We start from the raw sequence: 144,179 nt of genomic DNA, 5'->3' as shown, positions 1-144,179 counted from the left end.
GCTCAAAGTAATTTAGCTATCTAATCACAAAATATTATGTCTTTATTACCCTTCCCCCCTTTTCCTTCTATAATTGGGAGGGGATAAATGTATGTACAAAATATGTTTTTTAAATGGCTTTATGTAGTTATATTTTAAATGGCTTTATGTAGTTATATTTCCAATAAGGTTTTTCAAATAATTTAATTATTTTATTTTATTATATTGAACTTATTTTTAATACTAAATGAAAGAAAAAATTACCAAAATAAATAAAAACTCATGACTGCTGGAATCAAAACTTATTGCCTTCATCCAAAGCGTACTCACAATTTATGATAATTATTATAAGCAGAGAAAAATGAATGACCCCTCCCTTTTTGTGAAAATATTAGCAAAATAATTGCCAGTAGGATTGTTTTATTAAAATGATTACAATAACTCTGCACATTAAAGTTTATAAATGAATTTATGAAATATTCAAGGATGTCTGTTAACAAGAGTAACAATTAAGCTTTAGACAATATAATAATACTTTTCAAAATTTGGAGTTAGACCAATAAAAAATGAAAATGAAAACATGTCCTTGAAAACGTGTAATCCTGTGTTTGATATGTAACTGTTTAATCTCAATTTACAAATACTTAATCCCTTTTCAAAGTACACTAGACATTTTTCCTGAAATCATTATGGTTTAACATTTTAGGCACCAAATTACTCTAAATATTCACAACTTATCTTTTGGATTTTTGTATGTTTAGGATCTTGCTTCTAATCCTTTGTTTTGAAGATTTTTCTCTGAAAAAGAAAAGAAAAGAAGTAAAAAAACAAAAGTTTAGAATTTTTTTTGTCATTAAATAAAAACCGATGGTTTTTGAAAGTTGGTATAATTTCTTTGATCAAGCATTAGAGAGACAGCATAAGTTCAGTTTTTTAAACAAAAAAACCTTTTCTCCAGATTTTTGGATGATATCTTTCATTCTAGTTTAAAAAATCAGTAATCTTGAAGTAAATATTTTTTAATAAAATTATAAAAACAAGGCATTTCTTCTGATTGCAGAGTCTTTAAATTGTTTTTTTAAAAAAAGAAAACAAACTCTGTGTTTACATCAGCCAAAACCTGTTAGCGTTGAATTATAATAGTCAATTTCTTAGTTAATAGTGTTTTTAGAGTTGTACTAGATTTTGTTCTGTTGAACATAAAAATGCAAATATATGTTAAGAGGGGAAGTTCATCAAAATTTATCTTAGGTCTAACAGTAATTATTAGCTATTAGCAAAATCAAAATTCTGGATACCTAAACTTGATAAATGTTTAATCATCAAGGATAATTTAAATCATGCTTTTTTTTTTTGCTGATAGGTGGAGATGCCTATTTTTTGTTTTCAGAAAATTCCAGAAGTTGTGTCAAAGATTCTAGTTCAATAATCTCTACAATATGAATGTTTTGTATTTTTACAGACATTAAACATTTTAAATGAATACTAGCAAAATGAACTAAACTATTCAGTTTAGTTCATTTTTTTTTTGTATTCATTGCTTAAGTTAACTTTAAAAATTTTTGTTATTGCATTTAAATCATTCATAACCAGATTAAGTCAGTGGAAGGACCAATTAAAGAAAGAATAGTTTAAATAATTTTTTGAATTTTTGTTTTTGTCCATTATAAAGTGCCTATCTTATTCTTGCCTGTAGTATCAAGCTTTCACCTAAATTTTGTACATTTTGTACAATACTCAACACTCATAAAGAAATGAAACTAAGAGATTTTTCTTATATCAACTGTTAAAATCTGTTTGATGAAAATTTTACATAAAAAGAAATGTGCTGAGAAAACCTTATATATTCAACTGTATCATGATCTTGATCTTTAATTAGAAAAGTAATTGGTCAGTTGTTGCTAAGCTAAGCACAGTTTTTTCAATTTACTTACAATATTCTATTGTATTTTATATAACATTTAATATTTTATAAAAAGGAGAAAATAAGTAATAACTTTTGATTTAACGTAGTTTTAGAATTTAATTTATTATATATATATATATATATATATATATATATATATATATATATATATATATATATATATATATATATATATATATATATTATAATATATAATATAGTATAATATATAATATAGTATAATAGATATATAATAAAATTATGCATATTGAAATGATATGTAAAAGAATTATGTATATATAATATATATGTAATAAAATTATGTATGTTAAACATAGAACATGGTATCAAATCACAAAAAGACTCAAGCATAAAAATTTGAAAACAGATATTAGTTAAGAACTTGAATATAGAGAATAAATATTTTTCTCTTTTAGTGAACTCAGGTATTCTAGCCAATCTCAGAAAACAGTTTACTGGTGAAACTAATGTATGTTTTGAACATTTATTTGCATATTTCATTCTATATGCAAGTTTATTTAATTTTTATTAACATTAGTTTTGAATTACTATATATTTAAACGCATGTTTAAAAAAAATATCCATTTAACTAAAAATCCTAACCTTATACCATTTGTAATCTTACCTTATACCAAAAAAAAAAAAAGAAGTTCGTGATAAAATGAAAAAGTCATTTTTCTTTTAATAATTCTATAGAAAGTAGCTGCTATTTATTTTCATTTTTATTTTCTTAATTAATATATATATTTTTTAACTATATCTATTTTTTTTTCACTTCAAATATATCTTTTATCTTTAATTGTTACAATATTTTTTGTAGATACGAGATTTAGCAGATCCATTTGTTAAAGTATCATTTGCAGGTTTAGAGGTATTTTACATTTGATACTGCTTCAATTCCAGATGCAATACAAAAAAAATGAAGTTTTTCAAGTCATTTAAAAACTATTTTTATTTGCAGAAATTTCAGCAGTGTAAAGCTGATTTGTAATGTAATATGTTGAAAGTGCATATTAGTAACATTAAGCAGGAATGAGGAATTGGAAGAAAAAAATTTGACTCCTGAGTCAATTTTTGGAAAATCAATTCCTGAATTTTTTAACACACCCAGTTGATGCAACAGTAAGAAGAAAAAAAGTATAAATCAAAAAACTAGAATTGAATTAGACAATAGTTAACTTTTGGCATTATGTATAATATAGTATTAGTAATATGTAAAATTTACAGATTAACAAGAAAATTATAACAACCTTACCTGTATTAACCAGGTTTACACATACAAGTCTGATGTTTTTTAATACAGATTCTTGATCTAAGTTCAAACTAAAATTTGTCAAATTAAATTGGAATGATAAAGAGAAAGGATTTATAATTTACCAAATTTATTCTATTTTTATTTGTTAAAAACACCAGCAGTTATGCAACTGATTACCCAGTTATTGGGTGATTACCTTAATTGTGCAATTTTATCAGCTTTGATATTGTTAACTATTTTCACTTTGAAGTGCTTTATAATTAATACCTAACTGAGCATTGCTAATCAAAGAAATTATAAACAGGAATTAGAAATGTTGAATTCATGTGCAGTTTATTTTACACAGTGTGCAGTAAGTGAATAAAAAAACCTTTACTTTCATTAATAAAATACAATTAAGTTTATAACATATATGGTATGAAAATATTCAAACAATTGCTCATCAGACCATATTACAAAAAACTCCTGCTACATTGGAATCCATGTACAGTAGCTACTGCTATGCATCTTTTAAAATATCCTAAAAAAGAATGCATCAACAACCAGCATAGCATTTGAGTTAATTGAATTTAAAACAGACAATTTATTGTAATTTTGAAATGGAATTCTCAATTCCAATTCTTCCAAGAACCTCCCTTCTGACTCCCCATACCTGACATTAAGTACTAACTAGTAATCTATTAACATAAAAAAACACCAACCAATAATGCAAAGTGTACAACTATTACTTTTTTCCTTCAAACATTTCAATACTTTTCAAGTGTTTAAACTATATAATCTCATAATTCTCTTTGTAATTCCAATTATCTACAGAAAAATTAGTAAAAGAAGAAATTGTTTTCCAATTTATTTATGAAAATAAAAAAAATAATAAAAAATTGAGTTTTTAAGCAAGAAGACAAACTCTATAATTTCTCTTTTTAGCTTTTGCAACTTAACTCTCACAAAACACCAATTACAGCCAGAAAAAAACACAGTAAACTCTCACAGTAATGCTTTAAATTTTCCACTTTTTTAATGTTCTTTGTCTCAGAAAACTGGCGTCAGTGAAATTTGACAATTTAAGGAAGAAAAAATAAATTATTTTGAAGTAAAATACAGAAATCAGATAGTTTAGATAATATTAGCTAATCAGATAATTGAAAATTTAATGCTTAAAAGACAAAAAAATTGATATATTTTTAATTTCTCTCCTGGCTTGTGATAATATTTGGGCCATTGAACCCAGCTGTTAATACTTAGAAAATTTTTCATTTTTAGGGCAATCAGAAACGAGAAATAAAAGTTCTCCTAAATATTAGTGTCCTTATGGAAAATTTTAAGTCCTCTTTCATTTTTATAAAAACCTTTATGACAAAATCTAGTATATACATACAAAAAAGTTACTATTATTATTTACTTTTAAATTTCTCAGACCTTAAGTTTCAAATGAACTTTAAGTTAAATTTATTTTTGCTAATAAATCAATAACGTGTTTGCTAAGGAGAAAAATATTTATGTAGTGAAAAATTGCGTTTTTAATTAAGGCTATAATTTTTCCTTTCTAAGAAACACCATAGTTGATAAAATGTAAAAAATAATTTGAAAATAAAAGTTGCAAGTTGTTAAAAACAGAATTTATTCCCTTATATTACAAATGATGGATATAAAAAAAAGCAACTTGAATTATTTGGCACTTTTTAATGTAAGCATTTTCTTCTCTTAGGCTCAGACATCTGTTAAAAGGAATTGCTATGATCCCGAATGGAATGAAGAAATTATATTTTTCGACTTGGTAGTTTTAAGTTTTACTCATTTTTAAAGTTGTTTCCTTTCTAAGATTTTGATGAAATTCAAATTAAGTCTTTGTAGCTTTAATTTTTCATTGATTTATTTTTGTTTTTTAACATTTAGTTTCCTTCATTGTGTCGCAGAATAAAAATTCAACTGAAGGATCAGTAAGATTTTAAATTTTGTCAGCAATTTCTTTTTGTTATTTTTCAAATGATTTGAAGTTTCATTTTCTTTTAAATTAAAGTTAAATCTTTTCCCCTGTTTATAAAGTTAAAGTTTGTTTATAAAGCAAAATGTGATTAATTTTCTTACTGTCTTAAGCTGTGTGTTGCCTTATGTTTTTGTTGTTAGTATTATTTATTGATAATAAAAAATTGGGTTTGAAATATTTAAATTTTACATTAAATAACTTTAGAGATATGTCTGGAGAGGAGACTATTGGAACATTATGGATCGATTTATCAGAAATATCCAATGATGGATGCAATGGTATTGTACTACACATTGTTTCTGACAAAAATTTTTACAAAAAAAAAAACTTTTAGCTTTTTTTATCAAGTTATAATTAAAAATACTTTTAAGATACAAACAAAGCTCAATCATTTTAAACTCTTACCTACTTAGAATTGCTAATGTTGCATTCTTATGATTACATTGAATTAAAATAAATTTATGTTCTTCTTCTTACTGTCTGCTTCCACCTGAAATAAAAATATTTAGAAAAAGTACAGCAATATTTTTAAATCTTATTAAATCTGACATTAAAAATCAACAATCAAAAATTAAAACAAATAAATTTAATTTCAGTTCTTTAAAATAATTTATAAATACCAAAAGTGGTCAAATTTTTTTTATTTCCCTGTTTTTTGTTTTACACCAATATTGTTTCAAAGGTGTACAGAAGCAGCATAAGATTTTTGTGGTATAGATTAGCGGCATAATATATGGGGCATAAAGAAACAGCATAAGATTTTTGGATCCTTTAATTAATTATAATTGACATAAACTTATCTTTTACATAAACCTTTTTCATTTTCATTTTAAAATACTGATGCAGTATTAATTATATAAAAGTTTGCTTTTCATAGTTCATAAGTTCAGTACCAAAGCGGGCTTCATGCCAACATTTGGTCCATCATGGGTTAATCTTTATGGCTCAACTCGAGATTTCTGGTTTATCAATCAAAATGAATATCTTAATGAAGGTTTGGTAAGTTTACTTTTTTACTTTTACGTTTTTTGTTTTTTTTTTGTTAACTTATTTAACTTGATAAGTTTTTAAAATATATAATTATAATATAATAAATGTATAGGCTTTTGTAAGCATTTGAGATAATAATTTAGTATCAAAATTAAGTTTCCAACAACTCTCTTATGCATTTGTGTTTAATTGTTTGATCACTTAAGTTTAACCCATTAATAGTTTGTAGTATAGACTTACTATTGTTGTTTGTTAGTAAAAAAGTTTAAGGTGATAAATGAACTTATTAGAACTTGGTGTACTCTTGGAAAGTTAAAATACATACATAAAAACATACCTACCTACCTACCTACCTACCTACCTACCTACCTACACACACACACACATACATACATACATACATACATACATACATACATACATACATACATACATACATACATACATACATACATACATACATACATACATACATACATACATACATACATACATACATACATACATACATACATACATACATACATTACATACATACATACATACATACATACATACATACATACATACATACATACATACATACATACATACATACATACATACATACATACATACATACATACATACATACATACATACATACATACATACATACATACATACATACATACATACATTACATACATACATACATATAAATATTTAGGAAGAAGGAATTGGTTACAGAGGACGCATTTTACTTTCAATTCAAATGAAAGAAGGGGAATCAGCATTAGATGGAGAAACAAGTAATGTGGTTGTTAGATCTACTGAACCTGTTTCAAATGTAAATACTTTACTTTTAAATGATAAAATTATTTTTTTCTAAGATGAAAAAGTTTGAAAGGTAGGCTATTTACTTATAGATAGTTGGTGGTAAAGAAGAAATGTTTCAATTGTTTTGTTGCCTTTATGAGGCAAGCATGATTGACAGAAAGACTGCCAGCAAACCAATAAAGTTTGAACTAAGCATAGGTATAAAAGAGCTTTTCTTGTTAATGTATAATAAATTTTTTTTTACTTTTTAATATTTTTGAAAAGGTAACTATGGCAATACAATTGATGGCAAAGTGTTATCACCTGAGGAACTTAATGAGGAAATGGATGAAGATGATAAATTTATTAAATCTTTAACTACTGACATGTATGCAGAGACCTTGGATTATGAATACTATAGCATGCCCTATCATGAAGATAAACCATGCATGCATATACGATTCCCTTGGGAGGATCATCGCAAACGTCTTTATCTTCAAAATATTTTACACAGATCTATTATAAAGTTTGTAAGTATTATAATAAAACTTTCCCTTCTCCTGGTCTTAAAAGTAAAAAAAACTGCAAGTAGTAAAAGTTTAAAGGTAAAAAAAAAATACTAACATAATCTGAGCAAAGAATAATGAATGAACTTCACAATTATTGATATGCATGGGCATCAGCAGGAATAATTCCAGAGGTAATTTTTTTTGTGTTGAGGTGGTGAGCAAAAGGACATTTATTGTGGTTTTATTAAAAGAACAAAAATGCAGATACCAAGTACTTAAAATATAAATGTAAATTATAAGATTAATATCTTAAAGAAAAAGGATGTATGGGAGATAAAGGATTTTTATAGTTATTCAATCAAATAAGTTGTTTTACTTATTTGAAAATCATTCAAATCTTGAGGAAGAACAAAACCTCCTACATAACATATTTATAAAGTATTATGAACAAAAGTTAATTGCAACCTTTAATAGAGTAGTTCATTTTTCTATATTTTTATACTAATTATAGCTATAAAGAAGAATACAAATCTTTAAAAGCACGTGACTTTACTATTTGCTTTTATTTATCTGTTCCCTATTTTACTTTTACCATTACTTTACTAAAAGAAAAATATATATATATTTTGGAACTTCTAGTTGAGAGGGAAAATGCCCTCCCCAATCTTCTTTTTCCTGCTGATGCCTATGTTGATTTGTTTAGCCTTGTAAATGATTTTTCTTGATTTAAAGCTAAAAAAAGTTAAACCTCTTAAAAGAATCTTTTTGTTTTTGTAAATAAGAAATAAAGTTTAGCATAATTTTTTAGGAAGATTCTTTAGAAGATACTCAAGGTCGATTTTCAATTCATGCCACTGATACCTGGGAGTATCTTAAAGATGCATTAATTAAAATACTTAAAATTTGCAAGTAAGAAATTTAAATGATATAATTTAAAATATAGTTGAGTGCACATCAAAATGTTTATTTTGCAAGTATGGTAATATTGTTTATATATATATACAACACTATTGTTTACATATACAACTGGGGACCTGCAGGAATGATATAAGATTCATAAGAGGCATAGAGAGAGTGGGAATGTGTAAGAACCCCTGCCTTTTCTTAAATAAGTCTTCACCCCTCTTCTCCCCCTACCCTCTTTCCTATGTGCTAATTTAATTAAATTTCCTATGTTCACAAACGATTTTGTTGGTAAATTATATATATATATATATATATATATATATATATATATATATATATATATATATATATATATATATATATATATATATATATATATATATATATATGTAGCAATTATGTTTTTCAATCTAAAATATGTTTTTATGGCAGTAAAACATGATTTTCTTCAAAGCTTTCTGTATTTGCTTCCTTTTATACAGCAAGCTTTTAACACAGCTTGGTGGCAATATAACTGGGTCAAAGCTTGGAAAGATGAAGTTGGATAAATTAAGATTGAACTTGTGCATTTCTGAAACAGTATATTTTTCCTATTGTAATTTTGTTTTCATTTTGTAAAAAATTTATTAAATTTCAGAAAAAGACTAAAAGGAATAAAATTGTAACAAAAATCATGCTACAAAATAATATTTAACATAAAGTGTATTTTTGAAAATTTTTAAAACTTGTGCCTTGTATCTTAATTTTTATTTTTCACAGAGGCATGTAATAGATGAGGCAAAGTTGATGTTAGATAGTTTAAAAGACAATCAACATGTACGTTCAAAATACAGAAAAGTTAGATCATTTATTGGACGATTTAAAAAACTAATGAAAGAGGTTTTTTTAAAATTTCATTTTACATTTGATTAAACTTAAATGGCTATAAGTCCTTATCTGAAATCTAATTTAACTTATAAAAAAATGTTTAAGTTTTTTATTTTATCTATTTTATTATTACTACATTAAGTTTATTTTGTTATCACTTTTAGGTACAAACACTGTAAATCATTAGTTTCAATAAAATTGTCTTTTTCTGTCTTTATTTGTAAGCCTCAAGATGTTTTTCCAGACATAATGATATGGTTACTTTCTGATGGTAAACGTGTTTGTTATACTCGTATTCCAGCATATAAAGTGATGTACTCTCAAGTTAAGCATGAGAGTGGTATTGATTCTGGTAAAGTTCAGACTTATCTGCTATCTGTAAGTAAAATTTGACTTAATGGGTGTTTAATAAATGATTGTTAGTTTAATTTAAAAAAAACAGATTCTCATCTCATACATCAATCAAGTTTGCATTGTTGTTTATCTATATCTAAATCAACAAGTTTAGTTTTAACATTACTTGGTCCGTTTTTTAAAGGTCCCAGGTAAACTTGGAAATGCCAATAAAGGATGGGCTATAAAATGCAAGTTAACTTGTTTGTTATGGTTAGGAGTTTTAAATTTTAGAAAGGATATTTTACTACATGCTCCAGAAGGTTATCATCCTGTAAGTTTTAAACTTTTACCACATTTAAATTTATGGTAGATAATATTTTCAAATTTTAACATAACATTATTGTAAATGGGATTGAAAAGGTGATGAAACTAGGGAATGGGAATGGGAAATGTTATGTGCAAGAATCGCAGTAGGTGTACAACAAAGTTTTACAAAATATTGTACTTGTTACTTGTTAATGTTACTTGTTAATGTTACTTGTTAATGTACTGATGTTTTTTTTTGTGATTTTAAAGAGTTGTTGTACAATCAGTTATTTTAAAATGAATTAAACGATTATAAATTGTCATCATGAAAAACCCTGATCAAAGATAAAATTTTAATTGTTGATAATAGATGTTGCAGTATTTTACAAGTATGGAAATATTTCTTTGTGAGATTCTAATTTTGTTTTTGACATTGATTTGATATGTAAAACATAAAAATAATTCTTTGTTTTTACCAATGTTTTTACAAAAAAATTATATTTTACATAAATCATTAAGCTTAGAGCTTTACATTTTCTTGTTCTGAGTATCTAGTTCTTGATTCAATGAATACATTTAAATGTATTTTTTTTAATGACATGTTAAAATCTTATCTTTTTAAAGGTGGCACCTAAATATTGATTGCATTTTCAAAGCTATAAGATTTTATTGCTCATAAAAGTTTATGATAAATTATAAATATGTGAATAATTTTTTTTTGGGGAATGTGGGGCAAAATGGGCTACCAAGATAAATAGTACTCATTTGGTTAATTTTGAAACTTAACCTAAATTTGGTTAATTTTGAAAAAATTGAATTGTTTTGTGCAACAATTTTAAAATTATATTAAATAATCAAATTTTTTATGTTCTTGAATTTATATTTTAACAACTTTAATTCAACTATTTTAAAATGTAATCAAAGGTTTTAGGTAAGTTAATCAAGACAATGTCGGTCTGTCACCTGTCTGAATTCAAGTGGGGACATTTTGGTTGTACAACAAGTGCTCAAAAAGAACTCAAAAAGCACTTCCTAGTTTATCTCCTCAAGAAGTTCAACTTATTCCTAAAAGTTATAAAACCACACACATTTAGAAGAAGAGGAAAAACAGCAATTCTCAACAAATCACCTTTAAAAAATTAGTTTTAATTGTAAACATAGTTATTAAACTCTGAAAGTTACAATGTATTTTATAGCTTGGTAAAATTAAAAACCAACAAAGAGGGCGAAAAGTGTCTATATTGTGATGAGTTATATTTCAACATCATTTAATGAATGTATTATGTGAAAAGTGGACACATTGCCTTTGTGCTGGGATTAAGGAAAAGATTGAGTCTAAGTTTAATTGTGAATTTGCTCCCAAAAATATTTTTGTATGCTAAAAGTTAAAATTTTTAAGTTTGACTAATTGTAATTAATTTAAAAAGTTCAAAATAATTTTGATGAAACATTTGTTTTTACTTCCTGGAACTATTTTTAAGTTGATTATTTACTTAAGCTCATGTTTTTTTGAAATACTTTTTTGTTGTTAAATAGAATAAAATTTTGTCTAATTTGGTGGCTTTTTACACAACATCCTTACTTTGCTCAACTTATGTGGTACGTCCTTACTTTGCTCCACATATGTGGTATTTTTCTTTTCACGCTTTTAAAATAATGAAACTTAATTTCTCAAAAACACAATAAAACAATTACCATATTTATAGATTGTGTAGATAAAATTTATTGAAAAAAAATGGTTTTAAGTGAGTTACAGGCCTTTAAACCTTTGCATCCCCACTTCGCCCCATATTCCCTTATCAAAATTTTTGTTTTTAAAAAAAAAAAGATTTAATGTAATGTTACTTTTTCTAATTCTGATTTAAAGCTAAAGAATTTAAAGAAAATAACAGCTCCTCTGCCATTAAACCTTTATTACACAGTTCTTCAAAAGTTTACACTGCGCGCACATATGTATCAAGCAAGAGATTTGATTGGTTATGATGATTCTGGTCTTTCAGGTATTTTATCTTCATAAATTTTTTTTTGGTTATTGGTTTTACTTTTGAAGGCATTAGTAAAAAGATAGATATGAAAAATTTAGTTATCTCAAAAAGTAAATTTAATAGTAAAGCTCATCGCATAAAAAAAATAAATCTTCATTTTCAATGATTACTTTTTAATTCCTAAGATGCATTTTGTCGAGTAATTTTCAACAATCAGGCAGCAGATTCTAATGTTGTTGAGGAAACAAGAAGTCCAACATGGAATTGTACCCTCTTATTTCATGACCTTGTAATTTATGGTGATATAAATTATGTTTTAAATTACCCACCAACCATTATTGTAGAGTTCTTTGATTATGATGATGAGGTATTTTTTTTCTTGGTATTTTTTACAGATCTATTATGAAACTTAAAATTTAGGAATAATATATTTATTGTTAATAGTTGTTTTTAAAGCGCTTTTTTTTTCTTTGAATTGTTTTTTAATTACTTTAATCTAAAAGCTTTTTTTGTTTATTATGTTTATGTATAAAATCATTTAGTTTGCAACCCACTTTATCACTGCTCAAACTATGGAGTTAGAAATATCTAGGCAAAAAAATTTTTTTAAGAGAGTAAATATTCTTTTAAAAAAAGTTTATACATTAGTAAATATTCATATACCTGCATTATCAAAATTTATCCAAAATTACAGTATTTTTGAGCTGATCTGTACTAGGGATTGCAATCCTGCATAGCGGAATCCCGCATTAATTTAGCGCATGTGAGATCCAGCAAAAACTACTGGGAGATCTGCGGGATTTGTGGGATTTTAAAACTACTGCTTTTAAACAAAAAAAGTCAAGAAAAGGCAAGAAAAGCTGGACAGAGAATGTAAAGGAGATACCAAATTTAGATTCTTTAGACTTTGATAAATTATTAAAGCAGGAAATGTCTGCCTATGAAAGTATCAGAGTAAGGGGCAAGTTTCTAGATATAGTGCATAGTTACTTGATGACCATACCACCAACAAGTGTAGAGGCCAAGCGAGCTTTTTCAGCGGCTGTTTATATATGCAGTCCTTTGAGGAGTAGATTAAGTGATGATACTTTAAGTAGGGTCTGTTTCTTAAGAGCGCATTTCTTACAATGATTTTCTCATATTTGATATTTTAAAAAATAGATAAAGCTAATAGACATTCTACATAAAGCTAAAAGATGTTCTACGTATTTTGGCTTATCTTTTTGTTCATTAAATATTAAGAATCATACTGACTTATAAATGAATTGTGTTTTTATTGGCTTTATTTACCTCATCTTATCAATTTAATAAGTTGAGTATATTTTTTTCTTAAATACTTGGAAGAAAAATACAATTCCCATTTTACCTTTTATAATATGCATAAGAAATTTACCAATCCTGCGCGGGATCCACACAGAAATTAAAAATTTCCGCACGGATCCCGCAGGATTAAAAAATGTATGGGATTGCAATCCTAATCTGTACTAATACAATTAGAAAATATCTTGTAATGTTCCTTGTACTTTACGGTTTGAAAAAAGAACATTGTGGTCTTTTGTTATTTGTTTTAATTAAAAAAATACTGTTTTTGCATTAAGGTGTGTGGAAATTTTCTCACCAATAAAGAAAAAATCTCAATCAGAGATTATAAGAAAACTGATATTTCTAATAGAGAATTAGCAAGAAAAGTTGGTAGATCTGAAAAGATCATCAGAAATTATTTAAAGAAGGGTATATTACATAGTGTAAGAAAAAAAAAAAAAGAAAGGAAATACGAAGTTCTCAAGACAACAAAAAAATCAAATAAAGTATAAAACTACTTGAAATTGCTTTAGTTCGTCACAAATCATGAATAAATTGTTGTTACCAGTCACAAAACAATATGTGTTTAGAGTTCCGCAGACTTCAACTGGTGTAAAATGGAAACAAATGGCTATTTTATATAATAAAAAAAACAAATTGTTATTTGGTGGTGGTTCCTTAATGGTTTGAAGAGGGTTTTACTACAATGGAAAGCTTTCAGTTTGCTTTATTACAACACATATAAACTTTGGTGACTACATTTAACTGCTACAGGAAGTTTTTATCAGCTTTTTTTTTTGATCAAAACAGTGAAAAAGTGTTTATTTTCATGCAAGATAATGCATGAATTCATGTTTCAAAGCAATTTTTAGAGTAGTTTGAAGAGCAAGACATCACATTAATAGAATGGTCTCCCTGAAGTCCAGATTACAATCCCATCAAAAATATCTGGGGTATATTTGCTGCAAAAGTTAAAGCTAATGGTGCACAATACCAGACAGTTTTGGAACTGAAAGAGACCATGAAAGCAGCTTGAAATGGATTAGTTTCCAATTTACAGAAAAATTTGATTTGTAATAAAAATAAATAAAATTCAATGAGTAAAACCTTTAAAATTACTATAAAATTCTTGTTTTTCTAAAATTTTAGAAGAAAATTTGAAACAGTATTTACTAATGTGTTAAAAAATGTGGATGAATATTTATTAATGTATTCAAAAATTTCAATTAGGATGATATTGAGTTCATTGGTCGTGCTATGTGTAGACCTATTGTGAAGCAAGCATCTGATCCATACAATAAACCTCTCTTTCCACCAAAACTTGAATGGTTTCAGATTTATCGAGGAGATGCTCAAGCAGGGGAGTTGTTAGCAGCTTTTGAACTTTTTCAGGTATTGCTTACAATTACATTTTGAACTTTTTCAGGAATTGCTTACAATTACATATTAGTTTTTTACTTATTGAAAAAAGCTCAAAAATTTGTTATTTGGTTGCTTTAACATATTTCATTGGTTAGATATTAGAAAATGAGGAAGAAAATGCTAATCTTCCACCGCCCCTAATTGAAATTTATGATAAAACAAATGGGAAAATATATTTTAACGTGCCAGAGAACATTAGACCTGTCATGTCTAAACACACGGTTGAGGTTTGGAGTTATTTCTATGCTGGTTAATACAACATTTTTAGAATGACTGATTAGTGAATGGATAAATGTATATGATAATTACGTTTTAAGTTCAATTATGGATAATTTCTTTAAGTATTGAATTTCAGTGTTTGTTCTGGGGTGTGCGTGAACTAAAAACCATTAATCTACAACCTGTTGAGAGACCACAAGTTGAATTTCAATGTGTAAATAAGTTTGCTAAATCTTCTGTCATTATATCAGCTAAAAAAAATCCTAATTTTGCACAACCATGGAGGGTGTTTGATGTGGTATATTTTATAAAATACTCTTATATTGATAAAGTATAATGTTGTAATTTGTTTTCAAATTTCGTTAAGTTTTTAAGACTGTATAATGTTACAATTTATTTTCAAATTTCGTTTTATATCAGTAATAGCTTAAATATTAAAATCATTATATTAGTAACAATTTAAACATGCTCTAAAAAAAGGAAATAAAGTAAAAAAAAAAAAGGCTCAATTATAATAGATGAAGTTTTGAATTTTTTTTTGAATGGATTTTTTTAGGATCTTCCGGAAGAAGATATATATTGCCCCCCTCTTACAATATCAGTTTGTGATATGCGAAGGTTTGGTAAAAAAATCCTTGTTGGTACAAGTGTTGTCAAAACCCTGCTTAATTTTGTACAAGATAGTTCAACTTATGAGGAAGAAGAAAGTAATTCTTACAATGAAGAAGATGATTTAGATGAGGGTGTAGAAATAGATGCTGGCCTAATGAATATAGGATTTCAAGATGTGGCTGTACTGTCTAAATCACTAAATTCTTTATTAAATTCTAAGATATTAAATTCAGATACTAAAAATTTATTAGTTAATAAAGAAATAAAAATCTTAAGTACCCCAGACAAAGGAGTTGCCAGTTCTGATGAATCAAACCAAGGCCCTTCCAATTATTCATTTTCAGAATTAAAGTCACCATCAAATAACTCAATTTTTTCTCCAAAGAGTTTAAACAAAACTCAAGGTAATTCCTCTATGCTAAATATAGAAAAGCTTACAAATAGTTTAAATAGAAATTTAAATCCTATGGCAAAAAAAGTTGGTTTTCGAAAAAATTTCAGAGCAAACCAACCAAGTAAGATTTGTTATCACATAGTATCAAAGCCTGGTATTTTGGATAAAACACCAATGAGGAAAATATTCATGCCAAAAAAAGTTAAACTGCCTGCTCCTAAATTAGACAAGTTTGGAAATAAGCATGTTGATTTAAGCATCACACCTTTTAAGCAACTAATTAACAGAACAGCGGCTACTCCTGCAGTCATAACAGATTTCTTGGATTTCACTGCAAAAGGTATAATGGGAGTTTTTTTTTTTTTTAAAAAAAAATATATATAATCTACAAATATTAGCCTTTCTGTTCTTGTTGTTGTCTTAAGTATAATAAATTTACATAAATGGTGTTTTTTTTTTCTTCACCAACTGTCTTTTCTTTGTCATAATTATTTCACTTATATTTTTTATTTTATACGTATAAAGTACGCCTAAGACAAAAATCCACAAGATAAAAACCCTTAAAGACAAAGACTGAGAAGATATTAAGCCCCAATTGAACAAATTAAACAATTTTCATATACGAGAATGCTAAATGTTTTTTTTTTTTAAAAAAAAGCTTGTCTTACATTTCATCATATTATAAATATATTGAAAGAAATTCTTTAATGATTTTATTGCAGACTTTAACTTTATGGTTTTTGTTATGGAACTTTGTCTTGAAAACTTTTATCAGAACTCACTTTTTACACATTTTCTCACTGAAATATCTAAGCATCATATTTTTATGAAGAACATCATTCGTTTTTTTTGAGCATCACATTTATTTTAGTACAAATCAATCATCCAACTACATTCAGCATTTTCATTACACATGACATTATACATTTGCCATTAACCTATCTTTAGTTTTCTTTATGTTTTATATCTAAAAAATCTCATGTCTCCTCCTATGTTTCAATATTTTCTCAAATTAACTCTAGTTCAGCTGCCCTCATCCGAGAACATACGGCAACAGACTTCATTAAAAGTTGTAAACAGTAAAATTTTGCCTTCTTTTTTAATATCTAAAGAAAATTTGATGCAATTTATGCCAATAGATGTTAAAAATGTATTATTTTTTATTTTGATAATTTGATTGATGAGTATAATAAAAACTTTATACTTAAAATGTTAAACTATATCTAGATTTCCCAACCAAAAAATTAGTTGAGAAAGAGATGAACACAGATGATGGCGAAGTGGCTTTTAACACAGAAGCTGCAGATTTTATTGATTTCTCCATAATAGAAAATACAGAATATAATGTTGAAGAAGAACAAAGTGTAAAACCCAATAGTTTGCAAGAAGACAAAAGTACTGCAACACCTAAAAATAACCAGCCTCTTAGAGCTTCCTCTGCTTTTCAAGCAGCTGGTCTTGTTGGTTCGGTTTTTTTTTTTTTTTTTTTTTTAATTTGTAGTATTGTTGTTTTTATGATTGTAATTACTTGTTATTGTCGGAGTCATTAGGGGAAATAATCAATCAATTTTTTTTTGATTACTACAAACTCCTTAACCAAAAAAAAAAAACACCAAAGTAGTTTCCATTTTGTACCTAGAGTTAAAAAATTCAATCAAATGTAACTCATAATTACCCAAGAATTACTATGATGACCCATAGTTAACTTAAAGGCTGTTCTACTGTTTAAAGACATGTTATTACTTTGTATATTTTGTTTTACTGTATCTGAAATGTTAAGTTTTTGTTTTGTTTAAGGCTTAAATAGTTCTTAATTGAAGAACCCAAGTTCAATTACAGGTTGGCTTGTAATTAGCCTGAAAGTGAAAGTTTATTGAGGGCTAATTGAAAGAAAAACTTACCTTTAAAACAGCAATTAACCCCAAATATGAAAGCTAGCTGTTTCTACTTTGCATTAATTCTAATTTAAAAAATTCCTTTATATAATTACAAAAAATGTTTTTTTGATAAAAGAAGCCATAACCTTTGAACTCAGAGTTTATGCCATGTTTTTGCTAAGAGTTACCTGTTTATACTGTTGTATATTTTAAGTAAATTTAATGGTGTTTTTATATTTTTATGTGTCATTTTTAAACTCTAGAATTTAAAGTGTCCCATATATACCATGTTTGACAATATGTACAATTATATTTAGAAAATTTAGAAGAAAAGGTTCATCGTCAGGATGTTCATCGCCAGGATGTTCATCGTCAGGATGTTCATCGTCAGGATGTTCATCGTCAGGATGTTCCCGAAACAATTTTTGTTGGTCAAATTGAACATAATATAGAAGAAAAAGTTTCTGTTGGAAGAGTAATGTTCTTTTTCTAATTTTCACTAAATTAATTTTGCTAAAGCTTTTATTATAAATTGCATATCATAAGTAATATATTTTATATAAGCATTAAATTGGTTGAATTAAAGTTGATAACAATTTATGTGTTATTGTAAGCTGAATAGTTTAGTTTAAAAGCTAAGAAAATTTTTACATTCATTGATCAATTGGTTGTATTGATCCATTGTTTGTAAAAAGAGTTTGTAAAATTTTACATTCAAGAAGACTAGACTTTATTATAATTTTCAAATTGAGTTGAGTGAGTATTTGATATTTGTTATTAAGACTAAAAAAGAAAAGCTAGACAGTATGCTGAAAGGAAAAAAGGAAGACGAAGAGCAAATAGATTGGTGGTCAAGATTTTATGAAACCATTAAAGATGAAGAGCGATTACAAAGTCATAGTTTGACAACAAAAAACTTAGTTGAACCGAAGGAAGCAAAAACTTTTGAAGCTGAAAATGGAAAAGATTCTTCCCATTTAGAATTAAAGAAAATGGTTAATCCTGGAATTGTTAGACTGAAGGTGCTTTCTATCTTTTTAAAATGGTCTCTTACAATCATAAACAGCTTTATTAACTAGATATAGGTTAATATATTAGATATATAGACATAAAATAAATATACAATTTTAATATGTTTTAAACTGTTTCATGTCATAAACTGTTTAAAATAAAAATTGAATTTAGATTTAGCTACCTGAAAATGTTATTTGAAAAATTACAAACTTCCTGAATTTTTAGTATAATGGAAAGTATAAGTAAATCAGTTTTTGATTTATTAATTAAAATTTAAAAAGTTTGTTGATAGTTTTTATAAACTAAAAGCTTTGTTTCCCTCAATAGTTTCTAACTTCATTTGTTTATTTCATGTACTTTTTCTGCTTCAGTCAAACTAAACAACTTAAGCAATTTTCTACTAAGACTAAAGAACCCAAACCATTCACTGATTCAGCAAAATAAAGTTTTAATTATTTAATCAGAACATTAAAGTTTTCAAATCACGATTTTGATTGTGTTTCATTGGATTCTTTGTCAATGTCAATTAGGAAAGAAGTTTGGTTATTTAAAAATGGCAAAAATTATAGGACATAATGGTTGTTGTCTGAACAAAATTTTGTTTTTGGTTCTGATACCTCAATAACTCACAACCTTTTATCTTTGATGAATATAAATAGATTTTAAAAATTTAAAGAAGCTTGGGACTAGAATACATTGATTGGAAAATGGCAATCTGTAATAATGTTTTCAGAAAAAAAGTTGAATAAACTTTTTTATATTTTGTACTACCAATGCAATGTTGATAAAAAGTATTTTTTGAGCAAATTTTTTTTTAAAGAATCATGCACAAAGATTATCTAAAGATTGATGTTAATTTAGATATTCAAAACAGACTTAGAGGAGGTTCCAGATTTTAAAGGGTTTTATGATGTACTTCATTCATGGCTTTTGCGAAGAGGAAAAAGTGATGGAAATGATGATGATGATGAAAGTAGAGTTTATGGAAAGTTCAAGGTAATTTAAGTGATTGTCAAATTAATCATTCAAGATTGCTTGAATGATTCATTTGTGAAAAATGAGTTTGATTTTTTTGTTATATGATACACAATGAATTTTTTTATTATTTGATATACTTCATTACACATATGCACTTGTGAAGATAAAAGCAATTATTAACATATTTCTGTTCTTTATAGTAATTTTTTTTTAATAATTGTTTTCTTTTTTTACCTTTACTAGAAATTTTAAACACAGCCCTGTAAAAGTCATTATTTAACTGTTTTTTTACCACGAAAGTTTTTTTTTAAAGTTTTTAGCTAACAAACTCCAATTTAAAAATGATTTAATTAAAGACCTGACCTTAAAACTATTAAATAGTAAATATGCTAAAATAAAGTTCACTTTTAAATTTAAAAATTGAAATTAAAGTTATGACAATAACCGATGCAATCGACAGTAAATACAAATTTAAAATCCTACCTAAAGTATAATTTTCACATTTTGTACAATTGGTCTAGAGATATTAAGATGCTACAAGTTGATTTAGCCTCATTTATTCAAACTTTAAATAGTTTTGTTGCACCTGATAATGGCAAGTTCAAAGGTTTACTCATTGGTTTATCAAACATTTTTTTTTTAGTTATTTAGTTTGTTTTTTTAGTTGAGTTTAGTTGAAATCCAATTTTTAAAAAATTGCTTTCATTGAAGATGGCTTTAATTCTTTGACAAGAATTATGGCTACTTAAACTGGTTTGGAAACTGATTGTAAGCAATTACATTTCCTTGATTTGTGGTATTAGCTATATATTTTTATCACTTAAAAAATTGAGAAAAAATAAAATGCCTATATAGTCAACTTTAATTCAATAGGCATTCTTGTATCTTATTTTTAATTCAAATGCACAATATAGACATCAAAACAATATAGAAAGTCAAAGCTTAGATGCTGGACCTGGAGCATCAGATCAAATCTTGATAATCAAATATTGATAACTAAGTAGGTTGGTGACCTTCTATGTTAGCAGTGATTAACAGTTGAATAATTACTCTTACAGTGTCAAAAAAATTACTACTATTGGATTTTTTAATCTTAAACTAGAATTTAATAGAAATAACAATAAATGTTAATTGATAAATGTTATATTTTTACTTTATTTTGGTCATTTTTGTGATTTATTTATTTTATTTAACAGGGTGCTATTAGAGTCTGGAAACACCCGCTTCCTTCATTTTTAAATAATGTAAACAACAAAAGAGGTTCATTCAGACATCTTCCTAAAATGGATCAATTTAACGTTCTTTGTCGTGTATATGTTGTCCAAGTAAATATTGCTTATTCATTTAAGTTTTTTTAGTGATGTAGTTTTGTTTTAATTGGAAATCTGTAAAATATAAAGTTTCTTCCTTTTCTTTTTGACAGGCTATAGATTTGAAACCAAAAGATATTGATGGAAAGGTTGTTTGTATAATTTATACTTGTGTCATATTTTGTAAAAATATATTAATTCATAACTATTCCAACCATTTTAAATCTCATACGTAGATTCTCTTGAGAAGAGCAGAATATCATATGTAGATTCTTTTTAGGAGAGCAAAAATGTTTTCCTAGTGTTTGTAAATACAATCATTTTTTTTTATCTTTTTGTTATAATATTATTATGTAGGCTGACCCTTACATTAAAGTTCAAGCTGGAAGGAAAATGATAACAGATTGTGATAATTATATACCCAAGCAACTTAATCCAATCTTTGGAAGGCAAGTTGTACTTTGATTTTTGGTTAATTGTTTGCTTATTTAGGCAAATTAACTTACTTAACTGCTCTCTTTGTATAAAACTACAAGCTTCTTTTCAAAGTTTGTTTTAACTTATTGTGCATTAAATTTATATATAATGATCTCAGAGTATTTGAATGTGAAGTAACGCTGCCTCATGACAGCATGCTAACAGTCTCAATTTATGACAAAGATATTGGCAGCTTGGGTGACGATTTAATTGGTGAAACCAAGATTGACATTGAAAACAGATTCTTTTCAAAGCATCGTGCTACATGTGGGATATCACTACAGTATCAGATGTAATTTCAATATACATATATAAGCTAGGATGTTTCAAAAAAGAAGATTTTTTAAAACCTCTCGTAAGGTTCCCCAACATTGATGTTACTATAAATTTTATACTTCATTATTTGAAAATGAGCCAAATGTTTTTTGGTCAAGCTGTGGGGATTCTTCCCATGGACTAATACTGACCACATCAATCCCCAAAATAAGTCAAAGGTTTTTGGTCTTTTTTTTAATTGAATGGTGATAACTGAATTTGAAGCTCAAAATTTTTTTGGTTGATTGATCCAGTAAAATGAAATTTATATGCTACGTAAACCTTTGTTTGTGTCATAGCTAGAGTAAGGACTTATTAGCTGCTGTGACTTTGCCTTGAAAATTGTTGGGTTAAATAAAAAAGTTTCTGTATTTTGCAAAACTAAAATTTTTTTACTTAGCAACTTGACTTAGTCCACAAGACAAGTAGACCAGAAGTGTATCTGTTTAGTCAATTATTTTCAAAGCAGTTATTGGATCCTAAATGGTCAAACTCTTCCATACACTTCAAAGCAAAATCCATTTGGAAATAAGTTCATGATTTTGATTTAAAAGAACTATGAGAAAATCTTGCATTTTGAACTTGCAACAAATAGTTCTGCCATTATTGCGGAACATTATTGTGAACATCCTGATTGAGCTTATGATGCGGTATTTTAAAAAATGCACTTTGTTTCAACAAAAAAATTTTCCAAAGCCACATACCATCTAGAGCATCCCGCCATCGGAAATTGCGTAAATGCGTAAATTCCGATGTGAGAAATAGTTTATAAAGGTGACTCCGATGTGATTTAATCTTTTTATTTTCCGATATTTTCCGATGGTTTAAGGTGGCTTGCAAAATTTTGCTGTAATTTTGCGAAAAGTTCGTAATTATAGATAAATACATCGGAAATACCACAATATTACGAGTTTACACTTTAAATACGATTTATTGTGAAATTACGCGAAAATATCGTACGATAATGCGTTAATCTCGAAATATATCGGAGAGTGCGTGAAATTCTCCCCATCGGCCTCGGACTACATCGCACCTCCGATGTGAAACCATTCCTCACCATGGCATCACATCGGAGTCACCTTTATAAACTATTTCTCACATCGGAATTTACGCAATTTCCGATGGCGGGATGCTCTAATACCATCACATACCTAAGACCAGAACCTGAATTGAAGCAATCAAATATTGTTAAACATCAACGTTACAAAGAAAGCAACATCAAACTGTTAAAATATAGGGCAGCAAACCAAACTCATTTTTTGAAATGATTCTTTTGATACATAAACATTAAAGTTGGACTGTATTTACTTCAGATATGAAAATTAGACTCTGGATGCCATTATATGATAGAAAGATTACAAAAGTGAAACAAAGGGTCAGAAAAGAAAAGGGTTAAAAATTAAACTTCTGACTCACTATGGGGATTTATCTGATCCAATAATAAAATAAAAAAAGGTTTGTATGGGAATATCAATATCGGAGCACCTTATGAGGAGCAACATTAATAAAAACTTGGAAAAGTCTTCTTTTTCAAATCATCCTAGTATAAACATCAATAATTCTTGCCATAGTTTGAACTGTATACAAATTGGATTATTATGGGAGTTTTATTTAAATATTTTGTTAAATAATTTTTTTAAGCAATGGATTCAATAAGTGGCGAGATCCAATAAAGCCAACTGCAATACTACAGCGCTTATGTAAAGGCTTAAAGTTAAATGGCCCTCATTATACTCCTGGTAAATGTCAGGTTGAGAAATGGATTTTCTGTGCTCCAGACCATATAATAGATGATAATGGTATGTTTGTAGTTTTAAAATCTCTAAAAATGATAAGTATTAGCTATAATGAATTTATACTAAGTTTTAAGTTGGCATTAATTTCATCTTTTTTTTTTAATTTTAAAAGATATTTAAAAAAGTAAAGTAAATAAATTTTGAAAAAAACCCTCCAAATTCTTTACAAAAGTACTTCCAAATGCTGAAAGCAACTCAAGTCAAATAAAGTTTGTTCTACTTTTCACTGCTACTTAGCATGAACCTTAAGATTTAACCAGAAATAAAATTAAATAAAGTTAGCAAAAAAAAAAGTTAAAAATCAGTGAAAAAATGATTAAAATCATTAATGAATGCTAGGTAAAGCTAAATACTTAAATTTGTAAGAGTGGTTTTGGTATGAAATGCTGTCACACTCTTTTTTTTTATACTTTGTTATAGGTAATCCAAAGCAGTCTGATGAGCCTAGTGCTTTGAAAGCACTTCACAATTTTTCAATGATTGAGAAAAAAGGCTTTGCTCTAGTCCCGGAGCATGTTGAAACAAGATCATTATATAATCCGGGTATTCCAGGTGTTGAGCAGGTTAGTAATCTACAACCAATCAAACAAATTGATGAACCAACAGTTTCACTTGAGAAGGTTTCACTTTGTGAATGATACTCTTTAATTTTTATAATATAATTTATTTCTAATAATGAATTAGTTTTTCTCCTTGAATAGTTGTTCTTAAAAAATCTAAATAATATGTATTTAAAAAAAAAAAAAAATTGGTTTTAAAATGCTTTTGGGATCAATCATATTCCTTAAATTGTGTTTGTTTCTTTTCTCACTTGAACTTTGAAGTCATAAGTAAATCTACCTCAGGTAAAAACTAATTTATTCGCCCTAATGCAATGCTTGAAAAATTTAAATATGATCTGGCAATTATTCAAAAGATGTTAACATATTTATAAAAGTTGATAAACCTTTGTAAAAATGTTAATGTCTCCATGTGGTTTACTTATATAATGCAACTAGGGTTTATGAGTTATGAGTTCTTGTGTCCAACATAATTTTTTTGGTTTCAATTTCTTATGAAGCAATTATTATTTACTGGCGTTTAATTTTAGCACATAAGTAAATTTGTAGAACTATCTATTAGTTTACAACTATTGCTATATTCAGTTTCTGACCAATTTTATTTCTTCCTCTGCTTAGTTTAATTATATTTCATAGATATTTAAATTTAAAAAAATTAACAATACCAAGAACTAAGAGATAAAAAAATTTAGAAGTTCTTTATTAATGATTGACTCCTTGATCCGGCTTTTAAAAATGACTTGAATAAAAAAAAAAAAAAAATACTAAAGATATATTGTTTGTCACACAATTCTAGAGTTGTCTTCAAGTGGCTGATGTGCACTGACAAATCATAGCAGGTGGAAAAACTGTGGAAGCTATTGCAAAAATCACAAAAAATTAAAAATCTGTGACAACAAGGATACAACTGAAGACGTAACGTCCAAAAATATTTTTGAAAGCAGAAAAATGACTCAAAAAAGAAATCACAAAAGCAGAAATTGTTAGGACGCAAAAGTCTGTTATTAATGGCTTCTCTGTTCAATCCAATAATGAACTGAGACTTACTTCTATCTTCTCTGTTGTCATGTTGCAAAATCTTTTTAAAAGCAGGAACCAGCTAAGTCTTATAGATAAAAGAACTAACTTTAAAACATAATAAAATGGCATAAAACCTAGGCATTAACTTTAGAATTTTGTTAAAGAATAGGTAGGAAAGTATAAGAGCAGGACTTAGAACCAGGATTCTATTTCTTTAACGTATACATAGATACTTAATACGTTAGCTTGAAAGAATTTTACAACATTTTTTTGTGTGATATTCAAGAAACACCATCACTACGCTTGTTAACAAAATGTTTTAAGGTATAACTTACAGCAGCTTTTTTTTTTAGAAATTCACCATAAAGATGATGTTTGGGGTCCCCTCTAAAGTTCTCCCGAGCTTTTTCTAGGAAGCTATAATGTACTACTTCTAATGCTTGTTCACTATAAAAATCAAGTTGATTAAGAAAAAAGTGCAATCTCATTAAAATAGTATCCAGCTTTAACAGTCAAACCAAAGTCCTTGACTAAAGTTTTAAATTTAAGTATCGCATTTGAATTTAAGTATTTCTGCTTCAATAGGTAAAATAATCATCTGCCTGAAACCCTGACTCTACTGCAATTTTCATTAGTTTAAGTGCTAGTGTAATTATAGGGGATGAATTGAAAAACTCAATTTGGCAAAAGAGGAGAATTGAGTTTTTACAAATTGAATAAAACAGGATTTACAATATTTTTACAAACAAATCATGTTTGAAAAGATAAAAATTTGATTTGATGTTTGAATTATCAGAAAAATTTTTAAAATTAAAGATATAACCAAAGTTCTCCAAATAAAAAAAAAGTACAATCAAAAAGACTCCAAACAATCATTAATTGTTTGAAACTTATCACATAACATTAATATCACATAAAAGAGAATAGACTGAAAGAGTGATTTAAAAAATTTACTTGGAAAATCATTTTGAAAGGAAATAACTAAGCTTGCAAAGAAAAAAAATTATAATATTTTTATATGCTTATACATTTATATTGTTTGAGAATCTCTTTTTCAATATTTAAAGTCAAATTAATACATATTTTTATAAATTAATTTAGTCAAAGCATTTTTTTTTACATTTTTTTCGTAAAACTGCCGTTTTGCTTTTTTTACAAAATCAAACTTAAGGTGTTGCTTTGATGTCATCAGAAAATTGTTACCTTGACAAAAGCCTGCTTCTGCGAATAGCTGGGTGATTAACTGCGATATAGTTTTATTTTATATAAATCTTTTCAAATATAGGTAAAACATTTTTGCAAAGATAATGATAAGTTCATCCAATTCAAAAATCTGAGTTTTCCAGCTCGACTGACTCTTGCACATAAGTTTTAAGATGAGCACGATAGGTTGAGAGTAAGTACTACTTAAATACGTAAGCACTAAATACTTATTTCTACATACTATCGACTAGCACAACATATTTTTTAATTTATCACAGGCCATACAATCAAGGGTCATATTGTTATAAAGTGCTATTGTTCGATCTTTGTTGACAATAGAAATAAATTTTGTTATAGCAGTGAAGTCGGGTTGCGTGTGCTTTAAATGTGTTGTTTCTTTATACATTTAATTCTCTCAAGTTTTTTAATCTTAATTAGGGTCGACTTATGTTGTGGGTGGATTTATTTAGCAAAGAAGGACCAGCGCCAGGGCCAGCTATTGATATTACTCCAAGGATACCTGTTTCGTAAGATAATAATTCTTAGCATAATAAACTCGAGAGATATTAGGTATAGAAGTATTAGATCTAACGGAAAGTTCTGTCCGTTTTTTTGGAATAAAACGAAGTACAATTTTTTCTCACCGTCAATAAACTTCATTAAGTAATGTAGTAGCGATTGTTATTAATGATTTCTTGCCAGCGTAAGTAAAGAGCCGTACATGCGCCAAGTAAACATGTGCTTACCTGTCGCAACTTGTTGTGATAAATACGGACAGAACTTTCCTGTAGATCTAATATTTGAGAGTAGCTATTTATATTAGAGTCAAATGTAAATTGAGTATTTAGCTATTTTTCAAATTTTCTAACTCTTTAATTTGTACCTCCATTATGTTATCGAATAAAACAATAATTGAGTTCAGCAAGTTTACTTGTTTTTTTTTTTGTGTTTTTTTTCCTCTTTAAAAAGTTATGAGCTTCGCTGTATTATTTGGAATACAGAAGATGTGGAACTCGATGAAATAAATCTACTGACTGGTCAACCATCTGCAGACATATACATTAAAGGGTAACTTACTGATTGGACATTTTTTCAATAGGAGTTCAAAAAAGTTTTAAAAGCCTTCAGTCAAAAAAATTTTTAGCATTACAACTTTTTGTATATATGTATTTTATTAAGTTAAATCTGGATTTTAAATGTCAAAAAAAATGAGCATATTGGATTCTTTAAATGGTTTATGTATAGATGGATCGAAGGCTTGAACAACAACATTCAATCCACTGACGTCCACTACAACAGTTTAACTGGAGAAGGAAATTTTAATTGGCGATTTATTTTCCCGTTTAATTTTTACAAAGCTGAAGAAAAAATTGTTATAACTAAAAAGGTTATGTGAATGATAGTTCTATTAAAATTACCAGTTGACATTTTATGTTGTGTATAACTGGACGGTTTCTGTAGATTTGTATGAAAACTATTTCTAAGGCCTTTGATTCATAATAATGACTCAAAACTATAAATGCTCTTAAAAATATTTAGGCTTCCCTATTTTCCTGGGAAACTTCTGAAGAAAAAATTCCTGCAAGCCTTGTTGTACAATGTTGGGATTTTGATGTTTTTTCTGCAGATGATTTGATTGGTTTGTTTGTTTTTTTTTTAGATGAATATGTTTTATTTTATGAAAAATCATTGTACAGATAAAACAAAAAATTTTTGAATAGTTTCAACTATATATTTATATTTATTCATTTTGATATTCTTAGGTGACCTAACATTAAATCTTACTAGCATACCTCGCCCAGCCAAAACCTCTGTACAGTGCAATCTGGAAATAATCAACAATGAAAACAGAGATTCCATCTTTAAAAAGAAGTCAGTTAAAGGTAAGTTTACATTAAATATCAGTGTTTAGTTTTCAGTTAATGAAAGGTAATAAAATACCAACTATCTGTTGGTATTTTATTTCAAATGTATTTTTTTTTTTTTACCTGTCTGTTGAAAGAAATCGAATTTATAATAATTTAGGTTTAGAGATGGATAGTTATAAAATTCCATTAAAAATTTACAAAATCCAAAACTTAACCTTCTTTAAATCATTTTTTCAACCTTTGAAAATAATGCGCAATGGATTAAACCCGCTAAATTATTTTTTCAAAATTACCAATCAAGTTTATATATGCAACATTATATATACTAAACATATATTACATAGAGATTATACAAATAAATTTGTCACACTAAAATGTTATGCTCTTGATAATTAAAAATGATAAGTTTTTTTTTAAATAAACTTGAATTTATTTCTACAGACTGGTGTGGGAGTTTGTTCCATCCAGGCCGCCACTCTGTGCAAAAATAACAACAGTATACTTTATACCCTGCCTGTCTATTCGTCTTAGATTATGAACTGCATTTAGATGTATGTATTTTTCAAACCATAAAAACAGTTTGGTGAATAACTGTCAAAAAACAAAATGAAACCGAAGTTGTAACTGAACACTTCCAATCTTTTTAAAGAAATTTACCAAGCAACTATGCAGAAAGGTCATGCTCAACAAGTATTCGAAATCTTGGGCTATACCTACTAAATTTAACCAATATATAAATTAGCAGAGTACTGCCCAACCTTTTTTTGGAAGTGAGATGAAAAAACACCAGGATTATTGTCTGCCTCAGAAACCATCATCACAGTTGTGCTCCCTATGAAAAATGTATCTACATCAGCCTCTTTGTTAGATGCTCATCTACCGACCCTTTTTAGTTGTAGGGCGGGATGATGGTGCTTACACAGATAGTTTTAAAGAAGCATTTTCCCCTATTGTAATGCTAACTATCTGCCAGAACACCTTTAAACACTGCCAAATCACTGATTTCATTTGGTAGCCTTAAATCAACCACTAACAAAAATCCTGTGAGGATGAGTTGACTCGTAGTTACAGTGGGCAAGTTGCTTAAAAGATAAATTGATAATATTGATGGGTTAAATTGATTGACAAGTATGACTGGTTGATTAAACTATAGATAAGAATGGCTTGCCAGACTTATTGTCAAATATATATACATAAAAGCAATCTTTTTATCAGTTTAATCAGCCTAATCTCATCAATCCTTTACACACTTCAATAAATTATTCGAAATAATTTTGGTTCAAAAAGGGTAGAGCTTAAAACTCACTTTTAATTGAGTGTGTTATACACAGGGGAGAGGGGGTTTTAATAGATGTTTGAGATGTTGTCTTACTGTTGCAACTGTCGAGTGAAATCATTAAGGAATAAATATTTTAGTTAAGTTTTGTTGTAAATAATTTGTATATAAAAACTTAAGTATTTATTGTGACGTTGAAACAACTCAAAATATGAATGAGCTTTATAAAATAAAACCAACCTTTGATCTGAAGAAAACTTTTAAAGAAAACTTTTCTCGTTAAATTTTTTAACGAGAAAAGTTTTCTTTAAAAGTTTTACTTGATTTAGTTGTTTTACAAATAAGTTATGGTAGAGCGCATTGTTAACAAAGAGTCCCATTTTTTACCTTTGATGTCTTAGATTTGCTAACTATTTTTCAAACTCCAATTCTTTTATCGTGGAATTCGTCTGGTGACAAAAAAAAATTATTTTTAAAATTTGCACAACATCTTACGTAATGTTTATTGAACAAAATTTTTTAGTACAGCGGTGTGGCAGCGATTAGCGGACTAATTTTTTAAAAAGTTGTGTGACTTAAAAAGACCGGAATTATGCTATTTTTTGTGATTTATTGATGCCTAACAATATAGCATTAACAATAAAGTAAACAAAATTAGTTTTGATTTAAAAAATTTAAAAATGGAAACAAAAAGAGCTGAAACATTAGATATGACCTACGCGGGTTACCTACTAAAGTGATCAGAATATCGGGAGTACAGTTTAAAAGGTGTAAATGTACAGTTTAAAAGGTAAAAAAATGTGGTAGTGCTGAAAGGGCTTAGATGCCTAGTCCTGTGAATAAAAAAGTTGATAAGAAGTTCACAGAACAACTTAGGAAGCATGCTAATAAGAATTTTACCATTAGAAAGACTGTAAAAGTGTTTGAAGTTGATGAAAAGACCATGAAAGGAATCTAAAGACTCTTTAGAAAGTCAGTGTCAGATCTACCAATAAACTTTTGACAGAAAGGCTCAAAGTTCTCAGAATAGGGAGGTCAAAAAAAGCTTCTAAATCTTTTAAATAACTATGGCCCATAATATTCAAACTCTTAGATGAGAAGATATTCTATCAAAGAATGTCATCAGCAAAAGAAATGATCAACTTATTGTTCAGAAAGATGACATTGTTCCACATGCTAGGTATTGTTGCTTCAAGTGGTGATTTATGTCCAGCTACTATATTAAGAGAAGGAAAAAGTTAATATAGAGTTTTATATCAGCCTTTTGAAAAAGCATTATATAAATCTCTACAATCAAGTGTAGTGATTTGATTACTCAATCTGGATCATTGTAGAAAGCAAATGATACAAAAAGGCCCTCTCAAGTCTCAATTCTCTCAAGTCATCCATAACAAGAGCTTGAAACTCTATGCCAATAGAATATCTTATCAGTATTTGCCAGGCGTAGAAACTAATGAAAAAATGAAAATCTATTTGAATGTTAAGGTAAGCAAAGCGTTCGAACTTTTCTATTATATACGGGATTTTTTTTTCGCGCCCTGTATATTTGAGAAAGTTTAATACAGTTTTCCGCGCCCTGTATGTTTAATTGAGAACGTTTAATACAGTTATACAACTAGGGTGGTGGCCATTGATTGCGATAAATGACGAATCCGTTCCTCAGATTGTTGGCAAGATAGAAATTCAATTGGAATTACTTAGCGAAGATGAAGCTGCGGCTGAACCTGCAGGATTAGGGCGCAAGGAACCACAACCTCTACCTTTACCGAAGTATGTTTCATTATTTATCTCATGATTTTGAATGAATTCCTTAAAGCGTTCTTCAAATCTTCTCCTTTTTTTACGGAAAGAAATAAAGAATAGAAAGATTCAAGATGTTTCAATCTGGAGATAAAAAACGTTAGAGAGTTAGAAAGTAAAAATATAACGTTTTTGTTTAGCCGACCGGATGTCACTATGCAATGGATGACAAATCCGTTAAAGGCGCTCAGATATTTTCTGTGGGAGCAATACAAGATTTGTTTTGTAAAGTTTGTTATTATTGCTGTTATATTAGCAACTATGTGTCTCTTTCTCTATACCATGCCAGTAAGTACCTTTAGTCTTTTTAATCTCTTCTTTTTTTGTTAACATTTTTTTGTTCTTTTTTGGTTTTTCAAGTAGAATGATTAACCTTTCTCTTTTATCATTAAACTGTATTCATTTTAATTCGTTTTAAATATATTAGGATGCAATTGTCGGCAAGTTATTTGAAAGCTATGCAAAAAAATAGCTCATAATAAACATTATAAAAGTGAATCAGGTGGCGATGATAGACCAACAATGTTCTGAGCCTTCGGATTTTGTTGTTGTATTTATCAGTAAATCAACTGATCTGGTTTTTTAAATTTATTTTTACTGCAAACGTTCATTTGGGATTTAACTTCAGTCCTTCACTTGGCCTTTCTTGAAAATGCTGTGGATACTCAACAGAATCGATACGTTATTTGCACTTATTCTGAAGTACTTTGTAATCACTTTTTATAATGTTAAATAAATGAGTCATGTTCAGTGTTATTATTTGTTTAAGCTTCCAAGAAAAAATATCACTTTTTGCGATGGTTTTAACATATATTTTAAAAATTTTTTAAAACTATGTTTCTTTTTTGTGATGGTTAATATTACAATAAGCAACGTTTTTTACAAAAAATAAACTTTTGAACCATTTTTTTTCAATATTTGATTTTCTTTTGAAGGGTGGTGGCCTCTTGTTAACATTAAAACTGAAAAATTGGTCGGAAAAGTTGAAATCGAGTTAATATTATTGACTGAACAGGAATCAAACGAAGATCCTGCTGGTTTAGGAAGAAAAGAACCTAATGCGTTGCCATTGCCTAAGTAGGTGTAAAAACATAGTATTGTAATATCTACTGACAATTTCCACTTAAATTTAGAAGAGTGTTTGCTTTATAGCCGTCCTGATTTGACGATGAACTGGCTGTTGATGCCAGTAAAAGCCTTACGCTATGCAATTTGGGAACAGCACAAGCTTACATTTGCTAAAGTTATTGTCGTGTTCATTTTTTTTGTGGTCTTGAGCTTGTTTTTCTATACCATGCCGGTAAGTGTTAACATCAAATAAAAGTTTAGCATTATTTGATTCCACGTTCAGAAATATCACTATTAAATTAAAATAGATAAAAATAGTTACCTATCTTTATGATTTAAATGTTTATTTAAATTAAAAGAGAAGTCCTCTTAGCACTCACAACCTCGTGATCCGCTCGTAAAAAAACTCGTGATCCGCTCATAAAATGTTTTTGTAACTGAGCGTTTCAAAAAATATTCTAACAAAATGATTCGTTACATTTTTCATACTTTAAGATTTCATGACCATTATTTAGGGTGTGATAATAAAGAAGTTGGTTGGGAATTGAAACCTGTTTTGGAAAGAAACCTTAGCATCACATTGATAGGAGAGGGATCATACTAACGTTCGAGTTAAAGAAAATGTGCAGTTATTACGACGATTTGTATCCTCAAGTTATGTAACCAGTTATTTTTATAACGATATCGCGGCGCAAATGAAGTTTTCTGAACAAACAAAATATGCTAAACACTACCGGCATAAGAGTTTGAGCCTATTACGAAAAAAACTAAAAATTGATATATTAAAATGGTAAAGTATGTGCAAAAGCAAATGAAATATTGATAAAGTTTTATTTGTTAAAAATAAAAGAAACTAAAGAACATAAATTTTAAAAAAGGATACTTCAAAATTTTTTTACCGCGATATGACTGGCATGTTGTTTTTTTTAATAAACACCCCTTAGATTTAATTATTCTCTTGACGAGTCCATTTATTCTACCAAATTGCATAACTAAGAAATGGTGTGATACTTTAGCATGAAACAATAAAAAGAATTTAAATTTAAAATTAAAACTAGTTTAATTAGTCAATAAGCAACACTAGAGTTAACACTTTGTGGCCACCAAAATGACTTTAGACATTTTCATATTTTTATTTTCTGAAACAATAGTTACAACTAAGTTTTTATAATGATATATTTACATTTTTTTATTATAAAAACTTTTGCCAGTGTCGTATGGCTAATGTCCCCCCCCCCCCCTTTTTTTATATATTTTTTTGTCCCCCCTGGAAAGAATATTTAAGAAAAAACATTCCGGGGGATACATTATTTCTCCCCGCCCATAGTTTCCCGATAAAAACATTTGTAACTATTATTACGCTATTTCATTTGTTAAATAGCATGCTAAACATCATTTATGTTCTACACCAAGGAACATTAATATGCATGGCGGATCTTGCTGCAAAAGTTTCACATGGCTTCCAGTATTTTATTTTTTTTAAAAAATAAATAAATAAAACAAAAACGTAATTTAGCAGTTAAAATACAGTTAAAAAAAAAAAAAAAAGTCAAATAACATCTTCTAAATGTTGGTAACTTGCATCGCCTTCTTGCGTCCGTGTTTTCGTGAGACGGTTTTCGGAAAAGGTGTGATGACTAATGTTTCCAAACAGCAAATAAGATGAGAACGCATCAATTCGTTTTCAAATGTCTGTGTTATACCATCTTTTCCATAAATTGCTAACTGAAATGCAAAGGCAGCTCCATAAACACTACAGTCCGATGTATTCGGTTGTATAAGGGGGGCATGGTACTACTTTTACTGGAAAAAACCTACAGAATTAGATAAACCTTTGAACTAATTTATCACCCATTCGTGTGTCTTTGCGTCTGTTGCATTTCAAAACCTTCTCACCAACTGCAAATGATTGAGCTAAATGTTTAATATCGTAACGTTTCCTCTGCATAATTTGTGCCTTTTTAGCTGCATTCTTTTCGTGCTTATTTCTTCAGCGAACTCTGTCATTCGTAATCCTTGTTTAGCTTCGTCAATTTTGGTATCCCATAGAAAAAAATCTCTCTTGTCCGGTTCTCTAAATCGGTTGGAATCTGAGCTTTAACTCCTAACGTAATCTCAAAGGGAGAGTATTCCGTAGAACCTTGTTTGCTTACTTATTTTATATACAAAAGCCACCGGGTCCAGTAGTTCATTCCGGTCGTTTGCTTCGTTGCTAACAAGCTTCATTATGTTTAATCAATGTTTGGTTGAACCTACCGTGCAAAATAAATAAATAAACTGTAGTTTGTAACTGTTGTATTTAAAGCTATTAAAAATGCCCCTTTTTACACAAAACAAACTTATTATAAAAACTAGACAAAACAAAAAAAATTTATAACCATTTATCGCTTTTCTGTCTGTCCATTCGTCTGAAAATGATATGCTGACCTTTTTGCATGTTTAATTTAATAAAAGATCTTCGAGCTTGATATCAAACTAGCATTCTTGATCGTGAAGTAGAATGTGGCAAGCCCCAAACCTGAATACCAAACGGAAGAATGAAACGATGAATAGAATCTGCATATTTGTCTGCAATGGAATCAACTTCAGCCCATCTAGTCAGGTATTCTGTTACTACTACAATATACTTCTTTCCATTCTTAGTTTCTTTCAACGGACCAATTAGATCTATTCCCCAACGGTGAAAAAACTGAGATTGGATGGAGCGTCACAGGTGATTGTTGTAAGGATTCGCATGTTGATATTCAGGGCAGGATCCGACAAACTCGCGTCTTATAAAATCAACTTCTACCAATACCTCTCAGTTTCTTTTTTAAACGTGGCGTTTTTTCCAAATTGACATCTAACTACGTTGCTATGGAGAATTCGTGTTATACGGTTTCGTACTCTTCAGTTACAACTCGACATAGTCGTTTTTCATTTCCGATGAGAAATAATTCTCAATGTACCAACCGGAAGGATTCTGCTTTCTTTCGAAGTTTTCTCTTATCGTCTTTTTCCATATTTTTGTTTCAAGTAATTAAATAAAGTAAAAAACAACTCATGTTTGCAAGTTTGTACTTCTATACAACTAGTTGAATAATAAATGTTCACAAATATTCTTGCTCGTTAGTGAAAGCAAGTAACTATAATAAATTTAAAAAATGTAAGTCATTTCACAAAAATGTTTCGAAACTTTATAAAATTATTTTACTAAGCATATCAAAATACTCATACAGATATGAACAACAAGCTCATAAATCGTCCGAAAAAAAATTCGTAAGCTGACGAGCTTTCGCTTTTTAAAACATTCAAAAACGTTTGAAATTTGCACGAAGTTATTTTGTTAACAATCAAACGTATAATTTTAGTAATTTATTATCAAATTGTTTAAAGAAACCGAGTTTAAACTTATCTGACCCTCATTTGTTTTTTGATTGACGCTTTTGAATCAATTGAAACTTTATTTTATTTTTTTTTATGAAGGTTAATTTTGTTAATTTAACATTTAAACAGATTTTATATTTATACAGATTTAGTATTTAATTAGATCATTGTGTAACATTTTATTGCACAATCATGTCAATTTGTATATTTAAGTAAACATTTAGGGGGAACTAATCTCACGAAGGAAATTTTATTTCACAGATTTGCGAAAAAACAATAAAAAGGGGGAAATGTTAATTCGAAATAAACCCCCCACCCCTTTCCCCGGAAAGTATATTTACGCCGGAGTGAAAATTTATAATGGAGAGTATTAATTTCTTGACATCGGCAGTATACGATGAAATATCTATGAGTTAAGGTTTCTTATTTATGTGTAAATTATTCAAAGAATTTTAGAAATATGTATAATTGTGTGTAAGAATTATTTGTCGCTATGAACCAACGTTCTTGATGTTTTGTAAAAAAAATTGACTGAACATTTTGAGCCGAAATGTTTCATAATTTTTGGTAATTGTTTGAAAGAACTTCTGACTTTTAATTGTTCTGAATAATGAAAATGTTTAAACATTTCAAAAAATAAAAGAAGATTTAGAATCGTTTTATGTAAATACAACGTGGAAACTTCGAAATCTAGAAATTTGACGCTCAGATTTTAAAAACTATTTATTTTAGCCTTTGATTGCGTACTTTATCTGTATACTAAATATACTACTCTACACCATACCGTATCTAAATAGAAAAGTCACAGTTTAATTTACAAAGGATTCCGGCATTTTTGGCATCTCTAGCGCTACAAAGAAAAATTTGTTCGAGTACTGTAGATGAAGAGCAGTTCCTAAAAGCATGAAATTTTGATCGATTTTTTAAGTTTTCTCTTGAAAAGAGTATCCTCTTTATTTGAAATAAAACTATCCTCTCCTCATTTCCTTGAACTGCAGTTAGTGAAAGTAAGTTTTGGCAAATATGCATTTGTAAATTAACTTTTTTTTCTATTGTTATAATCTAAATTATTTCTTGGCAAATATAATGTATAGTAACTAATCACTATGACATCCGTGATGCGCCCAATTTTGATGAAAAAAAAGTATTCTTGCAACTGTCTACCTATGACGTCCAACTATTGTTTTTTTAGAAATTTATGACATTTTTTAGCAGATGAGTTGTAGTTGTGATGTAAAATCATAAACATCAAATTTAACAATTTTAAGTCAACACACAGAGAAATGGCTGCGCTCGAAGAGCAACAAATTGCATCAAGGTCATAAAGGTGAACGCAAAATTGCTAGATTTGTTTCCGAATCACATTCAGCAATTAATTGTAACCATCAAACGCTTATACGACTGGCTCAATACTCATCAAAGTAGTACTTGGCTGAGGGAAAATGAGAAAACATATAAATATATTTTTTCAAAAAAACAAACATATAATATTCGATCGAGACAGCCAAAATACAATTTGGACACACATGTACAATTACATAAAAAATAAATCATTCGCACCATTAAAATTTAAAACTGTTTTCACAAAAAACGACCAGAAATTCAATTGTCACTTCACTGATAAAATGATATTACTTTAATAATGATCGCGAAAATTCTGTGGCCATTCTGAGACAAACACTAATCAAAAAATAACCGGTAAAACCTGTTTGATAAAATCACGATTCAGAGTTTGAAACAAAAGCGCTAAGCGAACTTAAAGAAAAAAATCCGTTGTCTATACTAGAATTCAAGAAACTTCTGTTGACAGATAGAATAACAACGACTGAGAAAATCTTACGGGGGAAGTTTTTAAGGAGAATTTAAGGCAAGTTTCTAAAGAGTTTTTATGGAATTTTTTATTAAAAGGTTTTAGATTTTCCTATTGAGGAAATCAAAAAAGAAATTTTTTGAGGAAAATTTTAAAAAGTATTTTTTTGGAAAAAAGAGAAAAAGAAGATTTCAAAGAAAGAATAATTCAAATATAGAAAAAAAATTTTTGGCCACGAGTGCAAAGGCAGTAAGAGAAAATATTTGAGTGACTTTGATTACATATTAGTATTAATATATTAGTATTATTGATATAAATAATTATATCATTGGTATTAATATATTACTTTTTGCATATGTTAAAGTGAAAAGAATTCGTGAGATAAATAGTTGTGAATTTTATTAAGTGATATAAGTAAGAAAAGAAAAAACAAGTGGTAAGCATTAACATTTTGTATATAAAATTAAACACCTGTTTGTTAATTTGGATTGAAATTTTCGAAATAAAAAGAATTGTTAAGTAAATGATCTCAAACCACGGCAAGTATAGGCAGTTCAAGAAATTAAAGAAAATTTAACATTAAAAATTTTGATATTTTAATGTTAAATAAGTGCGAAATGCTCAGTGAGGGGGGAATAATTTTTTTGCCTCAAAATAGCGCAACGTGGATGTCATAGTGTTTAAAATAATAGCTATGTGCATGGACAAAATGTTTGCATTTTTTAAAATATAAGCATTTTCTCTTTATTTTGAACTAAAACTTTACACGTTTTTTGACATAACTTTCATCCAAATCTGTTAAGGATTTTGAAGTTTATCAATCATCAAATTAAAGTTGTTTAGGGTCGCAAAAAGTTCTCTCTTTTTTGATTATTTCACTTCTTTTTTTAAACATATATTTTTAACAATGAAAAATAAGAAAATATTTTAATTTTTCTGTGTTTTTTTTTTTTTTTTATCATTAAAAAAGAAAAGTTTTTTTAAATGCTTGAAAATAGTTATGGTGTACATAAAGCTACATAAGTAATATCTGATGATGTATACAAAGCTGTATAAGTAATATCATTAGAAAATACTGTAATACTTATTGCAATTATTTGCCTGCTAGTGTTGTTTTGAAAACAATATCTTTTCTTGTAGTTATATAATCTGACAAAAAGCAATTTAACACTATTAAGTACTTAACACTACCTTAACTTGGCTCACATTTCTTTATCTTGTACTTATATCTTGTTTAAATAATTTTTTTTACCAACCCTTTTAAAAAATGCTGAATCAATAGTTTAAATTGTCTTGGGGGAAATGACAGATTTGGCAATCTCTCCTTCATTTAGGTTTGGCGATCTCTCCGAAAATAAAGAAGTGGTTGCCCTTTAGGGGGTTTAGAAGCGGCTTCTGCTAAAAACATATCCACATTTCTTTTTTCAAATGGTCAACTCGTTATATTTTCATAATGTATTATTGTTGTTACTCTAAACCACTTTTTCTTTCATTAACTTATTTTAAAACACGCTGAATTTTTTTTTTTTTTTGTGCGGAACCACAAAAATTGCATTGTTGGTAGTTGTCAAACACCATAGCACAAAATATAAGCAATGATTTTGATTATATGATGTGCATTAAATGTTCAAGTCAAATTACAGTGCTTTATATACAAGTTGAAATATCTCCCAATTTGTCCCGGATATATCATGTAATAATCTTAAACTTGTAACTAATTGTTTATAAAATTTGTCGCTAAATTTTGTTAAGTAATATTAAAAATTTGCAAAGGATATTATAAAAAAAAAAAACAAGACTAGCAATAAAAGAATATATAAGTATTTATTATTCTTTAATAACGGCTGAACAACGACGCCGCATTGAGTCCATAAATTGTGCACACCTTTCAGATGGAAGGGCATACAAGACCGAATCCCAACCTCCCACAATTCAGAAGTTGCTGACTCTTATTTGATTAAATGAAACCGTATGGATTTCAAGGCCAATTTCGTAGTCAGCGGAGGGTTTCCATGGCTCATTTTAAAAACTAATTTTTTGCTGTTCAAAAAAAAAAGTAACATTTATAGAAATCATCAGAAAGTTGTTTGTAAAATTATATATATATATATATATATATATATATATATATATATATATATATATATATATATATATATATATATATATATATATATATGTATATATATATATATATATATATATATATATATATATGTAACATGTATCAATATCGTTTTTAGCTAACAAGAACAATCCGTGTGGGATCTTCAACTTTTTTGAACACTCAAAAAAATGTTTGTGGAATTTTTTTTAGAAAAAGGCTTTTTGGTTATTGTTACAAATAACTATACTCCTGTGAATAATATTTTACCAGCTTATTGATAAATTTAAAAAAAAAAACTGAAAAATCTTTTCGGCCACTACTATTTTTTTTTTAACACAGCTGTTATAAAGCATAGCTATACTTGATTGTCTCACCCAGGTTCTCATCAAAAAATCTACGGAAAAGAAAATTACTTGTTTCGTGACTATTTTCTTTCCGTTATAAAAGCGCTTATTGTTCTTCAGCCAGTGTGTGCTTTCAATTGAAACCCACTAACAATCAATGGGCAACATCAGAATGTTTAGTACCTGCCTCATAAAAAACAAAAATCACTCACGCTGTCTGACTATATGTACATCACTTCTTTCTTTAAAAAAGGATACGCTTGATTAGCTGAATAGCACTCCTAACGACACTGATGTATGTAAATTAAGCCGGACAGAGTGTAACAACTCAAGGCAGTTAAAAGCACTAATATATCAAAAAAAGAAAAAAAAAAAAGATATTGATTGAAAAGGCATTTGAGATAAGATTGATTTTGACTGATAAATTTGGGATATGCTTCGCATGATTTTCTACGAACTGTTTGAGCCGAAGGTAAAAACAACAATGAACAAGTTTTAAAGGCATTTGAGATTTAGAAAAATAATATGAAGCGCCATTAAGTTCACTGATTATTGAATATGAATGGCAGAGAGCTGCCATTGCAGAAACGAGCCTTAGACGTTCATATAATCCGTTAATTTTTCTCACTAACAAAGACATGAGCTATCAATCTTAAGACAAATCATAGCATAACACATATCATAGCATGAGCTATCAATCTTAACATAAATACTCAGCCCTCACGTAATAATGCTGCGTTGCAATGGCATTTAGCCAAAGGGCGGTATTTAAAGAACTTGCTTAATGTGGTCTTTTAAAAATATTCAACTATCCGAAGAAAAATAAACAGTCATTCAAATTCTGACAGCAAACAAATAATGAGTTAAAGACAAACGCAAATGTTCCACCTTTTCTCCGCGATTACTACCATTGGTAAATACATACATACAAATATATACATACATATGCATATGCATATACATTAAAACGTTGACACAGAGGATTTTCAAATTAATTGACAACTTATTTTTTTCCTTTTGTTTTCGATTAGTTCAGACTTTCATCTCTCGTCAAATAGTGTTGGATTAACGCACTGCCTCGGTATTGATTATACCTTAAGGGCTTCTAAATCATCATGAATTGTCAAATACAGAAATATTTGTAAAGGAAAACAAAACTTGACGAAGACTTTAATATTGGTATTAATAACAACAAGTTTAAGCATCATTTGATGATTCCCGTCTGTCAATCAATATCTCACATACAGTTCAATTTTTCGGTAACTTTCTTTATTTTCTTTATTATTATTATTATTATTTATTATTTTTTATTTATTATTTAATGATAAAAATACAAAAGAATCAAAAATTTCTAGTACGCTCACTTTCTTAGAATGATTCTCATTTATGAAAGTAAAAAATAATATCTTTCATCGAGTATCATTGTTTAGACCAATAAAGAGGGAGTGTTCACTGTGACCTACAGAATGTGAAAATGCCTCTTAAGAAATATTTTTTGGATTTTGAAGTTGTAACTCAGATTAAACTAAGTTCATAATTTTAACTTTCAGTCATTATTTTTTTAAGTAAAATCATAAGAACTACATTAGACATTTACAATATTTACTGAATGAAGCCTGTAAACATCGATGCTGACGAGCATCATTGCTTTAATTTCAATGTTATGTCATCGCTTTGCAATTCAAGAAACGTAAATAATGTTAGCGTTACGCAATTTACTTTCGATATTAAAATTGACAGTTTAGTTTTGAGTCAAATTTTTATAATACTAGTGCAACAAGATCGTAATTTTTGTAAATGGTTACAAGATATAGGATATGAGACTTAAATAAAAACAAATTTTTTCATTGTAGACTTAATTTTATCATAAGTTCATTTTCCTCATACAGCCATTTGTTAACCATTTCGTTTTCAAATTTTGCTTCATTTTTGTGTGAAATGCAGAAACACTCTGCATAAAATTTTAAAAGTTGCATTATGAATTTCAAAAAAAATTCAAATTAAATTTATAGGGAAGTGAGTTAAATAAAACATGTCAAATTAATAAAAGTAAGTAACAGGTTGTTTTTTTATTATTATTCTGTATATTAGCTTTAAAAAGGTAATTTGCAAACTTCAATATTAAATGTATTTTCTAACACATCAAGTGGAAACAGAAACATTTTTTTCAATTAAAAAAGTTTCCTTAAAAATCTTGAAAACTACGCAAACATTTGCGATATTTCTTAGGCATATTGATATTTCTTAAGCATGTTGATATATGGTTGTAATCTTTTTAATATTACCAATACAAACTACGAGAGGGAGAGGGTGAGGGTAAGGGAGAGGGAGTAATTGGTTAGTTTTTAAAACATCAATATAACAAAAAAAGAAAAAATTAACTGATTTTGTTTTTACAATAAGGTTTAACGACAAAATATATAATTATTTAAGAAAGCGGTGTTAAACGTTATATTAATTCAGTTTAAGTAAAGAAATTAAAACCATAATTTAATTTATAAAAACAAATAGTTGCTAAATAATGCTATAATAGAATATTTAATCTTGCCATCAGACCTTTGTTTGTTTATGTAATAACTTTTAATTATTTTTATAAATATGCATCAGTTACTTCGAAGGTTGAAGCAACCAAAGAAAAATGTAGCTATTTATATTAAAATATTTCTATACATACATTCATTCTTACCCTTTAAATTGTAGATCAGAAACTAGTTCTATAATCTCCCCCCACCCCCTAACTCTTTCCCCGTATTCGGCTTTTCAACTGGCCGATTAACTAAACTTTTTTGGATCTTATGGTGCTTTGGTGCTAATTTTTTAAAAAAAAATTTTTCTGGAAGGTTGGACATTTCCTGTCAAAAGAGATAAAAAAAATCTTGTATTGATTAATTAAAAACCATTAAATCTCCACGCAGCCCCATACTTCACCCGCCCTCTTTTAAAGATAATGATATATGCCCATTAAATTCTAATCACAGTTTTCATTTCAACAAACCATTTTTATAAATTCCTTTAACAAAAAAAGATAAAATGCATAAAATTTAATGAGATAAAATGTTCAATCCATCTTAGAACAAATTTAATTATAAAAAAATGTCAACAATCAACTAATGAGATGATCTAAAGCTCATTAGTTGACGTGTGATGAACAAATGAGATTAGATAAATGCATTTTTTGAGCTTTTGAAAATTATTTTTTCATTAAGTAACAGTTTTTAAAAGAACTTTGAAAAAGATTTATTTTATCCCAATGTCAAATGAATCATTGTAGTGATTGTTTTCGCAAACACCATCAGCTTACAACATTTTTATCATTTTTTTTTTTTTTAGCATAGTTTTTTCACAGAGATCATCTCCGCATCAATAAATTTTATAAAAATTATGTTACTTTTGACAGTTCCAATTCAGATTTTAGAATTTTTTTAAATTTACAAAAATCATCTTTTGAAAAGATTGGGAATAAGAGCTTTCAGGTTACGAAAAAGACTCAAACAAGTAAAGTTTTTGTTTTAAAATTATTAACAAAATGTGAGACAAAAGCATTCAAGACAAAAATCTGACATTTTATTAAAACTATATTGAACTTTCCCGCCCAATCATCGTACGCTAAAAACCAACAAAATGTATTTGTTCGAATTAATTTTATAGAAAATACATAAAATGGTCGTAACCTTTGATAAGTATGCAATTCGAAATGAAGTTGATAATATTCGGTAAAATTTATGTTGCGCTCGTCCTAACCTAAAATTCTAACTTTTAATTTTGACCGGATCATAAGTTTTAGTTTGGTTTATTGCAGAATCGCTCTACACGACTTTACCAAAAATTTAGCGGTTTTAACCAGCGTTATGTACGTTTTATCAATCTTTAGTTTGAAATGCGTCAGAGAACTGCAACGAATGAAAACCGTTAATAACTCTCAAACCGCTGAAAATGTTTCGTGTAAAAATGTTTCAAATAAATGTTTAGAGGAAGAAAAAAAAAAAAGATAATGCAAACAAAAAAAAATCGAACAGAAAAATTTTAAGTATCGGCAGTCGGCCTTTTCTCTTTCATTTTGAAATTTGCCACAGGGGAGGCAAATATTTGTTAAACCGTTTGAATCTTGTTTCTCAACAGGCTTTTTTGAACTATGAATACTCTTAAACATTTTCGCGTATAGTTAACAAAAGTATCGAAAACAATATTAAAGTTATTTATTCCATAAATTCTCATCTCCCACGACTTCTTTGCATTGATTTCCTCTCGCAAAAAAACTATTTTTTCATTCAAAACCAAACGAAGAACAATTCAAACGAAGGGATAGTGGTAAATGTATGATTTATAACTTTACTGACAGTGACACTTTTAGTGACATGTTGTATTCGATATGTTGTATTCGCAGTGTTTTATTTAAACTGTAGAAGCTTTATTTACAACAATCCGAAGAAAGTTTTTTTTTTAAGGATGAACTAAGTAAATTTCTTAATCTTTTTCAATACGTTGATGTTGCGGAGAATTTATTTAATTTTACCTAATTCAATTTAACTATGGCTTTTGAAAAGTGGTAGTTTCCTGAATGATATTATGAGGAGGGGGGGGGGGATGGGGGAGAGGAGATAATATAGATTGTAAACAGCTTCCTAAAATGATTCCTTTAATTATTTTACTTGTTTAACGTTTTGCTTCCTTTTTGAAGTAAAATTTGTTCAAAACTAGGTTCCCTTCCAAAAGCATTAAAATGTATTTAATTTTATATGTAATTAGGCATATTTTCAATAGTAATGCATGCATATACACACACACAAATGTAAAGTATGTTTATACGTGCTTGTGTGTTTAGTTAAAACATATAGTGGTAAACGTTTTTTTACAAGTAAATTTTTTTGATTATTTTAGTTTTTTGGTTCATGACTCGCAACTTAAGTCAGCGCGCATTTGTTTTTCAATGAAGACAATGTTAAGATTAAAAACACATCATTTTTATGTCATGCCAAATAAATATTAGAAAAAGTCATGGCTGATACTCATCTTTCGTTAGCAAACGAAAGAAATATTTTTGAAAGACATTTGTCGATAAAAAACAAATGTGGTATATTGTAAAGCTTTATAATGACGTTGGTTAAAAATAACTCACCCTGATTTAGAATGAATTAATTAAACTGTAAATATTTGGAATAAACTTCTTTTAAAACCTTTTTATTATCTCACGATCCAACACTTAAAGTTTTCCAAACAGATTCGGAGGAACTTTGGAGAAATATACTTGACCGTATAAGATCAGCTAAAAAAAAGTTGTGCGCTGAGATTTTGTTTTCTCTTATTTACAATGGTTAGGAGTTAAGTGGCGAAATTTGTTTAAATATAAATATAAGTAAAAACGGAATATGTATAAATATCGATTTCGTGCAATTTATTCAAGTAATTGCAAATGAAGGGTTCCAACATATTGCATAACTTTCTGTTGCAATGCGTGCAATTTATAAAATAACGGCCACTTTATGTGAATTTTTCTTCTGATTAAGTAATGTAATTAGCAGCTTAAATGTTTGAATGGATGAGAAGCTGTCTCACTTATATTTTAAATTTTTATTTTCAACCAGAAATATTTTATTCTCCACCAGGCCATACACGAACACGTTAATGCAGATTACATTGCGAATGCTAATAAAGTATGTTATAATCTGAACAACCAGCCTATGTATGCCTTCATTCTTCTTTCACATGAATGACTAGATTTAGATCAAATGAGTCACTTTTTTTTTTACACATTCTGAGTTGAACTTAGAAAGGCTAAGAGTCAATATTCAATTTTCTATATGCAGATTGCTTCAAGTTTCTCAGTCTTTCAACGAATTCAAAAAGATAATAATTCAAATGGAGTGATTTTTGTGTGTAAAAGTACGTCAGCACGTTTCCGTCAGATTCAGATTGAAAGTGCTTTAAATATTTAAAAAAAAAATCATCATTTGTAACTAGGGCAACTATCTTGTTACCTAAAAGAATAATGCTCCGCTAAGGCGAGTGCAAAAGTTTATGGCATTGATAAGCTGAGTAAGGCGCGTTTAACTCGTATTGTTACGATATAACAATTTACGAAAAGTTTTTCTATTAAAATACGCTGCCAATTAATATCCATATAAGACCTTAAAGGTTTAATTGAATTTAATAGCGATGAAGATTAGAAAAGCACGTTGGGTAATTATATCGGTTTTAGATAATTTCTGTTTACAACTAGGTTATTTATCGATTAATCGTTTATTTATTTCTTTTTTCCAGTTTGAAAAGCACCATTTCTGACTTTCTAACTTTTCTTTTTTTTTTTTTCAGACAAGAATATTAAAAGCGTCTATTTATTATATTTATTTTATACGAACTTTAAATCACACAAAAGAAAAATCGAAAATATCTTCTTGATTTTGAGGGATGAATGCTTGTTGGAAACAGGAAGATACGCAAACCAATTAGAAAACATTAACTAACGGAACCCAGAGATTTGAGAAATACTTTTTTAAAGCCTGCGGCAATCGCTACTTACTTTGGATTATTGTAACGACATTAAGATAAACCACTTGCGTTATACCTCTCAAAAAGACAGCTGTTTTTTAAAAAGACTTTGAAAAAAAAGCATGCTACCAAAATTGGTTTTAGTAACAATACAAGCATTTATTATAAATGCGCAGCTGGCACAGAAAACCCTGGTGCCACACGAGGAAAACCATTTTAGCGATGCAAATGATTTCATTGAAAAAAGCACAGAGAGTTTGTTAAAACCTTTTGGTTTGACCTCCGACATTATTAAATCAGAAGAGAAACGGCAACCACATAAATTTATGGAATACATTTACAAGACGTACGGTTCAATGTACGAAAAGGGATTACCATTGTTGGCAGACACAGTACGCGGTTGTACAGATCTCGGTAAGCTTTATGAACTTTGTTATGAGTAACGTTTTCTTGTTGTTACGTTTTGTTTCCTTGCCGTAAAGCGTTTTTCGTTGCGATTTCATGATGCATATTAAACCGATCGAAAAACGTTTGAAAATTTTACGAAAATTCCAATAAGTTACCATTAACTTCAGTAAATAAAACATTATGTGTTCTGGTGTTGAAAGTATGCTTTACACATTTAAAATTATTTACATGTAATAAGTTAATCTTAATAGAATCACTTTTAAATACCATAAATAATTTACAAAACCAAAGGTATTTTTTTGTGTAGCAATACAAAAAGTTAAAAAATGGAAAGCAAATGCAAATTTAACATAATTAAAAGTTAAATAAAATCTCCGGTTATTTGCTAATTAATTCTCACAATATCTAACAGTGATTCTTATAATTATTCGCTGGCTAGAATAAAGTTTTTCGACTTCATATTTTTCTCGTCCTCGCCATTTATTTTATTTTGTTTTATTAATTTTTTTTGTTTTTTTGTTTTTTTGTTTTTTTTTTGTTTTTGTGAATTAAATGTCAACAAACAAAAATATTTTTGTAAATCAAATGTTGACAAACCAAAAGCATTTAAAAAAAAAAATAAATAAAACTTAATTCACTTTATAGTTCGCAACTTGAACAGTTTTTACCAGGAATGTTCTTAATTATCTCTGAACTTTAAAAATATTCAAGAAAATAAACTTCTATAAATAACATTTTAAAAGGGTTGATCTTTTAATTGCAGCTGGAGATTAATGAAAACGTCACACAGAAGATAAGCAAAATTTTAGGCTCTCATAGGTCCTAATGAATTAAAAAGATTAATGTGATAAGAATATTTCATTAACTCTTTTTTCAAAACAAGTGCGAACTTACTTCAAGACTCCCTCGAAATCGATTTCTTGTTGCTAAAATAGCTGCGAAACATTTACGTTAGAATGCGAAATAACAGTCGATTTTTGAAGAGCAGATGACTGTGAGATTTGTAACTCTTTGGCAATAACGTGCTTTTTACAAACAAAATAATGTTGAAGCCAATCTTTAAAATCTTCAGTAATTGACTTGCTGTAAACAAATGGATGCCGCGTCAGGATAAGTTCTAAAAGAGAGAAGCAATTTGCGACTGACGCATGTCCGTACACATACAGCTTTACTTGTTAAAATATCTCAAGGATCAAAAACAGAACAACATAAGCTCTTGCTTGGCGCAAATGAAACCCCTTTTGGTCGCAAAATAGATTTTTTAAATACATAAATGCTTTACGAAAAGTTTAAATTCTTCAAGAAAATATAAAAACTCTAAAAATTGAAAAACGAGAGATTTAGAAAAAAATTTTGCATAATAAATCGATACATTTATGCTAAAATATTTACAGCTAAAATGTTTAAAATAAATCTTTGATTATATATTTTCAGGAGAAACTCACCGACGTCTTGCCGATTTTCCTTATGTCGCCTATAAATTTGATATACCTAAAATTCAACCGACCGAAACTTTGATCAAAACCGAGTTGAAAGTCTTGATAAAGTTCTCTGACTTTAACATTGCCAGCTCAAACAGAAGTTTTTTAAAGTTTTCTTTGTTTGGAGTTTTAGCACGCACTAAAAGTGATGATCAGAAGTTCCCTCTTTTATTAGAGTTGGCAACTAAAGCAGTCCCTAATCTCAACGAACGAGAATCAGCTTGGATATCGTTTGAAGTAACGTCCTTTCTTTTAGCTCTGCAAGAATCTCGAAAAAGATATGCAAAGTTTGTTCTTAAAATAAAGTCAATATATGGAGGAAGTACGATTCCTCCGGTCATGGTTGGAGCCCACTACCATCAGGAAAACGTAACCGAGAAAAGTTTACTTGTTTTGTTCAGTACTGATAGTAAAAACAGGGAAACGGTCAAAGGCGCAAATTCTAGGCCAAAACGTGGTCTGACATCAATCGAAGACAGCATACTAAATAAAAAAGAAAAGAAAAATAACCGTAAAAAAACAGAGAATAAAAAAAAGAAATGCCGAAGAAAGAATATGCGAGTGCATTTTAGAAATTTACGATGGAACTCATGGTTAATGTCGCCCTCTGATTACAATGCTTATTACTGTCATGGGAGTTGTACATACCCATTGACAGATAAACCTGATAATCACGCAACAATACAAAGTATTATGCATAAATTAAACAACAAAATTGTCGGACCACCCTGTTGTGTCCCGACGGAATATGAAAAACTGCCAGTATTGCACTTATTTGAGGGTAAAACGGTTTTTCGGTTGATTGAAGGATTTATTGTCAAATCTTGTGGATGCAAATGAAGTCCAATAATCAGGCAATTAAAAATACCTAGATATAACGCATATTAACGCGAAAATATGGAGTCTAACGCGAAAAGCGACTTGTCACGTTCTACTTGTGACGTCACAATCGCTCTGACGTCTTCGCCGCTCTTGAAGCAGCTCTCTGGCTTAAATAAGGCTTAAAATCAACAGAATAACTTTAAAATTTTTGTAAATATTTGTATTTAATGACAAATTTGAGATAACTTATTATTTTTGCGTTTAAGAAAGATTTAACTATTTTTTGGATTTCTAGCATTATTCTTTACAGAAACTTGTAAAAAACTGGAACAACTTGTTTGCACTTAACGGTGAGTGCCAGAAACACAATCTCAAATCATTAAGATTTCACAATACCTGTGCAGAAAATACGTGCGGCGTTAATTATGGGCTAAGATTATTGCTGACAAATTTCTGCGTTGAAGAAAAGAAGGCATTGTTTGGAAATTAATCTTCCTTCTATCAGGACTTAGATCTTAAAATTTCTTCTATTATTAAAATTAAAAGTACAAAATATTTAAACTTACTTTGTTAGCGCTCTTTCCACGAAGTGAGACTTTCATAACCTATTCTCGTCTATTACTGTCGCTGTTTAGCACTTGTAACAATAATGGTTTCAAATTGGTATCCTAAAGTTTAGAGCAGTTCTTTTAAAATTGTGTTTCTTACAATAGCTGTTGCTTAATTTTGTCTTATTAATAATCTCAAAAAAACGATCTCAAAAAAGGTTTAAGATAAGAGACCCTTAAACTAAAAGATTTAAGAGAAAAAATGGTGAAAAGGTAGTTGGTGTTTAGAAGATGCGGTGTATTTTTACTTGTTTATCTTAATACAATCAATATGAGTTGGAAGACTAAACTGAAAAAAGTACTCAACTGACTGAGATCTTTCGAAGACAAACTTTGTTTCTGTAATAATTTATATTAATGACATTTTTAACTAATAAGGTAAATTTTATTAAAAAGAAAAAAAATATCTTAATCATACATTCATTATTAAACAATACAACCCGTTGTAATTTCAACTTATATTTGAGTATCGATTTAAATCATTTCAGAATCTTTAATTTAAAAGGTCAATGAAATTCTTAAGAAAGCGTTTCTAGAAAAAATTTTACGTTGAAGATTACCCTTATTGATTAAATTTTATATATTAAGTTTTGTTAATACGTAATGATAGTCACAATAATAATAATAACAATATGCGTCATGATAGTCACAATATATGATGAACTTCATGCGCTTTGCTCAGCCACTCCTTCTGTTGCAAATGAATTCAAAATTAAACTTTTTAATCTGCATCTTTAACAGAAAAATCCAAGAAAACTATGTTTGTCAGATTAAATAACGAAATAAATCTTTAATTTTACCAAAATCATGCATTTTAGGAATTTCAAAAGTTAATTATTTCAGAAATTTTGAAGTAGCAATTAGTGTAAACAATTGCTACTTTAAGATTTAAAAAGCTGAAGCCTCATAAATCTAATAAATGAAAAAAAGAAATCTCATTAAATGAAAATATTTAAGAAACTTTTTTTTTTCTTACGCGTCATTCAAATTTTAAACGCCACCTACCTTATATGGCGACTTTTCTTCAATGCCTAATTACAAATAAGTTACATAGGTCTTGTGCTTTAGACGATTTTATGTCGCCAAGTTGGTCAAAAGTCCACTTTATCGCAAATGGCATCTTCATGTATTATATTTCAGATAGGCTTTAGAATACTCTGATATCTAATGTTAAAAATCAATGAAGAAAGGAAGTGTTTGGGAATTTAATTAAACTTTTTTTGTAACACATCCGTTCTCAAGTTTAATGGCCGTCTGAGAATTTCTATGTTGAGGAAATTCGAACGTTTTAATTTTATCTGAGATAAAAAAAGAGGCAACAGCACGCGATGAGTTTTATCTCATAAAAATTTTGTAAATGGTTTTTTTTTTTCAACTTAAACACCTCCTTCCTCTTCTTTTGTAGCTGCAAGTGAAGAAAAGGATGATAATATTTTAAAAAATGTGTAAAACATTGTACATTGGAGTAACTTAGAATTTAGTTTTTGAAGTAAAAACCACCAAGAATGTTACAGCTTCTGAAAAACAATCAAATTGCAAATTTCTTGACCCCCAAAAAACCGTCAATCATTCTAAGTCTGCATAAACTTTAAAAATATTAGGAAAGAAATTTTTGGAATCTTTTTATAATGAGGTCAGTAAAGTAATTAATATTCTACCACTAAACAGATTAGATGCCTGGTAAATAGATAAGGTATATGCAATGCAATTTTGTTTATGTAAAATAAGAACCATGCGACCTCTATTCAAACGGTATCTCTTCGATAATACAACTCTTTCCGGATTTAGATATAAAAACTCATTTTTATATAATTCCAGCGTTTTAAATGCAGCGCTTGTGCAGTGTTCACGCGTGCAGCAATTCGTGCGTGAAGTGTTCGTACAATTACGTTTCTTTGGTTTGTTGCACTGCAGTTTTAAAGTGCGATTTGATATTTAAGAGTTGCAGTAAAAGTCCTAAAAATGAATCACAACAGCGATAAAACGAAACGGTCAAGCGAATTAAAGAAATAAAATATCCCAAAATATCTTTTTTCTCACGCTAGATGTTTAAGAGCCTTGGAAAATCATTCGGAAGTATTTTCAAAATCGGAATTTCGGATCTCAACCAATATTTCAAGTGTAAAAAGCATTTCTTATTCTTAGGGTGAAGACTTACATTCAGAATTTCTTAAACTAAAAAAAAATTAGGCAAAGACAAAGCATATCAATTCAAACCGGCGAATTCCAAAGTCATTAAGAGCGTTTGATAGTAAGTATTGCGACATTCATGAACAATATCGATTTTTATGACTTTAAACAGGCGCATTAAACTCGCAATAAATTTCTCTGGATCTTTAAATTTCTATTAGATTAAAAAACGATAAAAAGAAAGACTAGTTTCAAACTCATCGAAAAAAACACAATCAATCGATGTATAAAAAGATATACCACAGTTTTTCAATAAATTTCTCCATTAACTTTCATCAATTTTTATACAGATTTCCGTTAGTTTCTTAAACATAATCAGACATTTTAATGAAAATTTAAGTTTTCTAAGTTCAGCTTCTCATGAAACTTTCACTTTAAAACTGTGCACTATCGCAAAAAACTAAAAAAAAAAAATTATTTGATGCAGAGATTTTTAAAATTATTGATTAATGAGTTTGTTTTGAAATTATTTTTACTTTTAGATGAGGATATGAAAAACATATACGCTTTTAATATGTGCTTATGACGTTATTCTCAATTAAGAGGTAAAAACGCTTAAACCTCGGCGCAGATTTTAATGCAGGATTCAGTTTCACGAATATTGTGTTAAAATTTGTCAGAATTATATCGAAATAAAGTATATAAATTTGGTGTTTCAGTGTTCGACCACAAACCTGCATCTTCATACTTCTATCAGATACCAAATCTGAATTCTGACATTAGGACTGCTTGATGGCTAAGATAAAGACTAAAGTTTTTATTCATAACTATAGTAACATCATCCGATAATATATTAAATGAAATTATATTTTGCATCATGTTTTTGAACTTGATGCAAAAGAAGAAAAAACAATTAAAAAAAAAAAAAAAAAAAATTAAATAAAAAAAAAAAGGTTAATTACTTGGTTCAAGAAAAAGAACTTAAATATTTTTACGTTGATCCACCAATTTTTTTTTTGACATTGCATGTGGGTAGGGAATTCTGCCAGCATACGCTATCTTCAGTCAAAATTTCGAGCAATTATAATAATAAAAGAAATAAAATTACTTTACAACAAACCAGGTTAACGTTCTGTTAACAGGTTAAAGCTTTTAATTATTATTTAGTTTTAACAAAAGTACAAAAAAGGAACTCTGAGAAAAAATTTTTTTCTCTGAAAAGACATTCAGTTGAATTTCTTTGACATTTTTAAATTCACAAATATCAGTCCTTAGTTAATTATGTAAATTTCCTTCAAAACAAAATTATACTAAATATGCTTAGGAGCTTTTAAGGATTTTGCATAAAAATGGTGAGTTATTAAGTAAAAAAGCTACTGAGAATCATATCTCTATGAAGAAGCAAAAATGATTTAAAAGTCATTCGCTGAAATAAGAAACTTGATTTAGCAGTTTCATTTTACGAGAGAATAAAAAAGGGAGATTCAACACATAAAAGCAACTTCGTTTGATAACATGAAGAAGAGAAGTGGAAGAGAAAGTTGTAAACAAATTTATAATTTTCCTAACATAAAAACACAACACTCATTAAATCATGATAAGTTAGAGACAACCAAAGCAAGAAGGACGTCTGTACAACCACAAGAAAAATTAAAAAGTCACACAATTGATTTTAGAGAATTCTGAATTAAGTTTAAAGAGCTGTGAGTTCGTGTTCCAGGTAAAGAACTGCACACACGTTTACTTGGAACACGAACCTACAGTATCGTTTTTTACTATCGTTGGTTTTTCAGGACAATTAAGTCAAACAAAAAGTGGAATTACGGACATCAGACGTTGATCTCGAGTTTTTGGTTATAAAAAAAAAATCTAAATTTTATGGAATACAGTTAATCGAATTTAATACCGATCAATAACAAGATCCTGATTTCAAGTGTATAATTAACACTAAAACATTAAATAATATTTTATTACGTGAACGATAACGACATGCCTGTCACTCAACCAAAAAGCAAATTGCTAATTTGTTAATAAATGAATAATTGTCATCAGGAAAAATTGTTTCTTGTTAAATTTTCGCTTAAAAAAATCATATCAGAATATTTCATAAAATTTCTCGTTATGCGTACGATTGCGTTCAGATTTTTTTAAAAAACAAAAAATGAATCATTTATATTTTCATTATGAAAGTTAAATTATATATCTATATATATATGTATATATAAAAAACAACAAAAAAAAACAAACAAACAAAAGAAAACAAATACGAATTTAGTCAGTAAAACCAATTTTAAAAAAACTTTCGGCCCGCAACTTCTTTACTTTCCCTATAACCTATATTTTAAAAGCAAATTTTTTTATAAGCATCGAAACTCAAGACTTTAACAATCCTCAAAGAATTTCAGAATTAGAAAATCATTGTTAAAATCAACTGGGAGTTAAATTGTTCAACTCAGATATGCTTGTAAGTTTCAATGCTTGAAAACATTTCTATTCCAAAAAAATTTATAAATTAAAAAATTATGTAAAATCTTCCACTCATTTATTAATACATAAATACAAAATAAATAATGTTCAATTTAAATAATTGTTAATGATTTTCACTATTAGATTTAAAAGGAGTCTCGACCATAACAAAACAAATAAAAAGTTAGCAATCCATTAACAAGAAGCCCCAACAGACCAAACACCGGAAACCCAAATATGCTGTATAAAATTCCACCAAGCATGGGAGAAATAGTTCGAACAAACGAGTTAGTAGCCATGGAAAGACCTAGAAAAAAAAAATAAAAAAAAAACAATAAACAGAAAAACTAAGAAATAATCGCACAAAAATCGAAATAACAAAAAAACTGTTTATTCTTCTACCTAGAGCAGCACCTGTATCTTGATGTGAAACTGACTTAGTCACTAAACTTGTTATGATTACAGTGAAGATGGAACCGCTAGTGATCAATGGAATCAACACAATAATAAAAGTATAGATGTTTGTGACAAAAATCTAAAAGAAGATTTGTTATCTTTATGAACATCGAAATTTAGAAAATGTAAACTAAGTTTTTTAAACCAAATTTTTTGCAATAAATATAGAAAAAAAGAAAAAAAAAAAAAAAAAAAAAAATCAATGACAATATTTTCATTTATAAGTAAAATGTTTTGAAGGAAGGGAGTTTACAAACAGTTACCAATAAAAAGTTGCTTATGGCAAGAACAGCAACAGAATATTTTATAAGAACTGACTCTGAAAAACGTTTTGTAAGAGAATCAGTACAAAAACCTTGAACAACCTACAAATAAAAGAAATTAAAAAAAAGTTGAATTGTCAAAATTAAATCACGAGTTAATTTAGTAGTGTAAATAGAGCCATACATAAACAAATTTTTAATTATTAAAGATTGAAAAAACCAAGATTTTAAAAATCTCTATATATTTTGTATGTAGAATTTTTTATTAACCTTATGGCAAATCTTTGCTGCAAGTTACAAATGATTTTAAACTTAATTCTGTTGAAATATATTTAACACCAGAATTATGAAATCATTTCCTGAAACCATCTTAATGTTTGCGTCAGAATCTCAGAAATACTGGAATCAGCAAAGTCAAAGTAGCAAACAAGTAACAAAGCAAGAAAAAAGCTTAACAAAAAGAAAATATGATTCTTATTTTTACAAAGTTAACTTTAGCAACCTCAACACTCAATGAGAATTTCTTGCTGTTTTCATATCACACCTGTCCAAAAATGGTCCCAACCTAAATTGTGAGGACCAAAAAAATGAGTGATTGGACATTAATCTGCAAGGTCCCAGATATCACCAGATGTAAAAATTAAAATCTAATCTCTATAGCCTAAGGAGAAAAACACATTTAAAGTTTTATAACATTTTGCGCTACTGATCACACTTGGAGCCCCATTGTAAATCTATTTTGTTTTTTTTCCACTTTTGGGTTATGGAGTTTTTAAAAAATATCAAAAACTCTTTACATAGATGTGTTGGGTATAACCTGACAAAAAATCAGCTCTCTAACACTTTTGGTTTGTGTACAGGGACCTAAAGTATAGGGTATGGCACTAAAAGCCTCTTTAAAAAGAGACAACGGGTGCTTTACGTTTTTATTCTAACCTTATTATTGACTGAGGAAGTTTCAAAATTTAGTAGAATGAAGCCTTGGCATTTATCTTTCAGGCAAATAAAAATAGAAGCAAGATATCTTTTATCTGTGCAAAGATATAGCTCTTAAAGTAGGAATCTCGTCTTTGAAAAAACGGCCAAAATATAACATCTTTTTGTGGTTTTTATGCTTTTTAAAGATTCAAAGTTACATCAAATAACTAATTTAGTAACAACATCATGTGACTAGTGGATATGGGATTCTATAGTTGTTAGACTTCACATTTGTGTGTACTTTGTCTGCAAAAAGAGTGCTTTTTTTGTCCAAGTTTGTATAAAATATGGGGTTGAAAAAACATAGTTAACGGCATTTTTTCTAATTATTCTGAATTTAAAACACATAAAAAATTTTTTGTTTTAGTTGTTAAACCCACAGGTTTGCTTTGTTGTTTTTATTTAAAATGATTGAACAAGTATTGGAAATACACACCATAATAGCAACTTTTTTAAATTTAATTAAGAAATATATCTTTACTGAAATGTGTTTAAACAAGATATCAAAGATAAGAAAATCCCATTTAAACTTAACATCCCATTGTAAAAACACATACATACAGGCATGAAATGATTTCCTTTAAAAAAAACTACTTTATGATGGTGTTATGATGTTCATTAGTTGTTCTTCAAATTGCTCTTGAGTTTTTTTTATTTGTACTTGCAAAAATATATATATATATTCCTGATTAATTTTTTTGTAAATTTATGATATTTTATGAAAATATAAATAAATTAATATAGTTTATAATATAAACAAAAATTTCAGACAAGAATGAAATTCTAGAAATCACTGTTTAACTGTTTAAAAAAAAAAAGAATTATTTAAAAAATCTAATTTAAAGATGCTTGCTGTTATAGTCAATAACACATTTCAGTAACTGGCTTTCATAACCAGGGTGATCAGGGTTTCTTTTGTACCTAGCCCATTGAGCACTGAAGATTGAATGTAAGGCTTCTGTTGATTGCTCACTAAAAATGCCCAATGCTGTACCCTTTAGAGCAATAAATTCAGGAACATTTTAAGAGTGTTGTTAGCTTTTGGGGTGACTGAAACTAGGAGTCGAAGATGTGAGTTCTTAAAGTCTATGTTGAACATATTCAGCATTTAATGTCCTTCTAAAACAAGAGCTAACAACACTCTTAAAATGATGCAATGTTTTCACAAAACCAAGCATATGGTCTGCCTTTTCTCTTTGAACAATTCTTTGCAAAACATCAATATTCTTCAAAGGCTTATGACAATCATTTCCAACAAACTCTCTATCATGATAAGGTTGTAATTTCAATTTGAGAAGTAATGGCCAATCTTTGCCTTTAGGCCATATCTTTAGCATTGATTTGCAAAGATGATTTACAATTCCAAGTAGAAAATGAAGTTCCATTGGGGGAATAAGCTCAATAACTTGTTTGACATTTTTTTGGTCAAACAATTGGTTATGAACAACATTATAAATCCTTTGCGCACATTTTTCCATTCTCTTTCTCAATTAATGTTTTGTATTGCATCCTAATGGATTTAAAGTTTCTTGGAGTTCTCTGTTCTTTGAGGTCACTAGATTTAACATCACACCAACAGCATGGGTTTTTGCTTGAGTGAGACTGAATCCCACAGATGTTATTGGCTAACTTCATGTCACATGCAATAAAGAAAGGCACATCAATTTTCCCAAATAAACTTAACATTTTTTTGACATTTTCATAAGTTTCTGAAACATTTTCAGCAACAGCAACAAGTAGCTGACAATTGGCACGTTTCTTTCCCATGTTCTACAGTCAGTAAGCTTTTGTCATTTGAGGCTGAACTTGTTTTGATATTTTGACATCCACCATTGGAGGTAACACTCAAGTTAAACTTGAGGAAAGATCCTCCACCATCAATACCAAGTTTGATGAGAGGCGGTGAAGTGATTGCTCTAACTCTGAGAATTGAGTTATAAAAATCCTCTAAACTCTTGCAGTGAACAACCTTCGCCAAATAATCAGTTTTTGTTGATGGCCTTGTAACTGAGATTTTGGAAACTTTGAATAAACTTTTAACCTTTCGACCTGCCATTGTAAAATTTTCCCTAAATTTTGTTTCAACAATTTTTGAATTTGTAGTCTTGTTTAATGTTACAGCCAGTTCTTGCATCTTTTTGTTTGAAAGACCGGTATTGATTTGAACTTGAACTATGTCCAAAGTAGTTAGGGAAGTTCTTGATATGCACTGAGCTCTGGATCTGGAGTGATTGTTAAAGCTTTAACACTTTCTCTGCTCAACCTAATTGTTGGAGAGGATACCTTTTGAGCTATTACAGAGGACACAATTTTTTCAGCAGTTCTTGAATCAGTTGCTATCATTTTCTTTAAGTTTTCAAACTTAGTGGCTTGTGAAAAATTATGTGTTATTCCTCTTTTGACTACACTGAGACAGTTTGAGCATAGTTTATCAAAGCTACTTGATGATTCTTTCAAATCTTGATCAGTTGAAAAAGCGAGCTTTGTAGAATGTCCTTTTAGTTGCCCAACCTGGCAAATTAAATAATTACAAGAATCAAATCCTCTTGTCTGTGGTCTAGTAATCACTTTGTTAAAGTCATGTAGCTTGGGAAGAGGCAAGTTTCTATCTGCTTTACCATGCTTTTGTACCATTGCTCTGCAGGAATTGCATATGCCCAATGGAACTTTATTATCCTTAAAATCATTGGAATTTCCAGAAAAAATATCTAATATTCTTTTCTTGATGAAATCAGAAATATGCTTGTCACATTTTAAAAAACAAAAGAAGCATACAGATTACTGACAATCTTAGAGAGTTTTTCTTTTATATGGCATTTCAGTGTTTAAAAAAACTGATTTTTGAAAAAAATTTCAGTACAAGCTTGTGTTGATAAAAAATCTTTTTAGTTGTTTAGGCTGTTTACTCCTTAAATGTAATTACTTTGATGTTGTGGCTTTTCCCGGAAAATAAGAAACATTTGTTTTCACATTTTTAAATAGAAGAAAAAACTTCGTCAAAGCAATCAAAGCTTTTAGGAGATACTTCAATGCAAGAAAAAAAGCACAAGGTTATTATTTGATTCATATAAAAAAATCTTAATTCTAGCATTAACTTTGAAATTATTTTACAAACTACGAATTAATTTTGAATTTACAATTCTAAAGTAATTTTTACAATATGAAAAAAAGTTTTTATTATATTCAATATTTGTTCAACCATTTTAAACAAAAACAACAAAGCAAACCTGTGGGTTTAACAACTAAAACAAAAAATTTTTTATGTGTTTTAAATTCAGAATAATTAGAAAAAATGCCTCTAACTATGTTTTTTCAACCCCATATTTTATACAAACTTGGACAAAAATAGCACTCTTTTTGCAGACAAAGTACACACAAATGTGAAGTCTAACAACCATAGAATCCCATATCCACTAGTCACATGATGTTGTTACTAAATTAGTTATTTGATGTAACTTTGAATCTTTAAAAAGCATAAAAACCACAAAAAGATGTTATATTTTGGCCGTTTTTTCAAAGACGAGATTCCTACTTTAAGAGCTATATCTTTGCACAGATAAAAGATATCTTGCTTCTATTTTTATTTGCCTGAAAGATAAATGCCAAGGCTTCATTCTACTAAATTTTGAAACTTCTTCAGTCAATAATAAGGTTAGAATAAAAACGTAAAGCACCTGTTGTCTCTTTTTAAAGAGGCTTTTAGTGCCATACCCTATACTTTAGGTCCCTGTACACAAACCAAAAGTGTTAAAGAGCTGATTTTTTGTCAGGTTATACCCAACACATCTATGTAAAGAGTTTTTGATATTTTTTAAAAACTCCATAACCCAAAAGTGGAAAAAAAACAAAATAGATTTACAATGGGGCTCCAAGTGTGATCAGTAGCGCAAAATGCTATAAAACTTTAAATGTGTTTTTCTCCTTAGGCTATAGAGATTAGATTTTAATTTTTACATCTGGTGATATCTGGGACCTTGCAGATTAATGTCCAATCACTCATTTTTTTGGTCCTCACAATTTAGGTTGGGACCATTTTTGGATAGATGTGATATTTTTTTACTTTTACAAACAATTTTTTACAGATGCAAACAAATTTTTTATTCTCTCATGTCTTTTCTTTTGCCTTCATCTTAAGTCTTCAGCTAATTATTGTTCCCTCTATAGTATATACTATACATATATATATAGTTTTTTTATACATAAATAAAAAAAAAAAAAAAGGAAAACTGCTGGAAAAAGTTACCATTCCTGTGATCCCAACAAACGAAAGCACCATTCCATTTTCTTTAGCATTTAAATGAAAATAGTTCATTGCAAAAACAGAAAACATGGCTTGAAACACACCAATTGGAAGACTGGAAACAGCTTTCACAATAAACAAATACATAAAGTTGGGTAGTTTGAAGATGCTAATGTACTTATTCATGTCAAAAACAGAGTCACCTGAGGTTAAGCACTCTAAAAAAGATAATTATCATTTAATCAAAAAAATTAATCAATTAAATAAATATGCATTTGAAACAAGGAATAGAGTATATAAAAGCAATTATAATGAATGTTATCAAATAAAATAAAATTTAACCTTTTTTGAAACTTTGCTGACTAAACTCCTTGAGGTTATTTGGTACAAAAATAACAGTAATAACTACCATGGCAATAGATCCTATCATAGCAGCAAAAGCTGCTGCTTGTTCACTAAACATATCAGTTAACTGACCACCTAAAAGGGGTCCAAGGACCATTCCAACACCATAAGAAATACCTAATCGCCCAATCCCTGCTGCTCTTTCTAGTAAAATAAATTTCATGTAGCATAAGAACAATTTATAAAATTCTTTTTTATTGAAACAATTAATATTTATAATATTACCTTCATTAGAAGTGATATCAGTGATGACCATCTGTGATCCTAGTGATACAAGGAAACAGAGGATTTAAATACACATCCTTATTGTGTTTTAATTTTTGGATTTCATCTACATATGCAAAAAAATAATACCTTGCATAGTATGCATAGCTACAGATACCAAACGAGACAAAAATAGTAAAGGTACAGAAGATGCAACAGTCATTAAGCCATATGTGGACACAGAAGAAAGTGCAGCAAGTATTAAAGCGTATTTGCCACCAAATAAATCTCCAAATCTACCAAAAAATGGTCCCCCACACAGCTGTACAAAAGCAAATACTGATTGTAGATACCCAAACATTGTGGTGTCAACACCTAACTTTCTTGTTAAATACTATACAAAAAAAGATAATACAAAAAAATAAAAATGAAATAGCAAAAAAAAAAACAAAAACAAAAATCCCTTGATGCTTACTAATGCAGCATTTAAAATACATATGAAAAGTAGGGTTATGACTTCTTAATTTTTTTAAAATTTTTTTTTCCCAAACACTACATTAGATGAACTTTTGCCTGTATGTTAGTTTTGGGTGTTACTTTCCATTGGCCATGTGAAAACATCTCAAACCCATATCACTTGTTACGTGATACTTATTACTGTAAACACTTGTAATTTAATACTCATTTCTCATTGAATGTATTGTATTATATTTTCAGATTTAAATAATTACCTCTTGGTAATAAGCAAATAAAAATAGACGCACAATTAAACACCAACTATAAAATATCATCAAAGAAATAAAAAGAAAACATTCATGAGATGATGTACAAAACGCCTTCAGACAGAGACATTGTTGGTAGATTTATAGGACAGTAGTATGAAGTAAAAGAACAAGCTGACACTGTAAAGAAAACTTTTGAGGAGTTGCTTTGGGAGAAGCCATGCTTATCTTTTGTTTTTAAGCAGCAGGTTTTAGCAAAGGCTGACAAGCTCATAAAAATACTTGAAAAATATAGAAAGCAACCAAATAAAAAACATTAAAAAATCAACCTCATTTCTTTGATATTACAAAATTGAGCGGAAAAAACTTAACAGGAAACCAATTGAATCAGGTGGAAGAGTGGGATACACAACTGAGCAAGTAGCTTCCATGTCAACAATATATCCTTCAAAGCAGCCTAGATGTCCATTGGAACCATCAACAAAACAATTGCAAGTTTTGGTACTAATGCTCTTCAGCATTGATTATATTGATTACAGTTTGTTTGATCAGCAACCATTCTGGTGTCAAAAATGTCTTGTCAACAAAGGAAAAGATCAACTATTCTTCAACAAGTATTAGATGTAACAGAAATGTCACAATCAGGAATTTGTTGTTAAATGATAAAAGATGAAGACTAAGTCAAAGTACTGCTGAAAAAACCTATCACTGAAAGGAATTCTGCTTGAATACAGAAAGAGAAATAACAAGAAGAGAAATGACAATAAAGAAAATCAGATTGCCTGTCTGAAAGATTCAGCAAGAACTCTCAAATTTGGTATTTTGGCTTGTGACAGCAGATCAGCTGAGAGTACCTTCATCACACTGCAAGCTCTACTGGATGGAATACAATGCACAGAGGAGTGTTAAAATGATTTTTTCTAATACCACAGTAGTCAATACAGGTTACAAAAATGGTGATGTGACTAACTCCAGAGACTGTTCAGATAAAAGGGCCAAGATGAGCCTTGGTTTATTGGTTATCCACCAACAAACCAAAGCTCATCTTGAACACCATGTTGTCAATATGTTCTTCATCACTTCATTCTTTGTTTCCAATGGATTCACAGTCATCTAACATCAATTATCAGTTCATTAAAGACATTTTGGTAGGATTAAAGAAATTTTGGCAGAACTTACAAAAATGTTATTCTGGCAAAGAAAAAATAAAATTTTATGAAACCAAGAGTAGAGGGATGTTTTCAGGTTTCTTTTTGAACTCTGTGAAGGATATGATATCTACAAAGTGGGAAAATATTCTCAAATGCTGTGGGATTAGCTGAGAAATATCTTAACAGCATGTTCATAAATAGTAATTCAGAAACTTAAAACCTTTTTGATTAATTACTGTATGCTATGTGATCAATTTTTTATAATAAATGACATAAAAACAGCAGAATATTCCTATGATAATTCTGTGTACTACAACAATTGTAGATGTTAGAGTTTTAAACAAAATGAAAATTTTTTCTGAAAATTGTAAGCAAAAATTCATCATTTACCATCACAGGAGCTTAAATTTGGAAAATATCTTAACCCTAATGAACAATTACTTGTTAAAGAAATCTTAATAATTCTGCAACATTTCTACAAAGTAATTTAAACATTAACCATGACTTACAGGCATTACTCCAATTTGTATCCAAAAGCATGTGGCATACAAGAATACAGTGAAATGTGTTGCATAAAGTATTTTTTTAACATCTTTTGAGCGAGGTGGAGAGGGAGCAGGTAAAATCTCTGAACTTCTTCTCCTCATTTTTTAAACTTTTAATTATAAAAACTAAATTAAGTGAGAAAATATAGTTTTATGTTAATATTATAAATATAAATATATATGAAGCATTTTTTTCCAAACAGCATTAAGTAACAAAATTTTGAAAAGATAAACATTGATCCTTATGAATTTTGAGTCAAGAACTTTAATGGATTCGGTTGAAAAACATTTTAATGGATTTGGTTGAAAAACATTTCAATCCAATGGAAAATTACACACTATTTTAACTTTTTTTCCAAAACGCATTGAATTCATATAAAAATTATGAAATAAAAAGAAAACAAAAAAAAAATAAAGAAATAAATATTTAAATAGTGCATTCTTTTTTATGCAAGCTTTTTTCATCTTACTTGAACTGAATTTAGATTGTTGCAAATTTTGGCTGAAATATTTTTTTCATATGATTCCTGGTTTTAGTTTCAGAATATAAAATTTAGGTGGAGCTGGAAATAATCTTTGTCAGACCAAAATAGCTTTTGTTAGGTTCAAATTTGGTTAGAAAAGTTTAAACTTGATTCTTTTTCATTAATCTTTTGCTTAAAAGAACTGCTTGGCAGGCTCGCTATCAATTAGTTGGAAAGGCCATTAAACACTGAAGAAATCATGCTGTTCTCTAGACTTTTTTTGTAGCTGTATTAGTTGATTTCATCTGTAAATGGTGGTAGGAGTTTTGATAGAACAAAGCAGTTACTAAACTTCTTAGATTTTGTTTGTTTTTCTGTGCTTTTCCTGTTTGTTACTATAAAGCCACTTTCATTACTAAAAATATTTGCTTTGGCAATTCACTCATCATTCTTAATCCTAAATAAAATGTTTCTGTACTGAATTTTTAAAAAAACTTTTTTCATAGTTTATCTTAAAGATTCAAACCTCCAATAACTTACCCTTTGGGTTGGGATAATATTGGCAAAAATAAATTTTAGCATTTTTACAGAAATTCTCCGTGTCATTAACAGTTTTATTTCTATCTTATTTTATCTTTTATTCATATCATATATTGCACCTCTTTTTTTTCCCCATTAGTTAAAAAACATTTTTCCTTGATTACTTTGCATCTCAGAACTCTTACTTTTAATAAATATATATAAAGCATGAGTTCTGAAAGATGCTCTTTCTTTCTAAAATTTATTGTCTTAAAAATAAGTTGTATCTTATATATAAAAGTAATTTAAACCACAAAGCAAAAGATAACACAAATAAACTTTAATGATAAATAAAAACCTATATACATTTATCTTTTTGTTATTTTATCTTGCGCTTACAATATATGCATTTTTGTTGTGATTTTTACATATGTAGTTTGAATTGAAAACCATTTCCTTTATCTTTATTTCGCTCAGCAAGCCACATCTTTCCTTTGCAATCAGTATAAATTCCATTTCCTACCAATCTAAATCAAATTATAAATACATTTGTCCTTTACACTCACACATAACAAAGAAAATAATTTATTTTTATCTTGAAACATAAACTCTGTCTTATTTTTCTTAAATTCGTTTAGTTCTGTAAACAGATTCACAGAACTAGTTCATAGATTTTGAATACACTTATTACCTATTTTTCTGAAATAAACCTTCATATGAGGAACCATCTCTAAGCTTGTATTTTCCATCGCCATGCATAGAATTGTCAACAAATATACCTATAAACATTGCTCCTGATGGAAAGGACACCTCCCCTAAAACAATATCATTGTAACTAGCAAATTTCTATCAACTTTATGTTGGGATATAAATTTAGTCATTTATACAATTAGTTAAAGCTTAATGAAATAGAACTTTGTAGTAGTTTTTTGTATCTATACATTCTTAGCTAAAAAATATTTTTTTACAATGTGAATCTATACCTTTTCCATTCAGTTTATCATTAGACCATGAACCTTTGCAGTTTAAACCTTGCACTGTTATATTCTCACCTGTTCCTTGTCTGATAAGAGATCCATCACTTCGACAAGTATATTCACCAACTAAAAGTTTATTTTAAATAAAAGTGGACAGAGATAAAAGTGATTTATCATTTTCTTCATGAAAACTAGATTTCTCAGACATTGTTACCAAAGCAAAAATAAACATTCCTTTGCATCACTAAAACCTGATGAAAAGGTTCACTACAAATTCCATCTCAAGTATTCTAGTTCTATAAGTCATGTCTTGAGTACGCTCTGCTATTGCTAAACAAATTAACAAAAATAGAATAAAGCATATAAAAATTTTTATTATCTTAAATATTTAACAATTCACCCTTCCAGTGAAATTTTTTGTGAAATGGAACTCTTGTTAGGGTTCAACAATTTGATCAGCTCCTTGAACGTTTACCAACAGCACACATTAAAAAATAGAAAAGCAGTAACAAAAAATACTTTAAAAATGTTTCACTGGTGTATTTTCTTAGCATTAAGATGTAAAACAAATTATTGATACTGGGATCAGAAAAGAAGGTTCTTAGGGCTTTCATGAACTTTAACATTTTTATTGAACTTTTTATCGCACTGTATGAACATAAATGATAGATTCTCATTATTTGAGATTGCTCAGGCTTTTTTTTCACATTTATCTAGGATTGCCAGAAGTAATAAAAAGTGAATGCATCAATATTTATTACTTCTGCATCCCTTTTTACTCAATTATTTTTTCACACACTTTGGTCCCTGGTTTTGTATCTGTCTTTTGTTTGTGATGATCCTGGTACTCAGATCTTTTTTCTTTAATGCATTTTTCATGTTTCTGAGTCTAGAACTTTTCCTTATAATTACTAATAAAATCTAAATAAGAAAACTTTTAAATATTTTACATTGTCAACTTCATTATTTTTTAAAACAACTGGCACTACTTAAAAAGAAAAAATTGTTTATTTAAAATCGCGAAAAAAAACTAATAAAAGTTTAAACAATAAAAATCAGAGCACTCTAAATAAAACTCACAATTATAATAAAATATAATTAATAATTATAAGTAATAATTTATTTTACCTAAAAATCTAATTTAAAAAATGTATTTACCATATTTATTGCCATTTGGGAAAACAAAAACACCACTTTTGATAATTCCTAAAGTAAATGAAGTTGTTTTTAAATCTAAAATACATAAAAGCATATATTCATATTAGGGTTTCCAAAATATTCTAAAAAACTGTTACACCTAAAATGTTTCTCTGAGGTAAAAATTAGACAATGTGTAAAAGTATAACCTAATGAAACAAGTTTTTTAAGCCCCAAAGGTTTTAAGTTGTTAACATTTTGATATTCAAATTATTAGATCTGCCAAACATGAAAATTCTAAAAACATAATTAATTTAATGTTTCTTAGAAAAATTTAATCTCAGCTACTTTCAAAATGGCTTTGCAGTTATGTATTTTTGGTAAATAATTAATTTAGAAATGTTAAATCTTGTATGATTTTGTTTGTTATTTTATGCTTAATGTAAAATTATTTTTACATATTTTCAAGTGCACCAGATAAATAAAAACATTTGTAAAAGATTGATTAAAAACTATAATTTAGATTAAAAACTACAATTTAGATTAAAAACTATAATTTAGATTAAAACATTAATTGTACAAATCTTGCTACCTTTTTTTTAGAAATATGATCAGCTCAATAAATATCAGAAGCAAAAACAAAATTTGATAAATAGTATATCCATGTTAATCTATTTCTGCTAATTAACATCCTTCTGACTAAAATGTCATGAAAAACCTTAATTTTTACCACAAATTTGCAAAACCTATCAGTTTGAGTTCTGAACTAGTTTATGCTCAGCTTTTGCCATTTTCAGTTAAACCTCAACTACATTTTCTTCAAGAAAAAAAAAGATTATTTTACTAATTATAAAAGATAAGTTGAATTAAAAACAATTCTGTTTAGGCTTTTGACATCAGTCAAAAGCTAAAAGTAATTTTCTTAAACAAAAAGTGAAGAAAACAATTTCTAAAGCTATAACAAAACTCAACATCAATTGAATTTGATGACTAAAAAGCTTGCTGCTCATGAGATGAGATCGCTAAATGCAATAAAAAATTTGTTAATAAGGTGCCAAGTCAATAATAGCAGATGGAGAACCAAGAAGAGTTTGCTATTGAAAACTAATGACAAATCTGATAAAGAAACCATTATCACTTTATTGAATTTAGTAAAAGTATCCGTCATCCCACCGAAAATAATGGCTTTATACATTTTTTACAAACATTGATTCCAATTTTAATGCTATTTCTGTAGACAACTGGCTTGTCATCATTAGTGGTAAATTCATTTTTGGTTACAAACTTTGTTTGGATCCATAATTGTACAGGGCAAAATATCATTGTGATTTAACATTTACATGTTGCTTTCACAAATCAAGGAGGAGAAAATTAAATATTTGCTGCATGTTTTGGAGTAACACAGAAAAAACTCTGGGATAGACTTTCTAAAATTTAAAGTCAGTTTATTTAGCTATAATTTTTAATTTAACATAACTATTGATAGCTCTTAAACAGTTTATTGCTAACAACTCACTGTTTAAATATTGAGACGTGATTTTTAACTGTTTAACACAAAATTTCAATAAATGTTTAATTTCACATTCATATTTGCACGAGAGTATAAAACATTTAAAAAGTCTTCGAGGAACTCCTAATTCTTACTTAAATGTGCTGAATTTTTTCAGGTCACTACTGTTATAGAGACATGGCTAAAAAAGAGAAACTTAAATAATGTATGCACATTAGGTACTTATTAGGGTTATAATTTTTATCTTCCCAATAGGCTTAAGTTTAAAATTTGGATTGTTTATAGATCTAACAGGTAACTTAAACTTACCTATATCAGACATTTCACCGTGAACAGTTTAAAGAACTGTTAAATATCTATTCCGATATTTAATAGAAGCTGGCATCAAAATTATTGTATGCCTAATTAAACGGACGCTATAGAGACAGATAATGTAAACTAAACTACGGCCAATATCAACGAGTTAATGGATTCCATCGAAGATTTAAATGATGAAAATTACGACTTGACGTTGTGTTTTTGACATTGTCTTACTATGATACTATAACCACTTTTGTTATATCAACTCAAAAAAACTTTCAGACTTAAAATCTTCATTGGCACTTTTTACTTTTTTAGAAATCATATTTTATACATCTTATATAAATCATATCTTATAAATTAGTTTAATATTGATGGTCTAAGTAACCACAATCAATGCCGTCTTAATGCATCATCAAAGTAGGCTGCATCCAAGGGTTCCCGATTACAGAACCCCCTAAGATTGTTAATCCTTTTCTTATATGATATCTTTTCACATGAGAAAATCAATCATAATTTGAATTTCTAGTGAACATTCTAACAATGTTAAATGTTGAAATATAAGATCATTGATCGAGACAGATTTTTATCTTGTACAAATTTAGAAAAAGATTTAAATCAAAATGAATTCTTTTTTTTCAACGCCTACAACTTAAAAACTATATTTCATACGATGAACATTCATTTAATAAAGTTATTCCACAAGTAAGAACTTAGAACCAACTTTTCCAAATATCGAAATTTCCTTAAGAATTCTACTTTCGATGATGGTCTAAAGTTACGCTGACGGGCGATATTACTAGAAAGATTTAAATGTCTGTTCTTAAATGTCGACTAAATTAACTTAAGATTAAATGTCAAAAAAAGCCTGTTCTTAATGTCTATTGAATCCTATATTCTTCTCAACATTTATTTTGATGATTTTCATTAATGAGTTTTGAAGAAAAATAGCACGAGAAATTCAAATGTGAATTTAGCAATTTTTAAAAATTTAGAAAAAAAGATAAAAATGAAATATAGCTATAAATAAAAGTCAAACAGACTTTGAGTTCTAGCCTACGGCCCTCAATAGCCTCAAGACGGCCCTGACCATAGATCGTAGTAGAATGGACCAAATAATTTTTATTGGTTGCGGTAACTTTGAACAACGCTTATGCCTCTACTAACACAGAGGTTTTTATAAAAATTTAGGTGGGACTAATAAGTCCCGTCAGGCTTTACGGGCTAATATTTTTAAAGCATGTATTGCTCGATTTATGGCGTAGACCGAAAATCAAAGAAATGGTGGCACCGAATATTTTTTGGGGTTCTTTAGCGTACTTTATGTAATGCTTATGTGGTCTATAAAATTTAAGTGGTAAAAAAATTACATCAATGCAGTTTAAAAGATCAGTCGCACAATCGTTAATAATACTTAGCAGACTACCCAAAATAGGACGCCCAATGTTATCACCTTCTTTATCAACAAAAAAACGCCGAAATTCTAATCATTCAATACCTTTGTCAATTAGAGGAGAAGATCAAGGCATTCATTGACCTTTTTATGAAACTAACCTTGGAAGATGTGAAGTATGCTCAAAAGAAAAGGTTGAGTCAAGACCACATTTTAAATCCACTACTTAAAAGGTTTTTTTGTGCATAAATGAAAAAAAAAAAGTTTTTCGAAATATCATAGCATTTAAATAAAATATGTTTAATAACAAACACTTTGTTTTTTCTTTATATAACTAAAAATTTTTTTTTAAAAAAAGTTTTTATGGCCTGACGGGACATATTGGTCACACTTCAGTTTCCATAGTAACAATCACTCCGATATATTGAAAAAATGTGTATTGTCTATTACTGGACCCTAATTAGTATATTTCAATTGTATATTTTATTAAACACCAGCGTTTTCCACCCTTCGGCTTTAAAGGGTTAAGCTATGATAACTTATTTATGTAGAGTTCTGAGTCATTTTGAAGATTAAGTAGCCTAGTGGCAAGATAAATGGGGCAAGATGAACGGGGCAAGATGACTCGTTTGCCGTTTCGCCAAAGTACATGTTTTACCATAAACCAGTACTGTAATAACTTTTGTGTAGCTCAGTCATTATTACATTGCTTTATTATGCATTAAAATATTTTGTTTGACATTTGTTTTATTTTGTTGAGTTGGAACTTGCTATGAACTGATTAGCAGACTTTTTTTTGCATAGCCCTATATAAATATATAGTTTAATTGTTTAAAAAATTACATAACCGTTTGTATTACATATCTTATTAACTACAATTTATAATATCGGGTTATTTGAGAAGGTAATAGTATAATGGAATTTACTTTATTTAAACTCGCTATCTTGCCCCGCATACGGGGCAAGATGATAGTTTGAGTTAACTTTGGTTAATGAAATTAGGGTCAATGACATCCTCATTTTTGGCAGTCATCATGAAAAAAAATCAAACTGTTCACTTTATTACTTGCTTACGTACGAATCAAAGATTCTAAAGTCATAAATCAAAGTTATGATTCCTACAAAAAGAAGTTAAGAAAGGGCGCCTTACGTTTTGTTTTTACTATTTTAGTTTTTTGGTTTTACTTCAAAAATAAAAGAGTAAAAACAATTTAGTTATTATTCTAATTTAACCCATGATAAGTTGGAGTAAATAGTTTATTTTATCATTCAAAAATTTTGCACTGCGTCAACAATATATTGACTTCAACAACTAACATATAAACAATTTATCAATTTTACGTTGCAAATTCAACAACACTCGGTTTCAACATTTTAACATATTCTGAGTGGTTTTGTCGTCCCTTAAACCTAGTTGTTTTTTTTTTTAAACTCACGATGAATGAATCTAAACCCGTTATTGGTACTTTTAAAGAAAGGTATTATATTTTTTAATGCGATATAAACTTTCCAGAATATATTCAAAAAAACGTTCCAGAGTAGTTTTTTCCATTTTCCATTAAATTAGCATAAGAGTGTAGAATTCCGTAACTGCAATCTCATTTTCAGCATTTACTTATACACCTTAGGTGCTTCGTTACCTAAAACCTTTTTAAACATTCAACTTATGAAAAAAAATCAAGTTTACCTTAATCAGAAATATCCCGAACAAGAACATCTTATCCATGAGTCTGCTAGGGTTTTTGCCATTAAAGCCAATGCCATGGTAGCCTCTAAAAATTCCATAACTGGAGTTTAACCATTGTTTAAGACCAGGTCATTGTTTTAAAAAAATTTTGACGACAGAAGCAGAAAAGAAGGAAGACGGAGTTTTACAGAGAGGTAAAAAGAGAGTTTTAAAGGGAAGAAAAAAAAAAAGAAAAAGAAGAACCAATTTTTGATAAACAGAAGAAGTAAAGAATAAAACATAAGTCAGAAGAAATATTGATTTAAGTAAACGGAAAATTTGTCCGTTTCAAATAAAGAAGAAGAAGAAGAGATATTCGTATATAAAAAAAAAGAGTTCAATTTATAAAAAAAAAAGAGGAGTAATTTATAAAATCCAGCATCGAACGCTACAAGTAGAGTAAGAGAGTATTATTTGTATCTTATAAACGTAATGAATAAAAGAGTGCTAACTCTTATACACTAATAGAACGTTTATTGAGATATATTGTATAAAAGAGTATACTGAAGACGGTGAACAAAACCTCAGTTCTTTAACAATTTAACCTAAGTTATTCCGAAGACCTCACCCTTTCCTAACCAAACAATCCCCAGACCATCAACCTGAATCCCAACCTCCACATTACCTTCTATTTAGCCCTTCATATTACTAACACACTGATAAAACATTTAAACAAAAACACCGCCCTCACACTACTCTAACACTCCCTCTGTAAAAGCAACAATAGAATAACTCTTAACTTCAGCATCGTTGTGGTCTGAATGGTTGATAGTTTTATTAGGCAAATGAATAAAAAAAATAATGACCTTCAAAAAACCTAAAACAAAACCTTTATCAGCTCTTACAGCTGTAAAAAGATAGTCAATATTTTTTTCAGTGATTATAACTTTAATAAATTCACCAATCAATTAATGGTTTATGTCTTTTACATAAACCATTAATTGATTTACTATATCATCAAGTTCCAAAAATTCTTCTTTTTTAAAAGTAAAATTTTCATCTTATTCAGCTTTATAAGCCTTAAATTTTTCAAATATATTTCCTTCAAGCTACTTCGTAACACAAGACTCTTTCTAAATATAAAACACATTTTTTAAATTTGATGCTGGGAAAGATCTAAACATTTAATAAGCTCTATATTTGTTCTAAAAGAAACTTGATAAAGACGGTCACATTTTTTGTCTTAAATCCCAGCTACTATGGTCAATGGCTTATCGTGCATAGTTATTGTGAAGTCACCTTAAAAAATTTTACCCTGTTCGATTTTGGTTTTTAACATACTTGAACTAACATATTCTCCATTTGATGCATATGCTGTATCAAGTAATTTTTCTACAGTTTGAACAACCCCACATTGGTAAAAATTTCCTGAGTAACAGCTCAATAGCGTTTTAATGCATCCTTTCATTTTGATCTTGATTAAATTCAGAAGTATTAATGCTAATATCTTTTGATGTTTCTAAAGCATCAGAAGTTCTTCTTATTACTTGATAATTTATTTAAACAAAAAATATCTTTTTAACATAAAGACCGGCTACGTAAAATTTGACCACTTTTCAACGGGAAATTTTTTAAACATCAGTCTAAAATTTCAGTTTAAATTAACGTCTTAACGTCTTAAATTAAGTCTTAAATTAACACTGTGTCCTAGCTCTTGAAAAAATAAAAAATTATAAAAAAAGTTTTTCAGACTTTTGAAAATGCCGACGAAAGAAGAAAAAGCTCGCAAAACAGTTACGCAATTTTATTTCGAATCAAAGCTCCGCAAATTTATTTCGAATCCAAGCGCTTCACATTTTTCAATCGCAAAGGCAACCAAAGTACCTCGATCAACAGTCCAACGTTTGATTTCTAGATTCCGAGATCTTGGAACTATTCAACGGAAGACAGGTTCAGGGAGAAAACAAGGATTCCTCGATAAGAAATTAGTTGATAACATATAGCAATCATTCAAGAAAAATCCCACCCAATCTGACAGAATTCGAACACAACGATACAGAACTTTAAAATCATTCGTGATGAAATTACAAAAATTCTGTAACTTAAAATCTTTTAAAGTCATGAAAGTACCTAATCGCAAAGAGAAACAGAATTTGGCTACCAAAAAGCGAGCTAGAAAATTATTCGATTCGGTAATGACAAATCAAAATGGCTGCTTTATCATCGACGATGAAACTTACGTCAAAACTGACTTAAAACAGGTCCTAGGTCGCCAATTTTATGTTTCAAACAAACGATTGGGTGTTCAAGACAAGTTTAAGTTTCAAAAATGCGACAAATCCTATTAAACGTTTATGATAAAGCAAGCGATATGCAGCATTGGCCGTTAGTAAAAGGCGTTTATCACTTCTCAGACAATGACCAAGGAACTTTACGTCTCTGAGTGATTGTAAAAACGTCTGCTATCTTTTCTCAAGCCCCATAAAGGTCCCACCACCTTCTAGTCAGACCTCGCCTCGTTTTATTACGCCAAACACACGATTGATTGGATGAATAACAAAAAGTTAGTTTTCGTCCCGAAAGAGCTGAACCCTCCAAACTACCCTCAATTGCAACCAATCGAGAATTTCTGGGCGATTATCAAGGGATACATGTCTAAGAAGTCACAGGTTATTAAAATTGCCACGCTATGGTGAAATCATGGGTGAAAGAGTGTGAAAAAGTTCAAGAATCTGTTGTGCGCAAGATGATGAGCAGTATCAAAACAAAGATTCATACATACCTCCGAGAAAACCTCGAATTGTAATTTTTGTTAAGTAATTAATAAATGAGACACACAGCTTTAATTTAAGACAGAAACCGAAATTTTAGACTGATGTTTTATTTATAAAATTTCCCGGTAAAAAGTGTTCAAATTTTACGTAGCCGGTCTTTAGAATAATTAACTTTTTGAATTTAAGGGCAGAACTGAAATTCAATGACCTCATAAATAAAAAAGATTATTATGACTACTTAAATCCATCAGCCAATATGTGTAAAAGCATATGAACCAGCAATATACAAAATTTATTTAGTTATTTATAAAAAAGAAAAAATGCTAAGTTCTTGAAATACGCCATTTAAAAAGACTTTCTTGTTTTCGTAGGTTCTTTTGAATAAAAGATCTTCCTTTTTAAAAAATTATAAAACGAGTTCTTGTCTTTTGTAAAATTGATACAAACTTCTAGCGTTTTTTCACAAAATGATAACAAAAAGAGAAAATTAAAGAAAACTATTGTTTAAACCATTCTTGTTAAATGCCTATCGGTGATAAACCAAATGTGGGTTAATATTTTATGCGTAAGAATGCAGTGTAATCAGAAACTGAATCAAAACATTTTTGCTTTTACAAAGCTTTTTTTAAAAGGTTCTTATATTTCAAACCAGTAAAACGTAAAACAACTTATTACTTGTTAAAAACACCTATTTTAAATACAGCTTTCTTGTAAAATTTTAGGTCTTGAAATGGTTTGAAACAGAATAAAAAAGGCAGACAGAGCTGCTGTACCAGTTGAATTAATAAAAGCAGCTGTAAGTAAAGCTTTGAAAGGAAGACCATTGAATGTAGTAGCACCGGAGTTTAGCATACATTTAAAGACTTTAAAAAGATATTAACGTAAAAGGAAGCTCAATCGAAATGAATTTTTTAAGAATAACAACAACAATAAACTAATTTTTCAAGCTGAAAACCAAGAAAGTTTATCAAAATATCTGCTGCTTGCATCAAAAAAAAGAATAAGGTTCTTCGAACTTAATCAGTAAGTTTATTGGCATATGAACTTACTGTGAAAAAAAAAAAGATTTGCCAATCATCATGGAGCAAAGTTAATATAGCAGGAAGTAATTGGTTTTATGGTTTTAAGAAAGGACAACTAAATTGTCTCTTTGAACACAAAGCTGTAGAGCATTAACAACTAGAATGAACTTGGAATGCAATTTAAAATTCTATTTCTCACCTATTTACTTTTCAAAGAACTAGATTTCTTTATTCTAATGTGTCCTGCAAAAGTGACCCCTATAAAATTTAAGTAAAAATAAGTTTATTGTGCCAAGAACTGTCCGTTAATCAGTAGAGGTGTGCGAAACTCGAAGTTTCGAGTTAGAGTTCGAGTTTATTCAATAATCGAACTCGAATCGAACGTGCTTAGTTCATCGAATATAATTCGAATTTCGAACATAAAGTTCGATATTTAAAATGTTGCTTTAAAATAGTGTTAAAACGCTTCAAAAATGTCGCTGTAAAATAATATCAAAACGCTTCAAAATGGAGGACGAGAGAGTAAGGAGCGTTATTTGGAATTATTTTGATAGGCGTAAAATTAACGATACTATTTTTGGTTTTTGTAAATTTGGAAAATACAGTAAAAATATATCTTGTCCTACTTCATCGACAACTGGCTCATTTACTCACCTAAGAAGTTATCATAAGAAGGAATCAGCATAGTGTGATAAAAAAAGCACAAGAAGAAAAAAGAATGAAAAAGGAAGAAAATAAAACTGGAAAACAACAGTCAATTAGTGTCATAGATCTGTGGGCTAAGAAAACAGCATGGACGTCTGATCACAAAAAAACTAAAGAAATAACACAAGCTATTGGGCGCAAGTTGGCTTCCGATTACCTGCCGTACGATTTCCGATTACCTGCCGTTCCGATTACCTGCCATACGGTTTTCAGGCACTTATGAATTTAATGTACACTTTCACTCGTTTGTTTAATAATCTCGAACTCGAACTCGAACTCGATCGATTTTTTTGTTATCTCGATCGAACTCAATCGAAGATAAAAAGCCTAATCTTGCACAGCTCTATTGATCAGTTATAAAATTCTCTTAGTGACAATCTGAAGTATGGGTCTCAAAGAGATTAAGAACAAATCAGAATTTTCCTACCTTTTTATGGTGTGTACCTTGAAAAGCATAAAATCATAATATCAATTAAAATCTACATTGTTTAAAAGATATTAAAAATAGTTTTTGTAGTTTTTTTTATAGTTGTAACTTGAAAAAAAAAACCAAGGATTCAGCCCTTAGGTTTGTGCAGGCTGATTTAGTTCAAATTAAAAACATTTAAGCCGAAATTTTAGTCAGCTGCGTTGGTCAATCATTTTCAAGATAACTTTATAATAATGGGGTTTATAAATTTCATAAAAAAAAAAAAAAAAAAAATGCAATTATCAAATTTTGTCACATTTTTGATTACGTTCATAATTACTATCTTTTTTACAATTAGTAATGAAAAACGATATTCTAAAAAACAGTCATTTCTCAAATTATAAACAGCCCAAAAAAAAAAAGCAGATTTAAAAAATCATTAAAATTTAAGACTTTCATATAAACTTTTGGCATAATCAGCAAAAACAAGCAAATTATTATAAAAAATTAATAGCAAACCTTAAACCTAAAAATCTAAATAAAACCTAATTCTAAATTTGTCTCCCAATCGTCATGAAGTATAAAAAAAAAGATAATGATATAAGCTGGTATAAATTATACCAGCTTGTTTAATTTTTTTTCTATACTTTATGACAATTGGGAAAATAATTATACTATGATTATATAAAACCTCATGTATGTGTATGGTAAGTGTATGCATTGAACTTGGCTAGTTAGGTTAGTAGGATCAAATAAGCGCGATTTAGTTACTTTTCTACGTTAACCTAAGGTTAAAATTATACTTATAAACTTCATAAGAATATAAGCGAATGTTTCACAGTTATATATATATATATATATATATATATATATATATATATATATATATATATATATATATATATATATATATACACACAGACACATATACATATATACATATATATCAAGGAGTTTAAAGGTAAATTTTAATACATTTTAGTAGATTAACTTGTATAAACTTTAACAGATTAACTTTGATTCATTATTAAATCAACAAAAATATGGAAGTTAATTTTGAAGTTTGATTTTAGCTCAATTTTTAGAGATTTTTTTTATATTGGTAAGTGTATTATACATTTAAGTACATTACTTTTTGAAGTGAATCTATACATTTCATTCATTCAAGATTTTTTTGCATCATTAAAATGGAAACCCTCTCCCCCTCCAAAAAAATTTTTTTTGTGTAATTAATAATATTTTTCAAATTTAATTTCATAGTCATAAAGTAAATTACAAAACTTGCGGAAAATAGCTACCTATTTTTTTGTGGGTAAAATGGTACCTGTAGCCGGTGCCAGAAAAATGTTGAAAGACACCAGCCAATGTATCTAAAGATTTTAAAACAAAATTTTAGCAAATTTTGCATACTTATTCTTGTAAAATTGGTACTTGAACAGATTTTTCATATGAATTTTTAATAGGCTAATATACAGGTAGGTACACTTTAAAAACACAAACACCTTAAAAACTACAAAGTCATAATTTATGTTCTTGTCAAGCACTGTGTGAGCTTCAGCGCATAATATTATTTGTTTTGAGACTCCATATAAATACTCTCTCCAAAAAAATACAAGTTCGATTATTTTCATATTTAAAAGATGCGATAAAAACAATTTAAAAATAAAAAATAAATGAACTCTAAATTAAAAAAACACACTTTTTGGCATTGGTAAGCACCAATTTCAAAATAAGTTTGCAATTCCTTTTTTTAGATAACTATATTGTTGCTACAAATAAAAATAAAAAAACTTTTCACAAAATTCTTCTCTGGTTGATGAAATGAGCTTTTTACTAGCAGTAGAGGCACTTGTAGTTTTTAAGGGGTACTAAGGTTAATACAAACATTGAGACACAAAGTCAAAATTTCTTTTCAGAATCAATAAGATATATTTTAAAACAGTATAAAACATTTCCCTAATTGATGCTATCGCTTTCCACGTTATTCAAATCGCCTTCATATTTAGCATTTGTTTCGGTTGATGTGGCTAGTTTAATTATTATTGGCTTCATTCCATTAACTCTACAAGAAATTTTGCTGCATACTGATTTCTTTATTTCGTGGCAGACAGGGCACTCTTTAAATCCCTTTACTGCACAGATGCCATTGCAAACACATTTTCATTTACATTTATAAAATTGTTCTTTTTCTTTATCTTTTTCTCACTTTTTTTTCTCCTTTTGATCCCCTTTTTTTCCTTTTTCCAATTTCAATCAACTCGACCTGTTCAATAATATTTTGGGCTTCCATTGACCCATGTATATTAGTGACACGTATATTTTTCGTTTTATTCATGTCTTTTGGCTATACCTTGTTTACTGTAAGCAAACCTGTTATATCTTCTAGATTTAAACTTTTTTCATAACTTTCTTTCAAAATCATCTGCGACTGCTCGAACATAAATTTCCAATAATTAGCTGATCCATATCGATGATTTGTTTTTGCTAATTCTGGAAATGAATGTGGAGTAACTGGTGCTAAAAAAACATTTGCTGGTGAATGTGTGCATATATTCTTAGGGATACTTGGAACAAGACTGCTAGAAGACTCTTGCTGTTGATTTTGAGCCATACAGTTAGCAGCTTGTTGAAATTTATCTTGCTGCATATTATTTACATTTAAACCTTCTTTAGATATGCCAACTTTTTTGCAGCATTAATTATGGTATCCCTTGAAGCCCATTTATCCCACATTCCTCCTAAAGTTGTCATGAAGCCTTCTCGGTTTATTGTTTGGAAAGTTGTAAAAAGTTCATCTCTTTTTTTTATCATATTCACGATGCATGTTCTGATTAGGACTTTGACCCAACAGTTGAGTAACCCCAGTGGTATCAGGAGAACTTGTAAACAAGTTAAATTTTTTTTCATGGTGGAAATGTAGATTATTGTAGTCAAATCTTGAACAATATAAAAATACTACTTATGATTAAACCTACAGTACTGGTCATAAGTTTAGAGCCACCCCATTTTTTTAGTTTTTTGTAGATTATAAAGCCATAACCCAAGTGCAGCAAAATAATATATTACTGAAACATGCAAAATATATTGTTATAACATTTTAGCACCAAAATGAATGTTAAAATATTAATAATAAGTAGGTCCACCTTTATTTTTAATTACTTCAGCCAACCGGGCTGGCGTAGTGTCAACAAGCTTTTTGCAACCAACAGCAGTAATACCAGTCCAAGCGGCAGAAATAAAGTCCCAAAGTTCATGTTTATTACTAGCACGTTTGCCTGCACAGCGGCGATCAATTTCATCCCACAAATTTTCTATGGGATTCAAATCCGGTGCCTGGGGCGGCCAGTGCAAGACTTGAACCCCATAAGCAGCTAGAAAATCTTTAGCCACTTTGGACGTGTGCTTAGGATCATTGTCTTGCAGAAAGATTCATGGAAAAGTTGCAGGAAACAATGCTGTTGCTGAAGGTAGCAAATGCTTTCGCAAAATATCTCTATACATGGCACCATTCATGATTCCTTCCACCTGATACAACTGGCCCGGCCCAAAAGATGACATACAAGCCCACACCATGATGCTACAACCACCATGCTGTACAGTTCCCTGCAAACATTCCGGTTTATATGATTCATTTTGACGACGCCAAACGAAAATACGTCGAGAATCATTTAAATTTGGACTCATAAGACCACAACACCGTTTGCCAATCAGTAACACTCAAATGCAAAAATTCGTGTGCAAATTTTAGACTCTTCTGCTGATTAATTTTGGAGATAAAAGGCTGTTTAATAGCAACAAGACCATTCAAACCTTGTTTATTCAAACGACGACGAACAGATTTTGGAGATATTAAAGGTCCACCAACATCATGCCACTGTCGAGACAAAATTTAAGGTTCTTTAAGGTTCTATCTTGACGTGAAGTTGACATTCTAGGACGACCACATCTGGGTCTGTCCGTGAATGTATTTGATTCCAAATGTTTCTTATATGCATTTTGTACAGCATGGCGACTTTTTTTCAATTTTTCGGCTATATCATTTAGACTTAAGCCACTAATTTCCTTCAAAGCCACCACCTGGGCCCGAACAGTTGAATCAAGGCTTTTAGCTTTGCCCATTTCAGAATATATTTTCACTTAAACTCTAAAATAAAAACGAAAATAACATTAAATATATTATCTAACTAGTGTACACATTCCAAAAAGTAGCATAAATAACAACTGAATTAACCAAAACATTGATACCAATACATCATAAAGTTACCAAATATGTTAAAATGTTCAAAAATTGGCTATAATATTAAAGAACTCATGAAAATCAATATTTATATTTGGTTTAATACACAATTATTCATGAATATCAATAGATTCGTAGGTTGTCAAATTACTATATGCATTGTTATGCTTATAATATTAACCTCACCATACTTATGCCGCAAAATGATGAAAAACAGGTGGCTCTAAACTTATGACCAGTACTGTATACTTAACATCACCATGGTGAATAAAACATTCACTAACACTAAAATGATTAACTAACACTTCCACAGTGATGAAAACATGTTGTTTTTTTTTCTTAAATAAATGCAAATTATTGCATAGGCACATTTGCATAAATAGTTTGCATTATTATTAACTGCTAATGAAACAGCTGGTCATATTTTTATTAACTCACGATTCTTACTTATCATTTTTCTGCAAGGTTCCCCACGTGCAACATACGTGAGACCGGTATTTGTTCCATCAACCCCATAATTTATGGGGTTGATGGAACAAATTTTTCGTCAAGTTAAAAATTCTTCTTGTATCCAGTATCACCCTTCCACACACCAGCTTCAAGTTTATTTGAGTTTGTGAAAATCTCACATTTAACAAGTTCTTCAGCCAACGAATCTAAAAGGTAGATTCAAAAACAGCCTAGAGCTAATCTAAGACATTTATGTATCATTGTATTAATTATGGAGCATATCAGCAAATAAAGTACAAAAAGGAACAATATTATTAATTATTTTCTTACCTAAATGTGACTCTATCATACCCCATGTGCAGTTCAATGCCCTGTAAATTTGTACATTTCCTTGTTTTTTTAGAACTACAGTGGTCGGCCATCACATTAGGACCACACGTTTTTTTTACAATTTATTTCAAATATGTTGCTTAAACCCGCTTATGAGAAAATAATTATGATATTTTTTTTTTGTTACATGTCAAGTTATTTCTATTCTCAGTAATATTTAATAAAAATTTATCAATTGGCAACTCTGGCTGTCAGCAATCACCTGTCATAATTAAATTGGTGCATATTGGACAATTTAAGGTTGTTTTTAGTTGTTAGTTTGATTGAAGTTTAAATATGATTAATTTTAATTTCAAGCATCTGTGATTTATTTTATTAATTATTTTTTTTGAACTTAATAATAATCAGTAAGTCATTAATTTTAAATAAAGGATTTTATGTTTTTTTTCCTGTTTATGGAAAGACACCAAACAGTAGGGGAGATGGGGGCGCATTGATCGCCTAGCAGTGTTTTGAAAATTGCGCAGAACCTGAAAGAGATGTAAAAACTTATTAACTACGAAACACATGTAGAACTATCTGGCTTTTGGAATATATAAATATTTTGATTTAAAAAAATGATAAACATGAATAATTTTAACTTTTAAACAACCCTCTAAAAAGATCAATGTACCCCAAACTATGGGGTACTATGATCTCCGACTTGGGGCACATTGATCTTATATGCGTAATATTATCTAAACGTTTAACACTTCTATAACTAAATCTTGTAAATAATTTAGTCAAAGGGTAATATTGTAAAACATATAATACATCTAAATTTTTTAATTATTTTTTAAATATAGCAGTTAAACCCACTAGTCTAATTTTTAATTAAAAAATGTATAAATCACAGCAGCTATAAGCTACCCGCTTTATATACATTTAAAACTTTACAACAACTTGAAATTTATAAGAACTGAAATATAAAGACTGAAATAAGAATACAACTTTTAAGTTTACAAAACTTGTTAAAAGTACAATATTTTGATTAAGAATATTTCATCATTTGTGAAAGTCAAGTTGTGAAGCAGCTTTTGGTTTACATTGTTTTTTATTCCTAAGCAAGTAATTCTTAGTTTCTTTCTTATCTTTTGTGGAGACTTTTTGTTGATTTTTGGTTTGCTTCAAAATTTTCTTTTCTTTTGACAAACGAATTTCATTTCTGACAGGAGTATCAGTCAAGATCCTTGTTTTTAACTGCCTACTTTTAACTTTTTTTTTTCTGGCAGATGCTTTTGGGTAAGGTTTTAAAACCTCAGGTGAGATTATAGAAACAACACTTGTTGACACTTTGTTTAAAATACTTGTTTCAATATTTACTATAGTTATTTCAGACTCTATGTGATTAAAATGTGCTGGTATCATTTCAGATTCCATGTTGTTGACAGGAGTGATAGTAACTGTATCTGGAGCAGCTCTATCTGTAACTGATGATGGTAAATATTCGTCATCTTTGAAAATTTCAGAATTGAATGGCTCAGTGCCAGCTACTCTAAATCCTGTCTGTATATTAGATGGTGAGAAAGCTTTTGTATACGGTTCTCGAACTATTGAAACAATATCATAAATGGTCATTGGTCTTGGGTTTGAAACCATCCAATTATCACATGCAGAATTGTAAAACCTTTTCAATGGTCCAAAAACAGTTCTATCTAATGGCTGCAATTTATGGCTGCAATGGGGAGGAAAACTTATCATTGTAATTCCGTGTTGAATTGCAAGCTCCAAGCCTTTAACAGAAATATGACTTTCATGACTGTCGAGAAGTAACAAAACTGGAGATTCCTGAGAACAGTTTGAATATTTAACAAAATGTTTAATCCATTCTATGAAAATTTCTGAGTTCATCCAACCAGAAGGATTTGCAAATCCCACACATCCAGGAGGTCCTTCCTTAATCATGTAATCATGAAACTTTACCCTAGGAAAAATAAATAATGGAGGAATGGAATTTCCAATAGCATTAGAGGCACAACATGCAGTTACCAATGTTCCTCGTTCTGCAGATGTGATTCTTCCAACTTGTTTGCTTCCTCTACCAGCTAAAACCTTTACCGGCTTTTGAACGGTTGTTAAACCAGTTTCATCAACATTATATATACAGTTAGGATTATATTTATATCGATTTCTTACCGTTTTAAGATTTTGAAAAAACTCTCTTACAGTGTGTTTGTTAAAAGCTGTTGATCGAGCGAAGCTCGTTGCTTCAGGTGTTCGTAGAGACAACTCTTGTTGTCTTTTCATAAAACCTTGCAACCAATCAATGCCTGCAATTTTATTTTTGATCCATGATGATGGGCATATCTTATTGTTTTTTAAAGCAAATTCATATGCCAATAGTCGCGTTGACCTAGTTGAAAGGCCATAGTTCATTTTTGATGCAATTAGTAAATAACTTGATAAACTTTTTTCATCTTCTGCTGTAAAAACTTGTCTATTGTTGTAGTTAGGCTTGAAAGCTTCATTTGGATTAAGCCTCTTTTTACGACAATATCTTTTTAAAGTCATTCTATCTATGTTAAACTGACGTGCTACAACATTCAGTTGTGTTCCTTCTAAAACTTTATTAACAGCTACTTTCATTGTTTCACTTGGTATAGCAACTTTATTTGTTTTTTTAATTCTATTTCTAACCATTTTAAGATCTGTAAAAAAATATATCAATAAAAACATATGTTTTTAATAAATGCTAATATTTAACATAATAATATTATGTTAAATATTTTTTAATTATTATGATAAATATTATTCTTTTGATATTATAAAATAATAGTATTATTATTACTAGCTTATAACATAAGTAGATTTAAAAAATAAAATGCTAAAAGCTATTGTTTGTTTATATATAGTTTTTTTTAAAATTATAAATACAATTCCATTCGTTTAACTGTATTGCTTATAAACAAAAACATGGGGCACTTCGTCTTCTATGGGGCACAATGATCCTCCGATCAATAGGCCCCGCATAGTCAAAGATCAATGTACCCCAATAGGTATAGGTAACATATTGATAGCAATATCTACTGTATAAATTGCAGCCAAATAAAAATTATATATTATATTATACACCTAACACTTACAAATTTAAAATAAAATTGTTGTTAACCCATACAGACATCTAAATAAAAATATATTTGAATTATAGTACGATTTAAAAAAATCACTTTTTATGACGAAAAACAATATTTTCTTTATTTTTTTTGACGCTGATAACCTTATGAAAAAATATTACGAATAATCAATTAGGGAAGCATAATGGTTAGTTAAATTGCAACCTCACTTCTAGTAAGGCAAAAATGAACGAGTAAAAGCCAAAAGATCATACTGCCCCGGCGATCAATGCGCCCCCATCTCCCCTAGTCTTTTTTAAAGTTGTTAATTTAAATTTTAAGCTATGGGTAAAAAATGTGAAATGACACCAACAAAAGTTAGTCAAATTAGATGTCTTTTACAGAATACAAAATATTCTCAGCGAAAAGTTGCAAAAATTGTAAAGGTTTCTCACTAAACCGTAATGCGAGTGAGAAAAAAAATTGATACAGGGGAAGAGTTTGGCCCAAGGAGACCACCTTCTAAACGAAAGACAACACCAAGAGCGGATCGTTTTATCCGGAATATATGCCTGGAAAACAGAAAAAAGCCACAAAATGTATTGACTAAGCTTATCCATGAAGCTGGTATTGCTGTGTCAGACCGGACCATTCGCAGAAGGCTGAAGGAAGAGGGATTGATGTCATCGCCCAGCCAAGAAACCAAAACTGACTTCACTCATGAAAAAAAAGAGACTGGAGTGGGCTCGAAACTATCGTCACTGGTCTGTTGAGGATTGGGAAAAAGTATTTTTATTCACATTCATATTCGTAAAATATTTTAAATATATTCATAAATATTATAATTTAAAATAAGCATTATTTTAGATTTGCTTCTCTGATGAATCAACTTTTCAAGTAATAATGAACAAAACAGCTTTTGTTCGTCGTAGAACAAACGAAAAGTTTCATCCTGACTGCATTGTGGAAACAGTCAAGCATCCAGCTTCAGCAATGGTGTGGTCTGTCATTTGTGGGCAAGGAGCAGGGCGTCTCTACAAAGTAGTTGGCACAATGAGGCAGGACCAGTATAAAGAAGTTCTGGAGAACCAGTTGCTTCTCAAATGGCAGATTGGTCTAAAAATGTCAAAAAAATTCAAAAAAATCCAAAAATGTCATGTTTATGCAAGATGGTGCAACTTGCCACACAGCAAAAAGTGTTATGGCTTTTTTAAAACAGAAAAAAGTAGATGTATTGCCATGGCCAGGCAACTCACCTGATCTTAACCCCATAGAAAACCTTTGGGAAATAGTAAAGCGAGATGTTGGAAAAAAAATTCTTACTAACAAGCAAGATCTTATGGAATATATTATCAGGATCTGGCACAATAACCCAGAGTTGACAGAAACTATAAAAAGTTTAATTGCAAGCATGCCACGACGAATCGAAGCAGTTATTGCAAATAAAGGCGGTTTTACAAAATATTATTACTTAATATATATTTTATATAATTTATTGTAATAACCAATAAATATTCAAAATGTTTAAATTTATTTGTTTATTTTTCATCAAGTATAACTTTATAATTAAATGAACAAGCTTTAAATTACACCATTATTTTTCTTTTTGCCAAAAAATTTATTTTTACAAGATATTTACAAAAAATTACAGCTGGTCCGAATGTGATGGCCGACCACTGTAAGTGCTCTGCTTTCCATCTCTGCCAAAACGACTGACCAAGCCTATAATAAATTTAGAATTTGTGTTTATAATATAGTTATGCTGGAATTATAAGTGTTAAAAAACAAATAAAAGCTTCTTTTCTCACTTTTATAATAAATTTTGGTTTCCCCATTAAAAAAATTATTAATATTTTTATCTATAAAATACATATGGTATAAAACAATTGTGTGCATAAATAAACATTAGTAATACTCCCAGGGGCGTGTACAGAATTTTTTTTGGGTAAGTTGCAGTTTTAACCCCTCCCCAAAAATGTTAAATTTTAGCATCCCCCCCCTTCCTCATTGACTAACGCATATATGAGGTCAGACGGCTTAGCAATCGCCCGATATTTTATCGCACATGATGCTAACCATTATCAAGCATCATCGCTTCATACGCTATCTATTTTTAGAAGAAAATGATGATAACCATAGTCAGCACCAACGCTTAACAATTACACACGACCTATTCTTATATGAAGCAAAAAAAATTGTCTAAAAAACCGTCTAAATTTTATGTTTAAGAAATGTTTAATAAATACATACCAAACAGGGTGTATGTACTAAGGGAAGTCCGAATTTAATTTTTAATGTTTAAAACCCTTTCTTTCTTTTTATATTGTTCAAAATGCAAGTAATTAAAAAGATACACAGCTTTGTATAAAATAATTGGGGATGTCTATTGATATATTTTAATATATGCTTGTTGTTAATTATAGTGTTCTCCTCCTGATGATAAATATCAATAGAATTTGACTAAAACTTTACTCAGGGTGTAATTCAAAAGGGAAGTCCGGAATTTGTTCTCTAAGAAATAATAACTTTTATTTTTTTTAAATTAATAAAAGAAAGTATTTAAGAAATGAAGTACTTAATAACTTAATAAAAAAAGGTATGTCCATTTAAGTTTCTTATTAATTTGTTTAAGTCAAAAATTAAAACAACTTCCGTTTAAATATATAAATCGTTTTTTTAAATAAACTTTAGATCGTTCTTGATTTGACAAGCACTATAACAAAATACCAAACCGTAAATCTAACTGTTATCCCGGATTAATAACTTCTTACCATCCGTTCGAACAATTAACCTTGTATAGTTTGCTTAATTATTGCTTTAGTTTGCTATAATTATTCGCTCTGTTTGCTTTTATCTACCGATGCATCATATTTATTCAACAAAATATTGAAGTTATGAAAAAAAAAATATATATATATACATATTTTGGGTATGTCCAGCGACGTAGCAGACATCCCCTAGACACGCCCCTGCATTCCTACAAAATAAAAATATAATACCTTATAGTTAGAGTGCCTTATATGTTAAACAAATTACAAGTTTTAATTAAAAGTAGTCCCCCTAACTATATTACATTAGACTTTACCATAGAAGTTGTAATTTGTAAGGATTTATTTTGTAGTTTTTAAGGGTTTTTTGGGGTTGTTTATGTCTTTTTTTTAATAATAGGTTTACAATAATGTGTGTGCCAATACTATGGCCCGAAAACTAATTGTTTACAAAATTTTGAGTATCTGATCAACGGCTCTAAAATTATAAGCAAAAAACCTGATTTCGGTATTTAAGGGGCAACAATCAAAAAAGGTGACTTTTCTTTAAATCACAAAACTTTACTGAAAACCATGGATTAAAAAATAGGGCCAGGGAAGACATTCATATTAAGTAGTTTTTAAGTATAGAAAGTTTCAGCACTTCAGAAGCTTTTAATATTCAGTTTTTTTTGTAGTTTTTAAGGTATACCTACCTGTATTAGACAAAATTATAGTCAAAAAGTGACTAAATTTTGAGACTTGGTTTCTTGTGTTCTAGAATTTAATTGGATTACTGGATTTATTTTTTCAAAAATATGTCACGCTTAAATCATTGAAGGCAACAAAACGCATTCATAATCAAAATTTTATCTCTTTACCACTTTTATTTTTTCAGGTATGTTGGCTTTTAAACCCTTTATCTGCGAAAAACAGCTTTTTATTAAAAAGGTTTGTATAAAAAATTTGAAAATAACATAAATATATATGCAAAATTCGATAAAATATAAAAGTTAGATGTTAAAATGCACTAGTTTGATATGAAAGATTCTAACTTATTTTTAACAAGATTAATAAAGAGTGTCCCAGTGTTTGTTTCTATCCTAAAGTTATTTCAAATAATGGAGAATAAAAATACTTGAAAAATAAAAAAAGTGTTAAGAGCTATTGCCTGAGAAATCTAGGCAAAGCCTGGAAGTGATGTCTTCAAATTGCACTCATTTTTAGATATTTTGTAAAAAACAATGAAAGTTGGTCATTGGTAATTTTCTTTTCTAAAATTCTTATTAATTTCGGAGATATTGGGTCCCAAAACTTGGCCCGTTTTGAGAAAATTTTGCGCATGGAGTGCAATTGCTACTTTGAGGAGTAGTTTTAGCAACATGAATATGACAGAAGCATTTCTTTTTAATTTTTTTACTAATCTGGGTAGAAATCTACCCAGATTAGTAAAAAAATTAAAAAGAAATGTTTCTGTAAAAGTAAAAGTAAAAATTCAACATGATTACATTTTCAGTAGTCTAGATATTGTTGTCCGAAACCACAACATTTGAAATTTTACCCTAACTTTGAGCTCTAATATCTCTTTAGGCCAATACTTGCACGTAGTCTTTTTAGGTGTTTTTGAAAGACACTAAGACGTACATTGATTTTTCGGAACAAAAACCATGTGCATGCAAGGACCTGGGAAGGAGTAACCTGCCAAAAATCACTTTTTGCGTTCAACGCGCTTTTAAAGATTATAACATAACAACCGTGGCCTTAGGTCCACCATGAACAGTATAAGTTATTTATTTTCCTTAAATATGCATCTTCCAATATCTGAAAAAAAACCCATGTGCTCTGGTGATAAAAAGCCTACAGAAATCCTACAAGTAGCCTAATTTTGCTAATTTTTTAACAAAAAAAATACCCTAGCAACGGTATAGATATACTTAGCAACGGCTACTTTACAGCCTTATTAATTAGTACTGCTATTAAAAATTTTGATATTATGCTTTTTTTAAAGGAACTGTACAAGAGGACTTGAAAAAAACACATATAGCACTTAAAATAAAAACAAATGAAAATTATATATAAATAAAAACAATGTTCTATCTAATATAATATATTATATCAGGTAGAACATTGTATTTATATATATATATATATATATATATATATATATATATATATATATATATATATATATATATATATATGTATGTATGTATTTTATACATCAAACAGAACATTTTATTTGTTTCATTTGTAGTTAGAACGAGATAATACTGAGGGGACGAATGACTGCCGACTTGGTGTGATATTTTTGTTAATGACTACTTGGTACATACCATGGTTTACTTGAGTTACATAACAAAAATTTTTTTCAGCAGTTTTCAGTAGATTAATCAAAATTTGTTAGTAAAAACTGTATTTTTAAAAATATTAGTCAATAAATAATCATCAATAAACAAAATATGTCAGAGAGAAAGAATAAAATCAGTTCTTATGAGAAATATATATATTTTAATAAAGAGAAAACTTCTTGTGGTCCTTTTAAGCCTTGGAACAAAGATGGAATTTTTTAAGTTAAAATATTAACTGCTGACATAACTAATCATTTACAAGCGTTAAAGGTGTGAATAATATTAGAGTATTACTTGCTTTTTTATTAAAAGAAACAGGATTTCTTACTCCATAGGTGGAAAATCTAACGTTACTGTTTTATAGCTACTACCGACAAACCAGTGGAATGAAAAAACCTTGATTGAAAGCCGACTACAAACTTATCTTTCACGCTATGACTCATTATGGTCGTACCATCGTTTTTCTTTTGGTATTAGCTGGAATCAGCCAAACAGTTGTCAACACCCAAGACATGAATTTCAAATCGGTAAAAAAGCACCAAAAATTAGATCCATCCCTTTGAACACCCTTGCTACTTATAATGAAAAAAGTTTATCACTTCCTGTTGGAGCCGTATTTTGCTTCAGCCACCTAAAAAGTATTTCTACAAGTAACAGTATTGACATGTTAGAACCAGCTCCAACACCAATAAAGTCTTGCTTTCCTGCTGATGACATATATGTTCCAGATATAACAATCATTTCAGATGAAACTATCGAAGAATCAAAAAACCAGCTAGCTCTTTGTGTGAAGCAATTAGAGCAAGTCCACTGTCCTTTCAGATAAAGCAAGTTCAACAGTAGCGGAGGACAATATTAAAGCCAAGTGAATAAGTGACAACTCAACAAATTCGATCATTATTCTGTAGGCAAGTAAATTAACTTGTATATTTACAAATACCCAAATTTGTATGCTAAAAAATGTGACTTTTTTCTTTTCTTGGGGCTTGAGATAAATATTTAGCAATTTCCTTTATCCTTTAAGTGTAATTTTTTAAATGGAGTAAGCAAAAAAGAACAGGAAGGTTGGCAACCACTTTTTGTGAAGAGGTTAACTTAACTGATGATGTGATTGATGAAACTGTTGATATGAATGATGCACCTGAAAACGAAGAAGATGTTTTAAACAACAATATTCAGTTGTTTGCAAAGGAGTTAGCAGCTGAATTTCAAATTGGTGATTGGATTGTTGTTCCATACTTTATGTAATGTAACAAGTTTTAACACTGTAATATTGTATTTTTGTGTATTGAGATCTATTACAAAATTATTGTTTATTAACCAGATAAACTAATTTCAAGGAATATTTAGGAAGCAGCAATGATTAGACGTTACTTTACCTCAAACATTCGGTCAATGATGATGATATATATGTTTCTTGTATGGAATATTCTGTTACACCTGAAAAGAGCTGCTTCAAGTGGCCAACCAAAGAAAATATTCTCCAAAGTTCGTCTCTTGACATTGTAAGATTGATGCACCAACACTAACTAATCAAAGAGGAGATTATTCACTCTCAAAAAATGGTATTGACTACGTGGAGATTCAGATTGGCCATTAATAAATTTATTATACTTTTTTGGTAATTCTTAGAAAACTGTATTTCTCGTCAGTTTTAAACGGAAAAAAACGATCTTGAAGTTTAATGGTTCTTTCTTTCATTGATAAAGTTAAAAAAAAAATTTTTTTTAAGTTCTCTTATACAGTTCCTTTAAAAAAAGCATAATATCAAAATTTTTAATAGCAGTACTAATTAATAAGGCTGTAAAGTAGCCGTTGCTAAGTATATCTATACCGTTGCTAGGGTATTTTTTTTGTTAAAAAATTAGCAAAATTAGGCTACTTGTAGGATTTCTGTAGGCTTTTTATCACCAGAGCACATGGGTTTTTTTTCAGATATTGGAAGATGCATATTTAAGGAAAATAAATAACTTATACTGTTCATGGTGGACCTAAGGCCACGGTTGTTATGTTATAATCTTTAAAAGCGCGTTGAACGCAAAAAGTGATTTTTGGCAGGTTACTCCTTCCCAGGTCCTTGCATGCACATGGTTTTTGTTCCGAAAAATCAATGTACGTCTTAGTGTCTTTCAAAAACACCTAAAAAGACTACGTGCAAGTATTGGCCTAAAGAGATATTAGAGCTCAAAGTTAGGGTAAAATTTCAAATGTTGTGGTTTCGGACAACAATATCTAGACTACTGAAAATGTAATCATGTTGAATTTTTACTTTTACTTTTACAGAAACATTTCTTTTTAATTTTTTTACTAATCTGGGTAGATTTCTACCCAGATTAGTAAAAAAATTAAAAAGAAATGCTTCTGTCATATTCATGTTGCTAAAACTACTCCTCAAAGTAGCAATTGCACTCCATGCGCAAAATTTTCTCAAAACGGGCCAAGTTTTGGGACCCAATATCTCCGAAATTAATAAGAATTTTAGAAAAGAAAATTACCAATGACCAACTTTCATTGTTTTTTACAAAATATCTAAAAATGAGTGCAATTTGAAGACATCACTTCCAGACTTTGCCTAGATTTCTCAGACAATAGCTCTTAAGTTAAATAAAAAGGTAAGCGGTAAGTTTTTAAAAATAACTTGCTTTTTAAATATTTTTTTCCTTATGTAAAAAAAAATTTATTTGGAAAGAATTTTAAAAGTTAAAAAAAAGTGCTGTTGATATGGCGGTTATTAAGAAAGCTAAAGCTTTATAAAATTTAGTTTTAGAAAGATCTATAGCAAAATTTCAAAAACAATTTGAGTAAATCTCTAATAAATTTTGCACAAATTAAAAAAAAACAAAACTTACATATTTCTGAGGGGTTTTCCTTTATAATCTTGACTCTTAGTTATAATCTTTGTTTTGGTGGAAATACTTTGTTTCCTGATAAACTGTTTTGAAAAATATATGTTTTTTTACATTATATTGTAAATATATATAATTAGTTTGATTGTTATGGACAGCTCGTGTTTACTCTTACACGTTTACAATCACGATCGTTCCAAAAAAAAGCTAATTCCATACAAACGAGATCAGGGTGTTGAAGAGCATTTGTCATCAGGTAATACTACATACTATTCACAAAATGAGTACTTTATGAGTTTTAAAAACAGTAAATACTAACTGTATTTTAAAGCTAACTAAAATAATTTGTTCAGTAACAATAAGTCTAGGTTTTTAAACTATTGTTTTGCACTTGAAAGAGGTTTGAGAGGTTGTTGTTTTAAGCTTTTTAAGGTCCATGTCAGACTGGATTTGTAAAAACACCATTCAACAATTATTATATGGATTATTATATGGAACAAATTGCAAGTGAAAGTAGTTAATTCTAAACATTTAAATGAGTTAAAAACAAGTATTAACTGCTTTTTTAAGATTAAATAGGAATAATAATGATCAAAAGTTTTTAATCTTTATATTTTTACGTTTGCAATTGTAGTTAAATTATTAAGTTAAAATATATTTTAATAATTTAACTCAGCAGCCCACAGCATATTCTTTTTGGTGTATATTTTAAGAACAAATTAACAGTGGTTCTAGAATGACATTGCATTGTTATGTGTGCCAAAAGTTTTTCGGGTATGTTAACATAATGTTATAGTACCTAAAATGTTTGCACACAGTTTATCCCCATTCTGAAGTTCAATTTGGACAAGGCGACTATCATAAAATATGTTCAAGTTTTCGCAATTTCAGATTACATATTGTGAAACACCATAGAGAATTACATGTAGGTAATTTTGCACCTATACCATGCTCCTCCAGTCAATGCGATGATATGAAGCAAACGAAATCCAAATAGAGGAAAAAATTATGACCGATATTGATTTTGATAATGTAAATAATGCAGTTTTTGCTGATCAAATAAGTACACAGGAAAGCATGCAGGGTTCTTTTATAGCATTCATTACTAAGTTGCAAGCACAGTATATTGTTCTTTTGACGAATGCTAAGTTTGTAACTGAGAATGTTTAGGAATTGCTACAAGATTTAACGCATTTTACAATGCAGCGTATTTAATCCGTTATTAAGGAGATTTAGCAAATGCGACGCGTACGTATGTTTTCTCAGTGAAAACCCTAAAAGTAGCCTGGTGACAAGTAATTTGACGCGTATTAAATTTATACGTCCCGTTCTCAACTTCAAACCTTCAGTTTTCACGTTGTTTACAGTACGTTAAAAATGGCAGAATATTTTGCGGACAAAAAGTAAGTTATATAATTCAAACATTAAAAAAAAACATTGCTTATCGTTTTAAAGTATTCTACTTTTTAAAATATAAGCTGAGTATATTATATTTATTAATATTTTTATTTATATTTGTTTTTTAACGTTTTTTCTAACAAGTTAAAATTTTTTGGTAAATATTTTTAGGTTATCCATGCAATGGGATGATGAAAAAGACATTCTCATGTTAAGAGAAATAGCTGGAAATGGAATTCTTTTACACAAACAAGGAAGTAGAGAGCGCGGACAAGGGTGGTCAGCTGTTGCAGATGTGATTAACACTCTTGATATTTTTCCATGTGTTGCCACGCCTCGAGGTGTACGTGAAAGATTTATGATTTTGTTAAGAAAGTATAAAGCAAAAGCTAGCAAAGCTAAACTAGCATCAAGACTTGGAGGTGACATTCCTACCGAATCAGAAGGCTTAATAGAAGAATTGTATAATATTTTTACAGACACTGAAAAAAAAAATGACAATGAGTCTCAACAGAAGAAACTAGTAAATGAAACTGAAAAAAATAAAGCAGTAGAAATGCGAACAAAGGCTATGGAAAGATTTGGTGAGACTCGAAAACGAAAAGACGAGGACAATGTAAGTGAAAAAAAAAAAAAGGTAAATCGAAGAAGCAGTTCAGACACACTTATTTTTCTAAAAGAAAAGTTAGAATATGATAAGGAAAATAAAAGACTGGAGAGAGAGCAAGTTGCTCATGCTCAAGAACTTTCAAGACAACAATTTGAAATCCAACAGCAGCAACACAATGCTATGTTGCAATAGATGATTGCCATGATGGCTCAACAGAACACTACACTCAATGCGTTTTTGAATAAATAATAAACGTGTTTTGAAAACATAAAATACACTGCTTAAAGATTAGTTTTATGTTTTAGCTGCTGTTATTATTCTAATATATATTAAATCTTTTTGTTATTTTGTTAAAAAAAATACAATAACTGTTTTACTAAGCAAAGTATTGTTGTAATGTTGGAGGTTGACAATCAAAATATTCGGATACTATATTTCCATACAGACATGTATGAGCATTTTGTAACAATGCACATGTAACATATTTTCCCAACTGCGCTTAAGCCAACTTTCTGCATTTTTTGAAAATCCACAAGTTTAAAGTAGTTAGAAATAAGTCCAAATAACCATTCAACTGAAACACGAACTGCACTCATGGCCTTATTATAAGCATGCTGGTCTGGTGTTATGTTTGCATTCCGAAATGGTGCTTGCAAATGTACACTTAATGGATAAGCTGGGTCTCCATATACGCACAAAGGTTGTCTGTTGAACCAAGCATGGTTTTCCAGTTGAACTAACAACCCAGACTCATACAGCATAGTAGCATCGTGTTTCCTTCCTTCGTATGGCCCTGCAAAATTGCCCACCAAACCGTTAGGCAATACTAAACTTTGATATTTGAGAGCATGCTTTTTTTTATGGCCGTTATAAACAACTCTTTGATAAACTTCAGGTCTAGCGATTCCTCGGACTGTACCATCGATAAATCCAAAACAATTATTTAATGGGGATCCTTTTTGGTAAATGGCATCACAGTATTCTTTCAATTTTTGAGGTTGGAGGATAGGTTGATTCCAATTTTTAAGTCTATGACAGTGGGTTTCATACATAAAATCAATTACTGTATTAAAAATAAGACATATCTCAGTAGGGTTTCTTCCAAATAAGGATGCCATATCCGTGTATCTACACGGAAAAGCAAGTCGTTTTAGTAAAACACAAAGTCCTTCTAGACCACTGCATACTGTTCTCTGCGAGGTTATAATTTTTTCTGGTAATCCAAAAACAGCAACTAGGGTGGCTAGATCGTTCTTCTTGAAACGAAAATCAACTTGACATTGTGCATCATCAAAATTGTTAATATCAAACCTGTCATATTTCCAATATGGATATGATTCTCGAGACTCGTTTAACTCATTTAAAATTATATACTCTTCGTCATCAATTAAATCGTCAGCATAACTTAAAAGAACTAATTCTCGTACGGATTTCAAACTGTAGTTGGCCGCCATATTTGTTTACGATTTTTTAGCTCGCGTTTCACAACAAATGCTAAATCGTGGAAGTTACACGACGCGCTGATAGCGCAACGCCGTTGTCAAATAATGCCCGCGTCTCGTTGCTAAATCTCCTTATTAAAGAACTACACGCTTACAGATAGTGTGGACAAAAAACACGACACTTAGTGTAGCGTATTCTTGACTACACAAAATGTGCACTTCAAGACTACATTTGTACGCTTTAAAGCCACACTTGTAATTATGAAACTAAACTTGATTATATGCGTAAATAAACCCACACATTGTGTTACACTTTCTTGGATTCTCGTATCGAACAATTCGGAAAAGAGGCTAGAACCTTTTTAAATTTTACAGAAAATTTGAGTGTAAATTTTATTGTTGCATGTTAACTTTTAACGCATGCATAGTTAACTTTTTCATAAAAAAATATTTAATTTGTAATATTTTAGTAATATCGTATTAAATAGAATAAGTCAGGAAAATATCGATTTTCAGTTGTTAAAAATTAGGTAAGACCTTGCTAATGAACTACATGAATTATTTTAACTTATGTGAACTTATTTAATTAGAATAATGTTATTATTTTATACAAATAATGTTATTAGATGTTATAATTTTTATATCTTCATTTGAGTGTTAAAATTTGTTGAAAACTTGAATGTAAATTTTATTGTTGCATGTTAATTTTTAACGCATGCATAGTTAACTTTTTCATAAAAAAATAAGGTAATATTGTGTTAAATAATAAAAAGGTTAAGTAATATCGTATTAAATATAGTAAGCGAGGAAAATATCGATTATCAGGTGTCAAAAATTAGGTAAGACCATCGGTAATGTACTACATGAACTAGTTACATTTATGTGACATTATTTAATTAGAATTATGTTATTATTTTATACAATTAATGTTATTATATATTATAACTTCATAATAATGATGTTAACGTAACTAAAATAATTGTATTAACATAATCTGTTAAGTTAACATAACTTAAAAAATGTTGTTAACATAAATGTAAATAACATTTTTAGATAATGTTGTTAACGTTAAATGTTTAACCATAAAACCATAGATTTGAAAAAATTACAAGTTATTTTATAATCATGTTTGGTGCCACTCATAAAGTTAAAACTAATTTTTAACTATATGAGTGGCACCGAACGAGTAGTTGCTATGATTTATACTATAAATTTATAAATTATAGTGCTATTATATGTATATATATATATATATATATATATATATATATATACATATCTAGTTATTCTTTCTGATCAAAGTTATAAAAATGTTTATTTGCTATATATGTGGTGCTTCTTTGAAACTATTGAGTTTTTTTCAAAATCATCTACAATGTCATAATAGTATTGGCGAAATTGTTTATCCAATTAAATGATTACAGAATGGCTGTAAATGTACCTTTACAGCTTTCATGTCGCTAGTTAGACATATGAAATGTCACCATAATATTGATAATGATTTTATTGATGTTAATCCTGAGCCAAAATCTGCCTTATGTAATCTATTAAATGATAATCCTAACGATTTATTGCCTAGTTTTTCAGAATATTCATTGCCTAGTTTCCCAGATAATTCTACTTATCAAGTTGACACTTATCATGAAAAAACATTAGAATATATTGGTTCTTCATTAGTTTCTTAATTGCGAGCAAACAGCAGTGTTCCATATTATATCATACCTGAAGTAATTGCTTCTGTTAATAATATTTCACAATCATTAGTTTCATATATTGGTAATGCTGCTTTATCAGTTTTAGATGACATTGGAGCAGATGATTTCACTTTAACATTGTTTAAGAGTAAGTTAGAAAGTAGCCTTATATATTGCAATCAGCCTCTCAAGTTTCTTGATACATTATATAAACAAGATAAACACTTAGAAAAGAATTCTCTTTTTGTAGCTCCTGAAACATGCAACATGAGCCCTCCTAGGTATGAAACTAATGAAAGAATTTCAAAGATTGTTTATGACACTGATTGTTTATGAATTTCAAAGATTGTTTATGACACTTATCAGTAGAACAAACGCTAAAATCACTTCTTCATAACGCCCAATATATGGATGCTTTAAATCTTTATAAACAAAAAAAAGGAATTATAAAAAACTTTTCCGATGGCCAAGCATGTAAAAACCATGAGCTTTTTAGTGATTACAGCAAGGTTTCTTTAAAATTACAGTTGTTTTATGATGGTATGGGACATCAAATCCACTTCGTGGACAGCCTTCTCTCTGTAGTATTGGAGTATTTTACTTAACTGTTTTAAATTTACCTGTAAAGTATAACTCCTGTTTTACAAATGTTCATTTGGTGGCTTCGTGCTATTCTCATGATATTAAAGTAGGAGAGAGTTGCCGAAATTGGAACAGCTCCTTAATTGGAACACTTAGCTTTATTTAGAAACTGGAACTTATTCTACTTTCATGAATATTTTTCTTGTAAAGAAAATAATTTTCTTTATTTTTTCAAACTTCTAGTATTTAAACTTAAAAACTGCACGTATGTGAATAAAATTACTTTTTTTTAAAGAAAAAAATTTTTGCGATCTAATTTTATCGTTGCATTTAAACGATTACAGAAGCTTAACGATATTGAGTTTGATGATAATTTTTTTAAAATTTTAAATTTTAAGGGTTTCAAGTCTATGTGATATTAAGAGCTTATATCGTAAGTTGTTACTTGTATGTAAATATTTTGCTATAACACCATGGTCCTATGTTGCCCAGAATGGAACTTCAAAAGTTGCCGTAATTGAAACGATGTCATCTCATAACACGCTACTTGACGTCCGAATTATCAGAAAATTTCATTAGTCCGACTGTATAATATTTTTTAAAGCGAATTTCTTTTATAGACATAGTATTATTGTTAGACATTTGTTGCTTTTTTGGAATTGGTATTTAGTCTTGCTTTAAAGTATGAAATGATTTTTCTTTTATCTTTTAGTAAAGAATAAAATGTAAAAGTTTTACAAAAGTTATACATTTCTATTTAACGGATAAACTTGTAAGACAACATAAAGTATATACCCAGCATAAGTTTTTTACTGTATATAGAAGTTAATATATAAAGTTGCAAACTTTATATAGTTTATATAGATTTTGATTTATATAGTTAATGATTAACTAAACAAAAATGATGAAAAATAATGATTATATAATGAGTATATAATTAACTTAATCATATATGAATAACAAATAATTATATGAAAAAATAAGCCTGTAATAAGATTATAAAACTCTCCTTATGTATCTTCATAGTAATTTGCTTTTATTTTAGATGCAAACACCACGAAAATATGGAAAATGGAAAGTAGAAAACTTGAAAAAGGCTGTTGAAGCAATAAAACAAGGAGAAATCAGCTTAAATGAAGCCGCTTATGAATTTTGTATTCCAAAAGCAACTTTGTCAAGGCATATAAATGAAAAAAACAAAGTTGCTGTTGCAAATGTGAAATTTCATGGTCGACTTACCACCTTACCTAATGAAATTGAAACAGAACTAGCTGATCACTGTTTATTATTAGAATCGATGTACTTTGGATTAAGGATTGATGATCTTCGTCGTCTAGCATTTGATATTGCGGAAGCTGACAACATCACACATAATTTTAACAAACAAACACGAATGGCAGGAAAAAAGTGGTATTATGCATTTATGCAAAGGCTCCCACAACTGTCGCTTCGTGGGCCTGAATCAACATCAATTGCACGTGCACAAGGTTTTAATAAAGAGCGAGTGCAATCTTTCTTTAATTTACTTTCAAAGTTATACATGGAAGAAAAGTTAACTCCAGGCAGACTTTATAATATGGATGAAACTAGTTTATTAACAGTACAAGATGGTCAGATAAAAATTATTAGTGCAAGGGGCAAAAAACGAGTTGGAATTATGACTAGTAGTGAACGAGGAAATTCAGTAACAGCTGTAGTTTGTGTATCTGCAGCAGGATTTTAAGTTCCACCAATGTTAATATATAAACGCAAAAGAATGAAGCCAGAAATAACAAATGGTGCACCTCCAGGAACTGCATTTAGTACTCAAGAGAAAGGATGGATGTCAAATGAAGGTTTTTTAGATTGGCTCAATCATTTCATTAAAGTTGTTAAACCTTCAAAACAATCAAAAGTTTTGTTGATACTTGATGGTCATGTTACACATTCAAAAAATTTGGCAGCGATATATCTAGCACGAAATGCTGGAGTGCGTATGGTATCACTACCTCCCCATACTACACACAGACTGCAACCATTAGACGTTGCGTTCTTTGGACCACTTGGTACATACTATGATGAAGCTATGCGAAAATGGATGCGGTCACATATATCACAACCAGTAACAACTTGGCAAGTTGCAGAATTATTTGGTGACGCATATAGTCAGGCAGCATCATTGAGAATTGCTATGAAAGGATTTCAGGCTAGTGGGTTGTGGCCTTTGGACATAAATGTATTCACTGATTCTGATTTTACAGCCTCTTCATTTACTGATGTTGGTCCTTCAAATTATCTTCAGTCATCTGAAAGTATAGATGGAATGACAAAACTATCTACAGATAAATCAAGTGAAAAAAAATTAAAATGTCATGTTTCAGTTTCAACTTTGTCTCTTTTGCCAGTGGTTTCACTTGAAGTAAAAAACAAAAAAAGAAGATCACGAACAACTCAGGCGGCTGATCTTACATAATATAGACGTGCTCTAGAAATTACACCAAGAAATCAAAAGCACACACTAAATCAAACAGTTTCCAAACAAATTAAAAAATCTACAAAAAAAAAGCTCACACTAAATCCAATAACTGCCAAACTATTGCAAAAACCACAGGAAAGCAAAGTAGCACTTGACTCAATCACCATGGACCAAATGAAATTGAGCACATCAAATAAAATCACCATCGCCACCACAGCACACCACATATCACCACTACCATCCCAAGTGCAGAAGCTGCAAGAAAAAAAGACTTATGAATTGCGAAAAAAGGATTAAATATTTGTTGTAATTTTTATTTGTTATTATATCTTTTAAATATCTTTTATTAAAAAGCTAATCAATTAATTTTTCCTTTGAGCCATAAGTTTTATAGCTGTAATTTATTCAAATATTAGAACTGTTCTAATTAAAGAATATATGTGTTCTCTTCAAGGAGACCAGTTGCCTTTATTGGAACAAAATGGTGCCTTGATAAATCAAAGTTTATATCCAATAAGGGTGCGATCAATAGAGTCGAATCATTAATAAAAGCATAGTAGGGTTGTATATCTATATTATTTAATTCATAAATGTTTTCATAGTTAAGCCATCTTTGGTTAATAAATATTTTTTCCTAAAGTGTTCCAATTAAGGCAACTCTCCCCTATATGGATTTGATGCTATTCTTGAAAAATTTTCATTTGAAATGAACAAGTTAAGTAAAATTGGTATTTCAGGTGAATTTCCAATAATTGGTAGGAATGTAGTTTACGCCAGTCTTGCTCAGGTTGCCTGTGACAATTTGGCTTTAAACTCTATATTTGGTTTTATTGAATCGGCAGCCACTTTTGTAGTTAATGCTATGCAACTAGTAATGACATTCAAGTCTACTTTACTGAAGATAAATTTGAAATGAGAACAATTCCAAAATATGAAATAGATGTTGGAAATGTTCAAAGTGGCAATGTAGGGAATAAAACTCACTGCAAAGGAGTTAAGAAAGCTTGTGTTTTAAATTCAATCAAAGGGTTTCATGTCATAACAAACTTTAGCTTAGATATTATGCACACTGTACTTGAAGGTGTTGTTGATTTAGAGTTAGGCACTGTCCTGTATTGTTTGTCTGTCGAAAAACATTTTTTTACCCTTGGCGAGTTGAACAATCGCCTATCTCACTTTTGGTCAATGGTTAATGTTGACAAAAAAAATAAATAGCCAAAACTCAACAAACTAGAAGTTCCAGGACATGGGCTATCACCAAATATGAAAGCCATGCAGATCTGGTCCTTACTTTTGTATATGCCAATTATTATATGTGACTTTGTTCCAGAGGAGGATGAACATTGGAAGTTTTTATTAGAATTGTCTACTTTAGTTGATTTTATTTTTGCTTCAAAATTTACAATAGGAATGGTAACATACCTTAAATATCTCATGGCCAGCCATTTGTAAAATTTAAAATTTTTTCTTGGGAACCACACTCGTCTTCGTCCTAAACATTATTTTTTGGTTCATTTACCAACAATTATTATAAATTCTGGGCCTCTTATTGGAATGAACTGTCTAAAATATGAACTAAAAAGTTTATTTTTCAAAATATCTGCACATATTGTAAGCAATTTTAAAAATATATGCCTCACTCTTGCCTAAAGACATCAACACAATGCCTTACATCATAGACTATCAAGTGCTTATATGCGTAATTTAGTAATTACCGAAAGCCATGATGTTGTACCAATTCATAGTCTTCATACCAATTCATAGTCTTCATTATTCACAAGTACTTTCGGACAATCTTCATAGTAAACCTTCTGATGATATTTGCATTACATTCAAAATTAAAAGGGGATCTCTTCAATACAAAACAAACCACCATCTTACAATTAGCGAAGATGAAGATTATCCTGTTTTTGGAAAAGTTATCAGCTTTGTTAGTATCAGGGATGAGTCTTCATGGTTTGTTGTAGTGTCTAAGCTTAACACACTTAAATTTGTGGAGCATTGCCACTGCTTTTTGGTCGAAAATGTCAAACCCGTTACATATCTTGTTATAAAGTTGGACGAACTTATTGATGATCACCCTGTTTTATCATATCAAAAAGGAAATGCATATTGTATAAGACAACAATATCATGTGTTTAAGGAATAATTTAAAGAAGTGTTAAAACTTTGTATACTTTTACCATAATTGGTATTATTGAAAAAATTGTTATACATTGTCATGTTGATTGTTTTGATCTATATTTGATTATTTGAATAGTATTTATTGCATTGTCATGTTGATTATTTTGTTGTTCATTATTGTTGCAGTTATTTTTTTGTTTTTAGTCACTATAGTGATTGAATTGTTTTGTTATTTAAGTTAAAATTGTTATACTCTATTTTTAATCCTTCTATTGTTAGGCTATTTTTTTTTTTTTTTTGCAATTATTTTTTATCTTTGTTATCTAACCAATCCTTTAAATGGTTCCATAACTTAGCATTAAAAAATATATTTTAAATCAATATATTCAATTGAGTTTATTCTACAGCAGTTCAAGTATGGAAGAATTGTGCAAAGTTATTTCATGCGTTACAAAAATGAGTATAACATCTGAAGTTCGTCAAAAACTTCAAGGCAAGCTTTGCACAATTTTAAAATTTTAAATATTATATATATATATATATATACATATATATAAGTTTTTGTTAATGCATATATAGATGAAGTTATGACACTAGAATTGTTAAATCTACTTGATGATGATGATTTAAAAGAAATTGGTTTCAATATGGCTTCAAGAAGATTACTAATTCAATGGATCCGGACTCAATCATCAACATCTGCTAATCATGAAAATATTGTAACACCTAAAGTAAAGTCAGCAGAAAACAAAGATATTGAAATACCGATAAATACTACAACGAAGATCATAGCAGAGCAATCACAACAAGCTACTACTTTAATTTCCGTAGCTCTATTTCACTTTGATAAAAATTTTATGTAGATAATGTTAAACTATTGCTGGAACTTTGCTTTTATAATTTAAAAACAAATTTCCAGCAAAAATTTGCGTGTGTATATATATATACATATATATATATATATACATCTGTGTGTGTGTGTGAATTAATCTAGGACTGGCCTGTTGAAGCAATATTTAAAAAAATGACCATGACAAAGAAAAAAAGGAGCAGAATTAGTAGATAAGCTAAAAAGAATAAAGGAGATAAACAATAAAGAAAGAATTTTTTTAGTTAAGATTCTTGGCAGATATCTTATGAGCCCTTGCAAAGTGTAAGTTTCAGTGTTTTTTTCTTTTTTTTTTTCTGGATATTTCTGGAGTCCCAAATACTTTTTTTAACTTAGTGTTTTTTTAGGATATCCAAAGTATTCCTTACATACAAATTTAAGTATATAATCTTGTTATATATTGCATCACCCAAACAAAAGATAAAAGCATTTTAAAAGACTATTTTTAAAGAACTATGATCTGAATTTTTTTATAGTATTACTATATTCTATATACTTTAGGACTTACAGACCATCTAAAGAAGAAAAACAGCAATTGTGTCAAGCACTTATAACTGCTTTTCCTGTACTTCGTGACAATGCAACATCATCTGGTTTTGTAAGTTAAAAATTATTTGTCTTTTTTAAATAAAATCTTTTATATTATCACTTACTTAACCAAATGTTTTGCAAAATCAACAAACATATTAGAACGATGTTTTTATTTGATTCCATAGGAACATTTTCACGATGCTTAAGCACATACAGGTTTTTTGGAAATGTTCAATAGACAAAGAAGATCCCGTAGCGACAATACAGAAACATTGTGGACTCATTCGAAGAAAAAGTGTTTTTTTGCTTATAACTTTAATTGGCAATTTTTTATATATTTCAATTACTACTTAGGGTAAAGTAGGGTAATTTCGGCAGGGAGATAATTTCGGCACCCCTTTAAAAGACAACTAAAAATATTTATTTATTGGAATGTTAAAATCATAATTGGGTATTGTAGCAAGATAAAAAATTTTCCTAAAAATACTGGTTTAAACTTTTATTTTTACATTACAGGTACGTTAATTTATGATTATTAGCTTTTTCTTAACATTTTTACCAATTTGAAAATGTAGGATAAATGATTTTTTCTCGGAAATTTTTACCAAAAGTTGTTATTTATTTTATTCAAAAATATAAACTGAATAAAATGTGAGCAACAATAAGATGAAACTCAAAGTATGTTACAAAATATAATAGTTTCCCCAAGGACTGCTCTAAGGAGATAATTTCGGCATATAAATAGTTTTTAATTTCGGCAGTGCCGAATTTGCCCACCTGTGTTTTCTCTGAAACCAAAATGGGAAATAAGCGTCTGAAATATTATGTATAGAAGAAGTTGATTTTAGTAATTCAGAAATTCAGATAGCAATAAGATAATAACGAATTCGTTAGTGTCTCTGTGAAACTTAGTAAAATAATAGTTCCCCACAATATAAATTAAATTTATGTCATATATAATAATATGTATATAATAAATTAATAATTTATTATATACAATAATATGTGTGTGTGTGTGTGTGTGTGTGTGTGTGTGTGTGTGTGTGTGTGTGTGTGTGTGTGTGTGTGTGTGTGTGTGTGTGTGTGTGTGTGTTAGCATCATATAATGGGTTCAAAACATGTAAAATATTGAAAAATGTGGAATATATCCATTTGATAGAAATGTGTTTACTGAAGAAGACTTTGCTGCAGCTAAGGCTAGTAATCACTTATATGTTTTATGAAAAATTTCAAAATCAAATATTACCTCTGAAATGCACCCTACTCTCGACAATGCTTTAGACTCTGTTAAAGATTTAGATCATATTGATTTTGTTACAGAATGTGTAATTGCTTCCCAGAAAGGTATATTATTTTAAAAGATGTATTATTTTTACCATCTTCCACCATTTATTTAAAATACAAATTAATTTTTTTTAAATCAAGCAAAATAATAACTTATCTGTTGTCTTATTAACCTAAAAAAAAGTTTCTTAAAAAAATAGTTCAAATTTTTTATAATTTACATGCTGCCTAATTTTATTCACCTTTTTTGATTAAATATTTATATTTAGAATCTGCTTCACCAAACAAATCATTTACACTTCAGAAGTCATTAGAACTAGCCACCTCTGATGAAACCTCACAACCTCATGGTGTTAGTTTTGTATTTTTAATGTCAAGTCCACTAGCTGGACTTGACATTAAAAATACAAAACGAACAGGTATAAAATGGAGGGTAAATCATGCTGGAGAATTACTCGATCACTATATAAATCTCAGCTAGATGAATCTTTATCTTTTAAATATAAGAACAGGCAGCCACGTAAAAAGTGCATTAAAGAAAATATATCTACACATCAGAAGACGTGTTTGAGTAACCTTGATGCTAAAAGTGCGATTAATAAACAACTTTGTGCAATGTGTCAATACAGTTATGGGGATCCTGTCGATCCATACTTAAAGGATAATTGGGATAAATGCCATAAATGGTATAGATGGTGGCATGAAATATGTGCTGCTATATGTGGTGTTTATGCTAAAAAAATATTTACTTGTGATGACTGTATGAAACACTGATTCTTTAAAAAAAAGTTACATTGATAAACTGTTTTTTAACTTTCTTCAATAAATCTCTTTTTATAAAGTTTTCTTTGAATTTTGTATTTTATCTTTTTATGTTTAACTATTGAAGTTATGTAAAATATTATTTTATGAACTACTCATAAGCTTAAACATGAGTTCTTATTTAAACAGAATTTAGAAATAATCATCGAAATCATAGAAATTAGTAATCATTTTATTTACAATTTTACTTTGGAAGCACATTTTTCTAATAAGGCTTCTGTTTTGGGTGATGTATTCATACTTTACTAAAATAGGTGGTTCAAAAAATATGAATCTTTGCAATTGCAAAGCCCTTAATTAAATGCAAATTAGGTGTAACAAATTCCATTTAAGAGACAATTACTTTATACAATGCAGATTTATAGCTGTTTATAATATTTTAATTATATTAATGCGTTTTCAACGAACTTCTTTATTTTCTTAAGTATGCCGAATTTACCGTATCATTGTGCCGAAATTACCACACTAGGTCGCTAATTTCGTCATTTTTAAGTATTTTGTAAAACAAATTTTACATAAAGCTTTGTAAATTTGAAACAATTTTTTAACTATTATTTAATAGATATATCTGCAGGACATCGATATGCATGATTTTTTACCGTTATTAAAGCAACCATTGTCTGTAAACAACAAAATAGCTTAATATGCCGAAATTACCCCACTTTACCCTATACACCTATACATTTTTATTTATTTTGCCAGTTGATAAAAATCTTGAATTGATTAAAATTTTTATATTATTCAAAGCAATATTGCAATTTAATCCTAAAAGTATTGACTTATTTCTGTGAGTTAGTTAATACAACAGTAGTTACAAAATGAATTTTATTCATTAATAGTAAAATAGGGTGACAGGAATGGTGTCAAAAATGAACTTCTAAATAGTGTTGAATATATTAAAAAGGCCTAATGTCGCAAAAAATAGGAATTGTGTCGCAAATGAATTAAATGACTAATGCCGAAAACAAAACAAAAAAAAGAAATATTGTCGCAAATGAATTTAATGAATAGTGTCAAAAACAAAAAAAAAAGGGATAGTGTTGCAAATTGTAAAAACGGAACAGTGTTGGAAATAGTTAATTTCAGCAAGTGCTCACTCATTTTGCTTATCTTTATAGCATACGTCTTTTACAGAAAAAAAGAAAAAACAATGAATAAGAAAAAAAAAGATTTTTTACATTTTCGACCATCAAATTTGCGACAACCAAAGTTTTGCGACACTATTCCTGTCATCCATAAAATAGTTTACTATTATACATAATTTTTGTACATTATAAATAGTAAAAACTGTTTATTAATTATATATATTTTATTTGTTAAAATTTTTTAATACTGTTATTATTTACCAAATAACTTTTATTAGTTAAATTATTCTATTTACGCATAAAGGAAAAGTTATTTTTTTTAAATATAATAATTGTACTTTTTGTCAGAGACAATTTTGTTCTGTTAAATTCACCAGAGAAAGTTGAACAAACATTGCGAGAACTTCAACCAACAACTTCAAACAAAGCGAGTCTACTAAAAATGATGGCTGATACAAGAGTGGTAAGAAGAGCATGAATTCAGGAAACAAGCAACATATCAATAACCTCAAATATAAAGCGGTTTCCAAGATTCATTGATATGAATGATGCTGTGAGTGTTATTTTTAACTTTTTGCAGTTCATTTGTAAATCTTGTGTACTTTATAAATTAAGCTAGATTAGTTAATAAGAACAATTTTTAGCTTTTCTGCATTTCATAGATTAAACAAGAGTTTCATTCTATTGAAGAGGCATCAAGTAATATTACGTTGCATTATGTCTTTAACACGTGCAAACAATAGTGATTCTTCCCGGGAATTTGTTCCCGGGAAATTCCCGGGAAAAATTTTATTCTAATTTCCCGGAATCCCAAGAAATTTTTTTCGGGATCCCGGGATTTTTGTACACACATTTTTTAACTTTCCCGCCAAAGTCAGAATTTTTTGTTTTCCGGACCATAAGAAATATTGCTTATTTATATTGTTTACATATTGAAATTTATCGCAGCGCATTGGGAATTTTTAAAAAAATGTCCTTAAATCTTAAAACTTCGAAGGTTTGGAGTTATTTTGATCTTAAAAAAGCAGACGAGGCACAATGCAAACATTGTCCAAAAATATTACTATGCAAAGGTGGTTCCACTGTTGGATTGAAGAGGCATTTAGAAAAAATCCATAATATTATTTTAAATAAAGAAGAAGAACCATCAACTAAAAAACGTTGTGTTCAATTAACAATTGATTCCATGACAAAAAAAGTTTCATTGGGAAAACGATTGGCTCGTTTTGCTGCGATTGATGGTTTTTCTATTAATGCAATAACTGAATCGGATCAAATTCATGAGTTGCTTCGTGATAAAGGCTTCACTCTTCCTAAATCGAAAACAGATGTCATGAATCTTATATATATATATTATTTGGAAATAGTCGAAGAAAATAAAAAAAAGATACTCGAAATAAAAGAAAAAAAATGCAAGTTTAGTATAGATTTGGATGAATATTCAAAACATGGCAGAAGATTTATGAATATAAATCTTTACTTTAATGAAGGCTTTATTAATCTTGGATTAGAGCGAATGTTAGGATCGCACAATTCAAATGATTGCCTAGAACTACTCATCAAAAAATTAAACATGTTTAATGTAAGTCTTACAAATGATGTAGTTTGCATAACAACTGATGGTGCTTCTGTTATGGAAAAATTAGGATATACTTCGCCTTCTGAATATCAACTTTGTTTTGCACAAGCAATACATTTAGCCGTTGTTGATGTAATATATAAAAAAAAAGGTAAAAATAATAATCAAAGTACTAATGACAAAGATATTGAAGATGATGCCTTTGATGATGACGATGATTATGATGAGGAGGAGGATCAGCAAAATGAAATTAGTGACCAAGTTCCTGATCTTGTTCCTGAGCTTCATAAAGTTCTTGTTAAAGTTAGAAAAATACTTGTAACTTTTAAAAGATCTCCTTTAAAAATGGATTCTTTAAAGCGTTATTCTAAAAATGAATTTGGACAAGAGCTAGTGCTAATTTTGGATTCAAAAACTCGTTGGAATTCAATGTCGACCATGATTCAAAGATTTATTAAAGTTAAAAAAGCAGTTTTTAAATCTCTCGTGGATTTCAGTTTAGAAAACCTAATGTTGTCTGATGATGAACTTACAGTAATTGAAAATTTAGCAAAAAGTCTGGAACTTATTGTCTTAGGTTCTGAAATGATTTGCAGAAGGGAAGCAACTTTATTAACAGCTGATGACACATTAAAATTTATGGTTAAAGAACTTGATGTTCAAGATTGCTACCTAGCAAAAGATCTTAAAAATGCTTTAATTGAAAGAATATGTCAAAGAAGAAAAAAAGATCTTGTTGGTTTACTAAAATTTTTAGATAATCCACAATCTTCAAAAAATGATATGGATGATGACTTATTTAGCATGCCATCTAAAGCAGTTATGATAAATTTAGCGATTGAAATAGCTGGTCGACTTTTTCCCATAATTGAAAATATAGCAAAAGAAAAAGATAGCGATAGAAAACTTAACAATAGTATTATTGATATAAATCAGTTATCTGAATCTATGGCTGCCAGATTAGAAAAGTTTGTAAAAAAAAAAAAGATGTTTTTGAAGTCAAGTGCAATAAATCAATTATGCGTCAAGAATTCAATCTGTTTGAAGCTACTAATAAAAGATCGCATAACTTAGATATGCTTTATAATGCGCTTTTAACTATTCGTCCTTCCAGTGTAGAGGCTGAAAGGTGTTTAGTTCAACTGGATTTTTTTTTACCAACTATAGAACTAGATTGATCGACATTCATCTCGATGCACTGGTTTTTCTCAGAAGTCATTTTAAAGTTGTAAACAGTTACAAAAAATAAATAGAAAAATAGAAAAGTGTATTTAGTTATTTATATTTTCTCTGATGAAGATTTTCCCGGGATTTTCCCGGGATCCCGGGAACAATGTAAATAATTCCCGCTATCCCGGGAATGGAAAAAGTCCGGGAAATCGCAATCCCTAGCAAACAAAACATTTTGTTACTCACAAGAGATTTGACAATAACAAACATGTTCAAAAATATTTTGTCAGAAGACGAATATAATGAAGGTATATATATGTCTACAACCCTAAGTGGGGAGAATGAATTCAATAAAAACTTCATAGCTTAAATGTGAATTGTTACAGCATAATTGTCAATCTGCATAAGTACTAAGCTTCTGCAACTTGACTATGTGCCAATCTGCAAAAGTGGGGAGTTTCCCTTTCTCATCTTATTTCATTTATTACTTCTTAGTTTAATATGTCCACCTAATCCAAAAGAAGCTTTTTTTATAATCTGTCTTCTTATAAAAATATACAAGTATATAAGTATATACAAGTTGCTACCTGATTTATTTTTATTTTTATTTAGAAGATACAACTTTGCTTGCATTTAAGGCGCTCCCTTTTCTTCTGATAGCACCTCCACAGAAGGGCAAGAAGCGTCCGAGAATGGATCCTGATGCAGTTTTGGCTTTATTTTATAGAGAAATGAATGTAGGTTTTTTCTATGCATTTTTTTTTTAAGTTATATTTGGTTTATAATCAAAAGTATTACTTTTTTGAGCTTTGTATTTTCTAATTTTTTAAAATTTTACTTCAACATTTAGGTACACCTCAGTCTTGAAAGCTCCATTGAGTTATTAAAGAAGGAGAAAGTTTTTCAACCGACTTTATTCAAGTGTTGCGGCACTCTATTTATTAAAGTCGATAATACAGCTATACGGTTGGAAAATACCGAGTATAAATTTTGCTTTTAAGTTGCTGCTAGTCTCTTATTATGTATTTAATGTCAATTTTCCTCATGAACTTATTTGTGTATATGGATTTCTCGGAAGCTTGCTTAGAATAAGCAGCAAAGGAATTATCGTTATTTCTTTTTTAAAGAAAGTATTTCTGAAAGTTTAACATTAAATTAAACAATATGTATGTGAAACGAAAAAGTATTTTTAACACTTTCTCGTTTATTTTTGTTATATTGTTAGCCGAGAACCAAGAGGCCGTCCAATTTTTGTGTTTCCAAAAAATCAAGTTTTGAATTTTAATTTGCCAAGAAAAATTCTGCCAGAAAGTTCGACTAATTATTTAAATATTTCCTAAAATTTTTTTGTTGTAATATATTTATGGAACACACACTCCTTAATATTTATTGATAATAGACAAAAAAAAAAAAAAACACCAAATGTTGACATAAAGCTTCTTGGTTCTTCTCTGACGGCGATGTCTATTTTTCAAAGTTTAAACTTCGCTTTTGCATATAAAGGTTTTACAACTTCTTACTTTAATATTCACTGTAATATTCACTTGAGTTTGAGTGTGACTGAGTTTGTAGATTTAAAAGAAATACTGTTACATGCATTAACTCGGAATAAAAATGAAATTTATATTTTAGTTTTTGTTAGTTTGTGATGTTATTCCGTTTTTCTTGTAAGCCAAAATGATATAAACTTGTAATTTAGTATGACTATTTTTCAATAAATAACCTAATTTATTTGAATTATTTAATTGCGCCCGGTTATACCAATACTACGTGAAGACTTAAATGGACGGAATAAATCACGCGTAAATATTCTAAAAAATATTTATAGCGCCTAGAAAAACACAGCCTAATGTATAATCTATAGTGTAACATTTAGCGCAACACTTTTTACAACAGTTTGTCGCGCAAAAAGAGCGTAAGTATAAAGCCATTGATTAAATGCAACAATTATGTCACAAACATTTTTATAAAAGTGTCGCATTAATGGCTACAAATTGTGGCTTTCAAGTCTACATTTTATGTGGCCTTACGAATGCAACACTGAGTGTGGCTTTTAGAGCCACATAGTGTTGGTGTAGCCGGCATCGACACTCAATGTTGTATTCTACGCGACATAATGTAGCCTACGGCTACACACTATTTTTAAGCGTGTAGGTATTGATGAAAATGTTGTCTGCGATCAAAATCTTTATAAAGATCTTGAAACAGTGTCTACTGCTATTGACAAAGTTGATACGGAACATAAACAGCTTGCTTATTTAAAGCAGCGGCAGTTGTACATTGAGCCACAGACTGTACCTGTAGGTTTTAGGAAAGAGAGCCGTAAATCAATTTTATCAGGCAATCGAGAAATGATGAATGTTGTTGATACTGCTCAATACATTCCAATTGAAGTATTATTAGCACGTATAACTATTGAATGCAAAATTAATTCTTTAAGTTTTAATAGTCATGCCAGCAATGATGGAAACATAGTAGACTTCTTTGATACTAACACGTACATGAAACATCCATTTTTCTCCGAATTTCCTGATGCTTTAGTTTTACATTTGTACATTGACAGATTTGAAACTACAAATCCACTCGGTCCACAAATACAGATACATAAAATGAAGAATCTATAAATGATGGTGCAAAATTTACCTTCCAAGCTACTTTCAAAAGAATGTTCCATTTTTCTTGTTGGCATGTGATATGCCTAAGATGCTAAAGATAACGCACTTACATACGATGTAATTCTCGCTCCCCTAGTAAATACATTATGAAGTTAGAATTGGATGATGGCATAGATGTACCTGTGTGTAATCAAACAATAAAAGTAAAAGCAGCATTAGCACTCTTCTCAGCTGATAATTTAGGGTACTATTTATTATTTGGCTTCTTAGAAAACTTCAATGCACGCAAGTTTTGTAGATAGTGTGAGGCGACTAAAGTTGAGAATCAAACAAAATTTTATGAAAATTCTTATGTTAAACGCACTAGGGAGTCATATGATGAATCGGTTAATTCGTTAGATCAATTTGGGTATAAAGAGTCTCATACCGGTATTAAACACGGTTGCATTTTTAACAAGTTAAAGTACTTTCATGTGATAGAGAATTTAGCAATTGATGCAATGCATGATCTACTGGAAGGCATTATTCCTCTAGAATTAAGTGATATTTTAGACAAACTAAGTGGTGATGGATACATATCTCGAAACGAATTTAATTTGTTGTTGGCAGTTTTTGGTTTTGGTTCTTCTGATGTTAATAGTCGTCCCACAACATTTGCATCATTGACGCATTTAAAAATGACTGCTTCTGAATGTTGGTGCCTAATGTGAAATCTTCCATTTATAATAGGACACAAAGTACCACGTGATAACCCTCATTGGAATTTACTTTTATTGCTCACATAAGTTGTAGACAATGTTTTATCTCCAAGGGTTAATGATGGTTTAGCATGTTATTTGTCACATCTAATAGCTAAGCATCATCAAACTTATCTCAATTTACTTCCGGATAAATACTTGACACCCAAGCATCACTATTTGCTGCATTATCCTACAGCGCTCATTAGATGTGGTCCACCGTGTCGATATTGGTGCATGCGATTCGAATCTCGGCATAATTCTTTTAAACAAATTTCGAGAGGTTCTCATTGTTTCAAAAACATAGCGCTTTCATTAACAAAGCGATCTCCAATTGCACTAGCATATGCGTTTCTTGCTCACTATATTCAGCAATCACACTGTTATTGGGACAACGAAGTAGAAGATTGTATGCCAAATTCAACCATGTGGCATTTATCAATTTTTGTGCAAAAATTTTCTGTTATTCAAAACAGAAACAGTACATGTTGCTCAATTGAATGAAGTTGGTCATTACAGAATTGAAAATAAAAGTATAGTTATGTGTAGTTTCTGTAATGGTATACAGTGGTGGCGTTAGGGTAGGGCCCGTTTAGGCGATGGCCCAGAGTGCCAAATATAAAAGGGCGAAATTTAACGCAAAATCATTATATTGGTCGAGATTGGATCTCATTTTAATTATTTAAAAGTACTATTATTTACTTAAAAACTTATTATCGTCTTTTATTGTCTACGAACGAAATGAAAAGTTACGTAGTTGCAAGTAATTATTTATACTTGTTAAAAATAAACCATAATAAAAAAAAACGTCAACAAAACTCTACAAAGACGTAAGTGAATTTTACGACTTAAAATAAAAAAACATTAAATTAGTAATTAACCAATCGGTATTGAGTTTTTAAAAATACTAGTAGTCATTAACCAATAAGTGTTGAGCTGCAATTATGCTTATAAAAAATTCTCTTCCTCATATAGCGTTATGACGAAGTTTTATTGTGGTAAATTATGTTTAAATATATTTGGATTTACAGAGATATACTTGATTTATTGCAAAATGTTTGAATACGTTGATCTTATCAAAAGAAAACAATCTGGGTCAGAATATAGAAAACGGAAGACAGAAAAAGAAAAAGAATTTTAAAAAACAAAAAAGTTTATTAATATAGAGAAATATATATAAACATCTACATCTGGAATAGCAACGAATGTATCAGTAGATCAGATAGTTATTGAAGATATTGTGGACGAAGTTTCTCGAAGTGATGAGATAAGTTTGTTAAAACTACAAATCCACTTGCCATGGCGATGTGCAACAAACTGCGTTGGCGATGTGCGTACAAATTCCAGATGACTTAAGCACTGTTTTCATGAATATATCAGATCCAGCCATATGGCTACTCATTCGAATTAGCAAAGTTATTGATCATATAATATCTAGCTGCCAAGTACAAACTCACATTGATAATTATCCAAAGAATGATACAGGCCAGCATTTCCCTAATTGTCATTTCACAAAAAAACTTGCAAACAACGAAACAATTCAGCGTCGTTGGTTAATATTTTCCGTCTCTAAGGATCGAGTTTATTGTTTTAGTTGCCAACTATTTGATAGTAAATCAACATCGAGTTTAGTATCTGAAGGACATAACAACTGGAAACACTTGTCAGAAATGTTAAAAATTCATTAGAATAGCACTTCTCATAAGAGGTTTTACCTTTCATGGATCGACACTGAACTACGATTAAAAATAGGGAAAACAATAGACTGCCAAAAGCGACATTTCATTAGAAAAGAAATAACAAGATGGAATGTTTTGTCTAGATTAATGCATATTACACTTTATTTAGCTGAAAACAATATGGCGTTCAGAGGTACCTCCGACAAACTATAAATGCCTAATAACGGAAAGTTCTTGGGCTTCATACAACTTTTAGCCAAATTTGATCCAGTTATGCAGGAGCACTTGCGGTTAGCTACAATGGGTGATGTTTCAGACCACTACTGCGGAAAAGTTATACAAAATGAATTAATAGAGCTGATAGGTACAAAAGTGAAGTCAGAAATTATATCGCGCAAAGAAATTGAAATATTATTCCATTATAGCTGACTGTAGGAGAGAATGGTCTAAAACGGACCCCTTAGGTGAGACGGGCCCCTATCAAATCTCTTGTTTAGACAATAACTAATATAAATTTAACTGTAGAATATTGTGCAAAAGACTATAAACATTTAAAAAAACCATCCAAAAAATAGTTTTTTTTATTGGTATTTTTTGGCAAAAAGAATATTTGAAAGTAGTATTTTTGAAATTTTTTTGGGGTAAATATTTTTTACTGTAATCGTTAAAAAAAGTTATGTTTATTGCAATTTGTTGATACTTTCTAAAGCTTTAACATGTTATCTTTTAACTAGCACAAGATTTTTATGAGAATAGTCTAACAATTTATGTTTTTCACTGAATGTTAGTAACACACTCCAAACCGATTTCATCTGTGCAATTACTAAGATTTTACGCCAAAATATTTCAGCTTAGAATCAGTTAAAAAAGGATTAAATTGACGATATTATTAAAGTAGTAAAGCCTTTCAATATTATTTTTATTCGAAAAAGGTGTTTGCAACGACTTCCTTTGCTATTTATTTTGTATTTTTAAAAGTTTTTATAATCTTTTATTTGTGTCATTTATTTACTTATATATTTGAATATTGATCATAACTTGTACATTTTTGCAAATCTTACTTAATTATAGATTTTGCAATATTTTTTATCGATTCTTATTAAGTACAATGTATACATATTATTTAAATATTTAAATATATAATATTGAGCAAAATCTAAATGTTATTTTATACTTTGTGTGTGTTTTTTTTATCATAGTTTTAAAGAGTTTGTAATATATAATTACAAGATTGTATATTGCAATTATATTGAATATAACTACAATACATAGAGAGTTATATATATATAATTACAAAAAAGGTTCTATTGTAAAATGTACATCCTAAGACGTTTTTTTTATTTAGTTTAGTTCAATTGAGTTGGCCAATTTAATTAAACTAATCCAAACTAGTCCAATTGGACTGACTTTATAAGCTTTTTTTCTATAAATTCCTCTTGTTTTAGATATGGGGAAATATGTCAGAAAAACAAAAAGGCAGTGTTGGAGTGAGAGGTCTATGTCATCAGCTGTTGAGGGTGTAAGAAAAAAAGAAATGGGATTAAAAAAAGCATGCAAACAGCTCAATGTTCCACGGAGTACTTTGCAAAGAAGGTGTAGACATAATTTGAACTGTGTACAAGCTTCGTTGAAATCACTTGGATCAGTAAAATGTGTGTTTTCTATTGAAATAAAAAATGAGTTGGTGACTCATATTAAGCGAATGGAATCTATGCTTTTTGGAGTAACACTTCAAGTTTTGCGTAAAGTTGCCTACCAGTTTGCTAAACTTAACAATCCCCATAAAAGGTTCAGTTCAAAAAGTGAACAAGCTGGTGCTAATTGGTTTTGTGGATTTTTAACTCGACACCCACAATTATCTGTAAGTATACCGGAGCCAACTTTTGCAGCAAGAGCACGGGGCTTTAATCAAGTCAGTGTCGGAAAGTTTTTTGATTTATTGTAAGCATTGTAGGAAAAACATCACTTTTTTCCACATCGATTTTATAATGTTGATGAAACAGGCATCACTACTGTTCCAAATAAGCCATCAAAAGTGGTTGCTATTCGTGGAAAGAAGCAGGTTGGATGCCTAACTTCTGCTGAGCATGGGCAGTTTGTCACAGTGGAAATCTGCATGACTGCGTCAGGCAAGGGTTCACATGAAGTCTGAAGTAATGGAAGCTGCACCGCCCAATTCAATTGCTGTTTGTCACCCATCAGGTTGGATGCAAAGTGATTTATTTGTTACTTGGTTTATGGACTTTGTAAAGCATGCCAACCCAACAGAGCATGAACCAGTTTTGCTAATATAAGATGGGCATAAAACTCATACTTCAAATTTAAAAGTAATTAATCTAGCTCGTCAAAATAACGTTATTTTATTGCGTCTTCCACCGCTTTGTAGCCATAGACTTCAACCTTTAGATGTAGCTTTTATGAAGCCTTTAACGACTTATTATGCACAAGAGGTTGAAAATTGGCTGAGAAATCATCCTGGACGAGTTGTAATAATTTATCAAATAGCCGAACTGTTTAAAAATAGCTACTTACGAGCAGCATCTACTATCACTGCTGCTAATGGTTTCATTAAGACTGGCATTTTCCCGATAAATCTAAATGTTTTTGCAAAAAATGTTTTTGCTTCAGCACTTTCAACTGACATTCCTCTGCAGTTGCTCAACAAAAAAAAACAACATAAGATGTTCCTGGGCAAACATTTATCTGGCCACAGCAGATTCTAGAAATTGCTCTAAACGAGGATCTCCTCATTGAACTTCAGGCCTCAAAAGTTGTAACACCAATTGTTAATCAAGTTCTGACACGAAGTCTTAACTTTTTAGAGCCAGTTGTTCCACCAAAAGTATAAAATAAAGCCCAATATTTTCCCTTGACAGAAGTTTCTCCTACTCCAAAGGTTATTGGAAAAAAAAATCATCAGCACAAGGATTTACTGCTGCTTTGACAAGCAGTCCATACAAATATAATTTGGAAGAAAAGCAAAATACATAGATAATAAAAATGTTATTAAAGGAAAACCGAAAGTTATTAACAGAAATCAAGAGGGCGAAAAAAAAAAAAGAGAAAAAAAAATTACGAAAGCCAAAAAAGACCACGCTCCGTCAAAGAAACTGATAAAAATAAAAAAACCAATAAAAAAACCAATGTTATGTGGTGAAGCATTGAACAATAAAGATAACTAATCCTTAGTACTTTACTGCTATAAGTAATAAATAAAACTGAGGTTTCATTTTTTTAAATATATTTGAAAAGACCACTTTTAAATTTTGTTGAGCTAAATATTGTATTTATGTTTACTACAATTATGAAAAACAATTATATTTATTATTTTTTTTGATATTTTTTAAAATTAAACATATTAACTTTTTAATTTGCTCGAGAGTTGACACTTCAATTTAGAAACATTGTAAATTCTGCCTCAGTTAAGTTTACTCAGAGTGTCAAATTTTAATGTGAGCAATGATTATGTACCATCAATAAATTAGTTACAATCAATTTTTGTTTAATAATCAGATTTTATTCAGATATTAAATAAGGGACCCATTTTAAGCTACCTCTAGGGTGAAAGGCGCCCTTTGCATCTCTTTGTTCAATGGTTATTTCTCAATATAAGCACACCTTTATTTTTTGATGTTAAATTGTAGAGCATAAATTGATTTTCCTACAAGATACTTTGTAATTTTCAGTTGATTATAGCTACCTGATTCTGTCTAGTTTTGAAAAGGGGCCTGTTTTAGGACAGTCTCCCCTACTCAGGGCATTACTCATTTAGAGCAACTTTCACTGACGACACGATTTGTTGATTTACCATCAAATAACGATAAAATATCAGTGAAAGAACATTTCATAGAATTTTTGTCCGTCAATAAGTCGACTGGTGAAAGACTCACTAAATTATTGTTTTAAACAAATACGGACTGAAATTGAACAATTTTAGGGGTCAGGGTTGTGACAACGCACTATAGTTTCTGAGACCCAATTTTTTGGCAGAAACCCATTTTTTTTAAGTTCTAAAAAAGATTCTTTTTATGTGGTACCCTAAAGTATACCCATCAAAGTGATAATAAACGTGGTCTATTTTAAAATTAATTGCGTAGTTTGTTTATAATATGCACTCAAGTTGAGGATATATTTAATTTCAGCCTCATTTGCAGTGAGTTAACGTAAAGTGAGCTGTGAATTTAATAATACATAACTTTTGAAATAATTAAAATTTTTGATTGCTGCAAAGAAAATTATTTTTATGCAGGTATATACTTTTTAAAATTATTTAATTAAATTAAAATACTGCATTATTATATTGATTATATAAAAGGAATTAGCGCGCGTATAGAATTTTTTCTTTCTTGACAAAACTTTGATTTGACTTTTAAAAAAATTTACGTATTCCTCAAAAAAAATTTTTACACAATTGAATTTTTGTAATATTTAGGAATATATTCCATTTTTTAAAACTTGACTCTAGTTGCCACAATTAAAAATTTTGCTGTTTTTTTGCAGTGATGTTCTGTTTCAAATGTGAAGATTTATTTAATGTATGGCTGGAAAAGAAAGATATAAATGAGAAAAGTCAAATGTTTTTGAGCACGTCATTAGCAATAATATTCAAAAGAAAATATGTCGTTTGTGCAATTCTTTTGAACGAAAATGGTCAGCTTGTCAAAGAACAATATGCCTATTAAAAGTAAAAACTCAGATTGGTTGAAAAGAGAAATTACATTTACTGATGATGCAATTCCATCAACATCTTTAAGTCAATCAATTCCATCAACATTTTCTGGACGACCAAGGTTATCATATACCGAAAAATCGGATCGGGCCAAGAGATTGGAAGCATCAGAGTTGTGTCGGGATATTTACACGAAACAACTCTTATATTACAAGCAGCAGGTATGGCTGCACGTCAGCAAAAGAAACGTGATTTAGCATTGTTTCTAAAATAATTGAACACAAGTCCATCTCGGCCAATTAAAATTAAAAAAACTATATTTTCACCAAAAAAAAGGAACTGTACGTTATACAGCCGAAGAAGCATTAGAGTTAATTTTGGATTCTAATTTAAGTAAACAACAGTATCAAAACATTAAACAAGGAGTTATCAAAAATTGTAAAATAAATCCAGATTACAAAGAGATTTGGAAATGTAAATCAGCATGTAGACCAGATTATATATCAATTTCCGATATCATTGCACAAGTACCTTTAAAGAATTTGTTAGAGCATACAGTGAAACGTTTTGTACAATTACAAGAAGAAGTGATTTTTCAGCCAATGGAATCCAATAATACTTCAATTATTCCTCCAAGTAATAAATTTATTTAAAAAATAAATTAAATTAAATATCCATAAAACTTCTTTCTGAATTAATAATCTACAGAAGTGTGTTTTGAAATTTTTTTTATTCCATTTAATAATGAAATTATTCGGTTTTTTGTTGTTCCTGAAGATTTCATAAAAATGAAGTTGGCTGGTTTGCGGATTAAGCCATCGATTTGGAATTTGTCCTAGAAAAATTCTGGATCGCTTTATTAAAATTTGTTTGGAGAACTGAAGTAGTTCAATGTTTTGATACCATATTTGACCCAAAGCATAATGTTAGATTTACTTTAAGTTTTTTGTAGGTAAATCAGCTACAATTAGTTGGTAGAACATCTTCAAAAGATAGAATACACAAAATTATGCTGAGTTAATTAACTGATAGCTCTTATCTCATTCATAATTACTTTTTACAAAAAATATTAGTTTAATAATTTTAGAAAAAGTTATTTCATAATGAATTCAATTTAAATATTTGAAAAAATTATTATTTATTTATAATCATTTCACAGTTCCATTATCTTTTAAAAATTTAGAATATTTTCAAACAATTTTATGGCCTCCACGAACATGAAAGACAAAGGTGGAAAAACATGCTTTAAGAACACTAATTTATATAGCCTTGTTAAAGGTATATCTTTATAAATTATGTAAAACTTTTCCATTCATTATATTATTTCAAATCTTCCTTTTTTGATTTTTACTTTATATTTTCTTTTTTTTTTACAGCTTCTTCTATTAAATTCAATGGAGCGACAGAAACCTTGATTAATGGAATATTGTCTGACTTCACGGTTTGAAAATTTTGACTTTTTTGCCGACTAAATATCCCAAAACTGCCCTTTTGAGGGTTGATTCTGTATATGTTGGGAACTCCAAAACAATAAATTTTAAAATCCTGGATTAAAATCCAAGGGAGATATTTAGCTTTGCTCTTTTTTATGTTTTTGGATAATTTACAATTATTTGTTAGCAAAAATAGATTATTTTTTTACCATACTCTAATGATTGCGACACAACCAATTCCCTTTGTACAGTCATTTAGAATATTCTCTTTAAATAATCATTAGTAATTGCTACACAAGTAATTCCCTCCGGACCAAAATTTGTCACACTCTCTTAAGACAATCATAATTGATTGCAAAACTATTTCCTTGGAGACAAATTCAGCACAAAGAATTTGCACATAAATGAATAAAAATGATGAAGCACTAAACTTATGATAGTCATGATACGAGAAACTATAAGCAGTTTAAGAGTATATAATTAATTTTAATATATTGAATATAAACGTAAATAAAAGTTACAAGTATCAACATGACTTTCTTTATATTACGCTAAAAAATATTACACTTACAAACTAAATAAAAATAATAATGCATAGGTATTGAAATCATTGTTATTTTTAGCTATTTTTAGAAAAAATAGAAATGCCTACATTTTTCAAAGACCATGATGATTGCAGAAGGACAGTGTGTGTTATTTGTATGAAAAAAAGTGACAGAGAAATTTCAAAACATTTCATTTCTGAGATTCATCGCTTGATTTCATCTGATGTGATTTTTCAGGATGAAAGAGTGCAACTTAGAATATGTGTTACATGCCGTTGCAACCTGAAAAAATTGGGTGATGGAGCTAATGTCTTAAAGGCAATTCAACTCTACAGTTTTAATTCCGTTGTAGTGAAGCCATTAACAAGACTTACAAAATGTTGTGATTGCATTATTTGTCAAATTGCGAAGGTGAAAGGCAAAGAAAAGCATCCATTTGAAAACGGTCTTGCATCAAAATCTTTGCAAGAAGAAAGAAAGTCAGTTGAAAAATGATGCACAAAATGCTTGTCTATCATTGCTCGTGGAATTTCTCACAATTGCACTGATACAACTCGCCGTGCAAACTTATATCAATTTGCATTGGAAGATTCTGTGGGCGCAGAACAAGTTGCTTCATCTGTCATTGCATCGAAAGAAGCATCTCCGGGCGGAACAACTCGTCTTGGTTAAGCTCATGGCAAACCTCTTCTGATAAAAAAAAAGGTTTGTTATTTTATTATTCTGAACATTCTGAGCAATACAATTTATATGTGAAGTAACTGATTTAGTTTTCTTTCTTAAGGAACATCTGCAGCTCGTTCACTCTTTCAAGGCCTTTTGACAACAAAAAATATGGTTGATATTCAGCAGAGTACTGGGCTTTCAAACAATAAAATCAGAAAGCTCGGATCTTTTCTAAACCAAATTAGTCCAGTTCGCCTTCTTGAGCCGAATTTTCTACGTTTGGAACATTTGGAAAAATCAGAGAGCAACATCAAAAGTTTATTTTATCAGATGCTGATCTAAAGAAATAAAAAGAATTCGAGAATGCTGTTCATCCACCAATACTTCGATTCCCAGATGAAAAGCTAATCTTAGAAGCTATTCCTCCAATGGAACTTCATTTACTTCTTGGCGTTGTTAACCATCTTATTAAGCACTTGGTTCAAGTTTTGCCAAAAACAAAAGAATGGTTGACTTCTGCCATGTTCTATATTTGTTTCTCCAAGTTGTTAATTCTCGTTTTGGATGCTCACTCTCTCCAGACTTTGAGAAAAAGATTCAAGAGTTTAAGAGCAATTATCTAAAGTTGACTGTTTCTGTCACACCAACAGTTCATGCTGTCTTTTACCATGTTCCACAATTTCTAAAGCACCATAAAACTGGTCTTGGAATTTAGAGTGAGCAAGCAACAGAGGCACTCCATTCAAATTTCAAGCCTCATTAGCAAAGATTCAAAAAGATTATGTCTCATCCAGATTATTCCAAACAGCTGTTGAATTGTGTTGTTGATTACAATTGCAAAAAAATTCTAAGAAGCACAAAAGGGCACAGCGAAGATATTTGTGATAATTAAATTTAGAAATCTTGTGAATAATAATTTTATTGTGTATTTTTTTATTGTTATCCATTTATTATTTTACAGCAATATAATAAAATAGATATTAAAATTATTTGAGCTAATTTAGGCTTTACAATTCCAAAACAAAGTATTTCATTAAGTGAGAAAATTCGGTAATTTCCAAGCTAAATATCTCCCTTGGATTTTAATCCAGGATTTTAAAATTTATTGTTTTGGAGTCCTCAATATATTTAGAATCAACCCTAAAAAGGGCATTTTTGGGATATTTAGTCGGCAAAAAAGTCAAAAGTTTCAAACCGTGACTTCCTAAAATACGCTCCATTTCGAAAAGGTGGCGGTATAGAAAAGAAATTTGTGTAGATTTTATTCAAGTATATGTAAATATATGTAATATATAAATATATATATCATAAACAAATGTTATCTTTTTCTCTACTATTATGTCTAACTAAACTTAACTAAAAATAGTCTAACTATTGACAATCAGTATATTTATACGCGTAATATACATGGATAGTCCAATAAACACAATTAATTGAGTCAATTGAAGGTTGATTTAACGTTAGGATCTAACGTTGATTTAACGTTTATAAATCAACGTTGAAAAAACTGTCATTCTAAACCAGTGGTTCTCTACCGGTGGTCCATGGACCCCTGGGGGTCCATGTAAACTTTTAAAAAGGGCAGAGGGTAAACGTAAATTCAAAATAAATTTGAGTTATTGAATTTTAATTTTGAAATTTTTCTCTGTTTTAAAGAAACAAATAAATCTTAAATTCAAAATGTAATTCATGCTAGACAACATATGTTGCACAAAATCTGTGTAAGCCAATTCGACGTCAACCGTCTATGACTTGCGAACCACAATGAAGCAATAAATACTTTATATTATTCTTACATCTTTAAATTTTAAGTGCTATGTAAAATTATCTTATCTTATGGTAAAAATATTTTTCCTAACTAATTGGTTTGAAAGAAAGTAATTTCTTTAACTATTTTCTTTGAATAGTCGAGAATATACTAATCTCAACTGAATTATACAAATCTTGAGTTAATATATTACATTATTTTATATTATTTTTTAAATTCTTTAGATGTCTAAAAGTAAAAAAAAGGTCATTTCAGATGAATATATGAAATATGGTCTTACCTACATGCTAAAAGAAACCATTTGCTACGCACAGTGTATTACTTGTTATAAAGTACTAGGAAATGACTCTATGAAACCCTCAAAGCTTGCTATTCACTTGAATAAGTGCCATCCTGATCTTCGAACAAAAGATTCTGAATTTTTCATAAGAAAATTTGAATCACTGAAGAGATGTAAGTTGGATAAAACTGGGATTATTCACAAAACTCAACAGAATATAGTAGAAGCATCTTATAAGGTTTAATATATAATAGCACAGAAGAAAAAAGCACACATTGACTGAAGAAGTTATACTTCCATGTACAAAAGAAATTGTTAGATTATTATTTGGAGAAGAAGCTGTAAAGAAGATAGATAATATATCTTTATTATATAATACAGTCAAATTAAGGCTAACTTACATTTTATCAAATATTAAAGAAAATGTTATTAATGAAATTAAATAATCACCATATTTTTCTATTCAGTTGGATAAGTCCACAGATGTAAGTTCAATGGCACAATTAATTTTATTTTGTAGGTATATTCACAATAATAAATTCAAAGAAGAATTTTTGTTCTCTTCTTTTCTTGAAACAACATTTGGAATGTGGATTAGAAACGAAGGGAAAGTTTTTATATCAAATGAAAAATGGACTGGTAGAATATTTTGAATTTGACAATTTTGAAATAACAACTGCTTATCTTGTGGACATTGTGGGTCATTTTAAAAAGTTAAATTTGCAACTTCAAGGCAAAAATGCTAATGTCATTACATACTTGGATAAACTGAAGGCATTCATTGAAAAGCTCAAACTGTATAAGACTAGAATAAATAATGGAAATTTGATGTTTCAAAATTTAAATAGCGTAATTGGAAATAACATGCTTCCCGAAGTTATAAAGATAGAAATACTTTGTCAGCTAGATAACTTGATTAATGAATTTGGTAACTATTTTCCAGATGTGAACCTTTTGAGTAGTGAAGTAATTATATCACCGTTTTCCTGTGATGTGAAAAATGTGAATGAGGAAGCACAAGAAGAATTTATAGAGTTAAAGAATTATTCCACTGCTAAGGATCACTTCAAAATAACACCATTGAATAACTTCTGATTGAAAATGAGGAATTCATATCCATCGTGTTCAACAATTGCACTTAAACCCCTTATTCCTTTTTCAACATCATATTTGTGCGAAGCAGGGTTTTCAGCCATGTTATCTGTAAAAACCGAAAAAAGAAATAGACTTGAAATTGATGCAGTTATTAGATGTGCTCTATCAAAAACTAAACCGAGTTTTCAGATATTAATTGCTGGTAAGCAGTGCCAGAATTAACATTGACCAGTTTTTGTATCATATATTAACTAAGATAAAATATTTTTGGGTCATAGATAGTCTATTCAATTAAAAAATACCTTGAATAAAATATTGTCCTGATGAATAAAAATTACAATTTAAAATGTTTGCCTTGTAATAGTTTTTAAAAGCAAAGGGTTCCATGGAGATTTTATGATATATAATTTGGGGAACGGGTAAGAAAAGGTTGGGAACCACTGTTCTAAACATTATTTCAACGTAAATTCAACGCTCATATAACGTACTTTGCATCGATTGAACGTTGATTTAAGGTTGATAAATCAACGTTGAAAAAAACTTTTGTTCTAATCGTTGCATAAACGTAAATTCAACGTTAGGTTTCAACGTTAATTTAACGTTATTTCAACGCTGTTTGCCGGCTGGGACAGCTTGCAAAGAGGTTCGCTGAAGCTATTGCCCCAAATCAGAATGAAGACTTTATCTCAATTGTTTTAAAAAGTTCTTTGAAAACTTCAGACAATGAGCAGTACCTGATGATCTAAAAAAATTGGTAAAAATTTATGAAGAAAGTGACTCTATGGGTAAACATATTGTTCTGTGTTTAATTGAACATGAAAAATTTATTAAGAAGTTACTTTTGAAAGTTTTTGGGCGCTGGAAATACAAGATAGACCAGGCATGAAAAACGAAGAATGCTAACATAGGTATAACTAATCCTGTCGAAAAAGAAATTACGCGAAATCGACTAGACCAGAAAAAAGCTAAACATTTTCTCGATTTCATATTTAACAACAGCCTTCTTCAAGATATTGCATATGGAGTCACAAAAATTAAATTTGACTCAAATGATGTATATAAAATATCTCGTGCAGCTTTGACAGCTAAAATGAGTCATACAACTGCATTTTATAAGGAAGTTTGCAGAAGTGAAAACTACTCTCCTTTATCGGAAAGCAGTTTGTGGCGAATACTTCATGCTGTTAAACCATCTCAACAAAAATGTTTAGCGAGACTAGATGATATTACTGCTGCAGCTATGAATGGTTTCTCTATGTTGCAAGATTTATCTTTGAAGTACAAGAATAGAGCTGAGCAATTTATTTGAACGCAGCAAGCGATATTACAAAACTAGTTTCCAGTTTAACTGCAGTGCAACCTACCCTACTTCTATATCCCACTGCCCAATATTTGCTTTGAGTGATTTAACCGACAAGCAATTGCAACAGATTTCAATAGCCCCTAATGATTAGATTTGTTATGAGTGTGAAAACTTAAACAAATACTTAATTGAGATAAAAAGATTAGCATCAAATAATTCAGCCCACGAGGATACTGTTTATGATATTGAAGTTGCTGAAAAAGATATCATTGATTACAAAAAACATTTAATGCGTAATTGTCAACAGAAAAAAGCCAAAGTTTTTGGTTTTGAAAGTCTTGATGAAGAAACTCGATTTTTGTTGAAAGACTATTGCCAAAAAGTTCTACCAACTTAATTCAGGGAAGGTCAAAAAGAACATTTTGGAAAAAAGGGTATGTAACTGCATGTAGACATTTACTTCACTAACAAAAACAACCATTTTACAGAAAAAGGTGTATTTTACAGCTCTTTATAGGTGTGAGCAAGGTTTATCGGAAACACTATCAATTGCCCAATCAGTTCTTCCGAAGTTTAAGCATGACCATTCTGGTGTTAACAAACTCTTTACAAAGTTTGACAATGCTTCATTGTACTATGGCAACTTTATAATAGAATCTCTTTTTATGTCGCGCAAAAATAACCAAATACAGCTTCAGCGCTTGTCGTGGCAAGCAAAGCCTATCCACTAAGCGAAACTCCTGTTAATTGACGAAAATTGCATTCTGGGATCTCTTGCCGGAACTTTTCCGCAACTTACAAAATTTGTGTTTTTTATGGATTAACTCTGTTGTTAGATATTTAAATTTTATATATTAAAAATATATATCAAAAAGAAAAAATTGTTATAGATGTAAATCATTGGTTTACGTTTTATTATTCTGCTAAAAGGTCTTCATCAAAAACTTGATTACTCTTAACAAAACTAACTCTATTCTCCTGACCACCATTAAGACAAAAACGGGGAAGGGAGGTCCTTTATTAGTGACAAAATATTTAAGACAATTAAATTTCGAGTAACAAAACGAATTTTAAGTAAATGGTAGCAAATTACCGTTTACTAAAAACTATTGAAACAAAGAGGGCATCTATAAAAATGGTCAGATTATTGCCATATATAGTAATGGTCAAACGGTCAGTTATTTTTAATAAACTTATTTAGTCGTGTGCATTTAACGTTTTAAAGATAATTTTCTTTTTAAAAAAAAAATGTATCAAGGGGATACCAAAAAATGAATAACTGATGCATAATTTGCGTTTGCTTTTTATTTATCTTATTAATTAAAGATCATATAAAAAATATAACATGAATTTAGCCTTACTTTTTCGTCAATTTAAAGCATGATGAAGTGTTATTATTTTGTGTTAGTAACTAAAAACGTATTGTTTTGAACTTAATAGTGTCGAGGAAAATGGTATTGCCTTACACTGATATGACCTATATCAGTTGTAAATTACTCAAATAACGTTAAATAATTCGTAAATTATTTTAGCTCCGCATACTTTTTATTTTGATTTTACAGATGGTTTAATTTTTTCAAATTGAAAGTGTTTTTCTGAAAGGGTATTAGTTAAGGTTTCGCAACTTTAAATTGTGGAAAACAGCCCCTATAAATTAATTAATAGACCGTCCATAACCCGTATTACGGGTTGGTTTTTACTAGTTTATAATTAATAGCTGATGATTGTCACAAGGCACGAAACTATTAAAATGTTGTTTTCTCCATTTAAATAACAGATATACATATTGCTCTATTACTATAATATTGAGCACTCTTTTACTTACAAGAGCTTTGTATTATTTTGATATAACACATAGCCAATGAACATAATCACCAATCTATATATATAAAAAATCCAGTTTTAGGTTATAAATCCTATAAACTAGGATTTATAAACTAAAACTGGATTTTGATGCATATTATTATTATTATTATTATTAATAATAATAATATTATTATTATTATTATTATTATTATTATTATTATTATTATTATTATTATTATTATTATTATTATTATTATTATTATTATTATTATTATTATTATTATTATTTTGATTTGAAAATGTTTAGTAAATAAACTTTATCGTCAGTTAAAAAAGTTTTTTTATTGCTAACACCAATGTGTGATAATAATATAACTCACTTTTTCAAGAATATATATTTAGAAAAAAAATTATACGAAGGCGGAAAGATAATACACTTTACATGAGAAAAGATAGATTGGTGGTTATGTTCATTGGTTATTTATCAATCAAGAGGAAAAGAACGCAAGAAAAAAAGACCTGTTAATTCTTCCGATTTTGAAAGTGATGATAGTGAAGTACGCTAGAAGATACCTCCAAAACAAAACAAACCTAATTTTGATATATCTGCACACTGTTCCATAATTTGGGGGTGAGTTATCAATGAAAACACCCGAAAAAATCCTTTGTAGGGATCAAAGTACATACCCATGGGATATCAGAACAAGTGATTTTAAAATCAATGATTTCCGTCCGTGAGAGAAAATTGCATTTTAAGTTTTTTCCTATACCGGCTAAATTTGAGAGATTACTTTTTTGACAAATTTTTAATTTTGGCAACTATACAAAGATTTTTTCTTTCAAAATATTTATTTTCTGAATAAATTACAAAGGAACAAGCACAGAACAAAACATAAAAAAGATTTTTACTTCAAGAATGACTTCTTAGAATTGATTGCTGATAGAGATGAACTGAGATACATGAAAGAACACAGTGTAGGCCTTTGGAGTGATTGAGATTGGAAGTGCCAGATAGGGATCTTTGAATTTGTCAATATGCTATTGAAAATTGTCATCCAGTTCTGTTCCAAAGCAAGCTGTGACTACCTTTTCAAATTGTTGAAATACTTCAACAAATGGAAGTGCTGCGTCTACAGCTGCTTTTTGAATTTTTTGTTTTAGATTATCAACATTTTTCAAAAGCTTGTGTTTTTTATAGCTACCTTATTGTATCATAAATGATGCATTTAACTAATATTAAACAAAACAAATATATACATATATGTATATATATATATATACATATATGTATATATATATACATATATATATATATATATATATATATATATATATATATATATATATATATATATATATATATATATATATATAATATATATATATATATATATATATATATATATATATATATATATATATATATATATATATATGTATATATATATGTGTATATATTTATATATATACATATATTATATATATATTATATATATATCATATTATATATATATATATATATCATAGTATATATATATTATATATATACATATATTTTATATATATATATATAATATATATTATTATTATATATATATAAATATTATATATATATATATCATAGTATATATATATTATATATATATCAAATATAAAAATGTTATATATATATATATATATATATATATATATATATATATATATATATATATATACACACATTTTAAATATTATGTTGTGGGCACATGTTATCTGGAGAGAGATAGGTCCAAGGATCTTTGAAGATGCTATCCCCAGAAGTTGGGTAAACCGTGAAAAAACTATAATTTATTGGCCTGATGGAATAAAAGATGAGAGGAAAGCAATGGAAGGCAAATTGGAGATAAAAATGTGGAATCAATTTACTATGATCAAGTTTATAACTGAAAGCGGTAATACTTTTTCTATTCAAACACATTTTTCATTTGAAAGGTATATATGAAATGCTTTGTAAATTTAAAAATTTCATCGTTTTTTTGTATCTAATAAGATGATGAGCAATTGTGTAAAGATTATGCATTTTCATTAGAAAGTAAAAGTGAAAATATCTCTATAAATAGTGAGTGACCAAGTGGAAATATTGTTACCATATTTAATAAATTGCTATACTTTAAATACTGTATATAAGTTTGAACAATGATATTTTTGTAGATAACGTATCAAATAAAATTATTGACTTTAATGTTGTACAAAATTTGCCGGTTCCTCCTTCACCACTTAGAGAAAGAGGTTATGTTTAAAATAAGAAATTGTTTAAATTATATTTATGACGTTTATGACGTTTAAATTAAATATATGACGATTGTAAGAGGTTTATCTTGAAAACAATGAATATTTATTGAAATTTTTAATTTTAAATGGTATGTTAGATTAAAAATCTTATTTTATAGGGATTTTGTTTTTTGTAGGCATTTATTCGTCAAGCTTATCATCATGTCAGGTAGATCCACTAACTCAACTTCTTCAATCAATTTCTTCCTGTCAATTAAAACCCTCACTAGATTTGTTTAGAATGTTTTCTATTTTTATTGAAATTGAATGAGAAATATTATAAATTAATGAGTTAATGAACTTAAAAAATGAATAATTGATTATATAATTATATTAAGGGTTGTATAGTCCAAATCAAGGAATTATACATAAAAGTATTAAATCACAGAAATTTGAAAATCTGGAAAATACCTCATCTAAGCGATGTCTACAAACAGATGCTGAATCAGGTGGGAGCATTCACTTAGAAAAGTGTCTCATGTCAACAACTAGTATGTTTTATATTTTATTGAGTGTATTTTATATCTAAATATATTGTTTTCAATTATATTAAGCTATAAGATTTGTTTTAGAATGTAAAAAAAAAAAGGCTTTCATTATTAATTGAGATTTGAGATGGAATAAATACATCATTATAAGTTAATAACAATAATGTGACTCCAAATGAAATAAATATGATAATGGGTGTTGAAACATTAGAAAAAGAAAATGAATCACTAAAGGATATGGATGAAAAGAAGATTTTGTTATTTTACATGATTTTATCATCTATAAATATACTTTTAAATTTTAAATCAACGGCGCACTGATTTAAGTTTGCACACACAAAAATGAGGAGCATTTAGCAACATGCTATTTTTATATAAATGCTTTTAAATCATGTTGCAGATTTTTCTAGAACTAAAATGGAAATTTATTTAGGTTTTCGCTGGATTATGAAGTTTATATTTAATTTTTTTTTTTTAAATTTACTTGCAGTTGGAAAAGCTAAAAGGTATTGGTGGCGATAATTTTGAACAACTTACACGCAACTTAATAACAAAGTATATTTATCACTAATACACTTTTTAAATAATTATACTTTATTCTGGTAACAATTTAAAAACATTTCGATTTTAGTTGTGAATATGATTTAAACATATTTTTTAATAGTTAATTATCTGGTTATATATATAATTTTTTTCATATCATTTTATTTTTGAGATTATTAGATGTTGAGCTACGATCAAAAATGAATTTGAAGGGAAAAGAACGTAAAGGTACTTCAAAAACAAAGGTTTCCTTTGAAAAATTAGAGTACAGTAGTGCAATTTACGGTGAGATCAGTTATAATTATCTGTACTAACGGGTTTATATAATGTATACATGTATCTAATGTATTTAATAATATTATTAAAATTATAGGCGCAGTTATGGCCAAATGGTCAAGTGCTGATCAAAGGTCTATACGAAAAATTGTTGGAAACAAGTTGAAAAATGCCGCTGAGTTAAAGCTTTCGCCAAAATAGAATTAATCAATTTCATTTTATATTCATTATGTAATACATATATATAATTTATTATAAAATATATATAACTTACTGTATGCATTGTTTTAACAGAAATTTTAAATTCAAGCTAAAAATTTATTTGTCGTTTTTTATGGTTTAAATTTGTTAAAAAGATGCAATTTTTATAAACATTGTTAAACCGCTAAATTTAGCGGTTTAAAAGACATCTTTAAAACACGTATTTTTAGATTTGCGTTCTACACTAAAAAGTAACGCATTTTAGACATCTTATGTAAGTTCAGAAAAACGTTTGCAATACTTTTTTTTATTTGGGATAACACACGCATTTTCAAGACGCATTGTTAACGACTTTCCGATGCGTGTTCTCAGATTTGCGTTCTATACTTTAAAAAGACGTATTAGGAGCAATTTCAAATTGAGTAATTGAAACATTTTAAAAACATTTTTTTTCTGCTGGGTGGTTTTATATAAAACTTATAAACACATTATTTAACAATATTAAATAACAGATATATTTATCAAAAACTATGAAAAAAAAAATGTTAAAAAAATAAAGTTATACATACAAAACGTTCTCCCAACCCACAAACAGTAACTTTTGGAAATAGAAATCTGAAGACTACAAATTAAGAACATTAGAAAATATAACATTACTTGTGTAACATTTTTCACCTACCATACCTTGAATGAGATGTTTATCAATTTTGAAAAACAAACTATTAAATGCTCTAGTTCTTGAACATGAAACATATAGTTGACCATGAGAGAAACATGGTTTTTTAAGATATACCCAACTCTATCAACTGTTTGACCTTGACTTTTGTTAATTGTCATTGAATAAGCAGTAGTAGAGAAATGCGGGTTCTGAGACATTGATACCTTTTCCATACTTAAGCGCGTTAAACATTTAAAAAAATAAACTTTTTTGATTAATATTTTTTTACGCATATTTTTCATTAATTTTAAGTCAATTTATTATGAGATGCGGGTTCTAGGACATTGATACTTTTCTCATATATGATGAGTTAATAATTAAAAAGTGGGTGTAAAAGTCCATCCCAGTTTTTAAAATAGATGAGAGCAAATTTCATCAGGCATCTGTTTTTTTATCAATTGTTTTTAAAAAAAGAAAATTTTTTAATTTTGCACGGGTGACTTCTGTTTTTTAAGAGTTGAAATAAGATGTACTGCGCGTTAATAAAGCTTTTTCTTTTAATTTCTTTTGGATTGTCTTTTCCGTAAAATAGGTCATAGAGAGAAGATAATTCTTTATAGTCTTTGATGAGCTGTTCTTCCAAGTATTCAATGTCGTCGATTCTTTTTCCAGTTAGTACGAAATAAATGTATTTGGCATCTTCATAGTGATTGTTGAATCCCAGTTGTTTAAAGAAGATGAGTATGTGGTCTTTAGTGATTTTAGAATATTTGATGCTTTTTTTATTGGAGTTGACAAGAAGGTTTAAAGCTTGAAGTTTGTTTTTAAGTTTTTCAAAGACTTCCTTTTGAACTTTGCAGTTTTGCTTTCTGTTGTATTGTTTGATGCATTCTTGGAAGTGGATTATTCTTGAAGAGTTGGTTTTGTTTGCGCTGTGATAATAGTAACCTTTTTTAATCTCCAGAGTTTCTTGTTGAAAAGAGCATTTTATGCAAATTTTTTTATTGCAGTCGTCCATTTCAAACTTGTTCAGGTCTTCATTTGAGCATAATTTGCATTTGAACAAGTAGAATGGTTTTTGTTGTAATTTAATGAGTCCACTTTTTCAACTCGACAAGTTTTTTAGCTATTTGAAAGTATTTTCTTTGAATGTCTTCCTTTTCAGCGTTAAATTTGTCTATTTCTTCAAAAGAGAGTTTTGTTTGTAAAATGTCTTGAAATCGCTGAACAAGATGAATGGTTTTTGCAATAAAAAAAGCTTTTTCATTTTTTCGTTTGTCTAAATGCTTTAATTTTTCTTGCAGTTTTTGAATTGTTCCTTTTGATAAGTTTTTTTCCATGAGTGAAGAAACATATTTTGCCATGACAACATCGTCTTCAGAGTCAGCGTCAAATTGGTTTAGAATTTTTTCATTTAATAAAGTGATATTCATTTACTTTATTATTCTTGCTTTTTAAGTGTTTTGTAATGTCCATGAGCCGAGGTGCTGATATCATCTTCCAAAATGATTCTTTTATCATCTTCAGCACTCAACGCGACTTTGTTTATTTTTTCGGTGTAAATATCATGCTTGTGAGATCGGATGATGTTCATTTTTGCAAAGATTTCTTTTCTATTCTTTAAACAGTCTTTGTAGTCTTGGTGTTCTATTTTATTTTCGACAACATTTTTCTTGACCCCTTTGCATTTTTTGTGCTCTTTTTCATTGATCTTGTAAGAGTAGAGTTTTGGTCAAAGTCCAACAAATTCTTCAATTTGCTATCCTCCGGTTTCATCTTTAAACATTCCGATGACGTTTTTGTTAGCGCTAACCTTGAAACCAACGCTTTTAATAGCAGGGTGGTTTTTATCGAATTCGCTCGTGTCAAATTTGCTTTCTACATCCTCGACAATGTCTTTGTAAAAATCTTCTGTTTCAATTTCGTAAATGAGAGAGTCTGTATCGGTCATGAGCAGTTTTGCACGATCAGAGTATTTTGGTTTGATGTAGTCGTAATGGAATTCGAACATTAGAGTTTTGCTTATGTCCAAGATCCACATTCCTAAATAAATGGGTTTGTTGTAAAAGAGCTTTGCTTTCCTCATGTGAACGGCGATCAAGTTTTCATCAAAAATGGTTCGACTTTCGAAGTTGGGTCTTTAAGATAATTTTAAGGATTCTTTTTCTTTAGTGACCAGTCTGACGTCTACATGCTTTTCAATGTTTTCCATAGTTTTTCCAAAGACGGAGTTGTTCCTGAGTTTGAAAAAATCTTTCTCAAAGTAGTTTTTGGATTTTGTTCTCAAATCAGTGTTGCGATCAATGTAAATTTTCATCCGAGGTTCTTCTTCAAATGTAATACCTCGATGTATTTTTGTAATGACCAGTCCCATTCGTTCATACAGTTTAAGGTTTTCATGATAAACAATGTAATTTTTTTTAGGGTTTAAATTTGGAGTGAGCTTGTCGACTTTGTTAATTTTCATTATTTCACGAGCCAAAGGGTAATCATTATGCTCATCGTGAAGACTTTCAGGATAATCTAAATCCACTTCAAGAATGCATGGCATGGATTTCCAATTTAAAAGTTCGTATTCATTTATCCATTCAAAACCTTTAGTGGGAAGAGGTTTGCTCATAGCCCACCTGTATAAATTGTTAGCGTCTAAGTACTGGATGAAGGTTGACTCTTTGCTCGAATCATAAGAATTACCCATGTATTTGTTATTCGAAGTTCCATGTCGGTTTGAAATCATGCTGATTCCGCCGCGTATTCCTTTTTAAAACATGAGCAACATGTCAGGATCGCTTAGAAGCTCCAACTCTATTTTGGTCATTTTCAAACAAGCGTCCCAAGCCAGTCCAGGAGAAGTGTAATACCAAGCAGGGTCTAATCCATAGTATTTACTGCAAACGTCTCTGAAATTTTCAAAGACATCTGCCAAAATTAAGACATCAGAAACGTTGTACAGATTGTGATAGTCTCTGAACGTTTCACAGCCAAATTCAGTCCAAACCGTTTGAGCATGCGCATAGTCTTCATCTTCTATTTCTTTATCGTTAAGCTTGGAGAAAAACGCTTTTTTCGGAGGCAATTATCTTTCAAAAAACTTTTTGATCGAGTCCACCCAATCGTAAGGGTAAACTCGTTTTTTTCTTAATAATTCAAACTGCTTTCCAGAGTAATATTTAGCAACGTTTATGCATTGGTCGTTAGTTAGATTTTTAGCCAAACTGTCTAAACTGGAAGACATGAACTTGAAGCTGTCAATAAATCGTAATTCTCGACATACTTCACGTGTTTCACCTTTTTTATCTTTCCATTCATCCACTTTAATTTCTTTTGAGAAGCTGATGTATTTTTCTTCGTTATTTGGGATGCATTTTAGTTTTCCAGCCAATTTCTTGACGAACAAATGGCTGTCATAACCAGACAAGTTGTGAAAGACGACTGGGATCAATTTTGGAATTTGATAATCCAAGTTGCATTTTTTATGAGCAGCTCTACGATACTTTCCAGTTAAATGACAGTGGTCTAGTACTTTGTCGTTACCGAGATCTTCTTCGCAAATGTGTCATTGAGTTGCAGCTTTAAAATCCTTTTGCTTTTCATAGGTCATGACAGGCTTTCTTTTAAATTTGTATTAATTGTAAATTTTAATAATGTCTGTATTGAGCCAGTCTATAAATTGACGCAACATCGTCGTCATCGCTTTCCGCCGTGTACGTGATGGTTTTCTCTTTATATCCTTAAGGACCTTTGATAAAATAGCAGAAGGAGCTTGGAGTGTGCTTTTGATATTGTCTCGTGTAAGACTCGCCATCAGGATATTTATTTTTATCATCAATGGGTTTGATGAAATTTTCAAAGTCGGCATACACCATAAAAGGAACTCTCATCGACCTGCTTTTATTGGTAAACTTAATTTGTATACCTTTTTTAGGAAGTTTGATTCGGACCGAGCTGTGTTCATAACAGTAAGATTGATGATTGTGAAGCATCTCTTCCTTGTCGTAAGCTTGAAGACAATTTCTGCAAAAATATTTCTTTCTTTTACCTTTTGATACTGAAGAGAAGGCAAATTGACTGAAACTTTTAATCAAGCAATAATGGTCAGTGTCTTCGTTTGAAATGAGCAGCAAATCAATAGTATGCTTTCGATCCAAATTTTTGGATATTCGTAAAGGGTAAGGTTTTTTGTTTTCGTATCCAAAAACGTTGATAATAATTTCTTTATTTTTCTTTTCAAACTTGTCTATTTTATCGAGCTTGACAGGAAAATCAATTCCTTCCCAATTTAACTCTTCTGACTCTCTAATCAAGTTTTCAGTAATCCTTTCATTATGATTATTCTCCAAATTTAGCGCTCTGATGACACACCATTTAAAGCATTCATTGTCTTTGTTTTCCATATTGATAATTGTCTTTTTGTTTTTCAAGTCATCAGGAAGTTCAATCCATGACGAGGCGGTGAGAGGGGTGTAATTGATCATGTTAGCATCTATTTTTAAAATTTTAGACACTCTACAATTAGATCCCTCCTTGTTGTAATTAGTCATGTTTTCAAGAATTCTTTCTTTCCATGTGTCATATCTTTCTTTTAAATCTGTTCCCTCGAGAACAATTTCATATTTAGACGGGAAGATCACTGTGCGAAGAGTTTCTTGTCCAGTAACAATGCTCACACGTAAAAACAAGGTTCGTTTTTGTGTTTCTTTCCATGACTTTTATGACTGCTTCTTTGACCAAGTCTAAAAAGGCTGCAGGGTCTTGATAACTTCTTTCGGGGCTATAAGTAAATTGTTTGGTGATGTAATTTAAAGCTGAATTATTTTAATCACAGCCTGATGATTTCAGAGCCCGTAGATCAGGTCTTTATGGATATTTACAACAAAAGCGACAATTTTCTTTAAAAATAAATTTAAAAAATTTATTTTTTTGTCTTAATAAAAATGGAATATAAATCTTTGTATCCGAATCTTCCTACAACTCCAGCTGATGTTCTTCAAGCGACATCGCTTGAAGAACGACACGTTTACCGCCTTCAGAAAATAAGCGAGATTCAAAAAGAGATGGACAACGAAAGGAAAAAGAGAGTTCATCTCAGTAAAAAGTACCATACTACTATAAGCCAATCTAAAATGAAACTCACGGGTCATTCCACGCCAAACGGTCCAATTTCCGAAATAATCCCCGCACTACCATCTCCGATTTTAATAAAATTTTGACAGTATGTTGTTAAACATGTTTCATGAACATTGCCAAAATTTCAGATCAAAATAATTATTATTTCAAATTTTGTGGTACTTTTTGTAAAGCTTACCCAAACTTCAATATCTGTCAGTAGCTAAAATTCGTATATTTGGGGTCCTATATTTTTGCATTGAAAGGGTAATATATCTTAAAAACGTGGTTTCTTTGTAAACCGAAGGTGCAGATCACAAATAATTTATTACAAGTTTCATATTATGTCTATATTTTAGTCTATGGTTCGCCAAATATCGTCACAAACGCAACACTATAAATATTTTTTACTTATTTGTAGGGTCATATCTCTAAAACTAAAAGTTTTTTAATATTGCTATTTTGTCAAAAGGTTCTACATACTGTCATAATGATATGGATTAAAAATTTGCTATTTTAATAATTTCTCTGCTGAGTTATTCTGAGTGCAATATGGCGAAAAAAGTGAAAAGCCCTAAAATAACGTGTGTTTGAACCCCTAAAACATGATGTGGGCAAATTTTTTTTGTTTTTTTAATTGTATTACTGGAAAGATCTTATTTCAAAATTTTAGAAACAATAAAAACTGTCTTGGAGAGATTTTACTTATGAACGAAAAACATCTAGTTTTTATATGCTAAGTTAGGTCTGCAAAGTCTTTGATATTTTAAAAACGATATTAAGGTCCGTATATTAACTATTGCCATGTAGAGGTAATTTTAGTAAGTAAGTATATTATTATTCTACGGACAAATCTCTCTAAATTAATTTCAAATATTTAAGTTTATCACTAACATCTAATATTCGAAGACGAAAATTAGAATAGATGTTATAATAAGAGTTATTTTAAATTTATCCTGACATGTCTGTTGAACAAAACTTAACTACTTGTTGTATTGGAAAATTTGATGGAAAGTTTATGTCATTTAAGTACTTATTCTCGAAAAAAGGTTTTTATTGACTTTTGCTCAGAACTTTCGAACGAGGAACAGAGTTTGATTGTGAGGCGAACTTATAATTTAATTAAAAATATTACTTTAATTTGTTTCCACCACAAATCACTGCTGTTGGTTAAATACACGCATTTACAGTGCCATTGTTTAAACCCTTTTGGTATGGCCAATCGTTGCTCAGTTAAAGGCTTGAGATGTATTGACCAAGAGACTGCAGACTGTTTTTCGAATTTAACAAATAAAGTTACTTTTCCAGGTCAAAAATTGTGTCCTAAGTGCCGCAAAGCTTATTCAACCACAAGCTCTTCAAGTGAAAAAATTGACGATATTGATGACATAGATGATATATTTTGTTCAACTGACACTGTTAATACTAGCCTTTCTGAAATTGGAATTTCACCTTTAAGAAAACGTGTTGGTAAGAGAGATCATGCTAGTTATGTAAAGAGCAAAATTTCGAAAGTGCAAATAGCAGTTGCAGAAAAAATAGTTGTTGTTAGTGGTCTATCACCAGATAATAGTGTCCTACCACTAAGCAGTGCAAGTGAAGAGTGTGAGAATTCCATTGACTGGTCAGATTTGATATTAGAATTGAAAGATAAAATATCTACAATCAGTAATCCCCGTGAAAAAGTTCAAGTTTTAACTCTTATACCAAACAGTTGGTCAAGAATAAAAATATGTAGTGAGTTTAAAGTATCAGACAGAATGGCTAAAGCAGCAAAAAAGTTAAAAGCAAAAAGTGGAATATTAGCACTTCCAGAAAGAAATGGAGCAAAGAAATTGCCAGAACATGTCAAAGAAAAAATTTTGAAATTTTATGAACACGAAGCTTTTAGCAGAACATGTCCAGGGAAAAAGGATTTTGTATCTGTAGGCATTGGTGCAAAAAAAGTGCATATGAAAAAAAAATTACTGTTAGTTAATTTAAAGGAACTTTTTTTGGAGTATAAAAAAGAAAATGGAGCTGAAGTCAGATTTTCTAAATTCTGCGAGTTACGTCCAAAATGGTGTATAACTGTTAGATCTTCAGGTACCCATTGTATTTGTGTATGTACTATTCACCAGAATATAAAATTAATGCTTGCAAGTAGCCCAGTTACGGTAGACTATAAATGTCTAATTGAAAGAATAGTTTGTGATATTGAATCTAAAGAATGTATGCTTCATCGTTGCGATAAATATCCAAGTAATGAAATGTTAAAGGCTTATCTTGAAGAGAAATTTAAAGACTTTGAATCTGATGAAACTATAACATTCAAGCAATGGATAAAAGTAGATCCTGAAACTTTAGAATCTTTGCAATTACCAGTAGACGACTTCATAGATGATTTAATTTCAAAAGTATCTATTTTATCTAAGCATCATTTTATTGCCAAAAACCAAAACAACTATTTGCGATTATTGAAAAATGAACTGAAATCAAATGAGTTGATCATTTTGATGGATTTTTCTGAAAACTATTCATTTTTTGTGCAAGATGCTGTTCAAGGGTTTTACTGGGAAAACAGCCAAACAACTTTGCATCCTTTTGTTGTTTACTACAAACTTAATGACATACTTAAAAATAAATGTTATTGTGTTATCAGTAATTGTATGCATCACGATAGTATTTCTGTTTATGTATTTCTTAGTAAATTATTAACTGGACTTAAAACATTTTTATCTTTTGAACTTATTCATTATTTCAGTGACGGTTCAGCTGCACAGTACAAAAACTTCAAAAATTTTATGAATTTATGTCACCATTATACTGACTATGGTATTAGAGCAGAATGGAACTTCTTTGCAACTAGTCATGGAAAATCTCCCTGTGATGGAATTGGAGTAACTGTGAAGCGTTTAGCAGCACAAGCCAGTCTTCAACGGCCAATTGATAATCAAATTTTAACGCCCTTAAATTTATATGATTTTTGCAAGGAAAGTATCACGGGTATTTCATTTATTTATGTTGATAGTGAAGTAGACAATATTAAAGACAATCAAGAGAAACGATTTAGTACTGGAAACACAGTTGCAGGTACTCGCGATAATCACAAATTCGTACCTGTAAATGAAAATCAGGTTCGTGTCAGTCGTATTTTAAATGACAATACATCTTTTATTGCAAACGTTAATGAGAGTTACAACAACAACTCAACCAAATTAGTTTCACTGTCTGATCTTAGTCCTGGAAATTTTGTTGCATGTATTTACGATGTACATTGGTGGATTGGACATGTTTGTGAAATTTCAGAAGAACCGGAAGATGTTTTCATTGATTTTATGCATCCTCATGGCATGGCTCAGTTATTTTACTGGCCTAGCACCAAGGACGATTGTTGGGTTCCTGAGCAGCATGTTATTGCAGTCATTCCAAATCCAATCAGTTCTACAACAGATCGATATTACAATTTACCGTCAATTGTTGTTTCAGACATTAATTCCAAATTTAAAGCTATTTTAAATATGTAATTTGGAATCAAGTTGATTATAGTTTCGTACAACTGAATTTTTTTTACCACAATTTTTTTTTTTTGTAGATAAGAAACAATATGTTAACATAAAAATATTTATTTTTAGTTTTTTGTTGCAGAAAATGTGTTGTAAAAGCTGTATTGTTAAACTAGATTTAGCATATATAACCAGGACCGCATTTGTGACGTGTTGGATTGATGGTGCTCTTAGGCATATGAGTAATCGTCGCCTAAAATTTCGTAATAAAATTTAGAAAAATACATATATAACAAAAAAACAAACGCCCCTTTTTGGTTGGTGCCCATAGTCAGTTGCCTCAACTTCTCTAGTATTTTAAATTGCCAATAACATGCATTTATCCGCAGTATTTTATAGATAATAAGATAATCTCTTCAATAAATCTGTTGTAAGTTTTTTTCTTTTCCTTGGCGTAGTACCATATTGAAGAGATTAAAATAGCTCTTCTAAATCTTGAATTTAATGGCTATATATTCTAGTTTTTGTTGTCATTAAAAGCTCTCTACTTAAAGTACCATTAGATTCTTTTAATTTTCTTAACATAAAATCAATTGCTAATTGGGATGTTGCAAGATTAGAAGCGTTTCTACTAAAAGCTTCAACATTTAATTTAATAGGCTTTAGCGTATTGTCAACTCATGTTCCATATTAATATTTTCTTAAAGTGCACACTTCCAATACCTTTAAGAGTTTCTTAAATGATACAAAATTGTTTTAAAATACATTAGAAAATATTATAATTTATATTTTGCCTCTTTCTGGATTAGATTTACTCAACTATTTTGTAATTGACAGTTTTGATCCAACCGTTAATTTTATGAACTTTTTTTACCGTGAGTTGCCCTAGCGATAATATAACTACAGAATTATCTAAGCATGCTATTATGCATCACATACAGATGACTAGAGAGGTCAGGGATTCAAAAAACACCCTGATGCGTCCGAAACAACTCCAGGCATTCAAATCACGAGACTCGCCGAGTCTTAGACCAGATATTCAGCCACAGACTCGCCGTGTCCGAAAAGAAACGGGTACCCAGACCCGAAAATCCCTAGAAATAACTCAAGCAAATGTTAAAAAATATTTTTTGAACATTAAAATATTTTGATTTTTGGCACAATAAGCTTTGATTTTGATGCAGTATGATAAATCTTTATGTTTAGGACGAAATTGTAAAACTCAAAAAATTTATATATTGACCAAGTTTTTTTCGTTCATAAGTAAAATCTCTCCAAGACAGTTTTTATTGTTTCTAAAATTTTGAAATAAGATCTTTCCAATAATACAATTAAAAAAACAAAAAAAATTTGCCCACATCATGTTTTAGGGGTTCAAACACACGTTATTTTAGGGCTTTTTACTTTTTTCGCCATATTGCACTCAGAATAACTCAGCAGAGAAATTATTAAAATAGCAAATTTTTAATCCATATCATTATGACAGTATGTAGAACCTTTTGACAAAATAGCAATATTAAAAAACTTTTAGTTTTAGAGATATGACCCTACAAATAAGTAAAAAATATTTATAGTGTTGCGTTTGTGACGATATTTGGCGAACCATAGACTAAAATATAGACATAATATGAAACTTGTAATAAATTATTTGTGATCTGCACCTTCGGTTTACAAAGAAACCACGTTTTTAAGATATATTACCCTTTCAATGCAAAAATATAGGACCCCAAATATACGAATTTTAGCTACTGACAGATATTGAAGTTTGGGTAAGCTTTACAAAAAGTACCACAAAATTTGAAATAATAATTATTTTGATCTGAAATTTTGGCAATGTTCATGAAACATGTTTAACAACATACAGTCAAAATTTTATTAAAATCGGAGATGGTAGTGCGGGGACCTCTGGACCACTTGGGGTGGAATGACCCTCACGACGTTTCAGAACTAAATGTAAATTAGAACCTGATTGAGCCAACTAAATTCGAGGAACAAAAACCTGTTTACCACCAAAAACACCTGACAATACCTCTGCATCTTTATAATTATTTTGAAAAACACAAACTTTACTTTTAGTACCATTGCATAACCCAGCTTTGAGATCTAAATTTCTAAGTAGCATAATTACACAACCAACTTTCAACTTTAAACAATGAGGTGGCATACCTGAAGGAGTTAAGCTGTTTAAAAACTCAACAGGAAAGTTATTTCTTTCATTTAGTTATTTCTTTCATCAGTATCAATTTCGTCAGCACTTAAATAAATTTTGACCTCACCCGGCAGACATTCAAGCACTTCTTCATTGATTCATAATGAATCAACATTAGTTGGTGTTAAAATTCACGCGTTTAGAATAATCATTTTGATCAGCATCTCCAAAAATCTTTTCAACAATCGATTCATTTTCTCTAATAACGCACTGATTTGGTATTTGAATTCATCCTTTAAAGGATCCTCTTCTTTGACACGTATTGTTCCATTCCCAAGTTTTAAAGGGTGTTTTTTTTAGAGGTATAGAACTTTAAGTTGGCATTACTGTTCAAGATGGCGACCGATTTAACAGGTGACAAGTGATTTATT

The 144,179-nt window shown here is 29.2% G+C and overlaps 10 protein-coding genes, 1 long non-coding RNA gene and 7 pseudogenes across 23 annotated transcripts in view; 11 read left to right on the top strand and 7 right to left on the bottom strand.

Annotated features, from left to right (window-relative positions):
- LOC145188578 (otoferlin-like) overlaps window positions 1–32,351 on the top strand; it is a 49,887-nt gene extending 17,536 nt beyond the window's left edge. For 7 of the 9 annotated variants that reach the window (XM_090089233.1, XM_090089235.1, XM_090089237.1 and 4 more), the window contains 40 exons: window positions 2,323–2,375; window positions 2,727–2,777; window positions 4,867–4,935; window positions 5,055–5,098; window positions 5,350–5,423; window positions 6,023–6,144; window positions 6,845–6,964; window positions 7,044–7,152; window positions 7,219–7,463; window positions 8,251–8,351; window positions 8,831–8,927; window positions 9,108–9,227; window positions 9,441–9,593; window positions 9,754–9,882; window positions 11,725–11,857; window positions 12,028–12,209; window positions 14,375–14,536; window positions 14,662–14,793; window positions 14,922–15,083; window positions 15,342–16,131; window positions 16,814–16,870; window positions 17,019–17,255; window positions 17,986–18,143; window positions 18,451–18,690; window positions 19,544–19,678; window positions 20,857–20,985; window positions 21,084–21,119; window positions 21,328–21,419; window positions 21,566–21,739; window positions 23,404–23,561; window positions 23,979–24,121; window positions 26,780–26,868; window positions 27,311–27,409; window positions 27,587–27,728; window positions 27,881–27,980; window positions 28,105–28,224; window positions 31,093–31,255; window positions 31,426–31,573; window positions 31,713–31,987; window positions 32,221–32,351. In XM_090089233.1, coding sequence (XP_089945359.1) covers window positions 2,323–2,375; window positions 2,727–2,777; window positions 4,867–4,935; window positions 5,055–5,098; window positions 5,350–5,423; window positions 6,023–6,144; window positions 6,845–6,964; window positions 7,044–7,152; window positions 7,219–7,463; window positions 8,251–8,351; window positions 8,831–8,927; window positions 9,108–9,227; window positions 9,441–9,593; window positions 9,754–9,882; window positions 11,725–11,857; window positions 12,028–12,209; window positions 14,375–14,536; window positions 14,662–14,793; window positions 14,922–15,083; window positions 15,342–16,131; window positions 16,814–16,870; window positions 17,019–17,255; window positions 17,986–18,143; window positions 18,451–18,690; window positions 19,544–19,678; window positions 20,857–20,985; window positions 21,084–21,119; window positions 21,328–21,419; window positions 21,566–21,739; window positions 23,404–23,561; window positions 23,979–24,121; window positions 26,780–26,868; window positions 27,311–27,409; window positions 27,587–27,728; window positions 27,881–27,980; window positions 28,105–28,224; window positions 31,093–31,255; window positions 31,426–31,573; window positions 31,713–31,757 — 5,513 coding nt within the window. In that variant the 3' untranslated portion in view covers window positions 31,758–31,987; window positions 32,221–32,351. Of the gene's footprint in view, window positions 1–2,322; window positions 2,376–2,726; window positions 2,778–4,866; window positions 4,936–5,054; window positions 5,099–5,349; window positions 5,424–6,022; window positions 6,145–6,844; window positions 6,965–7,043; window positions 7,153–7,218; window positions 7,464–8,250; window positions 8,352–8,830; window positions 8,928–9,107; window positions 9,228–9,440; window positions 9,594–9,753; window positions 9,883–11,724; window positions 11,858–12,027; window positions 12,210–14,374; window positions 14,537–14,661; window positions 14,794–14,921; window positions 15,084–15,341; window positions 16,132–16,813; window positions 16,871–17,018; window positions 17,256–17,985; window positions 18,144–18,450; window positions 18,691–19,543; window positions 19,679–20,856; window positions 20,986–21,083; window positions 21,120–21,327; window positions 21,420–21,565; window positions 21,740–23,403; window positions 23,562–23,978; window positions 24,122–26,779; window positions 26,869–27,310; window positions 27,410–27,586; window positions 27,729–27,880; window positions 27,981–28,104; window positions 28,225–31,092; window positions 31,256–31,425; window positions 31,574–31,712; window positions 31,988–32,220 lie in introns of those variants that run through there. The other 2 variants (XM_090089232.1, XM_090089240.1) reach the window with 2 other exon arrangements.
- The window catches only part of LOC149888288 (uncharacterized), a 324,912-nt pseudogene extending 288,583 nt beyond the window's left edge, over window positions 1–36,329 (bottom strand).
- On the bottom strand, window positions 3,203–12,574 carry LOC149888289 (uncharacterized). The gene is made up of 3 exons (XR_016453003.1): window positions 12,506–12,574; window positions 5,551–5,635; window positions 3,203–3,229 (listed from the first exon to the last, which is right to left on the bottom strand). It is a non-coding gene; the product is annotated as an uncharacterized LOC149888289 (long non-coding RNA).
- A 4,714-nt stretch (window positions 36,330–41,043) lies between the features above and the next one.
- LOC145189135 (growth/differentiation factor 6-A-like) lies at window positions 41,044–49,465 on the top strand. Of its 3 annotated transcripts, none has more exons than XM_090089258.1 (3): window positions 41,044–41,239; window positions 46,384–46,880; window positions 48,309–49,465. In XM_090089258.1, the coding sequence occupies exons 2-3, from the start codon at window positions 46,589–46,591 to the stop codon at window positions 49,193–49,195; spliced, it is 1,179 nt and encodes a 392-aa protein (XP_089945384.1). In that variant the 5' UTR covers window positions 41,044–41,239; window positions 46,384–46,588; the 3' UTR covers window positions 49,196–49,465. The 3 variants fall into 3 exon arrangements, with proteins under 3 accessions (XP_089945384.1, XP_089945383.1, XP_079921836.2); XM_090089257.1 differs by having other exon boundaries at window positions 46,290–46,880; XM_080065710.2 differs by lacking the exon at window positions 41,044–41,239 and having other exon boundaries at window positions 46,263–46,880.
- A 4,866-nt stretch (window positions 49,466–54,331) lies between these two features.
- LOC145189572 (solute carrier family 22 member 18-like) lies at window positions 54,332–63,509 on the bottom strand. The gene is made up of 8 exons (XM_090089256.1): window positions 63,310–63,509; window positions 61,078–61,321; window positions 60,949–60,987; window positions 60,661–60,867; window positions 60,322–60,536; window positions 55,101–55,202; window positions 54,784–54,916; window positions 54,332–54,688 (listed from the first exon to the last, which is right to left on the bottom strand). Exons 1-8 carry the CDS (start codon window positions 63,445–63,447, stop codon window positions 54,528–54,530), a joined length of 1,239 nt encoding a protein of 412 aa, XP_089945382.1. The 5' UTR covers window positions 63,448–63,509; the 3' UTR covers window positions 54,332–54,527.
- A 1,144-nt stretch (window positions 63,510–64,653) lies between these two features.
- LOC149888287 (uncharacterized) lies at window positions 64,654–68,415 on the bottom strand. Its single transcript, XM_090089265.1, has 5 exons — window positions 68,262–68,415; window positions 66,464–66,511; window positions 65,312–65,431; window positions 65,020–65,143; window positions 64,654–64,855 (listed from the first exon to the last, which is right to left on the bottom strand). Exons 1-5 carry the CDS (start codon window positions 68,272–68,274, stop codon window positions 64,753–64,755), a joined length of 408 nt encoding a protein of 135 aa, XP_089945391.1. The 5' UTR covers window positions 68,275–68,415; the 3' UTR covers window positions 64,654–64,752.
- Window positions 68,416–77,422: 9,007 nt separating this feature from the next.
- Window positions 77,423–110,031, top strand: LOC149888282 (uncharacterized). Its single transcript, XM_090089248.1, has 3 exons — window positions 77,423–77,696; window positions 87,803–88,028; window positions 107,878–110,031. Exon 3 carries the CDS (start codon window positions 108,158–108,160, stop codon window positions 109,838–109,840), a length of 1,683 nt encoding a protein of 560 aa, XP_089945374.1. The 5' UTR covers window positions 77,423–77,696; window positions 87,803–88,028; window positions 107,878–108,157; the 3' UTR covers window positions 109,841–110,031.
- LOC149888286 (uncharacterized) lies at window positions 82,181–83,986 on the bottom strand. The gene has a single exon (XM_090089249.1). It carries the CDS (start codon window positions 83,951–83,953, stop codon window positions 82,283–82,285), a length of 1,671 nt encoding a protein of 556 aa, XP_089945375.1. The 5' UTR covers window positions 83,954–83,986; the 3' UTR covers window positions 82,181–82,282.
- On the bottom strand, window positions 84,680–85,136 carry LOC149888285 (uncharacterized; annotated as a pseudogene).
- Window positions 93,592–94,700, top strand: LOC145202585 (uncharacterized). Its single transcript, XM_080075574.2, has 2 exons — window positions 93,592–93,674; window positions 93,841–94,700. Exons 1-2 carry the CDS (start codon window positions 93,649–93,651, stop codon window positions 94,469–94,471), a joined length of 657 nt encoding a protein of 218 aa, XP_079931700.2. The 5' UTR covers window positions 93,592–93,648; the 3' UTR covers window positions 94,472–94,700.
- On the bottom strand, window positions 94,577–95,742 carry LOC145185132 (uncharacterized; annotated as a pseudogene).
- LOC149888284 (uncharacterized) lies at window positions 98,454–100,889 on the top strand (annotated as a pseudogene). Its single transcript, XR_016452990.1, has 2 exons — window positions 98,454–98,679; window positions 99,043–100,889. The product of XR_016452990.1 is annotated as an uncharacterized LOC149888284 (transcript).
- On the top strand, window positions 102,933–111,174 carry LOC149888281 (uncharacterized; annotated as a pseudogene). The gene is made up of 10 exons (XR_016452995.1): window positions 102,933–103,069; window positions 103,156–103,403; window positions 103,571–103,729; window positions 103,967–104,063; window positions 104,182–104,291; window positions 107,536–107,740; window positions 107,850–107,929; window positions 110,159–110,244; window positions 110,549–110,673; window positions 110,787–111,174. The product of XR_016452995.1 is annotated as an uncharacterized LOC149888281 (transcript).
- On the top strand, window positions 105,233–105,944 carry LOC149888283 (uncharacterized). Its single transcript, XM_090089266.1, has 2 exons — window positions 105,233–105,340; window positions 105,550–105,944. Exons 1-2 carry the CDS (start codon window positions 105,250–105,252, stop codon window positions 105,759–105,761), a joined length of 303 nt encoding a protein of 100 aa, XP_089945392.1. The 5' UTR covers window positions 105,233–105,249; the 3' UTR covers window positions 105,762–105,944.
- A 1,113-nt stretch (window positions 111,175–112,287) lies between the features above and the next one.
- On the top strand, window positions 112,288–113,261 carry LOC149888280 (uncharacterized; annotated as a pseudogene).
- A 1,355-nt stretch (window positions 113,262–114,616) lies between these two features.
- LOC149888279 (zinc finger MYM-type protein 5-like) lies at window positions 114,617–114,976 on the top strand. Its single transcript, XM_090089050.1, has one exon. It carries the CDS (start codon window positions 114,617–114,619, stop codon window positions 114,974–114,976), a length of 360 nt encoding a protein of 119 aa, XP_089945176.1.
- Window positions 114,977–125,429: 10,453 nt separating this feature from the next.
- On the top strand, window positions 125,430–127,123 carry LOC149888278 (uncharacterized; annotated as a pseudogene).
- A 3,141-nt stretch (window positions 127,124–130,264) lies between these two features.
- Window positions 130,265–132,350, top strand: LOC149888277 (uncharacterized). Its single transcript, XM_090089261.1, is given in 9 exon segments — window positions 130,265–130,463; window positions 130,562–130,630; window positions 130,723–130,800; window positions 130,980–131,085; window positions 131,191–131,356; window positions 131,415–131,582; window positions 131,815–131,885; window positions 132,046–132,158; window positions 132,247–132,350. Coding segments are annotated over 9 exon segments (1,074 nt in total).
- The last annotated feature ends 11,829 nt before the right edge of the window (window positions 132,351–144,179 follow it).

This window comes from Hydra viridissima, unplaced genomic scaffold (assembly GCF_058129835.1).
Source record: "Hydra viridissima isolate aposymbiotic clone 2 unplaced genomic scaffold, HvirCarnegie_v1 scaffold_5, whole genome shotgun sequence".
Classification (NCBI taxonomy): Eukaryota; Metazoa; Cnidaria; class Hydrozoa; order Anthoathecata; family Hydridae; genus Hydra; species Hydra viridissima.
This window is presented reverse-complemented; position numbering and strand designations above follow the sequence as displayed.

Excerpts from the sequence above, each read along its gene's own strand:
- LOC145189572 (XM_090089256.1), bottom strand. The coding sequence starts at position 63,447 with ATGAGGAGAAGAAGTTCAGAGATTTTACCTGCTCCCTCTCCACCTCGC. Across the intron at positions 61,322-63,309 it reads TACAAATTGGAGTAATGCCT|TATTTAACAAGAAAGTTAGG; the intron begins GTAAGTCATGGT and ends TTTTTTGTATAG. Across the intron at positions 54,917-55,100 it reads CCATAAGCAACTTTTTATTG|ATTTTTGTCACAAACATCTA; the intron begins GTAACTGTTTGT and ends ATCTTCTTTTAG.
- LOC149888279 (XM_090089050.1), top strand. The coding sequence starts at position 114,617 with ATGTGCGTACAAATTCCAGATGACTTAAGCACTGTTTTCATGAATATA.
- LOC145202585 (XM_080075574.2), top strand. The coding sequence starts at position 93,649 with ATGGCAGAATATTTTGCGGACAAAAA. Across the intron at positions 93,675-93,840 it reads GAATATTTTGCGGACAAAAA|GTTATCCATGCAATGGGATG; the intron begins GTAAGTTATATA and ends AAATATTTTTAG.
- LOC149888286 (XM_090089249.1), bottom strand. The coding sequence starts at position 83,953 with ATGTTTTTATTGATATATTTTTTTACAGATCTTAAAATGGTTAGAAAT.
- LOC145189135 (XM_090089258.1), top strand. The coding sequence starts at position 46,589 with ATGCTACCAAAATTGGTTTTAGTAACAATACAAGCATTTATTATAAAT. Across the intron at positions 46,881-48,308 it reads ACGCGGTTGTACAGATCTCG|GAGAAACTCACCGACGTCTT; the intron begins GTAAGCTTTATG and ends ATATATTTTCAG.
- LOC149888287 (XM_090089265.1), bottom strand. Across the intron at positions 65,144-65,311 it reads TGATAAACTGAATGGAAAAG|GGGAGGTGTCCTTTCCATCA; the intron begins GTATAGATTCAC and ends ATATTGTTTTAG. Across the intron at positions 64,856-65,019 it reads GGTTTATTTCAGAAAAATAG|ATTGGTAGGAAATGGAATTT; the intron begins GTAATAAGTGTA and ends AATTTGATTTAG.
- LOC149888283 (XM_090089266.1), top strand. The coding sequence starts at position 105,250 with ATGCACCCTACTCTCGACAATGCTTTAGACTCTGTTAAAGATTTAGAT. Across the intron at positions 105,341-105,549 it reads TGTAATTGCTTCCCAGAAAG|AATCTGCTTCACCAAACAAA; the intron begins GTATATTATTTT and ends ATTTATATTTAG.
- LOC149888282 (XM_090089248.1), top strand. The coding sequence starts at position 108,158 with ATGTCCTTAAATCTTAAAACTTCGAAGGTTTGGAGTTATTTTGATCTT.